This window comes from Cetorhinus maximus, chromosome 2, assembly GCF_964194155.1.
Source record: "Cetorhinus maximus chromosome 2, sCetMax3.hap1.1, whole genome shotgun sequence".
Classification (NCBI taxonomy): Eukaryota; Metazoa; Chordata; class Chondrichthyes; order Lamniformes; family Cetorhinidae; genus Cetorhinus; species Cetorhinus maximus.
In genome coordinates this window covers 37832540-37976718 of record NC_135880.1, presented here as the reverse complement: position 1 = coordinate 37976718, position 144179 = coordinate 37832540, and the positions used below count along the sequence as shown (strand labels likewise).

Below are 144179 nucleotides of genomic sequence, written 5' to 3'. Positions count from 1 at the left end.
CCCAGTGAACCTCAGATTACTCTGGAAGGGCAAGGTACCTCAAAAATTTGAGCAACTGCTGAAGCTAGCTGTTTCACGCTGCCACTATGCAGTAGCAACATGAGTGGAATTCACCGTTAATAGGCTGCTCCCGTCAAGCCAAAAAGACGTTCTGCCTATCACAAATGAGTTATGTGGTATATGAATTTCAGCACAAGTGTGATGTTAGGTATGTAGGTCGTACATCCCAAAGATTGGCGGATCGTATCAACTGCATATCCCTTCCGATGTTCACAATGGGCAAGGTACAGACCATACCCAACCAGTCTATGCTTGCAAAGCTCAAAACACAGTGTGCAACATCAGATGTGATTCTGCGACTGGACAACATTTTGTTAAATAATCTTCAGTGTTATAAGAATTAAGCTGACAACCAATTTAAGATTGTCACTTGAGCTCGCAGTGTGGTACATTTGCATGTACTGGAAACTACATATATCAATACACAGGGACCTGTTCATTGCAGACAGAAAGAACATGTACACACATTGCACCTGTTTCAGCTAAACAAAATAAGTGATAGCCATTCGCTGGTCAAGGCATTGCCCTGAGGAATGAACCAATCAGAGTCAAGCTGCCTGGTTTAAATTTCAAACAATGCTTGGCAGTTAACTGTCAGTCACCATTAACTGGTGGATTCTCCATGGCAACACCTCTACCAATCAGAGTCCACATGCCAGCCAATCAGCACTCTTCTCATACAATATAAAGTTGTTGCTTCCTCTGACATTGGTATTCTTGCGATTGTCCTGATGAATGCAAGACAAAAAGCTTCGACAAAATGTCTTTTCAGGAATGCTCATGCATGGAGATTCAGAGTTGCCCAAGCATCAGGACACCCCCTCTCAGCACTGCTAGTATTTTCCAAAGGAAAGGGTAAAACCAATACTATTTGGTAACAGCTCTGCTCCAGGAGTTGCTGGAAAGCTGCCTGATAGATGATAGATAATCATCTATAGGACTCCATTCTGGATTTTGTCAGGGTTTACTCCCTTAACCACCTTCTCTTCTGAAAAACCCACAAGGCAGTAAGGCTATTTCCCCAGACCTGGGGTTGGTTTGTGGGCACCAGATCAAAACCACACACCGGTGGGCCTATATAGCACACATTTGGGGGCCAGGTCTTCTACAAATCCCCAACAGTTTAGCTTGGATGTGCGAGGTACCCAGTTTATGTATGTCACCATGGAGAGGCACTAGATAGGACTTGTTGATGAAGAGGCCATGTATTGGCAGGAGAGGCTTATGCACTCAGCTCTCTTCCAGCCAGTGGTAAGAGCTGAAAGGAAGAGGTGACAAGCAGACTGACCACTATGCACCACCGACTATGCTAACACACTTAATATGTTACATCAACTAGAGCCATACAGTTGTGGTTTAAGTTGAGGGAAAATGTTGTCCAAGACCAAAATTTTCTGCTCTTCTTCGAATAATGCATTGAGAGCATAGCTACTTTGAAACATTGTAAGTCTAAGCCTATACCTTCTTCACCTCTGAGGAATGCAGTGGTAGAACACCTCACCATGGCAAAGGCCATAGGAGAGGTTTCAGGAAGGTACACTTCATTTTATCCAAGGAGGTGTATAAGCAGAGAGGGATATGGAACATCTCCTTCAGATATATCAAGGTTTCGTTCAGATAATGTAACATAAAATAAGCTACTAAAATCCAGTGCATCTTCTGAGGACAAATTGCAATGTCCACGCACTCATTTCAGACACCTGAAGCACATCAGCATTTAGAGACCAGAATTTTCTACTCTTCCTCAATTAAAGTCATAGAGTCATTATTATGCCGCAAACAGTAAATTCTACTGCATTAAAAAAAATTTTTTCCCTCTATACAACTGTTTACTTTCGTAGAATTACAGTCGTCAACTGGGGTTTCAATTCACAGATGGAGATCAATTATCCTCTTGAAACTGAATCCAGTTTCACTAGCGACAAAGCGAATGAGTTACGGCAATATTATGAGTGAGAAGCAAATAAATGCATGGTCATAATATTATAGGAGGACTTTATACATTTGAATAAAATCTTTTCAGTTTAATGAAAATGGACATAATTCTGCATGGTCTTGAAATTGCTGTTGGCCTTGTTAGTGATGCGCACAAGGCACATTCTTCTGTCTGCTATATTAGCAGAGGTGTTAACCCACTTAAAAGAAATAGTTTAAAGGCAGAACTAAATTAGCAGGTAGATGAACATAACATAAACATGTTGGGTGTATATCTTGCTGATTTTTCCAGTAATAATCCTTCAGTGTTCAAGAAATCACACTCTATTTGGTCCTGCCAGTCTCAAATTACAAGAATATAGATCTATTTACCTCTAATAAAGGTCCACACCTAGAGCATTAACTGGTCTGTTCCCTTCACAGATGCTGACTGGCTGACTGTAAGCTATAAGCCCTTTAGTAGTTTCAGATTTCCAGCATCTGCTGTATTTTGCTTGCTACTTGAATGTATTAACCTGTTTGGTTTATCGATGCAGCAATATCCTGGATGCAATTGCGCGTGACTGACTAACTGATGCATCCCACATTATCACTAGGAACTAAAGAAGAAGTCAAGTAGTGTTGAAATTGAGTGTAGCTTTCATTAGTACAGAGGTATTATACCTGACAAACTGTAATGCTGTCTTTATACTGCACCTTTGGTGCTGGTACCATGTTGTGGTTCTTGTCATGCTAGCATCAAAAATACAAACTGGGTAATGCTACTAGTGTCTCGCTGATTTTGAAAATGTTATTGCCCGTGACAGCATGAACTCAAAGGGAAAAATCACATTGGTAGCAGTCTGCACATAAGCAATAGCTCTTTATTTTCTGTCTCACAATTTATTTTCAATAACCTATTATAGCTTTTCTAAGGCCCTGACATTACCTCATGGGATTATAGCAGACAAATGCTTGTCTGAAATTCTTCTCTTAGCTATTTTGGAAAAGGCTTTAACCAATAATTATATGGATTAACTCTTCCATTAATGTCAATGAATTTCAGGTGAATATAATAGGCTTTCGTATGATAGTGTCCCATGGTATAATTTAGGTTTGTGGAAAAGTTAGAATGAGTTGTATTAATCAGGAATAAAATTATAGTTAATATATAGTGTGCAGAGAAAGAGATTTATAAAGAGAGAATGCAGAAAAGGGTTCGGCCAGAATGTCTCACCCCAGGGTTAAACAATCAACACACTAATTGAAACTCAACCTTGAATATATTCAATGACCTAGCCCCCACTGCTCACTGGGAGAATTCCAAACACTAATGACTCTCTAAGAGAATAAATTCCTCCTCTTCTCGGTCTACATGGGAGACCTTTATTTTTAAACTGCCCCTCCTAGTTTTAGATTCCCCAAAAAGGGGAAACATCCTCTCAGCATCTACCCTGTAAAGGCCCCCGTGGAATCTTATGTTTCAATAAGAATCATCGCCCATTCTTCTAACCTCCAATAAGTATAGACCCATCCCACTCAACCTTTCCTCATAAGAAAAACCCCTCAACCCAGGAATCAGCCCAGTAAACATTCTCTGAACTAAGTCTGTCCTTCTTTAAGTAAATTGAACAAAACTGCATACAGTCCTCTAGGTTGTAGCCTCACCAATGCCCTGTACAGTTGTAGCAAAACATCCCTACTTTTATACTTCATCCCCTTTGCAATAAAGGCCAACATTCTATTTGCCTTCCTAATTGCTTACTGTACCTGCATGCTTATGTTTGTGATTCATGTACAAGGACACCCAGATCCCTCTGTACTGCAGTATTCCGCAGTCTCTCTCTACATTTAAATAATATTCTGCATTTCTATTTTTCTGTCAAAGTGGACAACCTCACATTTTCCAACATTATACTTCATCTGCCAAATTTTGCCCAATCACTTAACCTATCTATATCCCTTAGCAGACACTTTGTATCCGCTTCATGGCTTTCCTACTTATTTTCGTGATGTCAGTAAATTTAGCTACATTACAGTCGATCCCTTCATTCAAATCATTGATGTAGATCTTAAATAGTTGAGGCCCCAAAACTGATCCCTGTGACACTCCACTAGTTACAGTTTGCAAACCTGAAAATGACCCATTACCCCAACTAAAAACAAAGTGCTGGAAAAACTCAGCAGGTCTGGCAGTCTGTGGAGAGAGAACGTTTTGAGTCCAATATGACTCTTCTTCAGAATAGTCCACTCCTAGAGTACTGTATGCAATTATTGACACCTATAAGATTCCGAGGGGGCTTGACAATGTGTATGCTGAGAGGATTTTTCGTTCTCCACAGATGCTGCCAGACCTGCAGAGTTTTTCCAGCATTTTCTGTTTTTATTTCAAATCTCTAGCATCCTCAGTATTTTACTTCCATTTATCTCCACTCTCTTTTTAGTCAGATTTCTATCCATGCTAATAATAAACTCTTATCTTGTGTCGTAACCTTTTGTGTGTCAACTTATTGAATGCCTTTTGGAAATCTAAGTACACTACATCTACTGATTCCCCTTTATCCACCCTCCTGGTTACATCCTCAAAGTTCTAATAAACATGATTTCCCTTTCATAAAGCCATGTTGACTCTGCCTGATTGCATTATGATTTTCTAAATGTCCTGCTACTACCTGTTTAATAATGGATTCTACCATTTTCCCAATGACAGACATTAGGCTAACTGGCCTATAATTTCCTGCTTTCAGTCTCTTCCCCCAACCCACACCACCGCCCACCCCCCACCTTCTTGAACAGAGGTGCTACATTTGCGTTTTTCCAATCTGTTGGGACCTAACCCGAATCTAAGGAACTTTGGGAGATCATCCACTATTTCTACAGCCACTTCTTTTAAGGCCCAAGGATGCAGGCCATCAGATCCAAGGGACTTATCAACCTTAAATCTCATTAGTGTTCCCATTACTTTTTCTCTAGTGAAAGTGATTGTTTAATGTCCCTTCTTCCCTTTTGCCTCTTGATTTTCTACTATTCTTGGGATGCATTTTTGTGTCATCTTCTGTGAAGATGGGTGCAAAATACTTGTTCAAAGCCTCTGGCATTTCCTCATTTCCCATTAATTCCCCAGTCTCACCCTCTAAGGATCAATGCTCACCATCAGCACTCTTTTCCATTTTATATATTTGTAGAATCTTTTACTGCCTGTTTTTCTATTTCATGCAAGTTTTCTCTCATATTCCAGTTTCTCCCTCCTTTAGTATTTTTTGTCATCCTTTTCTGGTGTCTAAAAGAGGCAGTGATGGCATAGTGGTATTGTAACTGGACTAGTATTCCCAGGGTAATGCTCGGGGGACCCGGGTTTAAATCCCACCATGGAAATTTGAATTCGATAAAAATCTGGAATTAAAAGTCTGATGACTGTTAAACCATTGCCGATTGTCACAAAAACCCATCTGGTTCAACTAATATCCTTTAGGGGAGGAAATCTGCTGTCCTTACCTGGTCTGGCCTACATGTGACTCCAGATCCACAGCAATGTGGTTGACTCTTAAATGCCCTCTGAACAAGGGCAATTATGGATGGGCAATAAATGCTGGCCTAGGCAGCAACAGCCACATCCCATGAATGAATATAAAAAATGCCACTAATCTTCACAGCTTTTCTTTAAATTTGATACTACCCTTAACTTCCTTCGTTAGAAACAGACGGTACGTCCTTCTGGTAGAGCCTTTCTTCCTCAATGGAATATATCTCTGAGTTATAAAAACAGTAAAGACCTGCCATTCGCAGGGATGACATTCCTGCGATATATCGCAAAGGGTGAAATCGCAAAGGGAGAACATGTTTTTGAATGGCATTAAATTAGATCTGTTCCAGCCATACGAGGGCAGTACTGGACTCCCCAGCAAAACATGTGGTGCAGTACCTATATAGGACAGACAGGGGAGCCTCAGAGCAATATATCAGTGAAGATTTAAAATTAAATAGAGCCATTATTGTAACTCTGGATGCTCCGTCATGGCTGCCATCACCCCAGGAAAAGAGAGAGAAGAAACCACAGATAAGTAAGTATTGCTCATGCAATGGGCAATGCTGTCTACAAAGTAAAAAGCGCGGGTAAGTGAATTTGCAAACAAGGGAGTCGTAAACAGCGGGATTTTACTATATCTCCTTAAATGTCTGCCACTCCTTCTCTACCATCTTATCTCTTAACTTATTACCCCATCCACTTTAGGCAACTCTGTCTTTATACCCTTGTAATTGCCTTTATCTAAGTCACTAGTGGACCCACATTTCTCACTCTCAAACTGAATCTCTGAATCACGGAATCTCAAAGCAGAAGAGGCCCTTCGGCCCATTGAGTCTGCACTGACACGTGAGAAACACCTGACCTACCTACCTAATCCCATTTACCAGCACTTGGCCCATAACCTTGAATGTTATGATGTGCCAAATGCTCATCCAGGTACTTTTTAAAGGATGTGAGGCAACCCACCTCCACCACCCTCCCAGGCAGTGCATTCCAGACCATCACCACCCTCTGGGTAAAAAAGTTTTTCCTCACATCCCCCCTAAACCTCCTGCCCCTCACCTTGAATTTATGTCCCCTCGTGACTGACCCTTCAACTAAGGGGAACAGCTGCTCCCTATCCACCCTGTCCATGCCCCTCATAATCTTGTACACCTCGATCAGGTCGCCCCTCAGTCTTCTCTGCTCCAATGAAAACAACCCAAGTCTATCCAAACTCTCCCACAGATTATTTGTGAAGAAAAGTTTAAAAGATTTTGGGAGTGATTTTAACCCTGCCTTCCCTGAAGATATGAGGAGGGTACCAACAACATAGAATGAGGTATAAGGTCCTGCAGGTAGATTTTAGGGAGTGAGGAAAGAAACTAGCAAGCAGGATCTCAAAGGTTACTCTCCATGTCCTGGGTTAGTCAGAATATGAGGAAAAACAAATGAATGTATGGCTGGAGAGATGGAGCAGGAGGGAGGGCTTTAGATTCCTGGGACATTGTGACCGGTTCCTGGGGAGGTGGGCCATATTCAGGCCAGATGTGTTGGTCCTGTTGAGGTGCAATGTGGTGTGGGGGCATTTTGCTAGTGCTGCCGGGGAGGGTTAAAACTAACTTGGCAAGGTATGGGGACCAGGATATAGCATTAGGAAAGATAATCAAGATGCACAAAGAATTGGAGAAGCAGAAAGCACTAGAGTAAGAAATAGAAAGGTATTACGAGGGGTCGGACAAAGAGGTAATGCAGTAAGATATAAATTAGGTTTAGTGCGTGTATGTAAATAAGGTTGGTGAGCAGATAGCCACATGGGAAGATAAGGGTGTGGCAATAACAGAGACCTAGTTCAATAATGGGTAGGGCTGGGTACTAAAGATTTCTGAATACAAAGACAAGGATTTTCAATCACCCATGGAAGCCAAAGAAGATGAGCAGGCACGCTTTGAAAATAGCATTCCCAGGTGGAGTGTCAGAATCCCAACACCTCTGGGATGCGCTCAAATTTTCAAAGTGAGGACCGGAGGAGGAGGAAGTTGGGAACCTACTTACCTCCAATTAATGGCCTGCTAAGCTCCCTGGGGTGTTTGATAATGGGCTGGGAGTGTGAAAGGGCAATTTTTAATTGGCAAATCACCAAACCCAAACAGTCTGGTGCACATTAGTGAACAGTTGTCAGGGTCAGGGCAGGCACAAGTTAAAGGCCTTTTTTTATACTGGAAACCTTTCTGGCCTGAATGATCTTGCACTGGATCATGCGCATTATCTTTCATTTGGTCATTTTGGCCACTTTTTATGCACATTGAGGCTGCTGCCTTCTCTCTTCAGCAAGTCAGCAGCAGGCCCCATCATGGCTGCTATCTGCTTTTGCCAATCATGTTCTGCAGGCAGCTCCTGCCTCCTGGTAACACTCAGCATCACTAATTGGTTGCCGAGCTCACCTCCAGCCCAATTAGAGCATTTACACTTGACAATGTGTCACGTAAGTAATGCACATATGGCACAGGTTTTGGGACCCAGAAATTACCTAGGGGTCAGGGTCCCAAACTTGGATTGAAAATCAAGCCCAAGGTATTCAGGAAGGATAGGGAAAGAAAGGCAGAGGTGGTCATGATGATTAAGGAGAGCGTGACAGTGCTTGTGAGAGAGAGTGTCCTGAAAGGATCAAGCACAACATCTATTTGGTTAAAGTTTAAAAATAACAATAGAGGTACTAGTACATCACTGGGTATATTCTATAGGCCACTCACTAGTGGGACAGATATAGAGGAGCAAGTCTACGGAGAAATTACAGAAAGATGCACAAGCTATATTGTAGTTATAATGGGAGGTTTAAATTATCTTAGTATAGACTGGGATAGTAATAGTGTAAAAGATAGAGAGAGGGAAATGTTTCTAAGGTGTGTTCAGAAGAATTTTCCTGATCAGTATGTTTTTATTACAGCAAGGAAGGAGGCACTGCTGGATATGCATCTGAAAAATGAAACAAGTCAAGTGGTCAAGCGTCAGTTGGGGAACTTTAGGGAACAATGATCATGGCATCATAAGATTTTGAGGAGAGTTGGCGGCATAGTGGTATTATCACTGGACTTGTAAGCCAGAGATTCAGGGTAACACTCTAGGGACCTGGGTTCAAATCCACCCACAGAAGATAGTGAAATTTGAATTTCATAAAATAAATCTGGAATTAGAAGTTTAATAATGACCATGAAACCGTTGTCATAAAAACCCATCTGGTTCACCTTTAGGGAAGGAAATCTGCAGTCCTTACCTGGTCTGACCTACATGTGAAATGCAGCTTCTGTCAGCAATTATTATAGTCAAATAGCTCACAGCAAACTCCCACAAAGAGAAATGACCAGTTGATCTTTTTGATCATGATGGTTGAGAAATAAATCTTAGCTAGGACTCCATGAGAAGTAAGTGAGGAGGTGGCCTGCATTTGACACATTCCCCAAAAGATGGCACTTCAGACAGCGCAGTGCTACCTCATTATTGTTTGAATTGTCAGCCTAGATTACCTGTTCTGAAGTGGGGCTTTCACCCACAACTTTCTGACTCACAGGTGAGACTGCTCTCACTGAGCTAACCCAGCACTTGGTAGTCTACCTCATTCACACTGGTAGAAATTGCTTAAGACCCACATTCGAGCACATAACCAACAGTAGCGTTAGAAAGGGTGCACCCACACCAGGAGGTCTGTGACTCTTTGTAAGCGCTTTTATACTTTGCAACTGATAGATTATTAATTTTAAAAAGGGGAAAACAATTTTGCTCCTTTAACGCTTACATTTTCTTTGACTTTGGACCTCATTATTTAGGGGATCATTTCAGGACGCTTTAGTGACCCAGCAGCAACACTTAGCAAAATCCTGGGAGGAGAAGGGACACCAGGTGGGAGGCCGATTACAAATCCCTGCTGTGAAGCGTATACTCCTGTTCCTGCTGGTGCCACATCAAACTTTAAAACAAAAATGTTACTTACTTTCTTGCTGGTGACCACTGCCGAGCCACAGCAATCACTGAAGGATACTGAGCAGAGCAATTTCAACACTTATTCCATTCAACGCCATCCAATTTAGTACTACGAGATTTATACGAAAGGTTCCAGGGATTCCGATAGTTAAATTTAATGCAGAATCTGGGGCTGTCCTCCTTAGAGAAGAAAGGGTTGGGAGGAGATTTGTTAGAGGTGTTTAAAATCATGAGGGGTCTGGACAGAGTAGATAGAGAGAAACTGTTCCCATCGGTGGAAAGGTCAAGAACTCCAAGGGCACCGATTTAAGATGAACGGCAAAGAACCAAAGGCGACATGAGGAGAAACCTTTTTACGCAGCGAGAGATTAGAATCTTGAGTGATGCAGTACTGTGGAGAAAAGGTGGAAATGTGGCACTATCTGAGTTGCTCTTGCAGAGATCCAGCACAGACATGACATGGCCCCCTTCTGTGCTATATCCATTCTACAATTCTATGATTCTGTACTAACTTTACTCACTTCTCTTTCCCCCTTTTCTTTCTTTTTGTCCTCCAATTTATTCTCGAAACCACCCTCAGCATTGTTGCTCCTTGAAGCAATTCCATTGCTGCAACTTAGGGGGAAATTCATGTTCCCACCTGCAATGTGCAGAAACAATGTCAATTAGATGTAGAAGAGGTGTTGAGAGGAGCAGCAGCCAGTCCATACTGAATTTTGTCAGGAAACACTGAAACACAGTCCAGGCCTCCACAACACTGACCGTCAGTCTGAAATCCTGGCAGTGGACATGTATTCATTCATTGGACTTCATTGGATTCTTGTGCATCAAGCAACTGCTGCATTTATTTACATGGAGCATGTGGAGCAATGCGGGACATCCTGGACGATGATGTAAAGTGTTCTATGTTCTTTCTTCAATTGACGTCAAACATCTTTTATTAAAAACATTTTTGCCCTATCTGTAGGTGTTGATCTTGTTAACAGCAGCAGGGTAAAGTGGTACTTCTTAAAATGCTGCTAATGGCTTTGCTGCAGAATTTCATCTGGTGTAACAGAAGAGTTGCTAACAACACATTGCTGCCTAGGACCCTGCTCAGATACTTCTTACCAGTGGGAGTCGCTCTGATGTGACCTTAGTTGTCCAAGTGTCCTTTAATCAAAAAATATCAATGAGGCCCACATAATCAATCAAGGCAGGAAAATAAGTTAACTGTTTAATCTAATTTGTTGTGATAAATATCAAAAATCTAGGGATAAACTACAAAGAACTATTCATTGCATTATTCCTCAAAGGGAAACTTAAATAATCCTTTTGTGTTTACATTCAGCACACAAATGGTTCTTTAGTATTCAGCGGGTTTTGAGTATACGCTTCTTAAGCTGATGAAATGGTAACCCATGTAACTGAATAGAACTGTGTTAGCCTCAGTGGATTAAAGGCATAATCAGGCTCCTTAGCTATTGGAATAATGGGCTCCATCTTTACAACATGTCACATTATTGTATTTAATTTATTTTACTTTAGCTCTCACCGCCTGTTGGTAAAAAGGCTGCAAACGGAATGAAAAGGACAACATTTCGATAAAGATGTTAGTAATCACATTTGCTTTTATTTTCCTGCAGCTGTTGTGCTGCCTTGTGTTTCACACGTAGCATGTCAAATTGCCCCAAAAAAACAAATTCTACAGCAGTAGAGAGGCATTCACACTTCACTGACTATTGATTTATTTCATTTATTGACACAAGATGGACTTGAGGTAAGCACTTAGTTCCTCCATTTCCACTATTCTCCAAGCAGCGGTTCCGAGTAATCAGAGCAGTATTCCTAAACACTTCGGGTCAACATTTGCTATGGTTCCCTCATCACTGTGTGAAAAATTACTTAATGAAGAATAGGTTGCACAGACCTAACAAATTAATTGGTTGGGGCGAGACTGAAACTAATTGTTAGAGTTATATAATATAATCCTGCACCTGTTTACGTACAAAGCAAAGCTGGTGGCTGAAGATCCCAAAGCTGGTGTAAGCAGGAAAGCCATTAGCTTGGACTTTAGATTTAAAATAATGCTGAAGATATCAGCGCTCACTGTTATTAAGGAATAAATTGGACAACAGTTTCTGGTGTCTGCACATGTGCAGTTAAACATGGAAATCAGGAAGTTGCTGCTCACTTTGCCCTGCTTCTTACCACAACAATACCTCACCAAGACTCATAGCATTAAAACACATGAAGGGTGTGAATTTGCTGTATAACCACTAATGCATGATAAGTCCATTCAAGTCCCAGTTACTACTATATTGAATAGGATTTAAATAGAGAGACTGTGGAATGCAGTGGTACAGAGGGATATGGATGTCCTCGTACATAGATCACAAAAAGTTAGCACGCAAGTACAGCAAGTAATTAGGAAGGTAAATGGAAAGTTGGTGTTTATTGCAAGAGGGATGGAGTATAGGAGTACGGAAGTCTTGCTACAGCTGTACAGGGCATTGTTGAGGTCACATCTAGAGTACTGTGCATAGTTTTGAATTCCTTATTTAAAAAGGGATATACTTACATTGAAAGCAGTTCAGAGAAGGCTCGCTGGGATGATTCCTGGGATGGAGGCATTGGAATCATCCCAGATTTGCACCAAGTGCAGTAGTGGGCGGGTAAAACAATGTTTTACCCGCCAGCCACAATGGCGGCTTTGCATGCCACATTAATAATGCATTCCCAGGAAACGTGTCATTTCCACGGGGGCGGGCTCTCATTCACCCACCACGCCAACACCTCACCACTTCACCTTTAAAGTCCAGCTGCATGCACAGGTCTCAGTGCTTCCAGCCCAGGACTGCTGCAGGGAAGATGTCCATGAAAGGCAAAAAGACTGCAGCCCCCAGGTTTAATGACATGTGACTAGAACACCTTTTGGATGCCATGGAAGCCCACCGCGATGTCCCCTACCCCCCACTCTGGCCACATGATGAGCAGAGGCGTGACCAACCAGGCTTGGGAGGCAGTGCCAGCGGTGGTCAGCACCAACACCCTTCAAAAAAGGACAACCACCCAGTGCCACAAGAGGATAAATGATCTGCTCCATTCCGCCAGGGTAAGTCTGGGCCGGCAGACATCTCTCCTCTCTTACACTCTCTCCATCTCTATTCATGCAGGACAAGCTGGCACACAACAAGAGGGAGCACTTGCAGACCAATGGAGGAATGCCTGAAATCAAGATCCTCACGGACTTTGAAAACAGAGCCATCCAGCTGGCCAGCGACAATCTGGACTGTTCCTGTTCTGACGGTGAGGTCAGCGGTGCTGTTCCAAGTGAGGGTCCAGCAGTGCAATATCCATTAGACAACCATGCCGTGAGTGCTGTGTCCTGTTTCACAGGACACTGCCATGCACTAATTATCTTTCCTCGCTGCCGCAGACACATCTGGGAAACTGCCAAGAGAGTCCATAACTCAGGGCCTCCAATCAAGCCCCGAAGAAACCTCTGAAGAGGAATCTGGAGGCACCCTCCTTGGTGTCCCATCACAGCACTCACCCATACCCTCCACCAGCACAGAGACACACATCTTGGTGGAACTTAGCTTTACAGTAGCCTTGGGATCATGGTCTGGTGAGCACATCGCACTGTCTGATCCACAACAGGCGGTGGCAGGGACTTCCCAGATGTCTGGCACTCGGAGGACTGCTGTAGGCTAGAAATTTGAATCCAAGTCAGATGATGAGCCTCTGGACTCGGTCATGTCACAGTTGCTGGAGCTGCAAAGGCAAACTCGGGAACATCAGGAAGGGATGTCCGCTGCACTCCTCAGATTGCAAGGCATGATGGAGGAGTCCATCCGCTTTCAGGCTGAGACAATAGCGCCAGCATTGCAACGCACCGAGGTCAACACTGGCAGGATGGCGGCCGCTATGAAGACCTTGCTCCAGGACTTCGCTCCTGCACTGCTGCGCGGGCTCAACTCCATCGCTGGTGCCATAGTTGGCCTCCAACAGTGTGTACGCAAGAGGGGTGCCGGGTAGCTTGAACTCACTCCAGCTTCCCCTTCGCCTCAAGGACTCAGCCAGGGGCCCTCGGGCTCCCAAAGGGAGGAGGATCAACAGGTGCACACTCCAGGACCATCCATCCAGGTGACTTTGGGATTGTCCGGCCCATCCGAATCCCCTCAGCAACTCCAGATCCACAGGCCAAGGAGGGTGCCACTGCCACACAGCAGGACCCCGAAATCAGCCCAGGGCCCTCCAGGTCTTGGCCCTCCAGAGGACGCCCATCAAGGTCATCACAGACAAGGAGTAGCAGTTAGCAGGCTGCCTCAACCTCCACCTCTGTTGTGGATGGCCAGGGAGCAAGATGTAGCGGCAGGGTTAAAAAAGTTAAGAATTTGTAGTTGCACAGCCTGGGCACGGGTAATTGCTTGTACATACTGTTCACTATTGTTAATAAACTCCCAAGACAGTCTCCCTGCCTGTGGCTCCTTGTTCTGATGAGCGGTGCTCATGTCACTCAGATGTAAAACCTTTCTGCACAAGATAAAAGCAGGTGTCTCAGTCCAGGGCCTCTTCCCTGTGCTCTGTGCAGCCTTCAGACCAAAGTGATGGTCCGGCCTCACACTCCCTGGACACATCAGTGGTGCCTAAACCTCGACAGTGCTTGTCATTGCTCCCAGAATGTCACGGGCAGGCGCCACAGAGTTCCAACATTCTCTCTGTGTGCTCTCAGCACCTTTTAAGATGGTGCTGAGCCTCATCTCTGCAGCATCTGTGACCAATGACTCTGTGCTCCTGAAGGGGTCAGGTGCTAAAGGCGGACAAAGGATCAGGCGCTTTTAAAGTTTCATGGCAGCGTCTCTATGAGATGACGCAGATCACAGAGCGCAAGCGAGCTGCCCTCGGCCAGACAGGAGTCAGACATTCTCAGAGACTATGTGGATGTCTATGGAGTGTCCTCACTTCATGTCGTCATCGTCCTCCTGCAATCGAGTGACTATTAGGGCCTCCACTGCGTTTCCATGACAGGAGCATTATCACAGAGGGTACGTGCGTTGCCATAAACCAGACTGGAGTCAAACGTTCACAGATGCAATGTGAGGATCTATGGTGCCTCCTCACTGCATGTCGTCATCACCCTCCACAAATCTAGCAGCCATGAGGGCCTCCCGTGCATGCCTGCCTCATCTGGCCAGTGCAAGGGCCTCAGCCCTGTCATTGTCACCTGTAAGGACCTCAACGGAGGAGACCTCAAACTCTTCCATCTCTTCCTCAGCCAGCTTGTTTCCCCACTGCAGTGCCAGGCTGTAAAGGGCACAGCAGACGACAACCATGGGTGCCTCCCGATGGTTTGCTGCATCAAGTTGTGAGTTGCAGCATGAGCCCCGTTATACCTTCTCTCTGCTGCAGTCTGAGGCTGCCACATGGGTGTCGTCAGCCATGTCCTCTGCGGGTAGCTCTTGACCCTGAGGAGCCAACCCTGTAGCTTCTGTGGACCCTGGAAGATGTCAGGGATCTGTGACTGACTGAAAATGTAGGAGTCATGCACACTCTCTGGAAACAGTGCACAGACCCGAAGGATGCGTTTGTGATGGTCGCACACCAGCTGCACATTCAGCAAATGAAATCCTTTGCAGTTCACATGGTTGACTGTGTGTTGTGACAGGGATCTGAGTGCCACGTGAGTACAGTCACTTTCACAGCCACTGGTAGTGGATGCCCTCCATGTCCCTGTGGCACCAAATCCAGCAGTAGCTGGCAGATGTGACTGACCAGTTCCCTAGATATGCGCAGTCTTCGGTGATACTGGTTTTCTGTCATCTGCACGAATGAAAGGTGATGTCTATAGACCCTGGGTCTAGCCAGGCACCGACCAGCGACAGTTCACTGTGGCTCCTCATGTGCGGGAGACCCAACCGCTCCTTCTTCCTGAGGTTGCTGCTCCTCCTTCTGCGCAGCCAGGTGCCCCAGATGCTCTCTTCTCTGTTGTCTTCACTCTCTGTAAGCCACGAGGCATACAGCTAGGTCACCAGGCTCCATGCTCCTGATGTACTACCCCTGCAGGATGAATGAGAGAGACGAATGGGTTAGCATGAGTGTACTAAGAACCTCTCTTGGTTAAGTCTGAAGACCCCTTGAAGCATCCCGTAGAGTTCTGGCCACCACAACATGGCCAGAGATTAGTGCACAGCATGGCTGCCTGAACCCCACCCGCCTCAGCGCCACTCCATCTGACCGATTGGTGGCAGCTTCACCCATTGGGCTGTTTGCTGTTTTCTCAGCTCAGGTGCAGGCATTCTCCTAACCCACACTGCAAGGCTGCAAGGTAGCTTGAACCATGGGGAAGACTGGTCCAAACCAGGATGATGACATTGCAAGGGGCTGTGAGTACCTCCACCAGTGACTGCTCCATGGCCAGCTTTAGCGAGGAGATTGTACAACATGCCCAATCGTCCAACTGTTCTGCAGTCCACTAAAATGCTCATTAGTTTGCAGTCTGTACCCGAGAGGTGAAAAGCTCTGGAGCACTTGGTGGCACTTTGACGCCTCTGCGTTGCTTGAGGCCTGACTCCAATCATATTAATGTGGCTGTGCCTGAACTGTCTCAGCTGCAGAGGTCATTTTATACATGGTTTCTCTCACCCACTCGCCCACCCCCCACCCACACACCGCATGTGCTTATCCACTACCTTCAACTGCAGGGCAGCCCTTGACTCACCCCCAAGTCACCTCAGCCATAGGGCAGCCCTTGCCCCCCACCCCCTGCCCCCCACCCCCCACCTCCCAACACACCTCAACCTTGAAGTCCAACAGACAACCCAGGTGAGCACTCCGCAATGTTGCTGTGTACTCACCTCCGAGTTCCTCTCAAAGTGCAGCCCGCCAAGTGCACACATTTTATATGCCATTGTGAAACACGTCAGCATGCAATTGCGCCAGCGTGAGCAGACGATCTAGCGGGGCGGACAATTCCAGTGAGCTGACCCTATAATGATGTGCAGATGTGTTACAACGAGGTTCCCGACGTCCGATGGCAGGTAACGCGCCCCGACATTGGGCAGAGCGGACGACCACAAATTGGTTTCACAACGTTGTGACACCGATTTTTGGCCCTCTCGTCATATTATCCACTCATGCCACCGAACATGCCTGACACCAGCAGGCACGGAAAATCCCAGCCGTTGTCTTATGAGGAGAGGTTGAACCTACACCCATTAGGTCTCAGAAGATTGGGAGTATGATCTTACGGAACCATATAAGATTCTGAGGGACTTTACAGGATAGATGCTAAGAGGATGTTTCCCCTCATGAAGGAATCTAGAAATAGGGGGCACAGTTTCATAATAAAGGGTCTCCCATTTAAGATGGAGATGAAGAGGAATTTCTCTTAGAGCAGTTAATCTTTGAAATTCTCTACCCCAGTGAGCAGTGGAGGTTGGGTCATTGATTATCTTCAAGGTTGAATTAGACAGATTTTGATCTACAATGCAATTAAGGGTGATGGGGAGCAGGCAGGAAAATGGAGTTGATACCACAGTCAGATAAGCCATGCATGATATTGTTGAGTAGTGGAGTAAGCTCAAGGAGCCAAATGCCTACTTCCTTTCTTTAGTGAATTAGTAAGTCTTAATTACTACCAAACTGAAAATTTACTCAGACACTGAAATTCTACTTTCACAAATGTGGAGTCTCATACCTTACAATTTTAATTATTTTTGGAGATGGGTAAAAAATTTTATTTTATCTTTGTCGCTTTTATCTCTCTCTTAATCCCATTTTTTCTGTCTCTTCATTTCCCTTTCTGTACAGTATTTTACATTGAATTAAATATTAAATACATTGAATTCTAACTTGCACTTCCTGGTTTAGATTCTGCATGCCTCAGTAAGGCTTCTTCCATTCCAATTGGTGAGGAGACATGCCAATATTAGCCATGTTTTCACAGGTCCCAGATTCCCTATGGACAATGCTGCATGGTGTCAAACTCCCAATGACCATAACTTGCTGCTTAAAAGCCCACAAATGATCTGTGGGCAACTTCAAGCACAATGAATGATGAGCACTGTTCATTCACTGACAACAAAATCCAGGTCATTATTATTCAGTCATTGCTAACTGGAATATCTGAAGCATATTCTGTAGTTGTTATTTGCAAAAGTTAATACCAAGCAAACAAGCCTTTAAATCAATGTTGTTACACGGTTCTCAGCAACTTAATAAACTCTGGTAAGCTTAATAAACTTCTGCTGTTCACAACAGGCAAATTACTGACCATACTCAACCAGCCCATGCAAAATTCAAAACATAGTGTCAAACATTAGATGTGATTCCACAATTGGACAACATTTGCTAAACAATCCTGATCATGCTATGAATTACATTGAAAACCAATTTAAGATTATCAGTCAGGCTTGCAGTATGGCTCGCTTAAGCATGCTAGACGCCGCATATGTTCATGCACAGGGCCCTGTCCTTTCCAGGCAGAAGGGGCATGCCCATGCATTGTGCCTTTTCCAACTAAACAAAAGCCCTGGGGACAGCCATTCCCTGGTTCATTTCCCATGGCAATCCTTTGACCAATTAGAGTCGACCTGCCTGGTTTGAATTCGAACAAAAGCTTGACAGTTAACTGTTCCCTGCTGCAATCTCCATGGCCTTGCATCAACCAATCGGAGTCCGCTTGCAAACCAATCAGCACTCTCTTCTTATGCAGTATAAATTGTTGTTCACTTTACTATTGGTTTATCTTGCAAGCTGTCCTGATGCGTGCAAGATGAAAAACTTCAATAGCATGTCTCTTTTTTTTCACCAATACTGTACTACCAAACAATGATTAATAAACCTGATTCTACAAGATACTGGCAAAAGGTGGAAAGTAGTGTTCCACAGGGATTGGTACGTGGACAACTTTTTAAAAATTATATTATAAGGGATTTGGAATCAAGAATCAGAGTACAATCTCAACATTTGGGTTGACACCAAATTGAGAGATGTAGTCAACTGAGGAAGACTGATAAATTCGAAGAAGATGGTAATAAACTTGCAGAATAGGTGTACAATTGGGAAATGAATTTCAATATAGATAACTGTGAGGTGGTACATTTTGGAAGAACAAATGCTCCTTGGAAAATAAATCTAAATGGGGTAGAGGATAAAAAGATCTAGGGGCACAGGTACACAAATCACTATATGTAGCAACACAGGTTAATAAGCCCATAAAAAAAAACAATAAAGCACTTGGTCTCCTTTCCAGACATTGGAACTGAAATGCAGTTTATGTTAAATCTATATAGAACTTTGGTTAGATCACACTTAGAGTACCATGCACAGTTCCGGCCTCCATTTTATAAAGAGGATTATAGAGGCATTGAGGAAGCGGCAAAAAAGATGTACATGAATTATACCAGAATTGAGAAGATACACATGTTAAGAAAGCTTGAACAGGTTGAGATTCTTTTCTCAAGAAAAGAGAAGGCTGAAGGATGACCTGATAGAGGTCTTTAAGATTATGAAAGGGTTTGATGGGGTATACATAGAGAAGATGTTTCCATTGTGGGTGTCCAAAGCTAGGGGAAAATATAAAATAGTAATAAATACAACAGGAAATTCAGGACAAACTTCTTTACTCATACAGTGGTTAGAATGTGGAATTGCTACTGCAAAGAGTGATGGAGGCAAATAGTATAAATGTATTTAAAGGGAAGCTAGATAAACAGGGAGAATGGAATGGCTAGATATATCGGTGGGGTTAAATGAAGTAGGGTGGCAAGCGGTTCACGTTCATGTTCATGCAAGCGGAGTATAAACACTAACATGGATCAGTTAAGCCAAATGGCTGGTTTCTGTTCTGTAAATACTATGTAATTCTATTTAACAGTGTGGCCTGATCTTCAAAACATTTACAACTACACCGTATAATTTGTTAGCACTTCTGTGTTGTCATGGTATGCTTATTTTGGAGCTGCACGGTAAGGGCTGGGAGGCGAAATGGTTCCACAAGAAGGCATTTTCAAAAACAAGAGGAAATCAAAATATGGTAAACCGTGATGTCCTATGTTTAGAGTAGTACAGATAATATGTTGAAGATTTTTTTAATTTAAGAATCCTTTTAAATTAAAAAAAAATGTAAGCACAATAAAGTACAGAACAAAAAAAAATCACACCCTCATGATCCAATGTACCCTGTTCAATCTGCATTACAATGGACTTCCAGCAAAAGTATTCATGAATGAAGAGAATTAAAAGATCAGGCAGTGACACTTCTCACTGATCCTGAAGGTAAGGCAACATAATTTCCAGGATGCCCTATTTAAGCCCAGTTTTCCTAAATGTGATCCACTTTTTTTTCCATGACTCACCCCTCCAACTGTATTGTGCTGTCCAGATTCCTCAGCTCATAAACACATCCCCTCAAATTCTTTCTTCCTAAAATTGAATATTTCTACTATACTCATTCTATTTACCAATGTTTTAATTTTAAATTCCAACATGTTATAATTACTGTCAGCAAGGTTTCCATGTCTCTGACCCACTCTGCTATCTTTTAGTTATTATATAATAACAAATTACTAGTGTCTCTACTAGGGTGGTTTGCTTGACCATTCATTTTTCTTTTATTCATTCATGGGATGTGGACGTCGCTGGCTAGGCCAGCATTTATTGCCCATCCCTAGTTGCCCTTGAGAAGGTGGTGATGAGCTGCCTTCTTGAACTGCTGCAGTCCATGTGCTGTAGGTACCCCCACAGTGCTGTTAAGGAGGGGGTTCCAGAAATTTGACCCAGCGACAGCGAAGGAATGGTGATATATTTCCAAGTCAGGAATGTGAGTGGCTTGGAGGGGAACTTCCAGGTGGTGGTGTTCCTGGATGGGATGCCAATCAAGCAGGCTGCATTGTCCTTAATGGTGTCAAGCTTCTTGTTGTTGGAGCTGCACTCATCCAGGCAAGTGGAGAGTGTTCCATCCTGACTTGTGCCTTGTAGATGGTGGACAGGATTTAGGGAGTCAGGGGTGACTTACTCACTGCAGGATTCCTAGCCTTCGACCTGCTCTTGTAGCCACAGTATTTATATGGCTAGTCCAGTTCAGTTTCTGGTCAATGGTAACCCCCAGGATGTTGAAAGTGGGAGACTCAGCAATGGTAATGCCGTTGAATATCAAGGGGAAATGGTTAGATTCTCTTGCTGGTGATGGTCATTGCCTAGCACTTGTGTGGCATGAATGTTACTTGCCACTTGTCAGCCCAAGCCTAGATATTGTCCAGGTCTTGCTGCATTTAGACATGGACTGCTTCAGTATCAGAGGAATCGCAAATGGTGCTGAACATTTTGCAATCATCAGCGAACATCCCCACTTCTGACCTTATAATGGAAGAAAGATCATTGATGAAGCAGCTGAAGATGGTTGAGCCTAGGGCACTATCCTTAGGAACTCCTGCAGTGATGTCCTGGAACTGAGATGAATGACCTCCAACAACCACAACCATCTTTTTGGTATGTATGACTCCAACCAGTGGAGAGCTTTCCCCCGATTCCCATTGACTCCAGTTTTGCTAGAGTTCCTTGATACCACACTCGGTAAAATGCTGCCTTGGTGTCAAGGGCAGTCACCCTCACCTTACCTCTGCAGTTCAGCTCTTTAGTCCATGTTTGAACCATAGCTGTAATGAGGTCAGGAACTGAGTGACCCATGCAGAATCCAAACTGAGCATCAGTAAGCAGGTTATTGCTAAGCAAGTGCCACTTGACAGCACTGTTGATGTCCCCTTTCATCACTTTACTGATGATCAAGTGTAGACTGAAGGGGTAGTAATTGGCCGGGTTGGATTTGTTTAAAGGACATACCTGGGCAATTTTCCACATAGCCAGGTAGATGCCAGTGTTGTAGCTGTACTGTAACAGCTTGGCTAGAGGCAGAGCAAGGAACACAAGTCTTCTGGAACACAAATCTTCAGTACTATTACTGGAATATTATCAGGGCCCATAGCCTTTGCAGTATCCAGTGCCTTCAGCATTTCTTGATATCATGTGGAGTGAATCAAATTGGCTGAAGACTGGCATCTGTGATGCTGGGGACCACCGGAGGAGGCTGAGATAGATCATCCACTCGGCACTTCTGGCTGAAGATTGTTGCAAATTCTTCAGTCTTATCTTTTGCACTGATGTGCTGGGGTCCTCCATCATTGAGGATGGGGACATTTGTGGAGCAACCTCCTACAGTAAGTTGTTTAATTGTCCACCATCATTCATGACTGAATGTGGCAGGACTGCAAAGCTTAGATCTGATCCATTGGTTGTGGAATTGCATTAGTGAACCAAATGGGTTTTTACGACAATCAGCATGGTTTCATGGTCATCCTTAGACTTTTAATTGCAGATATTTTATTTGAATACAAATTCCATCATCTGCCATGTTGGGATTCAAACTTGGGTTCCCAGAACATTACCCTGGGTCTCTGGTTACTAGTCTAGTGACAATATAAAAATCCCACATTAATTATGTAATTGCACATATTTGTGAGGTACAATTGAGACATGATTCTGATAGGAGATGCATATTTTTGTGAAAGCCAGGATCCACGAGGTTTGCATTCTATTGTATATAAGGTGCAAGGGTACCCTTCAAGGGTACTATTGCTTCTGATGGCACCCATTACATTTCTCTGGTAGTTTATTGGCTATATTTGGGGACTTCCCCGTATATTTTACCTAGAGTACTCCGATAGGCTCAGTGCGACCTATCTCAGCTGAAAGCATTCATGGGCCTTGTTGGGAATCCAAAACCACAGATCCTGAAGATCTCAATAGTGAATGATAATCAATTCCAGGAAAATCAATCTCATTCCTCAGTAACCCCTTCTGTCTCCTACCAGAAATATGACAAAAGCTTGTGTTTTTATTTCTTCAGCTGCTTCCAGGTATTGGGTTCTCCCTTGCAGAATGGCAGCATGTTGCTCTGAGAACTGCCATCCTCATAGGGTAGCTGCCTTTGTTGAGCTGCTCTAAGTACACACGCTCACCCCAGTTACATAAATGACTCCAGCCCTGTGATTTGTGATGGGATCATGACTTCCACCCCCATCCTGGCCCAGCATTTCTTTTTATGGTTTTCTAGATCACTGAACTCAACATGTATCAGTCATGTAGATTAATGAATCAAAAAAGGTTGGATATTTGCCAAGCTAACGGCGAACTGATATTGTCAATTTTTATGCAGCACAAGTGGCAATAAACATGAGCGCTGTGCTCAATTTCTCTGCTACTGACTCATTTCACACTTACCCAGGTAACATCGCAGGCATCAGTCAGTTTCTTATATCCAGTGGTATTATTACCCAGGTAATGGCTGCTTTTGTTTTATTCATTCATGGATGTGGGCATCACTGGAAGGCCAGCATGTATTGCCCATCCCTACTTGCTCTTGAGGTGCTCTATCTGTTTTCCCATGGGACACAAGTTTCAAACAAGGACCAGTTTTATGCCATTGCAGGATTTCAGAGAATGCGTTTGCAAAATTGATCATACTCTGAAACAAGGAGGAAGGGTTTCATTTTCTGGATGTCAGAGTTTGTGATGTAAAAGACTATACCTTGCATCTCCTTGACAATTTCCAAGAATTTTAATATTATAACATTGCCTAAACTAAGCATTTTGTATTAAAGAAGTACAAGACGCAGAAACTGTTATAAATAGAATGGGAAGATAAAAAATAAATCTTCTGACAGACGCCTAGATAAAAACTGAGAATGAATCCAAATTTTATGGAGCTGGAATAAAAATGTTTATAATGGCTAGAAGGATTGCTTTGGAGGAAAATGCAGTATTACTAGTTCAGAATGATTTGAAAGTTATTGAAAGAGTAATCTGTTCTGCAGGAGAGGTAGTATTTTGGGAGCTGCCGTGCAAAGGAATGTTTGCAGTCTAATTCAATATTCAACTAGTGACCTTCATTATCTCTATTTTCCAGTAGAGTTTCATAGAATCATTGAATGTATAACAAAGGGTGGTAGAAATCTGGAACTTACAACCCAAGAAGTTGATGAGGTCAACTGAAAATTTCAAAACTGAGATTGATAGATTTTTGTTAGACAAGGGCATTAAGGGTTATGAAACCAAGGCGGGTAGATGGCGTTAAGATACAGACCAGCCATGACCTGACCGAATGGCAGAACAAGTTCAAGGTGCTGAACGGCCTACTCCTGTTCTTTTGTTCTGAAGGAAGCAACTGTTTGTTCCATCATGTATGTGCCAATGTTAGTTTTACTTCTGGGGTTGTCTGCTGGAATCCCATTTCCCCGTCTCATTATATTATTTCATTCCAAGTACCTAATTCTATTTTAAATGCTGCTTATAGTCTTTGGCTCAATAGACATTTGTGGTATTTGATTCTACCTCCTAATGACCCTCTGTATGAAAACAATCTTTTATAATACCCTTTATTGTCTCATGATAATCCTCAGCATTGTCCCTTTGTTTTGATGATGAAAACCACCAGCATTTTCCAGCAAGCTACTGTGGCCACTAGGTTCCAGCCATGGAAGTGCAGGGAGTTTACTACTTGCTTTAACAAGTACTGTGCTACAATTCACAACTCCATATGGTGGTGGTTTGAATTAGCTTTCTGCCCACTGCATGTAGAAGTGTGGAACACTACCTCCTAATTGCCGTCTGTCATTTTTTGATGCCGGGAGAAATTCTTTTTTAAAAAGTAGGCAAAGAAAACATGGTTAGATTGAGGAAGGTGCTGGGAGATAAGGGGGTGGAGACAGAGAAAGTCACTTCTCCAAGGGGGAGGGGGCACCATCTGGCAATCAAGTGGAAAAGGGAACTGGCTCAAAACAAAGCAGAACTAGATACTAAATATTCCTGAATTCAAGATGTTCATGAAAGGTAGGGAAGAAAAGAAAGGATAAAGGGTGACAGTATTGATTAAGGAGGATATTACGGTGGTGGAGAGAGAGGATTAAGGAGGATATTACAGTGCTAGAGAGAGAGCATGTCCTATGGGAGCCAAGGACACATCTATTTAGTTATAGTTAACAAACAGTTAATGTACCATTACATTGCTGGGTGTATTCTATAGGCTACTAATTAGTGGGAAAGGTACAGAGGAGTAAATTTGCATGGAAATTACAGAGAGGTGCAAGAACTATAGTATAGTTATAGTGGGGAACTTCAAGTATCCTAAGATAGACTGGGAGAGTAATAATGTAAATAACAGAGAGGGGGAAGGGTTTCTGAAGTGTATTCAAAAAGTCATGTTGACTCTACTGCAGTACCGAGAGAGTGCTGCACTGTCAGAGGTGCCGAGTTTCAGATGAGACATTAAACCAAGACACAGCCTGCTCTCTCAGCTTGTCAGCTGTGGCTCAATTCATAGCACCCTCGCCTTTGAAGCAGAGGGTTGTGGGTTCACGTCCCACTCCCGGAAACCAAGAACTGTGATTGTACTCGAAAAGAGTTGCAAAGGTTGGTCTTGAATAAAAATTTGATGTAAAAGATCCCGTGGCACTATTTCAAAGAAAAGAAAGGGAGTTATCCCTGGTATCTTGGCCAATATTTATTCCTCAATCAACAAGGCAAAAGCAGATTATCTGATCATTATCACATTGTTGTTTGTGGGCGTTTGGTGTGCACAAATTGGCTGCCACGTTTCTTAGATTACAATCATGACTATGCTTCAGAAATACTTAAGTGGCCATAAAGTGCAAGCAAACTACAGAAAAGTGCAAGACTGATAGAGAAGTTATAACGGGGCACTTTAATTATCCTAATATTGACTGGGATAATCGTAAGGTAAAGGGCAGAGAGGATTAAGAGTTCTGAGAGTGTGTTCAGGAGTTGAGATGTTTTGTTTTAGGTTTTGCAAGTGCGGGCTAGTTGAGTACTGTCTGTACTCCACCTATTACAAACAGCTGTTGGAACATGTTTGATTTGATCAGCCAATTATTTCAACGTACAGCATATATGCCTGGCATTGCATAGGCACTGGGATTCATACATGATGTTGCTCAATTGTGTGATAAGCAACAAAATGTTCACTGCTAGGTGTGGTTCCACAATTGGACAGCAATTGCTTAACAATCCTGAGTACACTAAAAGCTACACTTATGCTTGTTAGAAGTGACATATATTCATACTCAGGGACCCATTCTCTGCAAACAAAAGGAATATGTTCAGGTTTTGCACTTTTTTTCAATTACCCAGAAGCATGAGGAGTCTATAGTTCCCCATTGCTTTCTCCATGGCAACGTCTCAGCCAGCCAGAGTCAACTTGCTAAACAATCAGCACCCTTTTATCCAGTAGTATAAATTGTTGTGATGTGAAATTTGGCTTGTCCTGATGAATGCAGACAAAAAGCTTCAGCAACATGTCTTTCTTTTCAGCAAGTCCTCAGTGAATTTTCAGAATAGATGTTGATAGAGTGTCAGTGAAGTCTTGACCAAGTGTCTCAGCAGGTCTCCCGATATGTTTCAGAAATCCTCTTCAAACCTCCAGTAGCAAGTGAACATTTAAAGGTGTTATTTAAGATGTGCTGTAAATCCTCAGCGATGATTTATTTACTCCCAATCAGCTGGTCACCATTAGGAGACACTGTCAGGGGAAGATGATGGCGTAGTGGTAATGTCGCTGGACTAGTAATCCAGAGGCCTGGGTTAATGTTCTGGGGACACAGATTCAAATCCCATCACAGCAGCTGGTGGAATTTAAGTTAATAAATCTGGAATATGAATCTATGAAATTATCACTGATTGTTATTAAAACCTATCTGGTTCACTGGTGTTCTTTAGGGCGGCAAGTCTGCTGACCTTACCTGGTCTGGTCTGGTGACTCCAACCCACTGCAATGTGGGTTGGAGTAACAGCCCCTGGAGGAATGATCCTCCAGGCAGCCATTCCTAATGCACGCCTTTTTACTGAGATGTCATCTTGAGTTAAAGGCGGGGTAAAGCAGCATTTCAGCTCACTACCCACCTTGGAGGCTATAAAGTATCTATCTGAGAAAAATCACCTCCACTATATTTAAGGCCTTTACTATTATTTTTATTTGCTTATGGGATGTGGGTGTTGCTAGCTAGGCCAGCATTTATTGCCCATCCCTAATTGCCCTTGGTGGTGAGCTGCCTTCTTGAACTGCTGCAGTCCATGTGGTGGAGGTACACCCACAGTGCTGTTAGGGTGGGAGTTCCAGGATTTTAATCCAGTTATTCAATACCAGCAAGATGTGTAAGAATTTTATCTCATGTCTTTCCCTACTTTTCTTAACTTAGGTTTTCTGATCATGAGGCTAATGGTAATCTATTCATTTTAAATGGATTAACATTAGAATTGGAAAATCTAGTCCATATCTCACAGGAACATAAGACAGGTTTGCGTCTATAAGATTCCAATGCTCAGAATGTGCAACGGTTTCATTCAAATAACCTTCAACTCAAAATCCACAGTCAGAATTTTGACCAAACCGTTTAGCTCAGTGTGAGTTTACATAACGATTAGAATGATCTAAAATACGAAGAAGTAGAGTTAACGAGGCAATTTGAACAAATCAGTAGGGCTGTAGAGAATGCCTATTTGTCTGCTTTTTAAAAAAAACTCATTGCTTAGTTTTTTTGTATTCTAGACTATGTAACAATAGGGTGCAAATAGAGGCAAGTGACCTTGATGATCTCTGAACTTTCAGTCTGTAAAATCTGTGTGAGATAGGCTCTGGTTTGGTCCACACACTTGTATGACTCAGTCGGTGATTATTGACTGACTTTGAACTTCTGCAGTCCGAAGATAAGAGGGCTAAAAATTTGATAAGATGGGTTAGCATGTGCCGGAATCATGTTGTTTGCTTACCCCACGCCTGGGCGCAGTGATGCAGGCAGCACACAGACTTTGTGATTGATGATTGTAGCATGCAGTCCAGTGCTGAATGCACAGCTGACTGGTAGCATGCTCAGCAAGGGGCCCAGCTGTGTGCATGGCTAACATGAGTAACAACGAGCCTGCACTTCTTAAACACAGCCTGTTCCTCTTAAGGGGGAAGTGCACTAAGACTGTGGCAGCTGGTGGAATTGTCTACAAAAGTGTTTCAGAGAAGGAATAAGACTACCAATGGAACAGCAAACCAGAGAGAAGGCTGCCAGGTTCTCTGATGTGGCTCTGGAGGCCTTAGTCTAGGAAGTGGAAAGGATGAGAGAAGTCCTGTTTCTGCGTGAGGCCAGAAGGCCCTCCAGGCACACACTGAAAAGGCAACGGGGGCTGGTAGGCACAGACGCCAATCCCAGGAGACTGGCTCTGAGGCCCTGGCTGAAGTGCTGGAAAAACTTCAATGACCTCACACAAGTAGTCAATATCAGTGAATGCATCTTCAAATGCCATCTTCTACTCACCCACCACCTATCCCACATGCCACTCAATGTAGCACAACTCCTCCATCATTTACCCATCAGCAATCAGGACTCATGCCTAACATTCAGATGCTCCACATCACCTTCACACACCATTGCTGCAAGCTATGACAGGCACATGACTCAAACACCTTGCAACATGCTCACTGGCAGCTTCCCTCTCACTGGCAGAATGAGGGCACACATAACAGGAGATAACAACAGAGAACAGGTGAGGGACAGGCCTGACCTCTCCTGAGCCCTCTATAGGAGATAGTGCGTGAATTACTGGTCCAGAAGTGACTGAATCTGTTGCCACTGGTTTTGTCATTGGCATTCGGGATGATGATATGTTCCTGTTTTATGCACCTTTTCAAATCCCACTTCACCCTCAACCCACCATCTGGTGTGAAGTGCAAGCTGCAGATGGTGTGACCATGGACCTCCTGCTTTCCACCCCCATTCCCTCATCCCAACTCTCCCCTTCTTCATTTATGCTTTCAGGTACCCAACAACTGCCACCTGGCCAACTGGTGCAGTTTCACTAAAAAGGGTGGAAAGAAGAGCAGGTTGCTGGAGAACAAGTACTGTCACTTGATCTGACACTCTCAGCCACCAGCTCAGACATTGACACTGCACGTACCTTCGTGGATAGTATAGAGATGGGTGAGTCAGCAGACATGAGTGAGCTAAGGACAGTCTGTATGCCAGTTCTCTAAAGGGTGAGATCACAGAAAAGTTCTGCTGCCAAGGACTCAGATGCCTAGTTCAATGCGGTGAGGTACAAGAGAAGGCTGATGGACACAGATGCTCCATGCATTGGCAGGCCTGTCGCAGAGTCTGTTATCACTGTCAAAGAGCAGGAAGCAGTCCAGCTCCAGAGTGGCACAGGACTTCATGCAGAGCTTGGGGGCCATCCATTCCAGTGTAAAAGTGGTGACTAACTTCATGACAGTACTTGCGGACTCAACTGTAATACAGCATCCAGTGGCCAATGTCTCAGCTTCCATTGCAGCATGGACAGAAGCCACCCGATGTCTGAATGCTGCAGCGGAAGCACAGACTGAGGTCATGAGCTCCATGCTTGTTACTATGCAAGTCTAGTTTGATGCCATGCAGGATCAGGCTGTGGATACCAGTGCTCAAAGAGGCTTGCAGGCTCTCAAACAGTCCAGCACAGTGTCCTACAGATTACTAGGATTGCTGAGAGCACCAGTCTGGGGAGTGGCATCGGCTCTGAGGAACATGGGCCTTCTGTCCTCTCTTAGGATGACAATATTCATGCTTCCACCGCTGCCACTCTACCACTGCCCTTGATGTTGCCTGTCAGCCAGCCAACCAAGATTGCTGCCACCCATGCTCAGGTGGTGCTGCCTGAAGTTGAGCCCTCGAGACCCAGAACTGCATGAGGGCATCCTGTAAGACCGCCTGCTGAAAGTCAGTACTCTTCCACCAGCCATGCTGCAGCCTGGCAAAGGCATCCATAAGACAGGCACAAAGGGAATGCACAAAGGTGAATAGTTTCATTTTGTGTGTACTATTGGAAGTGGTGTTGGATAAGGTTGTATAGAATGGTTTTTGGGGTGTCTTTTATTTCAGGATTGTAGCTAAGAGGGCACTGTGATTTTAGGGAAACTGGTTAGCTGCTCACAGAGAGCCCATCTGGAGCAGTGGGGTCCCATATGTCTCCTCTCTTCCTCCTCCTCTTCCTAATCAGCCAGCCCTCTAGTTCATTGTGGTGGCTCAAACATGATGGAAATGACTGACTGGCACCCAATGAAAGCATTGTGACTGCCACCAGGATAGTGAATACTGACCAGCATATTGCTCTGTGCATGGTCACACATCAATAATACATCTCCACGTTGATATATGGCACCTGCAGAGCAACGTGTGTGCAGTTGATGAAGTCACCTCTCTTTGTATAGGGCTCTGTTACCTCCCTGATGTAGCGATGCATGGCGAACCACAAAATGTTGGCAATGTTGTCAATTCCAGACTGAAGTTGCTTGAGGTATAGAAATTGAGTGTCATAATGATCTTCATGGCCCTGCTCAGCAGCAGCAGGTTCAACTGTTGAAGGTGCACAGTTCAATAACCAGTTCGGAGGCCTTGGTGAATGGTAGCCCCCACAGGCAATGTTCTTGACTCAAGTGTAGGTAGGAAATGTATTCGCTGAATACGAACATACGAACTAGAAGCAGGAGTAGACCACTCAGCCCTTCAAGCCTGATCCGCATTCAATAAGATCATGGCTGACCTGATTGTAACCTCCCACCTACCCCTGATAACCTTTCACCTCCTTGTTAATCAAGAACCTATCTAGCTCTGCCTTAAAAATATTCAAAGATTCTGCTTCCACTGCCTTTTCAGGAAAAGAGTTCCAAAGACTCATGACCCGCAGAGAAAAAATTTCTCCTCATCTCTGTCTTAAATGAGCTATCCCTTATTTTTAATCCGTGGCCCCTAGTTCTAGATTGTCCCACAAGAGGAAGCATCCTCTCCATATCCACTCTGTCAGCATCTTAAAAGTTTCGATCAAGTCGCCTCTTACTCTTCTAAACTCCAGTAGATACAAGCCTAACCTATCCAACCTTTCCTCATAAGACAACCCATGCATCCCTGATATTAGCCTAGTAAACCTTTTCTGAACTGCTTCTAATGCATTTACATCTTTCCTTAAATAAGGAGACCAGTACTGTACGCAGATGTGGTCTCACTAGTGCCCTGTGCAACTGAAGCATAACCTCCCTACTTTTGTATTCAATTCCCCTCACAATGAATAATAACATTTCATTAGCTTTCCTAATGGCTTGCTGTACTTGCATACTAGCCTTTTGTGATTCTTGCACTAGGACACCCAGATCCTTCTGAATCTCAGAGCTCTGCAATCTCTCACCATTTTGATAATATGCTTCTTTTTTATTCTTCCTGCCAAAATGGATAATTTCACATTTGCCCACATCATAATCAGTTTGCCAGGTCTTTGCCCACTCACTTAACCTGTCACTTTGTGGCCTCCATACTTACTCCTCACAACTTACTTTCCTACCTATCTTTGTGTCATCAGCAAATTTAGCAATCATACCATCTGTCCCTTCATCCAAGTCATTTATATAAATTGTAAAAAGTTGAGGCCCCAGCACTGATAAGCTCTATGGCACACCACTCACCACATCCCACCAATCAGAAAAAGACCCATTTATGGCTACCCTCTGTCTCGTGTTAGCTCATCAATCTTCAATCCATGCCAATATGTTACCCCCCTACACCATGAGCTTTTATTTTCTGCAATAACTTTTGATACCCTAGGTAGGTAGGGCATTCTCCTCTTCCATCTGTGCACAGATTCTCCCCTCTGCTACCTGTGTTCCAACTCCCTGTCTTGCTGCAGCCCAAGAGGGACTACAGTTCTCGCCTCATGATGATAGTGGGGTTCGTGCTCACAGGTCTTCAAATTCCACTGAACTCCTTGGAAAACTCCAGCACCACTCCCTCTAACTCCTCCAACAACACAGTACCCAGTACTTCCACTAACTCTAGCAGCAAAAGGAAAATCAAAGCCCCTCACCTTAAAGTCCCCATGCTGATGTCTTGAACTAGCAGTGGTCGGGGGTCCCCCGTGCAGCTGAACACATGTTCAGCTGGGAGTGTTTAACGAGGGGGCGTTAGCAGGACGTCTGACATCCAAAAGGGAAGGACTGGCACCAAATTAGCGTGAGATGCTGAGTGGCACTTCTGCACACACACAGCTCGTCCATGCTCACGCCCTTCCAAATATAGCCTGTCGGGAGGACTGTGTCGTTAGAGGTCAGGAACAGAACAACTGCTTTTTTCGAGTCTCCAGGCTCCTTCCGTGTCGACATCAGTGCCGCCACGGTGCCGAGTTTTGCAGGGAGAGTCTGGACGGAGCTTCACGGACAGGGGAGCCAGTGTATAAAGCTCTACTTCAGAATATGTTATGGCCTTTATGAATGACATAGAGTGGCAAAATTCAGGTGCAGCAACTCTCGGATCCTTAGAATAAGCACAAGAGTCTTGCTTAAGTGTTGACAATGCTTGTGATGCTGCGCCAGGTCATGATCTTATGGAGCCCTTACAGTTTGCTCTCTTTTTTTCAGCTGACCAGAATCTCTTTAGCTAAGTCACTGACGGACGCATAAGTTCCTCTGTCTAAATTATGTATTGGCTCTAGGGATGCAACTTTCAGTCCTTTTAAATCACAACATTCTACCCCATGCAACAATACTGAGAAACCGGTAACACTGTTTATCTTTTTTGGTTCAGAGTGAGATTTTATACTGCCTTTGGATACTACGCAGGTCATTCAGCCCCCCTGCTGCTCTGGAAATCTATACATTGATCTACCTGGCCTGTGAACCATTACCACAAATGCAACTTTCCATTTGAAAACTGATCTGTTCCTAATATACCTTTATTTCCAAACAATAACTATATGAAGGAAAACTTGACCTTTTTATTTAAGAAAAGTAGATAAGAGTTTTTTTTCCTCATGGCAGTGTATCCATTTTATTAATTGGCCTTTGCAGATTTATAGATATATATATATTACTAAAATTATATTGGACTCATTAAATCTGATTTTCAAGTTCAATCTAGATAACTTATTTGTGGTGTGTAATTACAATATCTATAAATGAAGAATTAGCACTCCCACAATAATAAAGAGAATACTGATTTTGTTTTATTCCAGGGAAAGATGGAGAGACATCCTGTTTGGAATATTTTCCCTTATTTTTCTTTCTTGACTGTTACCGTGCCCTATACGTCTGTATTCTATCTCTGTGACATTAAAAAAAACTGTTAAGGCTTAGACTCCTATTGAAGATAAAATATTTCACATTAAGACTAATCTACTATGTAGTTTAGAGCCTGGCAGTATTTCATTACGAGGACTCATTAGGCTTCTTGGAACTAGTAAATTAAAAAGTGATAACAGCAATGGATTGAATTTGTAAAGTACCTTTAAAATGCAGTGAAATACCTCAAGGCCCTTAAAAGATGAGTAAAGGAACCCCATGCACAGCCAGGGAGAGGGGGGTTAGGAGGAAGTTCTGAAAACTTAGTTGAAGATATAAGGTTTGAGCAAGAGACTGGGAGGTGAAAAAAATTTAGGGAGAGAACCAGAAAGTAGGTAAGATGGCCTAAGGCTCTTGTGAGGAAAAACAATGAAGAGGCTGAAATGAAGTCCAGACTTGGATGAACAGAGGATTCAAGAAAGCTTTAAAAAGAAAATGGTACATTTTTATAGTGCCTTTCATGTCTTCAGGACTTTCCAAATAGCTTCATAGCCAATGAGCTATTTTGAAATCATATAGAAATTCCAACATGAGAACAGTCTAGCCAGTCTGTGTTGATTCTTCTGCTCCATATAATGAATAGTTCTAGTCGCATGTGGAGATCCTGTTTCCATTGCTCTTTATTTCCACCTTTCTTTCAGCCTCTTGCCTAACCTATTCTTAGATGTTGGCATGACCTCTGCTTCAGTAAATCTGGTAGTGTCCTGCAGACCCTCCGCAAGTGAGATTTCTCCTTTGGCCCTACAACCTTCCAAGATATCTGTGGCCTTCCAGTTCTGGCCTCTTGAGCATCCCTGATTTTAATCACTCTATCATTGGCAACTGTACCTTCAGCTGCCTACACTCTTGAGCTCTGGAATTCACACCCTAAACCTCTCTGCCATTCCTATTGATGATCAAACTGTTGGTCATTTGCCCTAATATCTCCCTTTGTGGCTCTGTGTCAAATGTTGTTTGATAATGCATCTGTGAAGTGCCTTGAGGTGTTTTACTATGTTACAGGTGCTATAAAAATATATAGGAATACATAGGATATATGGCACAGAAACACACCATTTGGCCCAACAGGGCAAAACTGGCATTTATGCTTCACTCAAGCCTCCTTCCATATTTTCTCATCTAAATCTACCATTGTAACCATCTATTTCTTTCTCCCTCAAATGTTTGTCTAAGTTGTTGTTTTGTGCTATCTCTTATATTTAGTCTTATAACTATGGTCCCTTATTCTACACTTCTCAACCACTGGAAGCAGTCTGGAGGGAACTTTTAACTTCATCAGGAGGACGGAGGGTTAAAATGGGTGACATAGGATCAGCTGCCTTTTATACATTCTGCCTGATTTGATGAAAAGGACAAAAGCAGGAATACAATAACCAACCAGTCCAACATTACCTGTTTTACAACACACCGTTGAAAATTCTGGTGCCTGTTTCTATTTTGTCCCATTTTAAGAAGTTTTAAACACCTTGTAATCTCTTCTGTTCCAACGATAGCCACCCCAATTTTTGAAGTAACTCTTCATATTTGTATTTGCTCATCCTAGTGATTTGCTGTTTATCAGCATGCATAACAGCCAAATTGTACATATGGTTCCACAAATAGCAATGAGATAAAGCAGAATAAGATTGTGAAGCAGTGCTCTGAGTTTGTGTGGAATTACACTGCTCGTACTCTGCTACACATGCAGTTGCATTGAGAGTTTATTTTTCTTCAGCAGTATTTGAAAGAAAAATAAGGCATAATACATGAGGTGGCTTGAGAGCTCGACTGGTTTCTATGCATATGTGGCAAAGTACAGCTTTAATCACCATGGTACAAAATATGCAAATACTCAGAATATGCAATAAATCAAAGCCATTGGTTTTCTGCACATGCATTGACAAGTGCAAATGCACAGACTGGTATCAACAGCCATCTTGCATGGCCATATTGCATTGACAGGAGACACAATGTGAGATAAATGACAAGGTAAACTATTTTAGTGGTGCTAATTGAGGGATAAATGTTGAGCAGGACATTAGGAAAATGTTCCTACTCTTCTTCAAATAGTACCATAGAAACCTTTACAGCCACACAAGCAGACACACATGCAGCCTTGATTTAGCACCTCATTGGAAAGATGACACCTCCAACAAGACAGCATTCCGTCAATGCTCTGATGAAGTTTTGCCTCGAGTGAGGTTAGAACCCACAGCCTTCTAGCATAGAGGCAAGGGTGCTACCACTCAATCAAAGCTAACAAATAAAGCTGGAGAAGTCTGCAGAGATGGAGGAGGAAAAAAGTCCTTGGTCATGGAGGAGGAGCATAATACATATGCTTTTTATATATCTTACTGTTCTGACTCCTACCCTGTTATTTTTCCTCTTTCTCATACTTTATTTCCTCACTTTGTAACATATGTCCTACATTATGATCACTTTTATATTCTTTAACTGGTTCCCAATATTCAGGTCATTTGCATTCTTGTCATTCAATGGCTGTTATTATAATTCATGTAATATTTTTCAGTGAGACCAATAATTGGTCCCTTACTTCTTAAACTGTCTTTCAATGCAGCCAATGTGAATAGATACATTGATATGTTTATCAACAGTTTGCTGACTTATATAAGGGCTTGGCACTACAGAAGATGATACCCTTTCCTGTCTGCATCGTGTGCCCTATTAAATGTGACCCTGACATCGGTTTATGACCATCAATAGTTCATTACCGAAAGTCATTCAGCCTCGCACATCAGTGGCAGATAACAAGTTGGGATCTGCCTAGGCAGAACGTGTTAATAGTAGATCCTTTATGTCTAGCAAATGAATGACATTTTTTGTGGTTTCATCTGCCCTATTTGATCAATTTTACTGACTGAGGTTGGCTCAGTCTGCTGAGCAACACTGTAGAAGTGCCTGTGATACCAGAACTCTGACTGGTTGCCTTGGAAGACAAGAATGCACCAGGGAAATGTGATTCTCCAGGCTGCCTCAACATTCTCTTGATTAAGCATCGAAGCAAGCCACAGATGACAACAAGCTTCACCTAAAATTGTACTGACGGTCTAAGTACTCAGCTTATTGGGTCTCTCTCTTAATTAATAATGCACATTCTGTACTCTGGAACGGAGTATAATGTAATGGGAGGAGAAAGAGGCAGAAGTGAATTCAGGGTGGTTACTTTTCTTTGGACATAGTTTCCTTTTGTGCAGCATTTATCCCCATTTTCATTCCCAAAAATAGCCAGGAATGCCTGAAGAAAAATATCACAACAGTGTGGCCAGCACAGCTTTTTTTTTGTCTATGTCAAAAGACAAGGCATTCATTCTATCCACGTCAGACGGGGGGGAGGTCAGTGGCATTCCAACCTTGGGACATTCTGATGCTCAATGAAACTCGGCCACCCTAATGTAATGAACCAAACAATAACAGACCATCTTCAATTCATACTATAGTACTCATGTGGGTAGGTTGCTGTTATGTGATAATGCCTGGGTATGAGAGAAAAAGTCACTGTATATCACTGTATGTCACTGTATATTTCTTAGTTTGAGCACCAGATTCTTTTCTGTTGCACTTTTCTATGCTAGAGAACTGAATGGACCCTGGTGAGTAGTTTTAAAGAACCAGAAAGAGTCAGTAGAAACCACAGTAACATCAGAGGTGAAACACTCTGGCGAGACATATCAAGCTTGTATAAAGATGAAGTTTGAAAAACATTGGCTATGAAATATACTTTTTATCAAATTTTAATGAAAACAGTGGAATAGCCATCTAACCAACGAATCATCTGGAACTTTCAACAGGATCAAATCTTGCAATTTATTTTAAAATGTAGACCGTTGGTGTGTTCGTTAAAATAAAGTGCTGGTTGTTTTTAATGAATTATGAGAAATATAATGAATGATAGTTTATTTTTAGAATTAATATATTTCCTATTATCATTACCCTCATGTACGTTACTATACCATATAGTTCAAGTCATTACTGAAACTATAAATTAGAATTTTGTAATTAAATATAAGAAATACTCTTTCCTGGATTAATAAACGCTATCAATTTCCTATGTATGTTTTAAGTGTCGTTTAAAGTTAATCCTGTTGAAACAGGGTTAAACGTCCCATTACTTAGCACTAATCTAATGAGTAATCTTTAGTTCGAGCCCCCTCCTGTCTTTTGCGGTTTCCTAAGTATGCAATTGCCAAACCGCTATACCTGCCATTCTGATAGGTTCCAGAAGGTATTTCAAAAAGTAAAGTATTATATTATAACTATAATTATAAAGAGACAAAGGTATTTAACTACCGACGTGTATTCGCTCCGACAAGTCAGCAGCGTCACTACGAAGCAGGAGGCACACGCATAATATAGGGAGTGACTACCCCACTGGGCACTCATTCTGACACCTTGGCCTACTCCCCGAGGAGAGAGCCATCGTGGGTGATAAGAAGCCCATAGAGCCAGAGAGCAGGCCTACACGGCACGAGCAGTGACTCCGCCACATACGGTGCAAGAAGCCAGTAAGGCTGAAAACTACCCGCATGTAATTCCCAGCTGCAGCATCGTCCCTCTAGGCCTGAAATAAACAGCAACTGACCATAATGGCACGTGAACATCCATAATTGTCATTAGGATCCTGGTGTTCCTTAACGTGCTCGTGTTTGGCAAATGGTTATCCTCATCATTGTACTCAGATTTAGTTTCCGGAAATCGGATCCTCTTAGGACTCGCTGCTAACACGCTGTTGGAATCAACTTTTCGGTGCAGACCATGTATTTTCTGCACACATATTAATATTAATTTGAGCAAGATCTTCTGGTGCTAATTGTGCACATATTCCAGTGTAGACCAGTATCCAATAGCCTTTGTATTTTGCATTCCAAAAACCCTGCATTTAATCCCTTGATTTAACCTGCCCACAAACTTATGCTAGAAGTAATGTTTGCTATTAAAGTACAAAGCATTATCAAACAATTCAAGGTTTGTTGGGCAAAATGATCTTTGGCTGCGAGCCGCAAACCGTGGAAGATTTTTTGGCAAACACATCAGCCAACATATAATGTCTGCACATGTTACATAACATTTGGTTAACTTTGATCAGTTTTAATGGATTACGCACTAACATAAGACTTCAAGCTATTGTTTCCTTTTTAATTTCAAATGCTATGGCGCTTTGTTCGTCCCTGTTGTATTACGTAACGTTTTGAAGGTAACTGAGTTCCGGTGTTAAATTTCGAGAAGTTTATTGAAAAAGAAACAAACTCGTGTAAACACATTTTCATTTGGGTTTTGTGGTCTTGAATTTAACCCATCACCAGCATGAAACACTACTGTGAAAGCGCTGAAAACACGTTTGATGTTTCAATTTCCTGATTATTCGATAGAAGTTATAGAATTCGTTCTGCTAGAGTGTCAAAACTATTTCATGCGCTGTTTATTCATGCTCGCCTCCCATATGATGCATGGTGCTGGCGTCTGCAGAGCGACAACAGAACAAGGCGAACCAGATATGGGTTGATTCCCACTATTCCGCGGGCGGTTGCATTAAACGCGTATGTACGTTCAAGTACAGCTCTGTACTTGCCTAAAAACCGTTAATATCTAACATTTTCCAGTTCTGATGACAGGACATAGGCTTGAAATGTTAAGCCTGTCTCTGTTTCCACTGATGCCTCCTGACCTGCTGAGTATTTCCAGCGTTTTCTGTTTTTATTTCAGACTTCCAGCATCTGCGGTATTTTGCTTTTGTTTCCGAGCTTGCCTGTGTAATGCTGAGATTTTTACAATGGGTGCGTCAGTTCTTAGTTTGACTCTTTATCAATAAGCGTCCTGCAATCCCCAAAATTTACACCGGGAGGATAACCCATGGGTGTCCTTCGATTTGATCCGCTTGACAGCGCCGCTGCGGCATGCAGTGGGCGCACATCAAAGGCGGGTTTAAACCCATTTGCCATCGCTCAAACTATCCGCCTGTGCTGCAAGTTAAAATCTCCCTCGGTGTCGGCGTGTAGGTAACTGGAGAGAAATCAAATGAGTAATGGTACTACAAAGGTCAACTGCCATCTTTATTAATGGACATATAAAACTTGACACTTCGGCATTCAAAACTTATTTGAAGACAATACGTGCAAAGTCTTCAGGCTGCAGATACACAAGACTATGGCGAAAACCAAAGTTGCAAAGAACCTGATAGGTACAATGTTCGATGCGTTTGAAAGCAGCGAATGGGGGGGAAAAAACACTCCCAGTTTCTAAATACCACCCCGCTCACTCACAATTGATTTAATTTTGATGTAGTACGTTGGTCACCTATTCCTTTAAAAACTAACCCCGCATGCTTTCCATGATTTGGCCCATTACTGAATTCTCCCCAATTATAGAAGACTTAAAGAAAAAAAAAGTTATCTCCTTCCATGACCTGGTGAGGTTAAAAACCCATCTGACTTTTATGTCCTCCTCTCTCACTTGTTGGTGAAACACATATGAAAAAGGCTGTGCAAAAAACTGTAACGTCGAAACTTTTTTTTTTCCTGCAATGCATTGCATTCGTTTTTATTCAATTCATTTATTGAATTTCCACAGATCGAGTTGCACTTTTTTTTAACGCGTCTGACATCTCTAAATACAAATAACTGTACATGAAATCATAGAGCTTTTCTTATAAATTCCGTTACATGTTTAATACACATTGTGTATTAAAAATATCTGAAAATAATAACCATCACTTAGTTGCTAAATTGGGCAGTGATGAACATAAAAAGACATTCCTGTACTTCTGTGCTCGTTTAACTGTATTCATTTCCAATTGATACTGAGTGCGTGGCAAGCCGAGACAACAAATAGCCAGTACGTTGATGTTGAACAGTTACGATTTGCCATGTACCAATTTGTGGTGGTTTGATAATAAACATAATTCTGCGATAGCTTTGCTATTTCTAACACGTTAAACATTTTTAGTGCCTTACTGCTTCAGACTGCAGGTGACAGCTAAGAAGGCACAGAGCATACTAGCGTGCTCTCAGGAAGGGAATGTTAAGCCAAGATCACACACTCCGAAAATGTGAAGAGGATATTGTATATTACATATTCAAAATGCGGGGTTCTTTTTTCTTCTTCTTTTATAATGAATAATTTCTAACCCAGCGCAAAAAAAAATCAATAACAGATCAAACATTTATTAGGAAATCTATGTTCAATAAATAAGCACAGACAATAAGTTAAAACATATCACAAATTGACCAATGTATAACCAGTATGGTTATTCTACACAAAAAACATCCTATATCACAGCTTTGATCATTTTGTTCACATGAAACTTCCGCCCAATAGTTAATTCTGACCAATTCATGCAGATGAAGGTTGTGGATTTTGTAGCTTAAGTGCTTCCAGGGTTCGAAATATCACGTGCACATCGCATGCTGCGGACCTCCCCCTCTGCATGCTGTGCAAGTGGCATTTTTTTGACTGAAGAATATTTCTTTTTATACAAGCATTAAAAAAAAAAGAAAATCACCCAAATCATGAGCTACGACCAAGGAGAAACAAGCCTCCCCAAGGCTTGAACATAGTGCATTGAGAAAATACTATTAGTCAATACGCGTTCTTACATTACCCACTCGAATTATCGTGGCCGCTGTAGTGCAAGACTAAAGTATGTTTCAGTGTGATCTCTACATTGCCTTGCAAACCAAAACGTATTTTGTTGAGCCAATTGTTAAAGATACAGAGGCGACACCGTAAGGGCCAACATCACAGATATATTTGCCATGGACCGCCCAGCCTCTTTGTATAGGGTCTTGCCTGTCGGTCAACCGAAATTTTCAAACATGAGGTCGATTTTATTTTGTTGAGTAAGATTTTTCAGGGATATGGAACTAAGGTGGGCGAATGGAGTTGAGATACCGATCAGCCAATTGAGTAGCGGGACGGGGCTCGAAGGGCCGAATGGTCTACTCCTGCTCCTATGCCTCGGGTGAGAGTGAGGAAATGGTGTAAGGATCCATCAGCCTCGAGATGTAAGAAGATTGGGGTGGGGGGTTGGGGTTTGTGAAGACTACCCGGGTCATGACCTATTAATGAGATATATTGAGAATACAACTGTGCAGAAATTCAAAGCAAATAAATAAGTTCGCCTAAAGTTGGTCAGAGCTCTTTCTTTGTGTGATTTCACGTGTTATTGCAACAGGTCAAGTCCAGTGGTCTGGAAATGTGATTCAGAAAGATGAGGCAGCTCAGAGTTCCAGATCACCGCCACTGATAGGAGTTCTTGAAGTTGAGTCCATATGGTGTTCGCTTTGTCCCTGGTGCCTCTAGTGTGTTCTTTACATATTAATATTTTAAAGAGTTTGACCAACCACCCTCCCTCTCCCTCCCACCTCCTATTTGCGTGTGGGTAGTGAAGGATGCATTTCAAACCCTGAGTCGACTCCCTGGTTGCTGTGCTGGAGAGAAGGGGTGGGGGGAGCTGCATTAAGTGAAGCTCATGGAGACTGTGTGCTCGAGTGCTTTACGGCGCAGGGAGGCGATGCTGGTCCCTCGCCACACGTCGCTGTCCGGGGAGCTGCAGAGCTGCGGCGAGCCGCTCGTCACGTTGCCGGGGCCGGCCAGAGAGGCGGGCACCATGCCAGGGAAAGTGGGCTGGTAAAGGTGGGACTGCAAGCCCCCGCCGTTGGCGCTGGCGAGGCTGTTGGAGAGCCCCATGGAGTTGGGCGGCCCCCCGAGGCTGCACTGGGACAGGGACTGAGCCATGGCCTGTTGCCTGCCCAGGGCCGGGGGCAGCTGCAGCTGCGAGACCCCCACGCCCGCCGTGGCCCAGCGGGTGTCGTTGGCGTGGAAAGAGCAAAGGCCGTCGCCCATGCTGGCGCCCGGGAACTGGGGCAGGCCTGGCGTGGGCAGTAGCGTCCCAGGAGCTCGGAACACATTGGTGGTCTTCTTCCGCTTCTTCCACTTGGCGCGTCTGTTCTGAAACCAAACCTGAAAAGGAGAGCAAAGAGGGGGATTGCCATGAGACAGAAATGATACAAGAGTTGTACAACGTGAGTGAGAGACATGACCGTCCTGAAGACTATACCTGAAGCACCCGGGAGCGAGAGAGAGAGAGAGAGGGGCTGTGAATAGCAGACCCTGGGAAACAAACCTGGGTTGGATCCACAGTACAGATTAGGGAATACCCTCTTCACATAATCGGATTATGGGGTGATCCCAGAAAGCCCTGATGAGGGAGGTTGAACATTTTTCATTCGTTTTACAGGAATCATGAAAATCCAGACTGGGGTGGGGTGGGGCGGGGGTGGAGTAGGGGTGGGGTGGCTGGTGGTGGGAGCTCCATTTTTGACTGACCCTAACCAAAACGCTGCACCCTTCACTTTCACCCACGCAAGCGAGCGGTATAATGCCCAATTGCATCGATTAAGCCAAATTATGAAAATACCTTAGAGCTAAAAGTATGTCTCTGTGTCCAGAGGAGAAGAAAAGATTCATCTCCTATTGACTTTGTGAAGGGGAGGGCGAGAGAACACCTGCCGCAAACATAATTCAACTGCCTCGTGAGAAAGAAGCATTGGATCTAGTACAACTGGGGAAATAAGAATTGTGGTTTTAAAAATGTTTTAAAGACACAATTAGGCAGTTAAACACTTAAGGTAGGGCAAATTAATTCCACCACATTGAAAAAAAAACCCTTGTTCTGGAGGCGGGAGGTAATCGCCTCAGTTTATATTGGAAGGGTTGAAAAGCTCGTTGAAGAACAAGGAGGGTCCTTCACTATCTAGTATGCGCACTTTTAGAACTTTCGCAAGTTGCCTTGTAATTAATTGATCTTCCGCTAGTACATGGAGCTCCACTCCAGCACAGATAGATACACAATTAACACAGGATGAGATAAATTAATATCTTTTTTAAAAAAAACATTTCGAAATAGAACGCTGTCACCCATCTTGCAACTTCTACCCAGAAAGAGCCACGAGTCAGAGAGTTTACCTATGTTTAGGTGTTGAACACGCCCTGGAGCAATTCAACGCGTGGGAATAGTTTGTAATATAGTGCCTTTGAGAAAGACTAAAGTTAACTTTCCAACATTAAGGGCGACATTCAACTAAGAGGAATGCATTCAATATTGAAAATTATTGCAACGAGTGTTAAGAAACTGAACCGAAAGAAACGGCGTTTAAAAACAACAGGGGGGTTTTTTTAAAGAAAAGGGAGTGCTTTAAATCATCACATCTAAACCGCTAGAAAATCCTGCGCATTCAACGAGGCGAGACATTGCTTCTGGAATTGAAATACGACCTAGCTATATCTTGATTTAGAAAAAGAATTATTTCATCTAATAAGGAATGCGAGATGGGCAAGAAAATGAACCGTACAAATGATGCAAGATTAATTCATGCTAATTTTGCAAAAAGCTGCGAAATAATTTAGAACCAAGAATCGAACAGATAATGCAGTTATTTATCACAATAATGTAAACAGTGTTGAAAGAAGGGTCGACATGTTTTAGCCAATATCAAGTTTTACCGAGGACGAAACTAACAGTAGAATTCATGGATAAATCAAACGATATTGAAGTCTGAGAAATAAATAGATATTTGTATTACAATCAAATCTTTATAGTTAGGAAGGGTAGTTTGTGTAAAGAATGGACTGACACCAACCAAAATACAGACATTCTAAGCGCAAATACTACAATCTGCCTGTCCAGGGTTTCATTTTTTAACATAAAGGGCTCATATCTTTTCTTGTATTTTAACCTCCATTTATAAAAAAAAACAATAAATGGCACAATGTCTTAACGGCTGTGAAGTGGCTTTTAGAAAATACAGTGTTTGGAATGTTAAATTTTCCAGGAAACTGTTGGGTTTATGAAGATTTCATTGTAATATTTGCGATGATTAATGCGGAGATTTTGTGTGGAGTCTGAAGCTCTCATGTGCTCAGAGCACAGATTCATTCTGGCCAGTCAGCCGTGAAATCCCGGCGAAATTCATTACACTTTGATAGTGTTAGAGAAAATGCAATTTCTCATTCCATTAGAAAACTAGAAAATACTTTCAACTTGTCGCCTATTAAGATGTGGCAGGTGGCGGGGCATTGCATATCTACAATATAGAAAGGCAGGTTATCGTGAGAATTAAAACACCTAATTAGGACGAAAAGATGAGATCTCAAGGATCACTGTGCAGCGGTTATTTCACTGATGTGGGTTTTATGTAAATAAAGTATTGGAAGCTAATTAATACATGCTGGAGACTAATGATTATGCTGATTATATTGTATTTTATTGCATAATTTGCATTATTTTCACATTGCCATTTAATAAAACATTTCAGACAACAGATGATTCAGAAACGGGCTGCCAGTTGGTGTGAAATATTTTAAGTAAATAAATTTTGATATTCGTGAGGCAGGAATGTAAACTTATAATAAACGGTCTTTTCGTTTATAGTGATTTAGAAATAGTGTAGAGTTAAACTATAGATATATATTGTGTGTGTGTGTGAAGGAGAGGGACTGAGGTTGTATCACGTTTTTGTTCAGCGGGTTCCTGGAAAGAAAAATGATTTATGTTATAATGTGTTGTGTGTGGAAATTGAATAAACTTTAGATAATGTCTCCTTTGTGGGAAATGACAGGAACGCACTTCATGGCAAACATTAAGAAAAACACTAACACGTTAGATGAAACCAAAGGAGATGACCTTTTATACAGTTTAAACAAGACCGCGCATAACATTCACCAAAAAAACGAAGAACTGCCTCGCGTTGGCAATAAGTACAAAGAAAATATTTTAACATTCCCTGCAACAGAATTGAACATTAATGATGTGTCCACGTTTTGTGTAAATTCGGTCAAAATGTGAAAGCGAAATGTTTTCCTCCATAAATGAATGCACATGATCACTATCGATAGAAGAGGCTGACCAAATTCGGAAATTAGATGTGATAATCTCGCCGTACATAGTTGTCTAAACATATTGTGATCACTCACTGGCGTCCCTTTACTTAATGTTTAAACTTAAATATAAGTTCACGGCCAATGTTATAATTTGACATCCCTTACACAGCTATTGGGAATTAATTTAACACTGAAGACTGAACAACACATGAGCAAAACTCCGTCATCCTGACTTTATTTGCGTGGTATCTGGTAAAAATTGCACTCTGTTCAGTATGGACAGGGCCCCATAATTTGTTATTGGGAACTTCCAACTCTGGAGGCGTGAGCCGCTTTACGTCAAGTTTATTGGAAAAGCTGTGATATTTTTAACGCTATTTTAGACGTGAGTTCTAACCGTAAAATATTGAAGACACTATGTCTAAAATAGCCCACGGATTCATTTATAAAGCCAGTACATTCGACCTGTTTCTATTTATGTCAACATATCAAATTTGCTTATTCCTGTTTAATACAATGCTGTTATATTTAACATTATTAAAATCCTAAATTGTGGAACTGAATTCAAAAAAGAGGTTCAATCCAGAAATAAACCATTTCAATATGTACCAAAGTGCTGCTGAAACTCGAATCCGTTCCTTTTGTTCGGAATGTTGAATATTTTTGATTTCTGACTGTGTTGTTTCGATTGTAGTCCTTTTTCTCAGGACTTTGTGTACTTGTACAGATTTGGAATTAAAAGGTGAGAATTCTGCTAAGATTTGGCGTGCAATCGTCTCTTCGCAGAATGAGAGACTCCAGAACTTTCAAGTCGCGTTTATTTACCTTGTATATTAATAGTGCACCGTGCTTTTTAGTTGCCTTCTCGGTGCACACATCTAAAATGTAATTCTTTATACTTTCCATTATCTGCTTTATCATCAGATTATAATTGCTATCATTTTAAATCATTGACCAGCAGTTGTAATGGCCAATGTCAGTTGTAATTACAGATAGCCGCTCCGGGTGATTTACTGATCAAGCCTTACGGCAGAACCCGGAAATCTCACACCAGTCTCTGCGTTTCAAAAAAAAATTAAAAGTTCCTTCTGCAGTCACCGTTCACAAGCGTACGGGAAATTAGTTTCATTGGCTTGCGTTACTTTAAAAGGCGCAGGATATTGTGTACACTTGCAATTCTTAACAACACAGCCACAGATCCTAAGGTCGGAACGAGAAGCCGCTGCATATTGAGAAGCTGATGAAAATGCTGAATTCCAGTTATGAACTGGAACCCTGTATTTTATGTTATAAAGCTACCGGCCGACAATTTAATAAGAAATTTCCATTAACTACATAATTATCGTTCACCCCAATTCTAAAATATCTCTTCACAAGTGTTACGTTTCGAGAACTTAAATTTTAACTTTATGCGGTGTCAGTTAGATTTTACATTTCCACGTTTACACCAATCCTTTACCTCCCAACGTTTAATATTTCATGTCATTTGTGATTGGTCATCAAAGTTTGAATATTTAAATTCCGCTCCTGACAATGGTATTGCAAAGGAAATATATTATGACCGCTACATAAAGGCAAGCTACCAGAGATCGAAGTTTAGACAAGTGTGTTCCAATTGTTCATTCAATCAAGATCTTGCGTGGTTTAAAAATAAGTTTTCCCTTTTTAAAAATATATATATATATTTGTTGTAGTAACAGGCACATTCTGAAGGACAACTTCACTGATTTCACACCTCAACATAGACACACAGGGAGTATATTAAACTAGTTCCCTTCGGTTTCAGATTATTAAGGACGCCGTTTAGAATATATGGAAACTGGACGAAAGGTCCCCCCCACCCCCCCTATATCTGATGCTGTGTTTGTTCAGACACCGGGTGCCTTTCCATTTCTATCTTTCAGGAGCCAGTCTTCATACTGACTTGATGACGGGTTGTTAATTATCCGAACCCTTGTCAAATTCTGCTGTCATTTCTCCTGGTCTGTTCTCGTGACCGCACGAAAACTTATCATTTTACTCATTTTATCGAACCCTGTACTTTTCAGCAGTCGCTGTATTTCATGTCTTTTAAGCTCTGAATCTTTTAATCTCTAAAAGTCTGCATGTTCCTCGACCCAAAGCAAAATTAAGGAAATGTGACAAACGAGAGATTAATATGTTCACTTAATGCAGTTACAAAAATAAAAATAAGTTAAAAACGATATATTGTGCATCAGAAAAGAACATTCGAATACTGTTAAATAGTGGAGTTTAAAAAGGTGCCTTTATTCCCCAGCTGCATACAGAATTTGTAGCGCTCAAACACACATTAAATACTTTCAAAGTCTCTTCACATTTGCCTCCGCCCTTTCAGAATTTGATGCAACCTCGTTAAAGAAAACCTTAAGGGTTGACCTTAAGGAAGTAACTTCATGCGTAATTTTCCCTTTTGGAAATGGGGTTGCCCCCGCCTTGTTCCCCACCCCCCCCCCCTCCCCCAACTTCCCCCCTTCCCCCCCGCTCTCCCCACTGCCCCCTCCACCCCAAAAGGGATCGCTTGTGGGAGATGTGGTCGCATTTTCATACCTGCACTCTGGACTCGGTGAGGCCGATCCGCAAAGCCAGCTCCTCTCTCATGAAGATGTCAGGATAGTGGGTTTTGGCGAAGCTCCTCTCCAGTTCGTTGAGCTGAGCCGGGGTGAAGCGGGTCCGGTGCCTCTTCTGTTTCTGTTGGCTCTGTTGCTGCTGCTGTTGCTGCTGCTGCTGCTGTTTGTCCGAGTCCTTGCCGCTCGCCGAGCCGCCGCCGCCGCCTCCTCCTCCTCCCGGGTTCGATCCGGCCGATGTGATGCTTTCGCCCGGAAGGAGGGTCGCACCTTCCACCGTGTCTGAGCCCGGAGGGCAGTCGCCTGGGTGGCCCGCATCAGAGCCCCCGGGCCCCATCCGGCACTTCACCGCCTCCCGGTGCCCGAGCAATTCGGCCGCCGCATCTTTCATTCCTGATAAAGAAAAGCAAACAAGTACAAATCAGTTAGTAATCCCCCCAAAAAAAAGGAGAGAAGCAGAAAAAGCAGAGGAAAAAAAAAACTTTCTACCAGTTGTTGAGATCAGTGATAGATTTTCCTAACTCAGATAACAAGCACAATTCTATTAGATTGATTCTAAATCAAATTATTGCAGTAATTTGAAACTAAAATAATTACTTTTAGATAGAATTAACTAATTTTCGCTGCATTAAAGCGGAATAACGAGGAGCCTGTGAGTGGAAGCTGCTATCCAGCAGCCCCCGGTGATTCGTTCCTAGAGAGAGGGATGTATTTTTCGGTTTGGAACGGACTTTTACGCAAACACTCACCCAGGCGAGCGTCCAGGAGGTCGGCGTGTGAGAGCATGGCGCACCGCTCCAGGGTGAGATTGCCCCTAAAAACCGGAGAGGTTTTTTAAAAAATACAAAAAAAAAACTACAAATTTCTGTTTGTTGTAAAAGGGGGTCTCTTGCATTATAATCTCCTTTAGAGGGACGGGGTGGTGCTTAACAGTTGAATGAGCCCATGAGCAGCTCCAAATCACGGCCAATCAAAACTCACCGCTGTAAATGTCAACGCAAAGTGAGACTCCATTACGCATGCCTCAAGGCAGCTCTCCCCAACCACTCAGAAGCCACTCGGAACATTTACAATTCTATTTCTGCTTTCTAAATCTGATTTATTAGCTTTCAACGTCAAATATTATGCCTTTAAATGACCTGTTCTAATTTGGATAATAGATACAAACCAAACATAATAAAGCCAATATTACAGGAATTATATTTATCTGACTATACCTTATCTGCTCACTTCCCTTTCCAATGCCTTAATGTGATCTATTATGATTCGGAGTTTAAATATTGATGTTAACGCAATTTTATAACATCGGACCTACACACCCATTAAAAGGCTGGAATTGTTTCCCCCGCGATGTTATACTGTTTAAACTTATACTTTTTTAAGAACAAATTCGGTTGGGGGAATTCAACTTTTTTCAAGTATAATGTGTTTCACAAGAGGTTTTTTTATTTTGTTTTCCTCTACCTCATTTGCAACATGTACCCCCGTTCCTGGGTGCACGATCACAATTATTTCCCACAAGAAAGGCCCAGGTCCTCACGACAGGTTTGCAATTAAACACTTCGCAAATATTCGAGCCTGGGAATATGTCTGAAAACTTATGCACGAGGCACAAAATTAAGCCCCATGTGTTTGGGGAGGGGGAAATCGAGAAATAATCAATAGTAAGGATTTTAACAATTTTATCACCGCTTGAACAGTTTGCAGAACTGTAAAAACACGTGAAGTCATCCGTTCCTAATCTTCTGATTTCCAAAATCAGTCAACAACAAAGTTTCTGTTAGTAATATATTTCAAACCAGACTAATTTTCAAGATCATTAGGCATTTATCTAATTAGTGCCAAATCTATAAGCTTTTATTACGATTATTAAAATAAAATCAGTATAAATGTGTACTAATTTGCTACTGGTTTAGACTTGGCTGTCAACTGAAAGAATCTGCTGTTGTGAATGATATCAGTGGAAATAGCGAGCAGATTACAGTGCGGATGTAATGGGTGTAGGAACCAGTCCATTCAAATAGTATTTGCACTGGAGAGATCGTATCTCCTAAAACATTCGGCTTAACACAAGCAAACAATGCTTAAGATGGGTAATAAGGCAGAATTGAGACTGATGTACTTCATTGATACAATTCATCTCGATTGTGATTGATTTTTTAAAACAAAATTGATGCAATTAAGAGAATTTATTAAGTGGTAATAAAAGTACAAAACTGGTGTTATATAAAGTCGGTTAAAATAAGGTACAAAAGGCTAATTGTGCAGCAATTTAATGACTCTCACCAAACATTAGAAACCCCTAAAAGCAGGTGCAAGAGTGAGCTTTTAAAACGCTCTTTATAGTGAGGAGCAGACAAAGGAGGCGGCGAGGCGCAGATTGTGCATTTTTGTTCTTTACTTTGCAACTTGGCTAGATTTATTCAATTCTGCTTTTAGACACGTCAGTCTTCAGAATGAATGTGAGTGTCGATAGCATCCACAGCAGAGCGTTTCAATCCTGATCTCGGCCAGACACACAGGCTTCTATCCCGAGGCTCCAGACTTGAGTTTGCTCGCTGCTCCGTTCAGTTCATTTGGGATGGACTCCGAACTCTTGGTGTGTATGTATATACGTCAATAATGTTAGAAAACCAAGGTGAACTGGAACCTGGGAAAAGAAGAGCAACCTACTATTAGAGAGAGAGAAAAACAACACCATTACCAGAAGCCAGAACTGCAAAAAAAAAGACCCATGGAGTTCAATTCTGCAAAGCCGACAGCTGCATCCTCATTGAAGAGAAGGACTCAGGTGTTGGACAGACCCTGGTTAAAAGTATTCTTATCGTTGCATTGTGAAAACGTCGTTAATGGAATAGAATGTTAGAAATGTGCGTCTTGTTTTGATTCTGTAACAGCGTTTTGATTATTACCTGTGTATTTACTTTTCTATTCGCCCTTTCTGTTCAAATTGAGATGGTACATGGGTATTAAAATGTATCGACTTAGCGCTACAGTTAAGTATATTTTGTGTTATAGAGAGATCATTGGTTTTATTATTCGCTGTTTACTGCCGGCTGGTAATGGCAGCCGAGTGATTGATAACATGCTGCATTTATATGACTTCTTACACCGCTGCAGAGCCTCACGTCGGCACAAACAGAGCAATACTTGTGCAGATTTGTACACTTCCTGCTAGGTCCAACGAGAAAGGGTTTGAAAAGTGGGGGGAGCGGGGTGAGGTGGAGTGCAGGGGGCAGGTGATGGGGTACTTTGATCAAGATGCGTCGAATGGAGAGGGCAAAATGTAGGGGCAATAAACACAGAAAGTGGGATAATTAACGTTGGCTGGGAGATAAAGTTTATATGAAGATATAAAGTGATATATAGTGTTCCTATAGTTTAAAAACGCCTTCGGGCATAGAGGACGGGACAAACTGAAATAAATCCCAACTAAAGGAATAATCCGGTGCTAATGATCTGTTTCTTTTTATTCCATTTTCCGCTGGATTCCAGCTCATCTGAGCTCCAGGCGAACTCGGCAGACCACGAGCAGAAATTAATATCAAAAGCTTTGAGTGGATTTTATAGTTGCGCCCAGTTACTTCTGCTGGAGATAGGGAGCGGCAGTTAAAAGAAGCACAGGGCTGCGACTGTATATGAAAAATGGACTCTAAGCAAATAATGTTCGGGCAGAAGCTGAGGCGGGTAGAAAGGAGACAAAACTTACCGAATGGGTGTACTTTTGCGGAGGCTTGTTCAGTATACATTGCTACATGCTCATCCTCCAAGAATTGACAGCGTTCTGGGGGCCTGTTAACGTTTCCTGAAGCAACATTTTACTCAGGCACCGGAGAGAAGTAAAAATGTTTTTCAGGATCGAACTCAAAAAAAAAACCGGAGAAAAGGGGGGTTATTTATGGTGGCGATCGGTACATTTTAAATAGATTTCAGATTGTTACTCGCACCAAAGGCAGCGGTGAAATAGCTGCCTGGAAACATATTGGTCGCTCGTAATATAATTTATTTATTGAGTTTGTTTCTATGGAACACAAAGATTCAATTTTACACAAACACAACGCGGTTAGGAGGCAAACTAGGGCGGCGCAGAACATTAACTCTTGTAGTCGTTTTTTTACATTTTAGATGAGGAAACTAGATATTTGGAATTATTAATTTTCTTGTTTTTATAAACATTTCCATTTTCTTCTGCCCCTGTCGGATGACGAGAAACAGGATTTGTCAAAAAACACAAGAACAGGTGTGTTTACAATTGTAAACTGCTGCCCCTACTCTGGGTTATCTTTAGTACTTAACTCCCCAAATCTAGAAGTCTGAAAATTCCAACCAACTCCACTTAGAAAGGCGTAAAGCCTGCAAAGCGATACAAGACATAATTAATTGTAAATATTATACCTTCTTGTAAAACATAAATGAGCAGCAAACCTTCAAATTTTGGTCATGCACTTAGGAAACAATTGATTTAGAAATGTTATTGGTCAAATGCAATTGGAAGAAAAAGTCCTAGAAATAAAAGGGCTTCAGCAGAAATATGTTGACCGTCGTATAACCGTGTGCTATATATATTTCCTGGCTGAATAAACGTATTCGTTATGTCTTGCTGATAAATGGCCCTGCAAATAATTCACACTAATAAACGGATTATAAACTGTTGTAAGAGTTCCAGAAATCGTCCATGCATTCAGTCAGATATTTAGCTATTTCTTCATCTGCTTTGCCTATTCGCCTGGTTTGATTCCACGTTTGTTGTTTTTTTTTAAAAAAAATGCTTATTCCGACCCCTGGCGTTTGAAATGAAGAGTCCACTGCAATAATTAACGATCGCACATTTTCTTATTTTCTTGCCTGATGAGAGGAATCAATTTTAATTCGCCGGCAAATTAGAGCAAAGCCTTTCTGTGTCATTCAGTTATATAAAACAAGCCAGTGATTGGGGACTTTTATTTATTTTATGCAAAACTAGGAGAATAAACACCCGCAGAGAAGCAAACTTAAAACGACCAGAATTTTAAATCCTTTTTTAAAATTATATATATATTTGAATATATTTTTTTAAACGCTTTAATTAGGCAGGAACTTAAAAAGCGCCGGCAGCGTCCTTTCTCCCTCCATTTGTTTCTTAACAAGATACTGATAATAAGAACACATCAATCTTTTCCCCCAAATAAATAAAAATAGACAAACAAACAAATTCGCCTCGAACAAGTTAATGCGGTGTATCTGAGTGGAAAGTAGATATTTTCACGCACTCTGGAGATGAGGATAGACTTTTAATAATATCACAAGAAAACAAATGTAATTCCAGCAATTCTCAGCTCGGTTAGTTAGTATTCTAACACCGTGCCCAGCTCTGCTTTTTAAAACCCAGTTAGTTCCAGAATATGACTGTCATTCAATCAGGGACCTTTCGATCCGCGTTCGTTTATTATTTGGCTATTCCAGAGGTAATATGGCTTATTTTACAAGGATGATTTTTGTTGACTTTTTTCCAACTGAGCTAATTCGGGCGTCTATATTCACTCAATTAGAGAATTCTAAAGAGAAAATCGATCTTCCATCTACAGAAATGCCAGGTTAACAAATTAGATTCTTGTTTCGTGCAGGTGATTTTGTGAGAGCGCAGACAGTTCATGAATTAGAAGTAATAAGTTGTTTGTGTGGATGTTTTTTTTTTCATTGTCGAGGCCAGGAGAATGGAGCGGGGCTGGAAGGCAGTCGCTTTGCCGGATCAGACTCTCTAAACCTCCGCCCCGCCCCGCATCCAACTGTCGCTAAATCTTCGCAGCAGCCTTCAATTAAGGGGCGCTGTGCCCCCGAACGTGTGCTCTATTAAATCGTGATTCAGCCAAAAGAAATATAATTATGGCTCCAAATAAAATAATCAGCATTGAAGAGCGATTTCGTTAATGAGATGGAGCGGCTGCATGTCACGGAGTACGGGGGTCTCATTAAACGCTGGTAATGAGGCTGGGTTTGTGGACTAGGCAGAACAGGAGGCTTTTTTTTAATCTGGTTTTTTTTTAAATTCCGCGTTTAGTGAGGTAGCCGGGCAAAGGAAGAACAAAAGACATTCCAATTTGAGAAACAGTGCACTCGATGTGATGTTGTAGACTATGTTAAAGGGGGTTTAAGCCAAACGCTTCTCAGATTTCCCAAACTCGGGAATTCACCAGTAGACGCCTCTGGGATTAACTTCGTGTCACTGCAGGCTGTGTATACGGGTCTTGGGTAAACTCTTGATACAACCAACCTGTACAATCTCTGGCACTCCTTAAATTGAATTTTGCTGGTCTGAACATTTTGCCTTCAGGGTTTGCTCTGCTATTGATTTGCAGGGACTGACCTAATTTGCTTGCAATTGTCCAAGTGACCCACTTCCTGGCTCTGGCCCAAGAATTTGGTTTGGTTCTATTTGTGTCCGTGCTTTGGATGGGGGATCGAATGCGCCTTATGATTTTGCAGGGCTATTGTACATTTCTCCTTGGTCAGAATTCGCAGGTCACCAAAGGCGGCTCGTGCCAAAGTCTTGTTTCCAAGCCTCCCGTTTAATCCAATAGCCGTGCACGCCATTGGGAGACACGCACCTCATCAACTTGCGTTTATACAACACATTTAACATAGCCAAACGTCCCAAGCTCCTTCACCGGAGCACTATCAAACACAATCTGACACAGAGCCACATACAGATATATTAGGACAGGTGACCAAAAATCTTGCTCAAAGAGTAGATTTTAAGGGGCGCATTAAAGGATAGAGAGGCTCAGGAAACCTGGTATGGGCAGAGTGGCGAGGCTATGAGGGGATCTGAATCTAAGGGTGGAAATTTTAAAATCCAGGTGTTGCAGGATACCACGTGGCGGCAGACCACCGACTGCTAACCATCAGTCATTGTTTCCATAATTTATTTAACAACTTATTTTATTGGAATTGTTCCTTGAATACATATAGTTGGCATTTTCATCAGTACATTACTGTACTTCAAACAGAGTTTGCCCTTCCCAAAATGTACTTCAAACCAAGAAATGCAGACAGCCGCCCAATATCACACTTTCCTTTCGCAACGTGATTAACAGGAACATTGAAATCAGAGTCAAAACAAAAACAAAAACAAAAATACCTGGAAAAACTCAGCAGGTCTGGCAGCATCGGTGGAGAAGAGCACAGTTGACGTTTCGAGTCCTCATGACCCTTCAACAGAACTAAGTAAAAATAGGAAAGGGGTGAAATATAAGCTGGTTTAAGGTGGGGGGGGGTTGGGACAAGAAGGGCATTGAAATCAGAGTGGTTGTTAAAAGGCCAGGCGTGGACGGCAATGATTTTAAATAGTTTATTTTACACGCCAGTATGAAGGCAGAACTAAAATAATTAAAGGAATGCTTAAAATTGTGGATAGTTTCATACCTAACCCTGCAAAGATTGTCATGCATTCACAACACTCTTGTAAAAATATCAGGTTCATTAGTCCATATCATTGCTACAGTTTGAAAAAAAAGTTTCTACTTTCAATCAAACGAGAATGTCCGCCGGCACAACCCAAAAAGGGACAGAAATTAACTAGGTCAAATGTGATGCTAAGACAGGAGTTATACTGCATTCTATGAAACTGTGCCAGAGAGCGTCCTTGCGGGGTCTCATACCTGCCTGTTTTCCTGACGTCGCTGGCCCTTCGTGAATTATAGGGCGCATTTACACATCTGTACTGCTCGACTATAAGCTAGGAAACACACTTGACTAGAATTTTATCCCATTTCTGTCCGAATACATCCTTTTTCTCCCAGCGGTGAAACATTTTATTTGCAAATGTTGAGGAAGAATCTGTGCATTTAAACATTTAAAGTCAGACCGAGCGCTTTGCCAACCACTGCCTGTATCCAGTGTTTCTCCTTCCGCTTCTCTTCGGAGGCAGACAAGTCTCTGGCTCAGGTTATAGGGAAAGTATAGTGTCAGTATGAAGCTGAAATCACTTCGCACCAACATTAAATGTACGGTGTAAATCCAGCATCATACTGCCACTTTTGGGCTGTTTTAACACAATTATTAATATACCGAAAAAAACTTAACACATAAGTTGGCATTCAGGTGAAAGTGACAGTAATTCTTGGATGCAATGAAAGGTCAGGAAACAAATACAGGACCAAAAAACACAACTTTTAAAAGGAATTGAAGTAAATTGGTATTTGTTAAAACACCACCTTATGTAACTGGGATATATGTTTTGTGATCGGAGTTCTGTAACTTTTGTAGTTCTATTCTGGGTTTTATCCCTTGGAACACTGCTTTCCATCACTGTTCTGATATAGTTATGCCATCCTCACCAACATTTTGAACAAACCGAGAATGTTCACTTCTTGCACCAGTTAAAAAAAAGTTATGAAAAAACTTCTAAGGCATGCAATAAATAATAACTTATCCAACACTAACAATAAGGATTTTTATTAAAAACGCCATGTTACAGGAGATATCGATGACTTGCCTCAGGCGTCAATGGCTATCTTATAATTCTCAACATTAAATTAGCAGGACCCCAACACTGCTTTCAGAAATGAGTCAAGAAACTTGTACAAAATTGTCTTGCTGCTTTAACTGTGTAAAGCTGGCTCAAACTCCTTTGAAAATAAGTTGAATACAGCACTTATGCAGCACATGGCAACTGGTGCAGACAGCCAGAAGAGGAAGAAACAGAAACTAGCTGATCTTTCCGTCATGCAGTGTGATAAATTTCATGGCACAGAGTGTTATTAGACTGTTAAATATAGAATGACTATTGTGTAACTAGAGAATATGCTATGCTGTGAAATAGGATTATTTCTGAGTGAGTTGTAGTTGATTTTACTTGAGCATATGGACGTTTATTTAAATTACTCTCCAAATTCTATCTTCACCGCTTGCTTAGTATAATTAATTATGGATTATCATTACAATATATATTTAAGCATGATGGGAAGTTTAATACTTCAATAGGTTGTGTGGCCTACCTCCTTCCTAATGTGGCCATCCAATATTTAGAAAATTCATTTGAGATTATTATATTCATGAGGCACATAGCCTTACATACTGCATGTTTGCCTGTGAGTCATGTAGAGAGTCTGGAGTCTTTTAAACTGACAATAGTAAAAAAAAAATCTCAAATTTTGATGACATGGGTCTGTACATCTACAGGTGCTGGCTGCCATATTACAAAAAATTAGTATCTGTACAGTGCAGCACAAAGCCAACAGACCCAAGGTACAGTATCAGTGGTCCTTGTAACAGGTTACACTCTGTGAAAAGGGGACAGTGTGCACGCCTGCTTGGACAAATATGCAATACACCATGCTGAAAAGACGATTTTTAATCTTGCGAGAAGGCAGAGTTCCTAAGCAAGTGACTGGAATACCTGGGCATTTTGAGAATGGCGGCTTTGCATCAGGCTAGAGTTGAGCTGTGTACTACTGGGTGTAGCATAAGAAGTGCAAGGCTACTTAACACATACTGGCTGCAGTCAGACTGCGACCGGACTTAATATGAAGTCAAAGTGAAACCACCATATAAGTGGTACAAATCAAATCGCCTGAAAACAGACAATAAAGCAGTTGTGGGCTGCCTCAGTTCCTGGATAAGTTGTTTTGTAGAGAAATATTGCCAGCATGCTTGGCCAATGATGTAGCAGCTGCTGAAATACAACTTAGTTGTATTTCCCAGTACAAAATATACACTCACTTTATCCATCAAGTTAAAACGGAACAGATCTCTTAGCAATAGACATTTTAACGTCAGATACACACACAAAATAAGACAATTCATTGTCAGCAGGTACATTTATTTAATGTTTCATTATTTCACCATGATGTGGCACAAAATTCATTTGGGTACACAATCTGTTGTGCAATGTAAGAGAACTCAGATTACACAGGGTTCATAGATAGATCCCAAGCATAATAATAACAGGGTCATAATGCCTAAAACTGAAATTGTGAGGGAAATGGAATGGACACAGTGCAAGTATTTATAACAAAACATTATAATTAAGAAATAGGTTCTAGGCTTCTAGATTGATTGATCCTATTGTGGCCTGGGCTTCCTTGTATTCCTCAGTGTCTTCCAATTCTTTCTCGCTTTCCTAGAGCAGGAAGAATACAAAATAGAATATTTTCATTTTTGCATATATATTAATTTTATTTGCTAATCTTTTACTAAGTACTACAGCTAACTGAGATTAATACAAATACTATAAAACATTTACACTTAAAAGATAGTATTAAACAATAATGTAAAACACTAGCTCCTTTGGCAACTCATGCTTAATTCCAACTCTGTACTTTGAGCTGTAGCTGCTTTGGGGTTCCATATTATAAAACACCTATAATTTTAGTGACCTTTGACCAGCCATCATTATTTAGATGAAGTTGACAGCATAGACTATAGCTGGAGTGGCTTTCACTGAGCATAAAAATGGTTGATATTTATTTGATGTAATTAGACACTGGAAAAAGATTGCAATGCTGATCTTTATACAGGTTCTGCAAGAGTTTTGAATTAAGTGACTTCTGTTTGGATGGGGACCACCGCTACTGAATATCCTTGTTGTGGAAATACTGTGGCCACTAACAAGATTACTTATGATGCCTGAAATTTCAACAAATATTGAAATGGGCATCATTCTCATCATTCTCATCTGGGTGTAAAACATGCTTGTGGAACTAGCGTTCAGCTATCTACATGCCAAGTTTTAGAATGTAGGTCCCAGCTCTGAAATGTACCTGGTGACCCTGTTGGCAGAGGACATAAGCTAGCTGAAGTATTTATATAATGTGAAAAAATAGAAGAGAATAGGAATTAGTTAGAAATAAAGTAAAAAAAGTCTTCCCTAATGGCAGCTGAACAAGTCTACTCAGCACATAACTGATCCAAGAAACCATAGGCTTTTCTCAAGGCTGTAATGAACTATTTGATTTCAGTCAGGATTGCTTCAATTGGCCATAGTCCACCAATTAACCAGGGCCCTACTTCCACTGTTATTTAGCAACCCCTACAGCAAGGCTGAAACATGAAGAATGGCTACTTCAGGAAAAGAGATGATAACTAGTGAGGACAAAAAGGAAAGTGAGTGAGGGAAAGGAGAAGACAAAGCTGGCAAAATTTAAAATATTCTATTGATAGATGTGTTCTTAAACAGCATTGGATCATTAGTGAGATAAAGCTATTCTTGCCATCCGAGTGGCTTTACTACTGCAATATCAGAGTTTCTTTCAGCATCCGCACATTAATCAATGACTCACTACGAAGTCTGAGGTTGCTAAAAGGATAGGGGTTAAGTTTCTAAATTCAGCTTTAAAGTAATGGGAAAAACAGAGAAGAAAAAGTGAAAAATATCAATTAACTATAGATACAATTTAAGAGGCCAGCGTTTTTCTATCAAAATAATTGTAATGTTAATGGTGCTCATCGTTATTTATGCGTAATTGCACAGCAACTTTATGCAAGAGGCAGATGCATGGTTAAATGTCAAAGGCCAAAGGTTGCAGTCCATGTCCCACCACTTTGCCACTAGTTTTGTAATAACTGCATTTTGCTGTCTGCCTCACCATTGACATGCATTGAATGTCAGAAAGTTGCTGTACTTGCATGGTGTATACAAACTAAATCCGCCACAGATGTTTTAATCGAGCAATTACAAGCCTAACTACCATTTTGTCAATGGAATAAACGTCAATCACTTCCAACCATTAGTTAAGGAAATACCCCCTTGTTCACTCAGGTCCCAGATGCCCCATTTCCGTCTGCAGCATTATCAGCTTGCACTGTCAGCAACTTGAGTTTGAGTATACAAGAGCAAGTCTAAGTAATGGCAAAAACCGTTAGATGCCTTGCTACGGCAAAATCTGGTTCAATGCATTTCAATAGTTAAATTACGCCAAGAAAATTCATGCCTGTTTCAACACTCCCAGTTCAGAAATCTTTCCAAGAAAATTTGAAATTCATCTGGATAATTCAACAAAACCTTCCACATTTTCATAGATTAAAAGTTTCTGTTGAGTAGGAATGGGGTAAAAATGTCATATATGCTATGAACATAATTTTTTGCAATTATGCTGGTGAGATGTTGAAAGTGACTTTTGGTTAGCTACCCTCTTCAATGAGAACACATACTGTAACTATACTAACAGCACTAATTAAGCAAAGATGGTGGACTTAAACATTGAAATTAGAAATGACTCATCAGGGATATGAGATTTTGTTACAATTATCAACTTGAATGCTAAGCATAGTTCAACACCTCAAAGTTTAAAAATTGAGCTTTGCGTCAGTTCCAATTGTACTGTAATTGATGAAAAGCTGAAGCTGTAAAAGCTCTCTCTACCTGAAGGTCTCACACCACTAGAAAAAAAAACAAATCAAAATGACTTCAGTGCAATTATAATGTTCACCTTGCATTAGTACCACACAAAAACTGCTTTACACCAATGTAAGATGGTGACATAGCTTCCCTATCACGTTAATGTGGTGTCTTGACCATTGCCAAGGTAGCCAATATCAACTAGAGCGGCAGTAAAATGCTATAATTGGTCCCAATTTCTTTGGTGAGGCAGGAGGGAGTCATTTAGGCTTTTCATTGAACACGTATAAATATTAAAAGAGGATGTAGTTTGTGCTTCTTGTAGGCAATCTGCTAATACAAAAACAAATAAAATGCCAGTTTAGATTTTTAGTGAAAGAGATATGGTCAAAATATCATTTAACTCCAATCCACCCATTTTTAGGGTTTGATTTTTATCAAATTAAAAAAATTATACCCAAACTGCAGGTGTTAACCTGATCTTTCCTTCCTTCTCAATCAAAAATGTAATGCACTAAATATTTACAGATCAATAAATGACATTTAATTTCCAAAAAAATGTCAATTATGTTATACACAACAAACAAAATTACTTTCAAGACATGTCAATAGGGTTAAAAGACATACTGAAGCCAATTTTATATACAAATGATAATGAGTAAATGCACTAGAATAGTTTTGGTCCAATTTCTCTAAAATTTATGTTTGTGGTAACCAGATTATACTAGGGAACTAGGATATTTAGAAACAGCTGGTATCATCTATTTTTCCCTAATCTTGCATTTATTATAGATTCAGAGACCTTATCCAAGCAAGCATACTTTAATAGACTAAATTCCCATACCATTTACACTTCCATTAAAATTATACTTCACAAAATATCTGAATTTGTACTTATTTTAGAAAGTACTTTAATTGCAATTTTCCAAAATGAATATAAATTGCAATGGCTCATGCTTGCTATGAAAAATCTACTGATTAATTTTTGTTTAAAGTGCATGTTCCTCAAACAATTTGAATAATAAAATGCATCTTATTGTAACTTTATTCTGGAATGTGTGGTAAATTCATTAAATGTTAAAGATAACTAGATAATTCAAATGAAGCGCCACAACCACAAATTAAGTCACATTTGAATGTTGTGCATTTCATATTTAGTCGAGTAAACCAAAGATCCTCATTTGTTTAAAAATTGTTTTCTGATATAAATCGTTACTCTCAACATACACAGAAAATATACTCAAAAAATAAAAAGCAAGGCTTTCTTTACAGCACATCAAGCTCATATTTTTGAATTAAGAGGCAGAGAAATAACCGCATTCAGTAACCATCTTCTCGTAGATGCTTGTATCCACAACAGCATTGGTAGGAGTGACCACTGCCTAGTCCTTGTACAGAAAAAGCTCTGTCTTTACTCTGAGTACACCATCCTCCTGAGACCCCCACCATCACAGCAGTTGTGAGACACTAGCACAATACTAAATGGGATAGATTCAGAATGGTTCTAGCAGCTCAAAACTTGGCACCCATCAGTTTCTGTGGGCTATGAGCAGCAGCAGAACTGTATTCAACCACAATCTGCAGCTTCATGGCCCAGCATATCCCTCACACAATCATTACCATCAAGCCAGGGAATCAACCCTGGTTCAATGGGGGTGTAGAAGCAGCATCAGACATACCTAAAAACAAGGTGCCAACCTGGAGAAGCTGCAACACAGGACTACATACATACAGGAACAGCATGCTATGGACAGAGCTAAGTGACCCCACGATAAATAGATCATACCAAAGCTCTGCAGTCCAGCCACAAATAGTTGAGAATGGTGATGGACAATTAAACAACTAATGGGAAGATGTGGCTCTTGGGACATCACCACCCTCAAAGATGGTGGAGCCCAGCAAAGGTTGAAACATTTGCAAGCATCTTTAACCAAAAGTGCTGAGTGGATGATCCATCCCAGCTTCCTCAAGGGACCCCCACCATCACAGCTGCCACTTTTCAGCTAACTCGATTCACTCCATGTGATAACAAAAAACTGTTAAGCCATACCTCTAACCAAGCCATTCCAGTACACTGGCATCCGATAAAGTGGGCAATTGCCTAAATATATCCTGTCTACAAAAAGGTCAAAGCCAATCTGGTCAATTACTGCCCTATCAGTAGTTTCCCGCCCACTGTGGCAGGGCCCTCAACTGTGTCTGACCCATCCCCCACGCCTCTGCCCTCACACCTTCCTCCCCCACCCCCACCCCCAGAACCATGATAGGGTCCCCCTTGTCCTCACTTTTCACCCCACCAGCCTCTGCATTCAAAGGATCATCCTCAGCCATTTCCGCCAACTCCAGCATGATGCCACCACCAAACAAATCTTCCCTTCACCCCCGTCGGCATTCCACAGGGACTATTCTCTCTGGGACACCCTGGTCCACTCCTCCATCACCCTCTACACCTCATCCCCCTCCCACGGCACCTTCCCATGCAATCGCAGGAGGTGCAACACCTGCCCCTTTACCTCCCCCCTCCTCACCATCCAATGGTCCAAACACTCCTTTCAGGTGAAGCAGCGCTTCACTTGCACCTTCTTTAATTTGGTCTACTGCATTCGTTGCTCCCAATGTGGTCTCCACTACACTGGAGACACCAAACGCAGACTGGGTGACCGCTTTGCGGAACACCTTCGGTCCGTCCGCAAGCATGATCCAGACCTTCCTGTCGCTTGCCATTTCAACACCACATCCTGCCCTCATGCCCTCATGTCCACCCTTGGCCTACTGCAATGTTCCAGTGAAGGCCAATGCAAACTGGAGGAACAGCACCTCATCTTCCGATTAGGCATTTTACAGCCTTCCGGACTTAACATTGAGTTCAACAACTTCAGACCATGAACACTCTCCTCCATCCTCACCCCTTTTTTACCCCCTTTTTTCAATATTCATTTTTAATTTTAATTTTTTATCTACTAATTTTTATTTTTATTTATTTTCATTTTTATTCATTGTTTTATCCCCACCCCACCTTTTATCCTATTTTTGATCTTTTTTCCCATCACCATCCCCTCCTCACACCCCACCCCCAATAGGGCCATCTGTCACTTGTTCATGTTGTTCTTTCCAGAGTGCTTACCCTTAACCAGCTATTATCACATTCTGCTTTCTATCCTTAATGTCACCACCAGCACCTCCTTTAGCCAGTACCACTGCCATTAACACCCCTTTGGCCTTTTCTTCATGACATCTTCGGCAATCTCTCCTTTTCCTCCACCTATTGCTGGCCTTCGATCCAGCTTCACCTGCTCCACTCCCTTAAACAGTATAAATTTCACCACATTTTTACTTCTCTTTAGCTCTGAAGAAGTCATACGGACTCAAAACGTTAACTCTGTCTTTCTCTCCACAGATGCTTTTAGACCTGTTGAGCTTTTCCAGCATTTGTTGTTTCGGATTTCCAGCATCCGCAGTATTTTGCCTTTATTATACCATCTACTCTCAATCATTAGCAAAGCGATGGCAGATGTCAGATGCCCTGGAATGGGCAGGATGTCTTATGAGGAAAGGTTAGATAGGCTAGGCTTGTATCCGCTGGAGTTTAGAAGAGTAAGAGGTGACTTGATTGAAACATATAAAATCCTGAGGGGTCTTGACAAGGTGGATGTGAAGAGGATGTTTGCTCTTGATGGATAATCTAGAACTAGGGGCCACTGTTTAAAAATAAGGGGTCGCCCATTTAAGACACAGATGAGGAGAATTTTTTCTCTCAGGGGTTCAGAGTCTTTGGAACTCTCATCCTCAAAAGATGGTGGAAGCAGAGTCTTTGAATGTTTTTAAGGCAGAGGTAGATAGATTCTTGATAAGCAGAGGGGCGAAAGGTTACAAGGGTAGATGGGAATGTGGAGTTGAGGTTACAATCAGATCAGCCATGATCTTATTAAATGGCAGAAGAGCAGGCTCGAGAGGCCTACTCCTGCTCCTAGTTCATATGTTTGTAACGTGAATGCTATCAAGTAACGCTTACTCAGTGATGCTCAAGTGTAGGCTCTACAAGGACCACCTGGATCAATTACAGCATTGCTACAAACATGGACAAAAAACCTCAACTGCAGAGTTGTGATGAGGGTTATTTTTTATTTATTCTTTCATGGGATGTGCGCATCACTGGCAATGCCAGCATCTCTTGCCCATCCTTAATTACCCTTGAACTGAGTGGCCTGCTAAGCCATTTCAGAGGGCAGTTAAGAGTCAACCATACTGCTGTGGGTCTGGAATCCCATGTAGGCCAGGCCAGGTAAGAGTGGCAGATTTCCTTCGCTGAACGGCACAAGTGAACCAGATGGGCTTTTACAATAATTGATGATAGTTTCATGGTGACCATTACTGAGACTATCAATTCCAGATTTTATTAATTGAATTGAAATTCCACCAGCTGCTGTGGTGGGATTTGAACCCATGTTCTCAGGGGATTGGCCTGCACCTCTGGATTACTAGCCCAGTGACATTACCACTACATCACCATCTCCCCTCAGTAACTGCCCTTGACGTCGAGGCAGTAGGGAGTCTTAGTAAAATTGAAGTTAATGGGAATCAGGGGAAAACTCTCCACCAGTTGGAGTTATACCTAGCGCAAAGGAAGATGGTTGTGTCTGTTGAAGGCCAGTCATCTAGCCCCAAGATATCACTGTTCCTCAGGGGAGTGTCATAGGCCCAACTATCTTCAACAGCTTCACCAAGGACCCTCCCTCCAAAATGTCAGAAGAGGGGCTTATTCGCTGATGATTGCAGTGTTCAGCTCCATTCACAACTCCTCAGATAATAAAGCTGTCTGTACCTACATGCATATTCTGGACAACATTCAGGATTAGACTGCTAAGTGGCAAGTAACATTCGCACCATCTCCAACAAAAGTGAGTCTAACCATCTCCCCTTCACATTAAAAGCATTACTGTCACTGAGTTTCTGACCATCAACATCCTGGGTATTCTATTCCAGAAAACTGGCTGGTGAAGGATGATACAGAAATCAATCTCATCTTACATTTATTGACGGAGTGAAACATTACAAGCATACACCTAACATAAAAGCAAAATACTGCAGATGCTGGAAATCTGGAATGAAAACATTTTGTTTTTATTTCACCTTCTTACATAACCACAACACAGTTTCAGTAAGTAGCTCTTTATTCTTTCGAGTTATCAACAGTCACAGATTGCAACTCTTTCAAGTACAATCACAGTTCTTGGTTTCCGGGAGTGGGACATGAACCCACAACCCTCTGATTCAAAGGCAAGGGTGCTATGAACTGAGCCACAGCTGACACCGTAGCTCTTTAGGCGTGTTGAAGTGAAACCCCAATTAATGCTCATCACCTGCGTACTACAATACACAGGTCAGGAGTATGATGGAATTTCCACTTGCTCGTATCAGTGCAGCTCTAACAACACTGAAGAGGCTCAATACCACCCAAGAAAAAAGCTGCCCACTTGATCGGCACACCATCCACCACCTTCGACATCCACTCTCTCTATCACTGACACATGGTGTCAGCAGCGTGTACCGTCTACAATGCGCAATGCAGCAACTTGCTAAGGCTTCTTCGGCAGCATTTTCCAAACCCACAACTTCTGCCACCTAGGAGGACAAGAGCAGCAGACACAGACCACCACCTCCACATTGCCCTTCAATTCACACATAATCATGAATTGGAAACAGATACTCATTCCTTTCATTGTCACTGGGTCAAAATCCTGGAACTCCCCAACTAATGGCACAATGGGAATGCCTACACCAATTGAACTGCAGTGGTGCAAGGTGGTCTCTCGTCGCCACTTTCGCAAGGGCAATTAGGGATGGGCAATAAATGCTGGCCTTGCCAGCAATGCCCATATTCCATGAACCAATAAAAAAAGTTGAATTTTGTAGAGAAAATATCAGTTTGTTCAAGAAACAAACTACACACTCGCTAAATATGATTTCAGATATCAAATGTGGAATGTATGAATTTACAGTGACTACATCGATTAAAATTGCGGTTTTATATCTATTCCTCAATCCAATACATATACTAGATATAGAAAGGGCATCACGTTCTTAGAAAATGCCAAACTGAAAATAACACAGACTCACCAATAGTTGTGCAAGGTCACTGTGGGCAGTTGCCAATCGACGCTGACAATCTGGGATCATCATCCGTGATTCTTGCAGAACCTCCATCTAAAGACAAAGAAAACAGGACACGGAGGGGGTAAATAAGGCTGAAAAAAAGGAGAGGATCAAGCTTTTATAAACACTCCAAATACCACCTGTTCTCTTTCATGCTTTGAACTGAATTGTGATATATTGTATTCAGATGTTAAGATACCGACAATTTATTCAATCCTTTTTCAACACTTTTAGAATTGCCAGCAATAATTTGAATCATCATAGAGTTTCCACTGCTTCTTCATATTTGAAAATCAAAATCAAAATGTTTAAACCAATTCAATAAATATATTGTTATTAATTAACCCAAATGTTTTTTTTAAGTTTATATTCATTATTCAGATACAAAGTCTACCTATTTTATTTTAAAAAAACAAAAGGATCTGCAGTTGGCATAAAAAGCTTTTATCTTTGGGGTAATAAAGAAATGCACTGTCCAAGTAATATCACAGAGATAATTACCGCATGAAAAAAGTTATTGAGTTATTGATCGAACGGTGTGCTCACTGCAGGAGGTTCAGCCTGTGAAAGACAGAGGTCTACAGGAGCTCAGAAACAAGAGAGCGGAAACCAGCAGGTTCATCTTCATGGTCTTTATCATGCATAAGAAAGTTATTTCAAAAACTGTGCACATTAATTTTGGCTAAGACAATATGATTCTGTTCCCTTCAGGATGAATTGAAGTAACAACAAATACAGTCTAACCGTTAAAATGAGTGCCCAACCAAATGGTGTAGCATTAGAGCTGGAACAATGGCTTTAGATTAGAAAACCAAAGCTTCAGGAAAGTACAAAGGATTAGATCCTGTTTCCCCATGTTTAAGGCTTTGAGTGTATTGCATTGTCTGCAATGCTACTTTTGAGACCCAAGAGCTGTTTTTTTTTGCCTGAAGCATATTTATAGTTGTTTGGTAGTATAGAGCTTGAGTATTGCTGAAAAGAGACATTTTTGTCAAAGCTTTTCATGGGTCTTACACTCATCAGGACAATTCACAAGGATACCAAATGTAAAGGGAGAAACAATTTATACTGAACTCAACAATTTAGCTGATGAGGAGTCATACGGACTCGAAACATTACCTTTGTCTCTCTCTCTACAAATACTGTCAGACCTGCTGAGTTTTTCCTGCATTTTTTGTTTTTGTTTCAGATTTCCAGCATCCACAGTATTTTGCCTTTATTAAACAATTTATACTGTATGAGAAGGGGATGCTGATTGGTTGGCAAGTGGACTCTGACTGGAAACTACAAATATTAATACTTCAGGCCCTGCTCTTTGTAGACAGAAAGAACGTGTACACACATTGCGCCTGTTTCAGCTAAACAAAATAAGTGGCAGTTATTCGCTGGTTCATTCCTCAGGGCAATGCCTTGACCAGTCAGAGAGTCATGCTGCCTAGTTGAAATTTCAAACAATGCTTGGTAGTTAAATGTCAGTCAGTCAGTCACCATCAACTGGTGCATTCGTCATGGCAATGTCTCTACCAATCAGAGTCTACTTGCCAACCAATCAGCACTCTCTTCTCATACAGTATAAATTGGTGTTCCCTTTACATTTGGTATTCTTGCAAATTGTCCTGATGAATGCAAGACAAAAAGCTTCAACAAAGATGTCTCTTTATTTCAGCAAGAAACATCTATTTTCACCTCAGGAACGTGTTATTAGTACACAAGAAGTAATGGTATTAGTGGCATAGCTGAAACAGTTCACTGTTCCACAGTGTACTTGAATTAATGGTAGCTAAAGCCTCAAATCAAAAGAAATAGTTCCAGCCCGCAAATACCATAAAATCATAAAATCCCAGTCATAACGCATACATCTTTGTATTTTGAATTATCACTGGCAAAATAGAATAGTAAATATGCGCACAAAATAGATGATACGTGGAGCACACAAGCTCATGACATCAGTAGAAACGGCTAATACTCTGCTGTCTGGAGAGTAAAGTGCACTGCAAATTTAGCACATTACTTCCAGTAAAGAGCCAAAAAATAATAGATGTGGTCAACTACCAAGTATATATAAACAAATGTACGCAGTTAGATTTTGTTGCTGTTCAAGAAAGACTTGCATTTATATAGCGCCTTTCACGAGCGCTAAATATCTCAAAGCACCTTACAGCCAATGAAGTACTTTCGAAGTCTAGTCACTTTTAATGCAGTCACTGTTTTAATGTCGAAAATGCAGCAGCCAATTTGCACACAAGTTCCCACAAACTGCAACGTGATAATGACCTAAGGAATCTGTTTTTGTGAAGTTTTTTGAGGGATAAATATCGACCAGGACAACAGGGATAACTTCCCTGCTCTTCTTTGAAATAGATAGGGTCATCAGATCTTTTAGGTCTACCTGAAAAAGCAGACAGGGCCTCAGTTTAACATCTAATCTAAAAGATGGCACCTCTGACAGTGCAGTATTCCCTCAGAACTGCACTAGAGCACCTGAGGCTTGAACCCGAACCTTGTAATTCTGAGAAGAGTGCTACAGCTGATGAGCAAATATATTCCAATACGCCAAAATGGGGTGCGTCAAGTAGAGATCCTGGGATATATTATTACAATGAAATTGAATCTTAAGATTGAAGATAATCATATGTAATATAGAAAGTGTTGCTGAAAGTTGAAAAAGATCAGAAGGGCTAAAGCTATGGTTCAATGGCCGTACTCTCTCGAGTCAGGCAGTTGTGGATTCAAGTCCATTCCAGGACATAAGCATATAATCCTGGCTGACATTTCAGTGCAAAACTGAAAGAGTGCTGTACTGTTGGAGGTGCCATCTTTCAGATGAGATGATGAACCAAGGCCCACCTGATCTCTCAGGTGGACATAAAAGATCCCTCGGAACCATTCCAAAAAACGTGTGGGAGTTCTCCAGATGCCCTCACCAACATTTATCCTCCAGGCAACACCATTAAAAGAAACAGCTTAATTGGTCATTTACGTCATTGCTGTTTGTGGGATCTTGCTGTCCATGAATTGGCCACCATGACTCCCTGCATCCTAACAGAGACTACATTTCAGAGTGTAATTAATTGGCTTCAAAGTGCTTTGGAATGTCCTGAGGTTGTTAATTCATAAGTATAAAAAGAATTGGGCTTTCATGTTTCCCTTTTGAATATGCACCTCCCCTAATCCCATCCCAAGTTGAGGCCACGATGCAACTTTCCTCAATAGACCCCTTCCAGTATTTTGTTGTCTGTTCTTGACAACCGGCCACAAAACTTATCTACCCATTGTGCCTGTGGTCAGCTTCTAAAACTGGATCAAGTTATAAAAATGTGTAGCTCCGCAGACTATTTGCAGCAGTAGAAGGATGTGAATCATAGAAGGCGACTCGTTACGATTTAACTGTAAATCAAGAACACCTTTGTAGTAACTCTGCTCACAAGAACACAAGCAGCAGTGGAGCATATGGCCCATGGAGTCTGCTCTGCCATTCAATGCAATTACGGCTGATCTTGGGCTTCAACTTCACACTCCCGCCTGCTTCCCATATCCCAAAATCTGTCTGTCCCAGCCTTAAATATGGTCAACAACGGTGCATCCACAACCCTCTTGGGTAGAGAATTCCAAAGATTCACAGCCTTTTGAGTAAAGAAATTTCTCCTCATCCCTCAGTCCTAAATGATAAATCCTTTATCCTGAGACTGTTCCATGTTCTCGATTCCCCAGCTAGAGAAAACAACCTCAGTGTCTACTATGTCGAGCCCCTTAGAATATTTTGATCTCTAATTTTTCTTAACTCCAGAGATTTACTCAGCTTCTGATCATGGGACAATCCTCTCGCCCCAAGGATCAATCCAGTGAACCTTCACTGTACTGCCTCCAATGCAAGTATATCCTTCCTTATATATGGAGACCAAAACTCTACAGTACTCCAGGTGTGGTCTCACCAAAGCCCTGTACAAGTGTAGCAAGACTTTCTTATTCTTGCACTCCAATCCCCTTGCAATAAAGGCCAACAAGCCATTTGCTTTCCTAATTGCTTGCTGTACCTTTCTAACCAAGCTAACTTTCTGAGTCCCTTCTCTGAAGTCTATTTGAACATCAACATTTAAAAATATTCTTTTAAAAAAAATTTGTTTTTCTATTCTTACAACCAAAATGAATAACCTCAACACCTCCCCACATTATACTCCAACTGCCATCTTATTGCCCACTCACTTAGCCTGCCTAGATCTCTTTGCAGTCTCTGCGATATCCTCTCAACTTACATTTCTACCTAGCTTTGTATCATCAGCAAACTTAAATATGTCATTCCATCTCTTTGTCTAAGTCATTAATATACCATAGATTTTGAGAATGGCCCATTTATGCCTATTCTTAGTTTCCTGTCCAACTCCTGCCACCAAAAGACACTAAACTACTCTGTTTAATTAAAATGGATTAATCTTCTGCATTGCAGTGCTGCAATGAACTCTTTGGGGCTAGAGAAAATTAACAACTCAAAAGCTTTTCAAGAACTGAATAACTTCCCAACCTCAATGACAATTTTAAAAAGTACATAAATTAAGCGAACAATTTTATAAGCAATAACACCCAAATATCTAAAAATTAAACTTTTTGTCCCAAAAAAGTTCTAAAAGATGACAGTTAGCATGCATTTCCTTAACCATTTTACTGATAGAATGAAATCAAAAAGTTCAATATAATCATTACTGGACTTCAGTCATCTCAGCTCCAGGACATTACTGCAGGAGCTCCTCAGGGTAGTACCCTAGGCCCAACCATCTTCAGCTGCTTCAATTACCTTCCTTCCATCATAAGGTCAGAAGTGGGGATGTTCGCTGATGATTGCACAATGTTCAGCACTATTCGTGACTTCTCAGATACTGAAGCAGTCCATGTCCAAATGCAGCAAGACCTGGACAATATCCAGGCTTGGGCTGACAAGTGGCAACTAACATTCACGCCACACAAGTGCCACGCAATGACCATCTCCAACAAGGGAGAATCTAACCATCACCCCTTGACGTTTAATGGCATTACCATCATTGAACCCCCACCATCAACAACCTGGGAGCCACCATTGACCAGAAACTGAACTGGACTAGCCATATAAATACTGTGGCTACAACAGCAGGCTAGGAATTCTGTGACGAGTAATCCACCTCCTGACTCCCAAAACCATCTACAAGGGGCAAGTCAGGAGCGTGATGGAATACTCCCCACCTGTCTGGATGAGCACAACTCCCACAGCACTCAAGAAGCTTGACACCGTCCAGGACAAAGCAGCCTGCTTCATTGGCACTACATCCACATTCACTCCCTCCATCACCGACGCACAGTACAGCAGTGGGTACCATCTACAAGATGCACTGCAGGAATTCACCAAGGCTCCTTAGACAGCACCTTCCAAACACACAACCACTACCACCTAGAAGGGCGAGGGCAGCAGATAGATGCGACCACCACCTGCAAGTCCCCCCCGCCCCAAAGTCACTCACCATCCTGACTTGGAAATATATCGCCGTTCCCTCACTGTCGCTGGGTCAAAATCCTGAAACTCCCTCCCTAACAGCACTGTGGGTGTACCTACATTACATCGGCTGCAGCGGCTAAAGAAGGCAGCTCACCACCACCTTCTCAAGGGGAACTAGGGATGGGCAATAAACGCTGGTCTAGCCAGTGAAGCCCACTTCCCCGAATGAATTTTTAAAAATTACTAGCAAAGACAGGACTGTAGATTAAGCTTTAGTCTAAAGACAAAAAGATGAAAGAGCTGGAATTTGTAAAATTATTAGCTCAGTTGAAAATGATTTAAGTATCTTATTCACCAGAGAATTAAGGAAGAGGAAGGCATTTGGCCCAAATTTAATAATCTATCCCAGATTATCCTAACATACTCCCAAATACAAATTCTAGACGCACAAAGTGAGGTTAGAAAATGTCACCGCATCTCATGCTACTTTCATATAATACACACACGTTTAAAATTAAACCATGTTGCCATTTCAGTCGGGGTCAAGTATGGAAAAAGCAGATACATTTAAAAGCATTACTCATGACACAAAGCTAATGTTAATTAGAAACTGAGCATTGTTTTGAACGTTTTTTTAAAAAACACAATCCTTAGCAGATTGCTAAAATTGCACCATCATCAGCGATGGCTAAAAATATCTAATCTAGATTATTACAAAGTGCAAAATAACCATGCTATTCACTAAGGTTTTTTTTTTAAAAAGTGCAGTTCAAATTGTGCTCAAAACAAATACCTGTAGCTTTATACACGTTATCAGAGCAGCAAAAAATAGTTAATGCAAATTCAAAGTCATTACTTCCCTGCTCTTATCACCTTTCAAGTTCACATTGAAGTCTCCAAAACTATTAAGTTGCACTTAAGGAAAATGATTTGAATTTTAATATAATTTCATGTTAGAAAGATAATGGCATTATAACTAAGAGTTACAGTCAAAAGTGGTCGCTGACAAATACAATACCAGACACCCAGAAATATTTGATTCTTTAAGTATCAGCTTGGCTCATTTAGTAAAGCTCTCACCTCAGTCAAAAGATCATGCTTTCAAGCCCCACTATAGAATTTTGATATTTTAGTTCAGTACTGAGAATGCTGCATTTTCTTAGGTTGCAATTGTTGGATGAAACATCATACTGTTACGCCCTCTGCTTGGTCAGGAAGATGCAAGAGATTCCAAGACATTATCGGAAGGGGCGCAGGAAGTTTCTTCACATGTCCTGGCCACATGTCCCTAAGCCAACACTGCCAAATATAGATTACCTGGTCATTCATTCATCTGATGTCTGTGGGATCTTATTATGCACAAACTGGCTGCCATATGTCTCAGAGACATAGGAGCAAGAGTAGGTCATCAGCCTCTTGAGCCTGTAGCCATTCAGTCTGATCATGGCTGATCTGACCCTCAATTCCTTCTACCTGTCTTGGTTCCATAATCATTAATGCCCTTGCCACATAAGCTTATACATTATTAGAGGTGGCACTTCACAAAGCAATCCACTAATTGTGAAGTGCTTTAGAATATTTTGAGGACCTGATATTGTGATTTTATAAACAGATGATGTTTCATTCCTTTCTCAGATGTGTGTAAACTATCAATTCAGCTTTTTGAGGCACCAAGAATATCATTCAGTCTTTGTGGTTCCAAAGGATGCAATAAGGAAAGTATGCAATTCCCCATCACTTCCCATAAGCAACAGTTTTTTTTTAGGCAATAACAGGCATAATGTCAGTCTGAAACAGACTACAAGATGCACATAAGATATATTTTGATATAATTGAAGGGAAGTTGGCACCACTTCAGATTTCATCAGAGAGTTCACATGACCATTTTCAACCAAAACGCAACTTTTACAATCATCTTGTAATGATATTAGCTTTTTTTAAAAAGAGATATACTTCATTCATATTAGGGTATTTCAATTTTCCTCAAGGAGAATCTAAGCTTTCAAAATGTCAATATCCAAGTGCTTTTATAATAATATCACACTGTTGGCAGCAGCCAAATTTTACACCTTCAACAAGATGTTGGATCCAACTTTCGTGTGGTCCCAAGAGTAATTATTCTTGGCTCTCCAATCCCACCACAGGCACTGCTGCACAGCATAAATGAAAGGACCATGCTTAGAGGTCATTAGCATTACTCCTGGAGCCTCAGTATCAAGAGGAAAACATTTATCCAACTTCAATAGATTACCCACAAGGAAATTTCTCTACCCAGATGTTCAGTCATTGAGTATATATATCACAGAATCACAAAATTGTTACAGCACAGAAGGCCATTTGGCCTATTGTGTCTGCACCAGCTCTGACTGGGTAACTCACTTAGTGCCATTCTCCCATCTTTTCCTCAAAATCCTGCAAAATTTCTCAAGATGACAGTCTAACTCCATTTTGAATGCTTCGATTGAACCTGCCTCCACCACACACTCTCACAGCGCATTCCGAGGCTTAACCATGCACTGTATGAAAATGTTCTTTTATTAAATCACTTTTGTTTCTTTTGTCAATTATTTTAAATCTGTGCCCTCTTGTTCTCGATCCTTTCACAAGTGGGAACAGTTTCTCCCCATCTACTCTGTCCAGACCCCTCATGAATTTGAATACGTCTAACAAATCTCCTCTCAGTCTTCTTTCCTCCAAGGAAAACAGTTCTAACTTCCCCAATCTATCTTTTATGATGAAGTTCCTCATCTCTGGAACCATTCTCACGAATCTTTTCTGCACTCTCTCCAAGGCCTTCACATCCTTTCTAAAGTGCGGTGCCAAATTGGACGCAATACTCCAGCTGAGGCCGAACTAGAGTCTTAGAGCAGGCAAAAGGAGGATCCGGAGACAGTCAGCAACACCTAGAAGAGCTATCCAATCTAGTCCAGTCTGTGACTCCAAAGCAGAGCATTGAAAAAAATCAAAAGTGTGACATCAGAGGAAAACAAGTAAATGATTGGTTGGTGAATATTGTGCTCATTTATCTTCAAAACCCGTGTAATCTATTAGTAATTGTAAAGTTTTATTAGTTGTAAGAAGCTTTACTAACAATTGTAAAGATTATTGGGAGTACTAGTGTTTATTAATTATAAATTAAGAAACATAAATTAATTAACATAAAGATGGCAGGACAGGTGATGTATTGCAACTACAGAATGTGGGGGAACCTGGATGCCAGTGCAATCCAGGGCAAACATATCTGTAATAAGTGTCTGCAGCTGGAAGAGCATCGGCTCAGAGTCATTGAACTTGAGGCCAAGCTGCAGACACTGTGACACATCAGGGAGGGGGAAAGCTACCTCAACACTTTGTACCAAGAAGCACTCACACCCCTTAGGATAGGATCTTCTAATTTGGTCAGTGGTCAGGAACAGGAGGGTGTGATTGCAAGTGAGGCAGGTATTGGGGCCCAAAAGGCAGAAGTGGAGGAGCCTCAGCCTTTGCTACTGTCCAACAGGTTCGAGGTGCTTGCAAGTTGTTTGGTTGAAAGTGGGGGCTGCATGGTGGATAATCGAACTGACCATGGTACAAAGTACAGGTGGCCATTCAATCAGGAGGAGCAAATAGGAATGTAGTGATAGTAGGGGACAGTATAGTCAGGGGGAAAGACACAGCTCTCGGCTGCAGGGAACGAGATTCTAGAAGGCTGCGTTGCCTGCCCGGTGCTAGGGTTCGGGACATCTGCTCTGGGCTGGAGAAAAACCTACAGTGGGAGGGGGAGGAACCATTGGATGTGATCCATGGAGGTAGCAATGACATAGCTAGGACTAGCGAAGAGATTCTGCTTAGGGCGTATGAGCAGCTAGGGACTAAATTAAAAAGCAAAACCTCAAAAGGTAATAATCTCTCATTACCTGAGCCACAAGCAAATTGGCATAGGGTAACTAAGATTAAGGAGTTGAATGCATGGCTCAAAGATTGGTATGGAAGAAATGGGTTTCGATTCATGAGGCACTGGCGCCAGTACTGGGAAAAGTGGAAGCTGTACCACTGTAATGGTCTTCACGTGAACTGTGCTAGGATCAGTGATTCTGGTGAATCATATAACTAGGGCAGTAGGGAGGGCTTTAAATTATATAGTGAGGCAAGAGATCAACTGTGGGAAGATGTGATCAATTAAAGACAGAAAACAAGACAAGAGAGCAAGATAGCAGTAAGAGAAGTCATAATCAGAGCATGGCAGGAAGGAACAGAGCGTACAAACTTAAGTGTGTGCCAGCAGATAAGGCCAGAGATTGCAAAAAATGGTAAAAAGACAGTTAAAGGCTCTGTATCAGAATGCATGTAGCATTCATAACAAAACAGAGGAACTGACACGTCAAATAGAAATACAGTAGGTCCTCGTTTTACATTGCCCTGCTTTAAGTTATTTTGGTTTTAAAGTCATTCTTGTTTATGGTCTGGTTTCTGGTTTCCCCAAGTTAAGTTGCAATTTCTGCTTTAGAATCGTTTCGTCATCGCCTTCCTCACGTCATCGCTGCTCACCTTCCTTGGTGCGTGCATCATTATCGCCAACCATCATCGCGCAGTGCGCGTCATCGCTGTTGGCTACCTTCATCTAATATTGGGTCCTGTGACTTGAACGGCCCATTGTTCAGAAGGATGTTCCTATTGTATTCACCATCCATTTTTTTTAAACAAAAATAGCCCCAGCAGCTTCCAAAGCCAGAGTTGTTTTTTTTAAAAAGCAAAAAGTTTAATTTAATTTGATTTAGATTGTGAAGTTTCAGGAGTGCCTGATGTTGGTGAGGTTTTTGAATTACTTTCAAACATAAGCCAGGAATTAAACTGAACATACCACCCGGCATCGACTTAGCCACTGGAAATGACAACAGCAATCTCACCCTGTCGATTACCACGTACCGGCCTCTCTCAGCTGATGAATCATTACTCCGCCATGTTGATCACCACTTGGAGGAAGCACTGAGGGTGGCAAAGGCGCATAATGTACTCTGCATGGGGGACTTCAATGTCCATCACCAAGAGTGGCTCGGTAGGACCACTACTGACCGAGCTGGCCGGGTCCTAAATGAGATAGCTGCCCAAGGTGAGGTGAGGGTGACTGACCTTGACATCAAGGCCGCATTTGACCGAGTGTGTCATCAAGGAGCCCTTGCAAACCTGAAGTCAACGGGAATCAGGGGGAAAACTCTCCACTGCTTGGAGTCATACCTAGCACAAAGGAAGATGGCTGTGGTTGTTGAAGGTCAGTCATCTCAGCTCCAGGGTATCACTGCAGGAGTTCCTCAGGATAGTGTCCTCAGCCCAAGCATCTTAAGCTGCTTCATCATTGACTTTCCTTCCATCATAAAGTCAGAAGTGGGGAAGTTCTCTGATGATTGCACAATGTTCAGCACCATTCGTGACTCCTCAGATACTTGGAGCAGTCCATATCCAAATGCAGCAAGACCTGGACAATATCCAGGCTTGGGCTGACAAGTGGCAAGTAACATTCACGCCACACAAGTGTCAGGCAATTACCATCTCCAACAAGAGAGAATCCAACTACCATCACTGAATCCCCCACTATCAACATCCTGGGGGTTACCATTGACCAGAAACTGAACTGGGCTAGCCATATAAATACTGTGGCTACAACCGCAGGTCACAGGCTAGCAATCCTGCGACGAGTAACCCACCTCCTGATGCCCCAAAGCCTGTTGACCATCAACAAGGCACAAGTCAGGAGTGTGATGGAATACTCCCCACTTGCCTGAATGAGTGCAGCTCCCACAACACTGAAAAAGCTTGACACCATCCAGGAAAAAGCAGCCGGATTGATTGGCACCACACCCAGAAGCATTCACTCCCTCCACCACCGACACACAGTAGCAGCAGTGTGTACCATCTACAAGATACACTGCAGGAATTCACCAAGGTTCCTTAGACAACACCTTCCAAACCCAAGACCGCTACCATCTAGAAGGAGAAGTACTGCAGATAGATGGGAACACCAGCACCTGGAAGTTCCCTTCCAAGTCACTCACCATCCTGACTTGGAAATATATCGCCGTTTCTTCACTGTTGCTGGGTCAAAATCCTGGGTCTCCCTCCCTGGCAGCACTGTGGGTGTACCTATAAAGGCTGCAGTGGTTCAAGAAGGCAACTCACCACCACCTTCTCAAGGGCAATTAGGGATGGGCAATAAATGCTGGCCCAGCCAGCGAAGCCCACACCCCATGAATGAATTTTAAAAATTCCCACTGAGTGCTAACAGTGTACCTGCTGCTGCAAAGAAAACAAGAAAAGCCATCAGCATTGCAGTGAAATTGGATGTTTTAAAATGTCTGGAGGCTGGTCAGTTTTACCTAATTTTAATTTATACAGGATTTCTTTTATACTTAGTGATTTATTTTATTTTGCAAGTTATTTCAGCTAAGAATGCACAGTGCTGCACATGTATGGTACAGTATTTGAATTTGTACATTGTTTTTTTCCAGACGAGAATTGCCCGACAGAATCTATGGGGAGTAATGATTCACAAAGTTGTTTCATTTAAAGTCACAATTTTCAAAAATGCAACCGCAACATAAAATGAGGACTTACTGTATGTATGATCTGATTGTTATCTTGCATTCATGTCTCTGTAATGGCTAAGGCTGGGACCGGAATATTCAAGGGTACATGTGAGAGAATGGATGGCGTTTTAAAATATATTTTGGGGAATATTGTGTTAATCTATAAAGTAAGCTTGGGTGTGTATGTGTGGTTTAATTAAACTGGGCAGAGTTTAATAGGAGTCAGGTTGTCTGGGGGGTTTGAAACATGAAAAGGATAGGGGTGTTAAGTTTGAGGTACAAGTAAATAGGTTAGATCTATCATCTGCAGTTTTATAAGTTGGGAGTTTATCTGAATATCAAAGGGGATTCAGAGTTGACAAGAAACAGGTTTGCATCTTGCAGCAGTTCCACAGATAAACAAATAGTGGGGATATTATTTTTTATTAATCTGAAAACAAAAACAAGATAGAGACATAAAAGATTTTACATTTGGAAGGATTTGAGTTTCAAAGAGATGTAAGAACAATGGAACTGGAGATGAAAGGGGGAAAAGATATTTTAGAGTTATTGTGAAGAACTTGGGATAGAGATAGCTGGAGCTCTGGGCTGGAAGAGGATGCCGTTTGAACCAGTCATCCAGTCAAGCCAGAAAAGTCTTGGGCTGCAACAGGCAGTTTTATTCTGAAGTGGATTCCACCGCAGAGTGGAAAAGAGTAGAGGTCATGTGGTATGCCTTTATTGAAGCTACAGCAGTTTGCCTTGGATAATATTAACGGATTTCATATTTAAACATCTATAAGGGAGTGTTGCCTGCAAGGTGTTTACTTGTGGGTTTGACCATGTAGAGTTTTTGTGGGTATGTTTTGCAAGGTTAACCTTAATTGTGTAACTGTAATCTTGTGTGCTTAAGTTTTCTTTTATTCTCGTTAATAAAACTTCTACTTAAAAAACAAATCCCAAAAGTGTTACTGGACCTCTTACTGCTGAGATTGGTATGTCTTTTTCTCGCTTTCAGAATAAAAAAAAGGTATGGTCCATAAGCCATGTTTCCCTCTGGGATTTGGCTTGCGTAGCAATTAACACCGGCTGTGGTCATAACACATCACATTTCGGAAGGACAGGAAGCTAGAAAAGTGTGGATTAGGTAGCTCTGTTAATTAAGGATGACATTAGTACAATAGACAGAGATTACCTTAGTTTTAAAGATCAAGATGTAGAATCAGTTTGGGCAGAGATAAGAAATAGAGGAAGGAAGCCACTTGTGGAGGTGATTTATAGGCCCCTTAACAGTAACCAGACTGCAGGACAGGGTATACAGGGATAAATAACGGGGACTTGTGAAAAAGGTATGGTGATAATCATGGGTGATTTTAATCTACATGTAGAATGAGTGAATCAGATTGGCAAGATTGGAAGATGAGTTCATAGTAGTTTCAGGACAATTTCTTTTTTTTTTTGTTCATTTACCAGATGTGGGCTTTGCTGGGTAGGCCAGCATTTATTGTCCATCCCTAATTACCTTTGAGAAGGTGGTGGCGAGCTGCCTCCTTGAACTGCTGCAGTTTGTGTGGTGTAGGTACATCCACAGTGCTATTAGGGAGCATGTGCTCTTAGAGCAGCACATGCTAGAGTCAACCAGAGAGCAGACAATTCTAGGTCTGGTAATATACAATGAGACAGGATTAATGAATGATCTCATATTAAAAGGGCCCCAAGGTCGCAGTGATTATAACATGATTGAATTTCACATTCAGTTTAAGGGAGAGAAGAGTGGGTCGAAGATTAGTGTTTTGAACTTAAAAAAGGGCAATTATGAGGGTATGAAGACAGAGCTGGCTAAAATGAACTGGGGAATTAGGTTAGGGGATAAGTCAGTCGAGATGCAGTGGCAAACATTTAAGGAAATATTTTGTAACACTCAAAAGATACATTCAGTGAGAAAGAAAGACTAGGGGAAGGACGTACTATCCATGGCTAAATAAGGAAGTTAAAAGATAACATCAAATTGAAAGAAAAAGCATACAATTCCACAAAAATTAAAACAGGAAAAAGATTGGACAGAAAAAAGAGTAAAGAATGGCTAAAAAAAATGAACGAGAAATTAGAGTACAGGAGAAAGCTAGTTAAAAATATAAATATAGATAGTAAGAGTTTCTACAAGGTATTTAAAAGGGAAAAGGGTAAGCAAAGTGAATGTTGGCCCTCAACAGAGTGTCTGGGGAATTAATAATGGAAAATTAAGGAAATGGCAGATGAAATGAACATGTATTTTGCCCATTTCACTGCAGAGGATACAAATAACATCGCAGAAATAAGTGTGCATCAAGAGGTAAAAGAGTCGAGGAACTAAAATAATTACAATGACCAGGGAAAGCATACTTAGAAAATTATTAGAACTAAAAGCTGGAAAGCCCCAGGTCCTGATGAACTTCATCCTAGGGTCTTAAAAGAAGTGGCTACAGAAGTAGTAGATGCATTGGTTTTAATTTTCAAAAATTTCCTAGATTCTGGAAAAGTCCCATCAGATTGGAAAATATCAAATGTAACCTCCCTATTCAAGATAGGAGAGAAACAGAAAGCAGGAACCGGGAACCTGTGGACATGGTGTACTTAGATTTCCAGAAGGCATGTGGCAAGGTGCCACATCAAAGGTTACTTCACAAAATAAGAGCTTATGGTGTAGGGGCTAACATATTAATATGGATAGAGGATTGGTTAGCAGACAGAAAACAGAGTAAGCATAAATGGGTCATTTTCGGGTTGGCAAGATGTAACGAGCAGAGTTCCACAGGGGGCTGGGGGCTCAACTATTTACAATCAGTGACTTGGATGACAGGACTGAATGTCTGGTTGCTAAATTTGCTGATGACACAAAGTCAGGTGGGAAAACAAGTTGTGAAGAGGGCATGAGGAGTCTGCAAAGGGATATAGATAGTCGTTTGGTAGTACAGAATTTGAGTATTGCTGAAAACATTTTGTCAAAGTTTTTTTGTCTTGCACTCATGAGGACAATCACCAAGAATACAATGTCAGGGGAAGCAACTTTATATTGTACGAGAAGAGTGCTGATTGGTTTGCAAGTGGACTCTGGTAGAGGCGTTGCCATGGAGAATGCAGCGGTTAATGTTGACTGACAGTTAACTGCCAAACATTGTTTGGAATTTAAACCAGGCAGCTTGTCCCTGATTGTCAAGGCTTTGCCTTGAGGAATGAACCAGTGAATGACTGTCACTTATTTCATTTAGCTGAAGCAGACACAATGTGTGTACATGTTCTTTCTGTCTGCAAAGAAAAGGGCCCTGTGTATTAATATATGTAGCTTCCAACACTGCGAGCCCAACTGACAATCTTAAATTGATCTCCAAAATGATATAGATGGGTTGGTGGAGTGGGCAGTAAAGTGGCACATGGATTTTAACATAGAGAAGTGTGAGGTCATACGTTTAGGGAGGTCAAACAGTTACAGGGATTACACAATAAATGGGAATATACTAAGAGGGGTAGATGAAGTGAGAGATCTTGGCATACAAGTACACAGGTCCCTGAAGGCAGAAGTTCAAGTAGACAAGGTTGTAAAGAAGGCATATGGAATGCTCTCCTTCATTGGCAGAGGTATAGAATATAAAAGGAAGGATATAATGCTGGAATTGTATACAACACTGGTGAGGCCACAACTGGAGTATTGTGTGCAGTTCTGGTCATCACATTACAGGAAGGACATAATAGCTCTGGAGAGAGTGCAGAGGAGGTTTACAAGAATGTTGCCAGGGTTAGAAAAGTGTAGCTATGAGGAGAGACTGGATAGGTTGGGGTTATTTTCCTTAGAGCAAAGAAAGCTGAGAGGTGACTTGATTGAGGTGTACAAAATTATGAAGGGAATAGATAGAGTGGACAGGATAAAATTGTCTTCCTTGGTGGAGAATTCTATAACCAGGGGACACAGATTCAAGATAAGTGGCAGAAGGTGTAGGGGGGACACGAGGAAGAACTTTTTTACGCAGAGGGTAGTGGGTGTCTGGAATTCACTGCCCAAGTTGGTGGTAGAGGCAGAAACTCTAAACTCTTTTAAAAAGTACCTGGATCTGCACCTTAAGTGCTGTAAGCTGCAGGGCTATGGGCCAGGTGCAGGAAGGTGGGATTAGAAAGGGCACCTGGGTGTCCCCGGGCTGGCATGGGCAAGATGGGCCGAATGGCCTCCTTCTGTGCTGTAACCTTTCTATGGTTCTATGGTCAGCGCAATTCTTACGACACTGAAGATCCTTTAGTAAATGTTGCCCAATTGCGGAATCACATCTAATGTTGGACACTGCGTTTTGAGTTTTGCAAGCACGGGCTGGTTGGGTATGGTCTGTACCTTGCCCATTGCGAAAAGCAGAAGGGACATGCTGTTTGATACAGTCCGCCAGTCTTTAGGACATACGGCCTACATACCTAACATCACATTGGTACTGGAATTCATATATGACATTACTAATTTGTCTGCAATAGGCAGAACATCTTTTTGGCTTGACAGCAGCATCCTGTTAGTGGCAAATACCACTCGTGCTGCTACTGCATAGTAGCAGCGTGAAACAGCTAGCTTCACCTACTGCTCAAATGTTTGAGTTACCTTACCCTTCCAGGGTAATCAGAAGTAGACTAGACACTTTTCAGTGCCGAAAGTGGCAGCTTTAGGCCTGCTCATGAGTTTGCATGATATACAGCGCAAAATGATCTGATCAGGATAGCCATTATCCCGCAGGTGTCTTTGATGTGCCCTATTTCAGCATCAAGCTTGCATGGTGAACAAATGTCTTTGGCCCTATTTGAGGATGCCCATAAGGCCAATTTCATAGCACAAGGAACTGTAAGAGTCCCAACGCGTGTATTGACCAATGAAGGTAGACTTGTGGTAGAGAAACCCCTGGCAGATTTCTCAACTAGTACGTCAAGGAAAGGGAGTTTATTTGACTGCTCCATTTCAAAGGTGAATTTGAGCACAGGATGGAGCCCATTAAGGCATGCAAGGAAATTATTACATGCTGCTACGGATTTAAATATAGCAAACGTATCATCCACATAGCTGAAATATGCAAGAGAGATTAGGCGTCATTCCATCGAAGGCACGTTCCTCATGGGACTCAACAAAGATGTTTTCAAAAGCTGGGCCTAGAGGGGATCCCATGGCAACACCATCTATTTGGGCATACATGGTGTGGTTAAAGCTGAACACAACTGCATGGGTTGCCGAGTTCATAAGCTCAATGAATACTGATTCAGGCAATGGTGGCGGATCCAGATAGCACATGATATAGTGCTGCAGCACAAATTTCTATGGCTTCCTTAAGTGGGACATTGGTGAATAGGCTAGCAATGTCAAATGAGCACATGGACACAGCATTGCTATCGATATGCAAGTTCTCTACAGTACTTGCAAAGGTGAAGGAATCACTTGCCATCCAATCAGCACTCTCTTCTCGTACAGTATAAAGTTGTTGCTTCTCCTGACATTGGTATTTTTGCGACTGTCCTGATGAATGCAAGACGATAAGCTTGGATATAAATAAGTTAAATGAGTGCGCAAAAATTTGACAGATGGAATATAACTTGGGAAAACATGAACTTCACCATTTTGGCAAGAATAAAAAGCAGCATATTATTTAAATGGGGAGCGGATGCAGAGCTCTGAGCTACAGAGAGATCTGGGTGTCCCAGTACATGAATTACAAAAAGTTAGTGTATAGGTACAGCAAGTGATTAGGAAGGCAAATGGAATGTTGTTGTTTATTGCAAGGAGAATGGAACATAAAAGTAGGGATGTTTTGCTACAGCTGTATAGGGTATTTGTTAGACCATACCTGTAGTACTGCGTGCAGTTTTGGTCTCCTTACTTAAAGGATATAATTGCATTAGAAGCAGTTCAGAGAAGGTTCACTTGACTGAGTCTTGGGATGAGGGGAGTTATCTTATGAGCAAATGTTGGACAGGTTGAACCTGTATCCATTGGAGTTTAGAAGATTGAGGCGATCTTATTGAAATATAAGATCCTGAGGGGACTTGACAGGGTGCATGCTGAGAGGATGTTTCCTCTTGTGGGAGAGACTAGAACTAGGGGACAGTTTAAAAATAAGGGGTCTCCCATTTAAGACAGAGATGAGGAGGAATTTTTCTGAGGGTCACGACTCTGTGGAACTCTCCTCCCCAGACAGCGATGGAGGCGGATTCACGGAATATTTTTAAGGCTGATTTAGATAGATTCCTGGTTGACAAGGGAGTCTAAACTTATCTGGGGTAGGGAGGAAAGTAGAGTTGAGACCACAAACAGATCAGCAATGATCTTAATGAATGGCGGAGAGGCTCGAGGGCCCGAATGGCCTTCTCCTGCTCCTAATTCGTATGTATGTTCAACATAACTTCCATATACTCTTTGCCCCTATTAATAAAGTCTAGGATACTGTTTGCTTTATTAACCATGTTCTTAACCTGTTCCACAACCTTCAATGACTTATGTACATGTACACCCTGGTGCCTCTGCTTCAACACCCTTTTTTGAATTGAACCCTTTGTTTTATATTGTCTGTCCATGTTCTTGCTACCAAAACAAATCACTTCACATTTCTCCATACTGATCTTCATCTGCCACATGATCAAAAGGGCACAGACAAGTTAATGGAGTGGGTGATGTCCTACACTATCCTCCTCACAGCTCATAATGCTTTCAAGTTTCGTACCATCCGCAAACTTTGAAATTGTGCCCTGTGCACCAAGGTCTAGGTCATTAATATGTGTCAGAAAAAGCAAGGGTCCCAACACTGACCCCTGGGGAACTCCACTACAAACCTTGCTCCAGCCTGAAAAACATCCATTAGCCACTACTTTTTCCTGTCACTCAGCCAATTTTGTATCCATGTTGCTACTGTCTTTTTCATTCCATGAGCTATAGTTTTGCTCACAAGTCTGTTGTGCGGCATTGTACCAAATGCCTTTAGAAGTCCATGTACACCACTTCAACAACATTGCCACCATCAACCCTCTGTTACTTACAACTCTAGCAAGTTAGTCAAACACGATTTTCCCTTCAGAAATCCATGCTGGCTTTTCTTAATTAACCCATATTTGTCCATGTGACTATTAATTTTGTCCCAAATTATTGTTTCTAGAAACATATATTTTGAGTATATTCAAGGCAGAGATCGATAGGTTTCTAGATATTAGCAATATCATGGGATACGGGGATAGGGCAGGAAAATGGCATTGAGGTAGAAAATCAGCCATGATCTAGTTAAATGGTGCAGCAGGCTCGAGGGGTTGAATGTTCTACTCCTATTTCCTATGTTCTATCGCATTATTGTTTTGTGGATATATCCAGTATCACTACATTTGGGAAATGCTAAATCTCCATTGATTCTGGCTAACTGTTTAGGATGGTATAGGCACTCTAATCCAAAGCTTTCCTTTAACCTTCCACATATCTTGATGCTGCTAGATTTTTTTGTTTCAAGTAATATCAGTGGACACAATTTCCATAGAAATTAGAAATGCATACTGAATTTTAATTCATCCAATAAAGATTTTCATCCTTTTAGGGTCTCTAAATGCTCTATTAACTTTGAATTCTCCTAGGTGATTTGGCACTTTGTTTGCCTTTTCTCTAAAACTGGTTAAATGTTACAAGGACATTTTCTTTCTTACTTTCCATAATAATTTCCTATTCGCTATGAAAATAATCTGCATGGACCTAGATGAAAGGCTGAGCTGGATGCTCTACTCTCATTCCCACCTTATGATCAAATAGAAAAAAGTTCTAAGTGAATAATATTAACCAAATTATCCGCTCGTAGAAAAATACAGTCCTATTTTTTAAAAATGGAGCCCCTGGGCTTTAAACTTTGGCTAATTTACCTTATCTTAATACTATTCATGCATGCATAGAAGACTTTGTCTGCAATACTAAAGAAAAGGAAAGGAAATCAATGTGCTTTCTGAATGTAGCACAGCACCTGGATCAATGGCTTTTCTTTCCAATTCTGAAAAGGTCCCTTGTTTCCATTTCTGGCTGTTAGCCCATGTGGCATCATCTGCAGACTGAGTCAGTTGCCTGACTGCCTCCATGGCCTCACCCCTCCATATCTCTAACTTCTTTCAGCCTGCAACCCTCTGAGATCTATGTGGTCCTCTATTTCAGGCCTCTTGCATACGGCTGATTGTAATTGCTGTGTCACTGACAACAATGCTTTCTGCTGCATAGACTTTAAACTCTGGAATTCCCCCCATAATCTCTGCCTCACTCTCCTCTTTTAAGATACTCCCTAAAATCTGTCCGCTTTGATCCAAGCTTTTGGTCACGTGTCCTAATATCTCTATGTGGTTCAGTGTCAAAGTTTGTTAGTAAGCATTCCTATGAAGCATGCAAGCTGTTGTAAAATGCTGAAACTAGTACTGTATTGTTCTTGTGAAGAGCTCCTCCTTCTAATTGATGCCAAATGGCTGCTGCTGGAAAATGTGTATGTGGATAGCCAGGTAAGGACAGGATTATGCGTGACTGTAATCTTCTGAAAGTCAGATAGTCTGCTGAAACTCAACAGTGAAGATCTGAGAACACAATACTGTTGTTCAGAAATTTGAAGTAATTACATTTCAAACAGTATTTTAGATCAGGATTTTTTGTTTCTGTGCCCAAAACATTGGAGTTTTGGACGTGAAAGAGACTCCAAATAAAATGGTTACTACATCAGCCTCCTTGAAAAGCAACTGAATGAATATATGGTTAAGCATCAATTAAGGGTCAATGCTCTCCTGTTGATTCAACTGGCACCAATCTATAGCCAAAAATCTCAGCTTTAATTACCAGTCTATCCCAAGTTAGATCACCTGAGCCAAGATGGTACATTGTGGGTTAAGGGATAGGGAGAGAAAAGAACAGATAACATTCCTGCATGCAATAGCTATCTAAGCCATGCTAAAAAGTGCATGTGTTTGAAGATTGGGCAAGAACAGCTCAACTGTTATACCTCATCGTTTAATAATCTATTAATGCTCCCTAGCCAGGCTCACACAATGAATTAGGAGTTGGACAAGCTTGTGTAAACAGTGTAGCTATTATCTGAAGAATTCGAATTGGGGACTGAAGAGCCTATCACCGGCCCTCTATCCAGCTCTCTTGTCCCAACCCCCCCCACAGCTTAAACCAGCTTATATTTCACCCCTTTTCTATTTTTCCTTAGTTCTGTTGAAGAGTCATGCGGACTCGATACGTTAACTGTGCTCCCTTCCACAGATGCTGCCAGAGCTTCTGAGTTTTTCCAGGTATTTTTGTTTTTGTTTTCGATTTCCAGCATCCGCAGTTTTTTGCTTTTATTTCACTGAAGAGCATTGTTCCCCAAAAATCGATGTTGGTTCATTTACAATTCATTATTTTTATCAATGATCTTGAAGCTATATGTAGGATAATACATAATAAATTAGGAAAAATAGCTTAACAATGTAGAAGTCGGTATTAATATCTTTTTATTGAGAATGTATTCTGTGTTATAGAGGCTAACGTGTGATTTAGATTAGGTCGTTAGGATACCACACTTCAAGGCAAAGTAGTAGGAGTTATCTGTTTAAAGTAACTTAAGAAACATCAAAGGGTTGTGCATAGAATTATAGCTAGTTTGGAAACAAAACATCCGATCTCAGTTATTTAAGACCATAACACCATAAGACATAGGAGCAGAAATTAAGCCAATCGGCCCATCGAGTCTGCACCACCATTCAATCATGGCTGATAAGTTTCTCAACCCCATTGTCCCACCTTCTCCCCATAACCTTTGATCCCCATACCAGTCAAGAACCTATCTATCTCGGTCTTAAATACACTCAATGACCTGGCCTCCACAGCCTTCTGTGGCAATGAATTCCATAGATTCACCACTCTCTGGCTAAACAAGTTTCTCCTCATCTCTGTTCTAAAAGGTCTTCCCTTTACTCTGAGGCTGTGCCCTCGGGTCCTAGTCTCTCCTAATAATGGAAACATCTTCCCCACGTCCACTCTATCCAGGCCTTTCGGTATTCTATAAGTTTCAATCAGATCCCCCCTCATCCTTCTAAACTCCATCGAGTATAGACCCAGAGTCCTCAAACATTCCTCATATGTTAAGCTTTTCATTCCTGGGATCATTCTCGTGAAGCTCCTCTGGACTCTCTCCAGGGCCAGCACATCCTTCCTAAGATACGGGGCCCAAAATTGCTCACAATATTCTAAATGTGGTCTGACCAGAGCCTTATAAAGTCTCAGCAGCACATCCCTGCTTTTATATTCAAGTCCTCTCGAAATAAATGCCAACATTGCATTTGCCTTCCTAACTAACGACTCACCTGCAAGTTAACCTTAAGAGAATCCTGGACTAGGACTCCCAAGTTCCTTTGCACTACAGATTTCTGAATTCTCTCCCCAGTTAGAAAATAGTCCATGCCTCTATTCTTCCTACCAAAGTGCACAACCTCACATTTCCCCATGTTGTATTCCATCTACCACTTCTTTGCCCATTCTCCTAACCTGTGCAAATCCTTCTGCAGCCTCCCCGCCTCCTCAATACTACCTGTCCCTCCACTTATCTTTGTATCATCTGCAAACTTAGTCAGGATGCCCTCAGTTCCTCCATCTAGATCATTAATGTATAAAGTGAAAAGTTGTGGTCCCAACATTGACCCCTGCGGAACTCCACTAGTCACCGGCCGCCATCCTGAGAAGGACCCCCTTATCCCCACTCTCTGCCTCCTGCCAGACAGCCAATCTTCTATCCATGCTAGTACCTTGCCTCTAACACCATGGGCTCTTATCTTACTGAGCAGCCTCCTGTGCAGCACCTTGTCAAAGGCCTTCTGGAAGTCCAAGTAGATAACATCCATTGGCTCTCCTTTGTCTAACCTACTCGTTACCTCCTCAAAGAATTCTAACAGATTTGTCAGGCATGACCTCCTCTTGATGAAACCATGCTGACTTTGCCCTATTTTACCATGCACTTCCAAGTATTCTGAAATCTCATCCTTAATAATGGACTCTAAAATCTTACCAACAACCGAGGTCAGGCTAATCGGCCTGCAATTTCCCATCTTTTGCCTCACTCCCTTCTTAAACAGGGGGGGTTACATTAGCGATTTTCCAGTCCTCTGGGACCCTCCCTGACTCCAGTGATTCCTGTAAGATCACCACTAACGCCTGCACTATCTCTTCAGCTATCTCCTTCAGAACTCTGGGGTGTAATCCATCTGGCCCAGGTGATTTATCCACCTTCAGACCTTTCAGTTTTCCTAGCACCTTCTCCTTGGTAATGGCCACCATACTCACCTCTGCCCCCCGACTCTCTTGAACTTTGGGGATGTCACTCGTGTCTTCCACTGTGAAGACTGACGCAAAGTACCTATAAAGTTCCTCCACCATTTCTTTGTTCCCCACTACTACTTCTCCAGCGTCATTTTCCAGCGGCCCAATGTCTACTTTTGCCTCTCTCTTACCTTTTATATATCTAAAAAAAACTCTTGCAATCTCCTTTTATATTACTGGCTAGTTTACCTCATATTTAATCTTCTCCCTCCTTACTTTTTTACTTGTCCTCTGTTGGTCTTTGTAGGCTTCCCAATCCCCTGGTTTCCCACTGCTCTTCGCCGCATTGTATGCTTTCTCTTTAGCTATTATGCTGTCCCTGACTTCCCTTGTCAGCCATGGTTGCCTCGTCCTCCCCTTAGTATGCTTCTTCTTCCTAGGGATGAATTTTTGCTGTGTCTCCCAAATTACTCACCGAAACTCCTGCCATTGCTGTTCCACTGTCTTTCCTGCTAGGCTCATCTCCCAGTCAATTCTGGCCAGCTCCTCCCTCATGCCTCTGTAGTTGCCTTTATTCAACTGTAATACCGTTACATCTGATTCCAGCTTTTTCCTCTCAAATTGCAAGGTAAATTCTATCATATTATGGTAACTTCCTCCTAAGGGTTCCTTCACCTTAAGCTCGCTCATCACTAAATCTAGAATTGCCTGTTCCCTAGTGGACTCCACCACAAGCTGCTCCAAAAAGCCATCTCGTAGACATTCCACAAATTCCTTTTCTTGGGATCCACTACCAACCTGATTTTCCTAGTCTACCTGCATATTGAAATCCCCCATGATCACTGTAACCTTGCCTTTCTTACACACCTTTTCTATCTCGTGGTATATCTTGTGCCCCATATCCTGACTACTGTTCGGAGGCCTGTACGTAACTCCCATTATGGTTTTTTTACCTTTGCGGTTCCTCAACTCTACCCACACAGATTCTACATCATCTGACCCTACATCATTTCTTGCTATCGATTTAATTTCATTTCTTACTAACAAAGCAACCCCACCCCCTCTGCCAACCTGCCTATCTTTTCGATAGGATGTATATCCTTGGATATTTAGCTCCCAGTCCTGATCCCCTTGCAGCCATGTCTCCGTGATGCCCATCACATCATACCTGCCAATTTCAATCTGCGCCACAAGCTCATTTACCTTATTTCGTACACTGCGTGCATTCAGATACAACACCTTCAGTCCTGTATTTCCCGTCCCCTTTCTCATTGTCATCCCTTTATCCGATGTGCTTGAAGTTAGATTCCTAGCCCTTTCCAAACACTCTGTCCTATTTTGTGTTCTGGAGACTTTAATAGCCTCTCCTGGGCTCTCCTTTCTTTTCAGTTTTTTCATAATTTTCCATGAAGTTGAATGAGGACCTGTTCTTTAATTTAGTTCCTAGTTCCTGATAATCCCCAAACAGGTCCTCTTACCTACGTTATTTGTCCCGACGTGAACCACAACAACTGGATCCTCCCCCTCCCTCTCCAATATCCTTTCAAGCTGGTCAGAGATGTCCCTCACCCTGGCACGGGGCAGGCAATATACCATGCGGGACTCTCGATCCTGCTTACAAAGGAAGCTATCAATTCCCCTAATTATAGAATCCCCTACAACTACCACTTGTCTTTTTGCTCCCCCCTCTTGAATGGCCTCCTGTGCCACAGTGCCGTGGTCAGCTGGCTCATCCTCCCTACAGCCCTGTTCCTCATCCACACAGGGAACAAGTACCTCGTACCTGTTGGACAAGGTCAAGAGCTGAGGCTCCTCTGTTCCTGAACACAGGATCCCTCTACCTGCCTCACTTGCAGTCACACCCTGCTGACCGTGACCACTGACTGGACTTGAGGTATTTAATCTACCGGGTGTGACCGCCTCCTGATACAAAACGTCCAGGTAACACTCCCCCTCCCGGATGTGCCGCAGCGTCCGGAGCTTGAACTCCAGCTCATCAATTCTGAGCCGGAGTTCCTCCAGCAAACAACACTTGCTGCAGATGTGGTCACTGCGGCTCACAATGGGATCTGCCAGCTCCCACATCATACAGCTGCAGCACATCACCTGCCCAGCCATCTCTACTTAGATAATTAATTTATTAATTAGCTTTGCAGTGTTTTTTTTTTCAAATTTGGTGCAGATTTCCTACCAACCAATCAGGTCACTGCTTTCCTGTGACGTCACTTTTCAATTTTGGCTTCAGTTACTCTGTGCCTCGAAGTCACCGCTCCGGTGCTCCTCCCTCCGAGTCTGCTCCCTAGAGACAAGGCCGCGAATCCCCGAGGTAAACTAGATTTATACTCACCGCTCCGGTGCTCCTCCCTGGAGACAAGGCCGCGAACCCCCGAGGTAAGCTAGATTTATACTCACCGCTCCGGTGCCCCTCCCTCCGAGTCTGCTCCCAGGATTACTCACCAATCAGCTGCTTTTTCTTTAAAATCCACTTTCAGAAGAGTGTCCCTTGCAGGTCTGGTGCACTCCTGAAGGCACTGCCTCTTCCTCTCTCTCTTTTTTTTTTAGGTTTAAGGAGGAGGGAGGGATGGAAACACTACAGCAATGTAATGTTTGGGGCTATTCCGTTCTTTGACAGTGGGTCTTCCTCGATTCCCTCCTGAGTCGTGGTGGCTGTGATGACTTCTCCCAGAATGCTTCAGTCACTTCTCACCAGCGCCCTCTGTTGGATGCCCTTCTTCCTGTTGAGTGCAAGAGTCCTTCTCCTCGGTTCCCTCCTGAGTCGCGGTGGCTGCGATGACTTCTCCCAGAATGCTTCAGTCACTTCTCACCAGCACCCTCTGTTGGATGCCCTTCCTCCTGTTGAGTGCAAGAGTCCTTCTCCTCAGTTCCCTCCTGAGTCCCGGTGGCTGCGATGACTTCTCCCAGAATGCTTCAGTCACTTCTCACCAGCGCCCTCTTCTCAGGTAAAAGGTGATATTTATAACAATGAAAAATTGTTCAATTTTTAACCAATAAAAAAATGAAACAATGAAACACCAGCCACATTTCAATGAGAATGCAGTGTTTGTGGTGCAACAATTGCCGTCTACTAGTGCAGTAGCATATGACAACCTCAGAATTGTAGGTTCAAAGCAACTTTTCTGGCATTGTCCATTTGTGTTTATAAATATGCTCACTGTCAATCATTCTAAGGTATTCTGTGCTGAGAATTAGCCTGGATTGGTTTGTAGTCTGAAGACTCAAATTGATATCCTATGTGTAAGCATATAGATGTGTAAATCTGCTTATATTTTATTAATATTAATAAAACCAACAAATTGATTTATTTCTGGCATCCAAACCTAAATAATTTTGGGTAACTGTTCAGTTGATCTAATACTACAGATTATTAAATTCACAGATGAAATGCAAATGGACACAAGGGTTGGCAATAAGGAGGTTGAAATTTGATTTAGGTAAGTGAACGAATTCATAAACGACTGACCTTATTTATTAGTAAAGAACAGCTGTGCTATACACTCAAGATCAAGCAACTCAAAGCATGTCTACTTCATGCATGTGTGTCCTCTAAAAATAGGAGCAGAAATGGGATTTGGAGCAGTAAAATCAGTCACTAAAGGTCCATAAGAGATGTGCTGTAGCTGAAGAAAATCAATTTGGACTCTTAGAAGAATTGTTACATCAATAAATCTCAGAACACTATACATTAGTTATACAAGGTTTTGATACTTCTGCATGTGTCAAGAAACCAAAACTCTACAATCTAGAGTGTTAATTATTAAGGGAAAACCTCACATATGTAAAGTATTAGATGAGACAAGGTGGATCCAGAATATTACTTTGTCAGTCAGCCAGTAGAACAAGAGGATATAAAATTAGTGAAAAATAAATTTAAAACAGATCATAGAAAAATGTCATTCAAGTTTAATCCCATGAATTCAACCACGGCAGTAGTAGTAGTGCTAGAATTGGTCTCAGGGTTCTGGGTTAGGAAAGGGTCAAGAAGGAAAAAGATGATCATGGTTCTCTCTCTCAATTGCTACTCAGTGACCCCTTCTATTTGAAAGTGAGTGTGCAAAGACAATGGATGAAGACAAAGTTAGGCTCAGCTGCACTTCCTCTAGATAGATTACCACAACAAGGTTAACGTGAATATGGCTACTTGGTTTTATTAGGACAGAGTAATTGGTGTCCATGGAATTGCACCCCAACAAGAAGTCAATGTCTTCAGGGCATGTTAGGACAGCAGAAAATTAAAAAGAGGTGCATAACAGTCACTGATGGCATCAGATCTATCTAACATAGTCAGCTAGATCTTACAGAAATCAAGCAATTCTCCAGAATATACAGCAGTTCAGGCAGTGGTCATGTGTACTGAAACTAGAGTGGAAAAGCAATGATATTTAAAATACTTTTAATTTCTTTAGTCAACAATTTTTAACCTAGTTTGAGATTAGATGTAACATTTGTTAATGGTGGTATGGATGGCTAGAAAGGAAAATCATCAGTCCCATGGGATCACTGGCCTGAGTCACTCATATGAACCAGTGAATTAACATAGGAAGTGACACTAAGAAGGGTTCTGGTTATAGTGAGCAGGAAGTCTGTTATTTGCCCCCCTTAAGGAATGGATAAAAAGAAAAGGATTTGACTACACACTGCTAAATTACTTGAAAAAATCCAATTTACTTCATTTTTCAACCATTCAAGCAATATAGCAGTCCATTAAAAACTATAGTCAAAATTATGTACAATAAAGCTCTGATTCTTATAAGAAGAAAGGATAATAAATAGGGTCTAAGCTCTAAATTTAATGCAAAATTGAAAACAAAAACTTGCACTCAACATAATTTACACCTCATTTAATATCACTTTTGAGAGTGGTAGGGCGGCACAGTGTATTAGAACTCTAACATATGGTACAAGAGCAATGGGACACAAGGTCAAAGAAAAAATGTACTCTCAGCTATGCTGCCGCAGGAGGCATTGAGTAGCAGCAGGGAATTCTCCACTGACCATCTCTTGAAGATATTTTGGTACAGAAACCAAAAGTGACATGACATTGCTAACTCAATGTCAATTTAAGCATGTCAGTTATACTGCTGGTTTTACATTGCTTTACATGTCAGAAACTGGAACCATAAATATGCACCTAAGTGTTTACGTTCCATTCGCTGAAATTTCAATATCTGATGCGAGGTCACCGACCTAAAACGTTAACTGTGTTTCTATCTTCACAGATACTGCCAGGCCTGCTGAGTATTTCTAGCATTTTCTGTTTTTATTTCAGATTTCCAGCATCAGCAGTATTTTGCTTTTGTGTTCTATTAAGTTAATGTTGGCCCTTAATGGCAGGGGAGGAGGGGAGAGAAGTGAGTAAGAAAAGGGTAAAGAGGAGACACAAAAATACAGCCAAGTTAACAGAAAAAAAGATCCATGACAATGTTTTGTCACAATTTTGATTACTTTTGACATTTTACCATAAGTATCTTCAGCGCCGACCCCCCTTTTTTAAAAAAAAAATCACATTACAGCCCTTGCTGATCATGTACCCCTCTTTAAAGCTGAAAAGTGGGATTGACCATGAAACTGTTTGGTTGCTGCATTCCAGCAAGAAAAAAAGCACAAGACTCAGAAACTGAAGAGATAGGAAATAAACAAAATAAATGCAAAGGAGGGAAGTAATGGAAAACAAAATGATTTCTGTTATATTTGTAAACACAATACTGCTGAAAAGATAATTTGGATATTTCACCAAGACAGTAATTCATACAAACCTGATTCAACAGAGTAATGGACCAGCCCAGTTCCAGTTTTTAAACCTATAAATTATATTACATCACACATTAAACCAAATCAATCTCTTTTCAGAAGTGCTATTCAATTGTATTTTATAAAATGCAGAGTATAGAGCAAGTATTCTACACCCCAACTAGAAATTTTCTAAGAATCCAATGACACTATGCAAACAGTGGTAATGAAGACAGATTACAGACATTTAGCTGCCAAGGTCAATAACTGAAGTCTATCTTCACTACTAATCTAGCTCAAACTCATTTGGTAAAAGCAATTTTTCATCGATTTCAAAGGATTTTGTTATTTGCTTCTATGCATCTACAACGAAATTCCTCAAAATGGTCAAACACATTATAATTAGATACAGAAGCACAAATTGCATAATACTGTGCCTGTATAAATATAGGACTCTGGCTATGTACAGGATTAAGGGATAAAGTGTAAAACGAACCCAAAGCAGGAACTCCACCCAGGATTAAGAAAGTGGTGCTTCTTCTCCTAATTAAAGCACCCATGTCTATCCTATATTCACAGAAGAACACCAAAGAAATCGATTTCAGATTAATATTCTTTAATATCAAGATGAAACACCAAGACCCAGTCTAGGGCACTAGCAAGATTGAAAACAACAAGACAAGGATGAAGTGTTAAGGTAATCCTGGATTGGAAATTTAAAGCTTAGATTACACAAGGAAGATAAGGAATTTCACAATTTTGAGATCAAAAAAGAAGAACGAGCTAAAGAAGTCCGCCAGAAAAGTCAATTTCAACATAGTGGAGATGTAGAGAGGAAGGAAAGCATTTGGCAAAACATATTGGAGCTTCCAAAGAAAGTTCCAAAGGAAGACTACTGATCCTTGTATGTGATAAATTAAAGAAAATCCACATACAATAGAGACATACACATATAAACCAGAATACAATGGAGTAAGAGATCACAAGAGGTCTAAGGCAGGAATGCCAAAGAACTGCTCACACAGCTCTAATCATTTTTTGAACAACTGATGTCTGGCACATCATAGTGTTTAGGAGTTTGCATTGCAAGCTGAGAAATTCACACACATTTGTCACGACTCACTGGGGATAGTGCGGTGCAATATCAAGCCCCACTGCTCCCTGAGCCACGGCAAATATGAAAAAGTTTGATCAACCCACCTAATTATTTAATTTAGGTTAACAGAATACAAGCACTAGGTTTGTAAACTTTATAAGTAAATGTCTGTTTATTGAACAAATTGTCTTTAACCAATAGCAAAAGAAAGAAATATGAACTGCTAATTTTTAACTCTATACCCTAAACTCTACCCCTTCTTAAGTCCCTATACACACACATACAAGACACACAAAAACATGGATTTTAAGGGTGGGATAAAACAGTTCAATAGCACCAATTCCGGAGTACAGGATTAGATGGATTGATTTTGATCGATGTCTTGCAAATTCCTTTCAGTTCTTTGTTGATGACACAAAGTGGTCTTCCAGCACTTTCAGTCTTTAGATAATTGGTTGAGCATTTGCCTTTCAACGTCTCTAACAGTGATTTTTCCCTTTGCTTCTTGACAGGGGTTTTCAGAGAGAGAGCAGGTTATAGGGATATGAGGAGAAGAAGCCAGCTAGCTATTATAGAATTACTGGAATCTTACACACACAGGAGAGAGAGGTTTTAGGTCTTTTTCCTTTCAGGGTAGGAGCTATTCTTCTGTACTGCTCTCACACAAACTCTGGTCAGGAGCCAATTAAAACGTTATTGCCAGGCAGTTCCCTTTAGACCAGACTCCTCCTCGGCACCATCTTGTCTTTCATGGCACACTGTTTCAGAAGAGCAACATTGTATATATCCCTCACACTGTTCCAGCAGACATGTCCTTCAAACTGCAGCCATTGTAATTTTAATCCACAGTCCAACAGAAATAAGAAAATATGTTCTTTACACATTTCTGTTTGCCAGATATGGGGTGAAAATTCACTCCTCCTGTTAGAATGCATACTACCTACCTAAATCCTGAGAGTTATACTATAACTGAAGAAAGGCAAAAAAGATTAAAGTGCCCTTTGGCCCATCTCAGGTCAATTGTAAAATGGCTGAAGTTAGTGTCTTACACAAACTGCACCCCCTCCCCCCACCTACACAGGCACTGCTAGCAACAATGGAAAAACTACTTGTATTTTCCAATTAGTATGTTTGAGATCCAATGGCCATAATACCTATCACTATCTCCCATTGCTAGGCCCACAATTAAAAATGGTCAGCTGATAATGGAATAATACTAAGTATTGGCTTCAAATTGATATTTTTAGCTGGTGAATATAGCCTACCACCATCCTGACATTATCACCATTTTTCTCATCACTAAACCCAATACCCTCCTCAACCACACCCCCCCAAAACTCCAATTTGTCCAAAATTTCACTACGCACTTTAACAATAACTACACCTGCCCATCACCACTATCCTTGTTGATCTGCACTTGCTCCTCAGTGAATTTAAAATCCTTGCCCACGTTCACAAATCCCTCCCTGGTCTCACCCCACTCTACCTTAATCATTCTAACCTCTCCTTCAATCTCTCATCTCTGGCCTCCTGTGAATCCCCTCCCCTCTGCTTCACTCTTAGTGACAACATCTTCAGACTTTCCCAAATCCCTCTCCCTGCTTTGCCACCCTTGAAAGCTATCTCCTTTACCAAACTTTCAGTAATCTAGCTCAGAAGCTTGGCACCCACTCCTTTCTTCCGCTGTTGGACATCCGTCTATGTTTAAGGCGCTATATAAATGCAAATTGCTGTTGATAGATCAAAATTGAGTAGTAGCGTGAAGAATCAAATATTTTGAAGCAGTTTTAGCAGGGAAGGTGTGAGAGTTCCACTTGAGGTCAGGTCCTGATGCGGATAACGTTACCAGATGAAAGAGTAATGATGTGCTTAGAGGAGCAGGTGATAGTTGCTCATTGAGAATTCTAAGAGAACATAGAGTTGAAGACAAGATTTTCATTGCTCCCATTGATGGATTAATTAATGCAGAATGGAGTGATCAGAAAGTGGTTGGGATTAGATAACATTAATACAAAAAAGGACCAGAACGTTGAGAGAAGGCAGTGTCTAGAATGTTCATGGAGGGAATTCCAGAGCTTAGGTTGTCAGCAGCTGAAGGGATGAACTGGAGACCAGGAGACCAACCTTCGTTCAATGAGAAGTGTAGGAGAGCATCCCAGGAGCAGCAGACATCTAAAAATGAAGTATCAACCTGGCAAAGCTACAACATAGGACTACGTGCATGCTAAAAAGCAGAATCAGCATGTTACAGATAGAGCTAAGTGATCCCACAGCCAACGGATCAGATCAAAGTTCTGCAGTCCTGCCATATTCAGTCATAAATGGGGGTGGGGGGGGATTGCTGGTGAACAATTCAACAACCAACTGGAGAAGGAGTCTTCAAAAACCTCCATCCTTCAATGGTAGTGGAGACCAGTACACAAAAAGAGAAGGCTGAAGCATTTCCAACTATCAGCCAGAATAACCAAGAGGATAACCCACCTTGGGCTCCTCCGGAGGTGCCACCATCAAAGATGCTAGTTTTTAGACAACTCAATTCACTTCACATGATACCAAGAAACGGCTGAAGCCACTAGATACAGCAAAGCTTATGGATCCTGATGACATCCTGGCTGTGATACTAAAGACTTGTGCTCCACAACTAGTCAAGTTGTTCCAGTACAGTTACAACACTGGCATCTACCCGACAATGTGCAAAAGTGCCCAGGTATGTCCTGTCCACAAAAAGCAAGACAAATCAAAATTTGGCCAATTACCGCCCCATGAAGTCTATTCTCAATTAACAGAAGAGTGATGGGAGGCATCATCAACAGTACTATTAAGTGGCACTTATTCAGCAACAAGCTGTTCACCAATGCTCAGTTTGGATTCTGCCAGGGCAACTCAGCTCTGGACTTCATTACAACTTTAGCACAAATATGGGCAAAAGAGCTGAATTCCAGAGGTGAGGTAAGATTGACAGCCCTTGACATCAAGACAGCATTTGACCGAGTGTGGCACCAAGGAGCCCAGCAAAATTGAAGTCAGTGGGAATCAGCGGGAAAACTCTTTACTAGCTGGAATCGTACCTAGTTCAAAGAAACTGGTTGAGGTAGTTGGAGGCCAATTATTTCAGCCCTAGGACATCGCTGCAGGAGTTCCTCAAATAGTGTCCTAGCCAACCATCTTCAGTTGCTTCATCAATGACCTTCTCACCAACATAAGATCAGAACCGGAGATGTTCGCTGATGACTGCACAACGTTCAGTACCATTCACAACCCCTCAAATTCTGAAGCAGTCTGTGTCCTGGATGGTGTTGAGCTTCTTGAGCAAGACCTAGACAAGATTCAGGCTTGGGCTAATAAATTTCAAGAAACATTCATGTCACACAAGTACCAGGCACTGACCATCTCCAATGAGAGAGAATTTAACCATGTCCCCACGACATTCAACGGTCTCCATCTCTGAAACCCCTATCATCAACATCTTGGGAGTTACCATTGATCAGAAAGTAACTGGGCCAGCGATTCGAATACTGTGGCTACAACAGCTAGTCAGAGGCTGGGAATTCTGCAGCAAGTAACTCACCTCCTGTCTATGCAAAGCCTGTCCATCATCTACAAGGGACAATTCAGGAGCGTGATGAAATACTCTCAACTTGCCTCAATGAGTGCATTTCCAACAGCACTTAAAATGCTCTACACCATCCAGAACAAAACAATCCATGATCAGGACCCCATCTACCATCTCAAATATTCAATCTCACTACCGCCAATGCACAGTGGCAGCAGTGTGTACCATCTACAAGATGCGCTGCAGCAATTCACCAAGTTTGCTTCAAAGGCAGCTTCTAAACCCATGACCTCTGAACAGGGGCAGTAGACACAGGAGTTCCCCGGTAAGTCACATACCATCCTGACTTGGAACTATGTTGCTGCTCCTTCACTTTCACTGGGTCAAAGTAATGCAACTCCCTAACAGGTCTGTGGAAATACCTATATCATGTGGACTGCAACTGTTCAAGAAACCAGCTCGTCACCAAACTCAAGGGCATTTAGGGATGGGCAATAAATGTTGGCCTTGCCAGTGATGCTCACATCTCAAGAACAAATTTTTAAAAATAGGGTATCACAGAGATCTCAGAGGACTGTAGGATTGGAGGAGATTACAGAAAAATGGAGGAGCAAGGCCAAGGAAGGATGAGGGTGTAAAATACTGTTGGACATGTTTTAAAGAATTTTAAAGAATGCCTAACAGCAATGGCAGTAACAGTATGCATGTCTCTGAAAAAAAAACTTTTAGAAAATATGATCTTCGCAACTGGGCAGTGGAACATAGCCACATTCATTGCCCATCTCTAGTTGCCCTGAGTGGCCACAGGCCTTAGTCTTGAACTTGCAGTCTTTATTGTAATGGAAATTTCATACAGAAAGCCAAATATTTGATTTTCTACTTTTTGATTTGCAGCAATCGTTTATAACTGGGTGGTCCTTTGCTAGGGCACTTCAGAGGGCATAAATTTCAACCATGGTATGAGGCTGGAGTCACATGTAGGCTACCTTGAACTGGGATGGCTACCTTCCTTTCCTGAAAGGCATCAGTGAAACAGTTTATGACAATCCAGAATTTTATTTTTCTGGTGCTAGCTAGAAATTACCAGGTTTCTTGAACTTAATTACACAACTTGTCACGATGGGATTTTAACTCTCAATCGCTGGGTTACTAATCCAGTACCATAACCACTTGCGCAAAAAGGTCAAGGGTGACGGAAGAGCAGATAAATGAACATTGTGATCTTTATACCAGATTTTATGACATAGGCTCCATGTGTCCCAAGTCATTTGCTCAACCTCTCTACTGGAGTTCAGATAGAATGAACTTTTTCACCTGACAAAGCCTCATGTAGTTCTTAGAAATTAGTGTTAATAAATGTACTTATAAACAGTCACTTGATAGTACAGAACTTGCTAAAATATTGCTGAAAAGAGAGATGTGTTGCCAAAGCTTTTCATCTTGCACTCATCAGGACAAACACAAAAATGCCAATTTCAGATAATCACATCAGTTTACAGTACAGGAGAAAAGGGTGCTGATTGGTTGGTAAGTCAACACTGATTGGCTGAGGCATGCCATGGAAAAAGCAACAGGGAACTATAGGCTTCCCAAGCTCTCTGATAATTCAAAAAAAAGATGCAAGGCTTGAACCTTTTCCTTTTGTTTGCAGAGAAAAGCAGGTCCCTGCTTTTGAATGTCTGGGTCTTCAATCAAGCATAAATGAGCCCATTACAAGCTTGACTAATTATCTTAAATTGCTCGTTAGTGTAGCTGTTAGTGCACTCAAATTGAAACAGGCCAAAGGCTGCCACTTTCAGGCCTGAAAAGTACCCAGTCTAACTCAAATTACCCGGGAAAGGCAAAGTATCTCAAACATTTGAATAGGTTAAGCAAGCTGTTTCAGCACTGCTACTATGCAGTGGCTACGGGAGTGGTGTTTTCTACTAACAAGATGCTGCCGTCAGACCAAAATGACATTCTGGCTACTACACAATGCAGCAACGTCATGTATGAATTTCAGTGCCCATATTTGACCTGATGCCATGAGACTTCATGGGCTCTGGAAGGAATGTTCAACTCCTTTCCAACTGTATGCCAGTGTGTCACCATCTCGGGTGGATCTATCCTGCCAGTGGGACAGGGCAAACCCAGGGATAGAGGTGTCTGGGACATGGTCTGTGAGGCATCATTTGGTGAGTATGACTATGTCAGGCTATTGCTTGACTAGTCCGTGGTACAGCTTTCCCAATTTTGGCACAAGCCTCAGAAGTTAGTAAGGTGGACTTTGCAGGGTCAACAGGACTTAGTGTGCAGTTCTCATTTCTGGGCCTAGGTCAAAGCCGGGTGGTCCGTCCGGTTTCATTCTTTTTGACTTTGTAGCTGTTTTTGGTACAATTGAGTGGCTTGCTAGGCCATTTCAGGGGACATTAAGAGTCAACCACATTGCTGTCGGTCTGGAGTCACCTCTGGGGTCAAACTGGGTGTCATGAAGCTATTAATGTATATAATATTTTGGAAAATATTTTTCTTTTAAAATAGAGGTTTAGTCTATAGGTGTATCTTAATTGGATTAAAGCCAGCCAGTCTGAGTGCTTTGATGTGTACTAGTTTTGATATGTAAGAGAGATAGTGTGCATTTGCATTTTTTGAATACAGCATTCAAGAAGTGGGGTGAAAACTGACACCTGTCTAGCAGATACCAAACAATATGTTTATATTACTAATAAAATTGGTACTATGAAAGGGGTTTTATTGTTAGAGAGGTTTAGTTCAGAGGTTGGTGATACAACGAGAATTTACATTCAATGGGTGGTGGTAGGTATAACTTTTGCAGTTTTCGGGTGTGCAGAGCAGAGGCAATGTGAGATCAACAACAACTGTAAGCCTCCAACTGTCTCCACAGGAACCAAAGTGAAAAGAACCTCATTTTGTATTCGTAAGGTGAAAATGTTTTGCCTCGTGTCTGGTTAAGTCTATGGGTTGCTGTTGCCTTAATGGAGATTAGTTTGGGAATTTGTTAAAAATTATGATAGTAGTAATTTGTAGCCATGTGTATATATATTTTAACCTGTCTAAATTAATAAAATGTTTCATTTAGTTTAATGCAAAACCTTGAGAACCAGTGGTTTGATTCCTCAATTTAGAGTCGCATCTCAAACATAACACTTAAAATTATAGGTTATGACCAGTTGTTTAAAGTTTCCCTCTGGGAATTTTAAATAACTCCACTTTTCCAACTGCATCGGTCATAACACCAGGTAAGGATAACAAATGAGCCAGATGGGCTTTTACGACAATTGACACTAGTTTCTTGGTCGCCATTACTGAACTAATTTTTTATTCCAGATTTATTCATTAATTGAATTGAAATTTCACCAGTTGCTGTGGTGGCATTTGAACTCATTAACCTGGGCCTCTGAATTACTAGCCCGGGCCTCTGAATTACTAGCCCAGTGACATTACCACTATGCTACCACCTCCCCAAATACGGTCAACAGAAAAATGCAATAACTTATGAAGGAGTTTACTTAATTTGACATGGAAAAAGGGTTACACCAAGCTTACTGAATTTTTATAATAATTCTGAAATTATTGCTTTACCAACTTTAAATGTTGGACACATCAATAATTGACAATCTAAGTTAAACATTTGTTTTTTAATTCTACTCTGCTTAAATTATTTTTTTCCCATCTGGTACTAAACACTAGTATTAGAACATAGATATTTTTGACCCTTATGTTCGTTAAGCGGTTTCCGAATACACCTGAAAACTGAGAAACAAACTCACCTGCTTTTTAACCATATATTGATCATTCCCATCAACTTTCATTTTTTCAACTTTTTCTTCTTGTTGTTTGGCCTCTTTTTCATACATAAGCTTTTCCTTTGCCAGCCTGTGTAAAACAATTACAACAACAGTCAAGTCAGATTTATAAAATTAAAAACTTCTGATTCCCAAGTAAATGTGAAAAACTCAGAGCATTTGGGATACTTAGTGCCTGAAAAAAAAATGCCACAGTATCAATTCGTTACTTAGGTCATGATTTCCCTCCTACATCAACTTCTCATAACAAATACATTAAATAAAGTTTATATTTGTAGAAAAAAATTCAATACAATTAAAGTATTTACATATTCAAAAGAGCAAACCTTTGAATTATTGGTGCTAACAGCACTATTACGCAATACATTTAAATTTGTTTATTTTATGATTAACGTGGATGAAAAAACTAGTCCATCTTTTCCTTGGATTGTCGTTTTTATACAGGCACCATAAATCCAACCATTTGTAATCCAGCTGCATGCTCATTAGCTGCGATCCGTGGCGCGTTCAGCTCCTTTCTGCTCATTCCACTAATCTCCTGTCTTTACTCCATTTATTTGCCACTTTTGCTGCTGCTCCTCTACAAAATACAACGCTGCCCCTTCTAAGATTAATTGATCATCAATTTAGTCCTAATTTGGATCAAGTCAGGTGGTAAATGGACCACTTTTGCTTGATTGTTAGTGAAATGTGTGCAAGTACATTGATAAATTTTGATTATTTGTCAATTACCACCAAATGAACTAAATCTATTGAATAAATTCCTGCCTGATTGCCATAATAGAGTTTGAAAATATTGCTATTGATAATGATTCCCATTAATAGTTTCTTCCGACTGCTGTTGCCTGGTTGTCGGCAAGACAACAAAGAATTCATTTTTCATAACATCAGCTGCATGTGTCTGAGCAATCCTTCATTAATCAGTTACATTATGGGGCCGCTCCTCTGTAATGTGTGTTGCTTTGCTCAGAAAGCTTAAAACACTTTGTCATATTTTATGTCAATTACCAGTAATTTTAATATCCTTCCATCAAAGCATCTTGTAATAGTTAGCATATGCTACAGCAAGAATTTTAAGCTTCTTTGAGATCACTTGTCTTACAGTTATGCTTGTGTTTAGTCATGCTGTCTTAGGAGTGCAAAAAAATAAATAAGTGACAAGCTAATGAAAAGCAATTCCATAGTCTTAATTTGTATTTTGTATGCTAAGTCACTTATACGAAGGGTGGAGCTGAGCTTATTTTAAATGAATCTGCCAGTGCGTTTTCCCAAAGTTAATGGAAACGCAGCTCTCTGGAAAATGGAAAAAAGAATTAGACTCGACACACACTCAACTGCTTTAATACTGTATTTTTGAGCCATGTAGCTAGTGCCAGTTCAAATGACAAAACTAAATTACTGTTGTCATTTTATTAAGAGCATCCGCTGCATCTGGCACTAACTCAAATGTGCAAAATTGCAGGAAAACCATGCACAGTACTTTCAATGACCAAATAGCGGAGGGAAGATGAAGCAGTGCTTCATTTTACTTTGCACTATGACTGCAGATCTTGCACAAGGTCACACACATATTGGTAGATCTCCACCTCGTATTGTTCCTGAATTATAAATGGCTTGGAAAGTGAACCGTCGCTCAATGAATTCAATTTCAATGTCGATAGAATATTTTATCATGGACTAAAACTGTTTTTAATAAAGGATAGAAATCACCAATAAGCTAGGAAGGACTGGGATAACACTCACACAATACATAACTTGCATTTATATATGTCTTTAATGTAGAAAAACATCCCATGTTGGTATATGGAAGCACAAGGGAAAAACTGATTACTGCACCAAAGGCAGCAGAACTACGAGGGATAGCAAAAAGCTTTTTCAAAGAGGTGGGTCGTAAAGGAAGAGGAAGACACCAAGGGCAGGGAGCGGGTTTAGGGAGGTTAATTCCAACACAAGCTTGGGTGTAGAGGGCTACAGGTGGTTATAGAAACAGAAAAGGACAAGGCCTCAGAGGGATTTAAAGGAGAGAATGTTAAATTGAGGGAAAGAAGCCAATGTAGGTCAGCAACAATGGGATGATGAGTGTAGTAATACAGGATAGGATATAGCTGAAGCCCACAGATGGGAAACAGCCAGGAGAGCTCTGGAATAGTCAAGCCTGGGGATGTCAAAAGGTACAAATGAGAGTTTCAGCAGCAGATAGCCTGAGGTAGCAACAATTGCTGGTAAAGGTACAAAGTGCAAGTTTGTAGTCTTTGTGATGGAGAGGATATAGAGTTAAAAAGCTCAGTTTAGAGTTGAATATGTAATAGTAGTTGTGAACAGTCTGGTTCAGACTGAAAGTGGTTGGGGCAGGAGCTACTTTGGGCGGTGAGGGTACAGAGCTTCTGACAAGGGCCAAAGATAATGACATCAGTTATCTCAATGTTTAGCTGGAGGAAACAGTGGCTCATCCATGGCTGAATGTCAGATATGCAGTCAAGAGAGAAGTAAAGCTGGGTGGTATTAGCAAACATGTAGAAGAAGATGGGGGTGCAGGGATGGATCCTTGTGGGACTCCAGAGCTGGCAATTTGAGAATGGAAAGAGAGATAGCTATTGGTAAAAATATTTTAGCTATGACTGGGTGGGTGAGAGTGGAACAGAGTGAGGGCAAACCACATTGAGCTGGCCACAGGTGTGTTGGAGGAATTTGTGGCTGACTGTGTTGAAGGCTACAGAGAGGTTGAGGAGGGAGAATGCATCATAGTCATGGTCACTGAGAATGTTGTTCATGACTCAGTTAGGGCTGTTTCATTACTGTGTAATGGAGAAACCAGATTGGAGGAATTCAAAGAGCTAGTTGTGAGAGAACTGACAACACATTGAAAAATTTGCAGGGGAAAGGGAGATTGGTGTTTGCAAGAACAATGGGACGGACTGCTTTTTTTAAAAAAGCGGTCAGTTTTGAAAAGGAGAGGGACAGTATCTGAGGCGAAGGAGACATTTACTATGTTTTTAAATTCTTTCACAGCACATGAGCATCCCTGACAAGGCCAGCATTTGTTGTACATTCCAAATTGCCTTTGCGAAAGCGGTGGTGAGCCACCTTCTTGAACTGCTGCAGTCTATCTAGTGTAGGTACACCCAAGGCACTGTTAAAGGAGGAAGTTTCAGGTTTTTGGCCCAAAGGCATGAAGGAGTGGTGATATAATTGAAAGTCAGGATGATGTGTGGTTTGGAGGAGAACATTTAGGTGGTGTTCCCAGTCGTCTGCTGCCCTTGTCCTTCGAGGTGGTAGAGGACACAGGTATGGGAGATGCTATCAAAAGGAGGCTTGGCGAGTTACTGCAGTGCATTTCTTGTACGGTACACACTGCTGCTACTGCGTGCCGGTGGTGTAAGGAGTAAATTATTAAGGTGTGGATGGGGGTGCTGATCAAGCAGGCTGTTTTATTCTTGATGGTGGTGTCGAGCTTCTTGAGTGTTGTTGGAGCTGCATTCATCCAGGCAAATAGACAGCATTCCATTATAAAATAAAAACAGAATTACCTGGAAAAACTCAGCAAGTCTGGCAGCATCGGCGGAGAAGAAATCAGTCAACGTTTCGAGCCCTCATGGCCCTTCAGCAGAACTGAAGCATAGTTTCAACAAGGGAGAAATATGAATTGGTTTAAGGTGGGTGGGGGGGAAGAGACACATTGAGGGTGTGGTGTGAGCAGATAATCAAAAGATGTCAGAGACAAAAGGGTCAAAGAGGTGTTGAAGGTGGTGGTCTTTGTCTGAGAAAAGTGCTAATTAAGAATGCAAGACAGGATATTCCATTATCCTGCATTATTCCATTATTCCAGCATTCCATTATACTCCAAACTTGTGCCTTATAGATGATGGATAGACTTTCGGGAGTCAGGAAGTGAGTTACACGTTACAGAATTCCCTTCTTCTGACAGCTCTTGTAGTCTCAATATTTATATGACTTGTCCAGTTAAGTTGCAGGTCAATGGTAACTCTCAGGATATTGATAGTAGGAGATTCAGCGATGGTAATGCTATTGAATGTCAGTGGATGATAGAATTTCTCTTGCTGGAGATGGTCATTGCCTGGCATTTGTATGGCGCAAATATTATTCGCCACTTGTCAGTTCAAGCCTGAACGTTGTCTGGGCCTTGTTAGATATGGACACAGACTGCTTCAGTTACCTGTGGAGTCGCAAAAGGAAAAACGTGCAATCGTTAGCACACCTCCCCACTTCTGATCTTATGCTGGAAGGAAGCCCATTGATGAAGCAACTGAAGATGTTTGGGCCTAAGACATTACCCTGAAGAGCTCCTGCAGCAATGTCCTGGGCTGAGATGATTGGCCTCCAACAACCACAATCATCTTCCTTTGTGCTAGGTATGACTCCAACCAGTGGAGAGTTCCACCCCATTCCGCCTTCCCCTAAATCCCATCGACTTCAATTTTGCTCAAGCTCCTTGATGCCACACACGGCCAATTGCTGCCTTGAAGTCAAGGGCAGTGACTTTTACCTCAACTCATGAATTTAGCTCTTTTGTTCATGTTTGGACCAAGGCAGTAATGAGCTGAGTGGCCCAGGCAGAATGTCAGCTATCATGGGGCCTGGAAGGAAAATTGTATGATGAGTAATTTACTGAGGATTAGGAGGCAAGTATCATGGTCAAGATGTCCTCTGAAACAACATAATGCCACAGAAACTAAAGATCTGGGTTTAGGACGACAACATTTCACCATTTGTTTTCCAACACATTTCTTAGACTAAGTTACAAGAATTTCATTCACCTAGTATGTTATGACCGCACCCTTGTAGAACTGTCACTGACAAAATTGCACAAGATACATATAAATCACAAGAACTACCATAGGCAACTTGTACTGCCCACACCTTCTCTCCTTCAGCCCCATCTCTCCTCGCCTTCTCTTCCTTGCTCTTCTGGCACTCATCTTTCCCATTCCATTCCTGCTCACACCCTTCTCTCCTCTGTCAGCCTTGGCTCAGCTGTAGCACACTCACATAATTCAGAAAGTCCTGAGTTCAAGGCCCACTCCAGAGACTTTAACACACAATCCACACTGATGCTTCGGTGCAGCACTTTTTAGATGCAAAATTAAAAGCTCCATCTGCCCTCTCAGATGGGTGTGAAAGATCTTTTGGCAACATCTGGAAGAGAGCAGGGCAGTTTTTCATGGAGTCGTGGAGACTCCTCGGTGTATCCAAAATGGTGCTTGAACCTAGGATCTGGAAAACCCACCCCTACATCCAGCAGAACTAATTTGGCCGGGATTGTTTTTTTTTGGGGGCGGGGAGGGAGATGATACTGGGGTGGAACATAAATCCCTATTGTGAGACCCCCGAATTCAGTAAGGCCATTTGAACTCAGTGCTGAGTCCAAACAGAGACTGGAAAAAAGGGCCTATCCCAGAGTGTGGGGGTTACAAATCTTTACAGAAGTCATAAATGCTAGTGAAAGGCAGATAAGGTACGTAGAACTGTCAAGCCATCAAGTTATTTAAATGGCCAGCCCTTTAAAATTTGAAAAAACCTGCCTGCCTGTGTCTGAGAGAGTTGAAAAAAATCTGTTCGAGCAGTTCCAGTAACTATTTGTTGATATAACCCAAAGGACTATCATTATATTATTAATTCTGACTGCTTTTCACAACCTAGCAATCTGAGTGGGTGGGGGGAGGGGGGTGCTGCAAGTTCACCGTTTGATTGACAGCTTAAAGAGATTTAGCTGTATTTGAGGTAGGGTTATGAATACAAATCACAAAAGTTGCTGGAAAAACTCAGCAGATCTGACAGCATCTGTGGAGAGAAAGACAGAGTTAACGCTTCGAGTCCAAATGACTCTTTTTCAAAACTAAAGAGAAGTAGAAATATATTATATACTGTTTAAGGGGGGTGGGACAGATAAAGCTGGATAGAAGGCCAGTGATAGGCAGAGGCAAAGGAGAGATTGCAAAAGATGTCATAAACAAAAGGTCGAAGGGGTGTTGATGGTGGTGATGCTGGCTAAAGGTGGTGCTAATGGTGACATTAAGAGCAGGATGAGCAAGTGGCAGATGGCCCTAAGGGGGGGTGGGGTGGGGGGAGGGGGCAGCGTGGGAGAAAAGGTCAAAATAGGCTAAAAGATGGGGATAAAACAATGAAAGGAAATAAATTTTTAAAATAATAATAGAAATAGGTGGGAAAAAAATGTATATATAAAGATTAAAAAATAAATATTTGAAAAAAGGGGATCAAAAAGGGGTGAGGATGGAGTTGTTGAACTCAATGTTACGTCCGGAAGGCTGTAAAGTGCCTAATTGGAAGATGAGGTGCTGTTCCTCCAGTTTGCGTTGAGCTTCACTGGAACATTGCAGCAGGCCAAGGACATGTGGGCATGAGAGCAAGGTGGTGTGTTGAAATGGCAAGCGACAGGAAGGTCTGGGCCATGCTTGCAGACAGACCGAAGGTGTTCCACAAAGCGGTCACCCAGTCTGCATTTGATCTCTCCAATGTAGAGGAGACTGCATTGGGAGCAGCAAATGCAGTAGACCAAATTGAGGGAAGTGCAAGTGATTGAAAGCAGTGTTTGGGCCCTTGGACAGTGAGGAGGGGGGGAAGTAAAGGGGAAGATATTGCACCTTCTGCAATTGCATGGGAAGGTGCCATGGGAGGGGAATGAGGTGTATGGAGGTGTGGGCCAGGGTGTCCCGGAGGGAACGGACCCTACGCAATGTTGATGGGGGGGGGTGAAGGCGTGGCATCGTGCTGGAATTGGCGGAGGATGATCCTTTGAATGCGGAGGCTGGTGGGGTGATAAGTGAGGACAAGGGGGACCCTATCATGGTTCTGAGAGGGAGAGGAAGGTGCGAGGACAGAGGCGTGGGAGATGGGACAGACACGGTTGAGGGCCCTGTCAACCACTGTGGGTGGGAAACTCGGTTAAGGAAGAAGGAAGACATGTCAGAAGAACTGTTTTGGAAATTGGCATAATCGGAACAGATGCGACAGAGGCAAAGGAACTGAGAGAATGGGATGGGGTCCTTACAGGAAGCAGGGTGTGGGGAGTTGTAGTCGAGGTAGCTGTGGGAGTCGGTGGGCTTGTAATGAATATTGGTGGACAGTCTATCACCAGAAATTGAGACAGAGAGGTCAAGGAAAGAAAGGGAAGTGTCAGTGCTGGACCATGTGAAAGTGATGGGAGGGGTGGAAATTGGAAGCAAAATTAATAAATTTTTCCAAGTCCAGACGAGAGCATGAGGCACCGAAACAGTCATCGATGTACTGGAGAAAGAGTTGTGGGAGGGGGTCTGAGTAGGACTGGAACAAGGAATGTTCCACATACCCCATAAAGAGACAGGCATAACTGAGGCCCATGCGGGTACCTATAGCCACACCTTTTACTTGGAGGAAGTGAGACAAGTTTAAGGAGAAATTGTTCAGTGAGAGAACAAGGTCAGCCAGACGGAGCAGAGTGGTGGTGGATGGGGATTGTTCGGGCCTCTGCTCAAGGGAGAAGCGGAGAGCCCTTAGACCATCCTGGCGGGGTATGGAGGTGTAGAGGAGTTGGACATCCATGCTAAAAAGGCAGCGGTTGGAGCCAGGGAACTGGAAATTGTTGGTATGATGTAGGGCACCAGAGGAATCGCGGATGTAGGTAGGAAGAGACCGGACAAGGGGAGAGAGAACGGAGTCAAGATAAGAAGAAATGAGTTCTGTGGGGCAGGAACAGGCTGACACGATTGGTCTACCAGGACAGTGCTGTTTGTGGATTTTGGGGAGGAGGTAGAGGTGGGCTGTCCGAGGTTGGGAGGCTATGAGGTTGGAAGCTGTGGAGGGAAGATCTCCAGTGAGGTCAGTGACAGTCCTGGAAACTATGGCTTGGTGTTCAGCGGTGGGGTCATGGTCCAGGGGGAGGTAGGAGGAAGTGTCTGCGATTTGGCGCTCAGCCTCTGCGAGATAGAGGTCAATACGCCAGACAACAACAGCACCACCCTTGTCAGCAGGTTTGATAACAAAGTCAGGGTTGGACCTGAGAGAATGGAATGCAGCAAGTTCAGGAGGAGACAGGTTAGAGGAGCAGAGAAATTGAGACGGTCGATGTCACGCCGACAGTTCTCAATGAAAAGATCAAGAGCAGGTAAGAGGCCAGAGGGAGAGGTCCAGGTGGAGGGAGAATACTGGAGGCGGGTGAAAGGATCCGTGGAACAGGGTGAGGACCCCTGTCCAAAGAAGTGAGCATGGAGACGAAGGCAGCGGAAGAAGAGTTCAACATCGTGCCGAACCCGGAATTCATTGAGGTGAGGGCGTAAGGGTATGAAACTGAGTCCTTTGCTGAGTACTGAACATTCAGCATCAGAGCGGGGAAGGTCAGGGGGTATGGTGAATACACGGCAGGGGTTGGGATTAGAAGACGGGATGGGGTCTGAGGGACAGGAAGGGGTGCAAGGTCCTGGCTGGGCCTTGGTATCAATGAGTTGTTGGAGCTTGCGTTCCTTAGCACCTGAGGGAAAGAGTCAAAGTTTCTTGTTAAGGCGTCGGATGAGACGAAGAATAAAATGAAACTGGGGTCAAGGACAGCTTAGAGATAGGGTGAGTCGGTGCTGCTGGAGGAAGAGGTCGAGCGTGTTCATATAGCGGCGCATGGCACTGAGTGTGGCTCTCAGGAAGAGGCAAGAACAGTAGTCCGAGGAGGAGTGTTATATGCCCCAGAGAAACCTGTAATCCTGGGCAGATTCGAAACATGGGGGGTGGAACTTCAGTTGGAATCCACGTCGGGTAAGTCAGAGACGGAAACGGTCACACTCACTGAGGAAGGAAATATGGCTGTGAAAGCGAGTTTTAGTAAACACCTTGTCAAACACCAGGAGGGAAATGGTAAGCAATGAAGGTGAACAGGGCAAAAGAGACAAGTAGAAATCCTGTCGGAGAGAAGGGCAGTACTTCTTCAAGGAAGGCATTCCTGGAAGAGATGTGGCAGTCAATTAAACACTAAGATAAATACAACATATTACGGATGCTGGAAATCTGAAACAAAAACAAAAATTGCTGAAAAACTCAGCAGGTCTGACAGGATCTGTGGAGAGAAAGACAGAGTTAACGTTTCGAGTCCAGATGACTCTTCAGAACTAAAGAGAAGTAGAAATGAGGTGAAATATATACTGTTTAAGGGGGGTGGGACAGATGAAGTTGGATAGAAGGCCAGTGATAAGTGGAGGCAAAGGAGAGATTGCAAAAGATTTCATAAACAAAAGGTTGAAGGGATGTTGATATTGGTGATACTAGCTAAAGGAGGTGCCAATGGTGACATTAAGAGTAGCAAGCAGGATGAGCAAGTGACAGGTGGCCCTAGCCGGGGGGAGGGGATGGTGTGGGAGAAAAGATCAAATTAGGCTAAAAGGTGGGGATAAAACAATGAATGGAAATTAAAAATAATAATAGAAATAGGTGGGAAAAATGTATATGTAAAAATTTAAAAATAAATATTTGAAAAAAAGGGGATCAAAAAGGGGTGAGGATGGAGGAGAGAGTTCATGATCTGAAGCTGTTGAACTCAATGTTAAGTCCGGAAGACTATAAAGTGCTTAAATCAGATGAGGTACTGTTCCTCCAGTTTGCGTTGAGCTTCACTGGACCATTGCAGCAGGCCAAGGATGGACATGTGGGCATGAGAGCAGGGTGGTGTGCTGAAATAGCAAGCAACAGGAAGGACTGGGTCATGCTTGCGGACAGACCAAAGGCATTCCGCAAAGCAGTCACCCAGTCTGGGTTTGGTCTCTCCAATGTAGAGGAGGCTGCATTGGGAGCAGCGAATACAGTAGACCAAATTGAGGGGAGTGCAAGTGAAGTACTGCTTCACTTGAAAGCAGTGTTTGGGCCCTTGGACAGTGAGGAGTGGGGAAGTAAAGGGGCAGGTGTTGCACCTTTTGCGATTGCATGGGAAGGGTTTGAGGTGTAGGGGGCGATGGAGGGAATGATCCCTACGGAATGCCGACTGGCGGGGGGGTGGTGAAGGGAAGGTGTATTTGGTGGTGCCATCATGCTGGAGTTGGCAGAATTCTGAGTTCGCCAAAATCTGAATTGGCCATCTGTCACTTGCTCATCCTGTTTGCTACTCAATGTCACCATTAGCACCTCCTTTAGTCAATATCACCACCATCAACACCCCTTCGACCTTTTGTTTAGGACATCATTTGCAATCTCTCCTTTGCTTCCACCTATCACTGGCCTTCTATCCACCTTCATCTCTCCCACCTCACTTAAACACTATACATTTCGCCAAATTTCTACTCTTTAGTTCTGGAGAAGAGTCATCTGGACTCGAAACATTAACTCTGCCTTTCTCTCCACAGATGTCAAGCCTGCTGAGTTTTTCCAGCAATTTTTGTTTTTGTTTCAGATTTCCAGCATCCGCAGTATTTTGCTGTTATGAATAAAAATGTTTGTTTTTAGAGGATTAAGTACTTGAGGGGATTTAAATGTTTTGAGTGGGCCTTCACGAATGAGATTTTTTATATAGTGAAGTTTGTAATAGATATTTAGAACTTTATTTTATTTCATCTCAACATGGCTCCTGAGGTCTGGCCAAGGGGATACTAGCTAAGTTGGCATGAAGTGTGTAAGGTCAAAGGGTGGAGGACGGGAGTTATGAGTTGGCACAAGGTTGGCATGGAGGGTATGAGAGGCCATTGAGGGGAACTGGGGGGCACGAGTTGGCATGTAAGGGCATGGGGGTTGGTATGAGGGGTGAGGGCTAGACGGTCCAATGTTCAAGAAAACAATTGGAACAAAGTCCCAGAGATTCAAGGCAAGCATTTTAAACAGCCCGCCTTGGTATTTGGCAGCCCCTGTAGCTACCTCTGATTTGCGTCCAGGGAAGGCGGATGTGACCCCAGGCCACACACCCCTCCCCACCCGGAACAAAGATCCTGCCATTTGGGGCACTTTTATTTTCACTGCCTGGGCCAGCATTTATTGCCCATCCCTAGTTGCCCTTGAGAAGGTGGTGGTGAGCTGCCTTCTTGAATAGCTGCAGTCCATGCGGTGTAGGTACACCCTTGGCACTGTTAGGAAGGGAGTTCCAGGATTTTGACCCAGTGACAGTGAAAGAATGGCTACACATTTCCAAGTCAGGATGGTGAGTGACTTGGAGGGGAACTTCCAGGTGGTGGTGTTCCCATGTATCTGCTGCCCTTGTCCTTCTAGGTGGTAGTGGGTTTGGAAGATGCTGTCCAAGGAGCCTTGATAAATTCCTGCAGTGCATCTTGTAGATGGTACATACACAACACTCATAGTAGCAGCAGTATGTGGTGCCAATTAAGCGGACTGCTTTGTCCTGGACGGTGTCCAGCTTCTTCAGTGTTGTAGGAGCTGCACTCATCCAGGCAAGTGGGGACTATTCCATCACATTCCTGACTTGTGCCTTGTAGATGGTGGACAGGCTTTGGGGAATCAGGAGGCGAGTTACTCGTCGCACGATTCCTAGCCTCTGACCTGCTCTTGTAGCCACAGTATTTATATGGCTAGTCTAGTTCAGTTTCTGGTCAACGGTAACCCCCAGGATGTTGATAGCTTCAGTGATGGTAATGCCACTGAATGTCATGGGACGATGGTTACATTCTCTCTTGTTGGAGATGGTCATTGCCTGACACTTGTGTGGCGCAAATGTCACTTGCCACTTGTCAGCCCAAGCCTGGATATTGTCCAGGTCTTGCTGCATTTGGGCATGGACTGCTTCAGTATCTGAGTCGTCGAGAACGGTGCTTAACATTGTGCAATCATCAGCAAACATCCCCACTTCTGGCATTATGATGGAAGGAAGGTCATTGATGAAGCAGTTGAAGATGGTTAGGCCTAGGACACTACCCTGAGGAACTCCTGCAGTGATGTCCTGGAGCCGAGATGACTGACCTCCAACAACCATAGCCATCTTCCTTTGTGCTAGGTATGACTCCAACCAGCGGAAAGTTTTCCCCAATTCCCATTGACTCCAGTTTTGCTAGGGCTCCTTGATGCCAAACTCGGTCAAATGATGCCTTGACGTCAAGGGCAGTCACTCTCACCTCACCTCGGGAGTTCAGCTCTTTTGTCCATGTTTGAACCAAGGCTATAATGAAGTCAGGGGCTGAGTGGCCCTGGCGGAACCCAAACTAGACATCAGTGAGCAGGTTATTTTTAAGCAAGTGCCGCTTGATAGCAATGTTGATGACCCCTTCCCATTACTTTACTGATGATCGAGAGTAGACTGATGGGGTGGTAATTGGCCAGGTTGGATTTGTCCTGCTTTTTGTGTACAGGGCATACCTGGGCAATTTTCCACATAGCTGGGTAGATGCCAGTGTTTTAGCTATACTGGAACAGCTTTGCTAGGAGCGCAGCAAGTTCTGGAGCACAAGTCTTCAGTACTATTTCCAGAATGTTGTCAGGGCCCATAGCCTTTGCAGTATCCAGTGCTTTCAGCTGTTTCTTCATATCACATGGAGTGAATTGAATTGGCTGAAAACTGGCATCTGTGATGCTGGGGACCTCCAGAGGAGGCCGAGATGGATCATCCACTTGGCACTTCTGGCTGAAGATTGTTGCGAATGCTTCAGCCTCATCTTTTGCACTGCTGTGCTGGGCTCCTCCATCATTTGAGGATGGGGATATTTGTGGAGCCACCTCCTCCAGTGATTTTGTTAATTGTCCACCACCATTCACAACTGGATGTGGCAGGACTGCAGAGCTTAGATTTGATTTATTGGTTGTGGGATCGCTTAGCTCTGTCTATCACTTGCTGCTTATGCTGTGTGGCACGCAACTGGTCTTGTTTTATAGCTTCACCAGGTTGACACTTCATTTTTAGGTATGCCTGGTGCTGCTCCTGGAATGCCCTCCTGCACTCTTCATTCAACCAGGGTTGATCTCCTGGCTTGATGGTAGAGTGGAGGATATGCCAGGCCAAGAGGTTACAGATTGAGTTCGAGTACAATTATGCTGCTGTTGCTGATGGCCCACAGCGCCTCACGGATGCCCATTCTTGAGTTGCTAGATCTGTTCGAAATCTATCTTATTTAGCACGATGGTAGTACCGCACAACACGATGGATATCCTTAATGTGAAGGCGGGACTTCGTCTCCGCAATGACTGTGCGATACTGCTACCAATACTGTCACGGACAGATGGATCTGCGGCAGGCAGGTCGGTGAGGATGAGGTCAAATATGTATGTTTTTCCCTTTTGTTGATTCCCTCACCACCTGCAGCAGACCCAGTCTAGCAGCTATGTCATTTAGGACTCGGTCAGTAGTGGTGCTACCGAGCCACTCTTGGTGGTAGACATTGAAGTCCCCCGCCCAGAGAACATTCTGTGCCCTTGCCACCCTCAGTGCTTCCTCCAAGTGATGATCAACATGGAGGAGCACTGATTCATCAGCTGATGGAGGGCAGTACGTGGTAATCAGCAGGTGGGTTTCCTTGCCCATGTTTGACCTGATGCCACGAGACTTCATGAGGTCCGGAGTTGATGTTGAGGACTCCCAGGGCAACTCCCTCCCGACTGTATACCACTGTGCCGCCACCTCTGCTGGCTCTGTCCTGCCGGTGGGACAGGACATACCCAGGGAAGGTGATGGTGGTATCTGGGACATTATCTGTAATGTATGACTCCGTGAGGATGACTATGTCAGGCTGTTGCTTGACTAGTCTGTGAGACAGTTCTCCCAATTTTGGCACTAGCCCCCAGATTTTAGAAAGGAGGACTTTGCAGGGTAGACAGGGTTGCAACTGCCATTGTCGTTTCCAGTGCCTAGGTCGATGCCGGGTGGTCCGTCTGGTTTCAGTCCTTTTTTGTGTCTTTGTAGCGGTTTGTTACAACTGAGTGGCTTGCTAGGCCATTTCACAGGGCATTTAAGAGTCAACCACATTGCTGTGGGTCTGGAGTCACATGTAGACCAGACCAGGTAACGACAACAGATTTCCTTCCCTGAAGGACATTAATGACAACAATCGACAACGGTTTCAAGGTCACCATTGGACTTTTTTAATTCCAGATTTTTATTGAATTCAAATTCCACCATCTGCCGTGGCGGGATTCAAACCCAGGACCGCAGTGCATTACCCTGGGTCTCTGGATTACTAGTTCAGTGACAATACCACTACGCCATCACCTCTCCCTTTTTGCCGAGGCAGGTGTGATGAGTGGGACATTTCCTGGTTCGACATACTCGCCTTGAGGGCGAAAATCCAAGCCAAATTATGGCTAGCATTTAGTCCTCAACCAATGTGACTAAAACACATCATCTGGTCAATATTCTTGTGAGACTGTGCACAAACTGGCTGCTGAATTCACCTTTATTAGAAAATTAACAATATTTCCAAAGAACTTAATTGGTTATAAAGCACTTTGAGGTATGAGGACATGAAAGGTGCTATATAAATGCAAGTTCTTTCTTGCTATCTTCACAACCTTCTCATCTCTCTCTTCCACCATTCTCCACTCCTTACCCTTCTCTCTTCTTTCCCCCAATCTCCCCTCTCTCCCATTCCCTCCTGTCCTTACAGTCTCTCCACTCCCCCTCTGCCTCCTATCCCTTCACTTACCTTGGTTCAATTGTCTTCCTGCCCGTTAACCCTGCAGCCCCTGAAAATCCTTAGTCTTGACTCCTGATGTACAACATTGCAAGAGATCAATTAGTGTATACAGGTTTATGCAGATCCTTGAATTGGCCAGAACCCAGTTTCAATCCCTGGTCCATACTAAGTTAACAGTATTCAGCCAGGCAGTAGCAGTAACGCTTGAAAAGAAAAAAACTTGGAAGCGTGCATGGACAATTGGGAGAGGTGAAATGTGCAGAATTACAACATCCCCATGGTCAAAGAGCCTGCTGATTCTTACTGTCAGCATTTACATTTGAAAGAAACACTCCGTATCAGAAAGCTGCAAAACCTGTGAAACCATACGGTACCGTAGGACCACCTTCAGGAAAGTGGAGAAAATGTGTTCTATTTTGTGGGGCTTTTTTTATAAAGATGCGGGGTAAAGAAAGATGTCATTCGATGGAACAGGAATATATGTTTTGAATATGAATTTTCATTAAAATTATTTTTATAATGATAAAACATAACAATGTTTGTAGGTGCAAGATTAATATATAATGGATGAATGAAACAGTCTAAAAGTGAACAGTGCCCTCAAGTAGAGTGCATACCTCCACCACACTGTGTTAACTCAAGATATTACAATTACACAGCTTTCCCTTGAGGCTTTTCTCTGCCTGATTCATGCTCTATATCTACAAAGCTGATTTTTTTTATTATTAAAGGGCTTCCACCTCACGGAGGAGACTTCAAGCCAATCCACATCCAACAACTTGCTCCAAAAACACTGCTCAAATTTTGATAGCTGTGACAAATTCCACCACAGCAGCTGTGACAATCTATGACATTCTAAAACAGTCATTCTAAATAAAACAACCCACAACATTCTTAAAAAAAAGTCAATTTGCCCCATCTCCCAGTGTTAATGGATCGTTTAAAAAAAATTCCAGGATCGTCAAAAACTAGTCAGTTCTTCCTTGGGTCATACCCTACCTGTGTACCAAGCTTTGTTGAAATCCAGCAATTAATTTTTGAGATATATTGTTTACAGATGAACAGACTAACAGGGGCAAAAACATTACATCCACCCAGCCTGGCTACAACCAGCTTTGCTCTTCATTCATTACCTGTTATACCTTCCTACCTGCTCAGCAAGTTTCTTAATTCTCTTCTTCCTCTGGAAACATATCTAATTGTGTCCAGAACTCATTCATATTATTTGATTCAAACTCTGTGGGAGGGAGTTATTAAATAGACAGACAAGTGCATACATAATGGAATTCTTGCCCTGAAAATATAGAAGTTCCTCATAAATTAGCTCAACTTTAAAGTCCAACTTGGAGAAATATTAAATTCACAAGAACGTAAGAAATAGGAGCAGGAGTAGACTATATGGCCTGTCAAGCCTGCTCTGCCATTCAACACAATCATGGCTGATCTAGGGCTTCAACTCCATTTTCCTGCCTGCTCCCCATATTACAATTCCCCAAGAAACCAAAATTATTTGTTTTGTTTTAAATGTTCCACTATCCTTTAGATGATGACCATTACAGCGCTTGTGCTAATTTTCAAAGCATTACAATCTCAAAAATGTTTTATGACATGCACATACTGAAAGCTTCCCAAATTCAAAAAGTGCGAATAAAATCATGGCCTCAAAGCAGACAGCTTTAATAACTTTTAGCCTTTGGTCACGAACAGGTTTAAAAGTGTCACTTGCTATTATTTCAGCAAAACAATATATATTTAAAGGCAAAACCTTTCTAAACCTATTTCAAGTATGGCCAATTTTACTTGTTCATTGAATGTGGGCATCGCTGGCAGAGCCAGCATTTATTAGCTATCTCAAATTGTCCTTGAAGTGGTGGTGGTGAGTCACTTGCTTGAATCGCTGCTGTCCTTGTGTTGGTGTAGGTAACCCACTGTGCAATTAGGGAGGGAGTTCCAGGATTTTGGCCCAGCGACAATGAAGCAACAGCAATATATTTCCAGGTCTGCTTGATTTGTGACTTGGGGGGGAAACTTGCAGGTAGTGGTATTCCCATGTGTCTGCTGCCCTTGGCCTCCCAGGTGGTAAAGATCATGGGTCTGGAAGGTGCTGCTGAAGCAGTCTTGGTGAGTTGCTGCAATGCACATTGTATATGGTACACACTGCAGCCACTGTGTGCCAATCGAGGAAGGGAGTGAATGCATAAGGCAGTGTCAATTAAGCAATCTTTGTCCTGGATGATGTCAAGCTGCAGGAGTGTTTTTGGAGCTGCACTCATCCAGGTAAGCGTAGAGCATTCCATCACACTCCTAGCTTGTGTCTTGTAGATGGTGGACAAGTGTTGGAGAGGCGGAAGGGGAGCTACACAACACAGAATTCCCTTCCTCTGAACAGTATCTACATAGCTGGTCCAGTTAAGTTTCTGGTCAATAGTAACCCCCAGGATGTTAATGGTGGGGGATTCAGCGACAGTAATGCTGCTGAATGTCAAGCACAGAAAGTTAGATTCTCTTTTGTTGGAGATCATTGCCTGACACTTGTGCGGCACAAATGGTACTTGCCACTATTCAGCCCAAGCCTGAATGTTGTCCACCTCTTGCTGCGTATGGACATGGACTGCTTCAATATCTGAGGAGTTATGAGTGGGACTGGGCAGTGCACAATCTTCAAAACATCCGCAGTCCTGACCTAATGATGCAAGGAAGGTCATTGATGAAACAGCTGAATGTGGTTAAGGTTACCACATTGCCCTGCGGAATAACTGCACAGTTGTCCTGGGGCTGAGATGATTGACCTCCAACAGTCAAAACTATCTTCCTTTGCGCTAGGTATAACTCCAACTAGTGTAGAGTCGCGCCCCCCACCCCCGCGCCGAATCCCACTGACTTCACTTTTGCAAGGGCTCCTCGATGCCACAGTTGGTCAATTGCTGCCATGATGTCAAGGGCAGTCACTTTTACCTTACCTGTGGAATTTAGCTCTTTTGTCCATATTTGGGATTATTTATTGGGATGATTGAGGAGATGGTGTTAATATATTCCTACATTATTTTGATGCAAATCAGTTTCAAGGCTTTCCTCACTAGGGAGCGATGTCTCAAAAAGGTGCTGTCATCAGCATAACTCAAGTCTATTAATTATGCATTATGCTCTTACGGATACTTGTATGGGCTTTTTTTTTAAATGGCCGATCAATGTGAATTAATTTCAATTCAAACTGAAGTTTTCCAAAGCTCCAATCATTAGACGAGTAATCCAGAGGCTCAGCCTAATGCTCTGGGAACATGGGTACAATTCTCACCATGGCAGCTGGTGGAATTTGAATTAAATTAATAAATCTGGAATATAAAGCTAGTCATAGTAATGGTGACCATGAAACTATCAATTGTTGTAAAAACCCATCAGGTTCATTAATATTCTTTAGGTAAGGTAATCTGCCATCCTTACCAGGTCTGGCCCACATGTGGCTCTCAACAGAGTGAACAGAATGTTCAGCACCATTCGCAACTCCTCAAATACTGAAGCAGTCCATGTCCAAATGCAGCAAGACCTGGACAATATCCAGACTTGGGCTGATGAGTGGCAAGTAACATTCGCACCATACAAGTGTCAGGCAAATACCATCTCCAACAAGAGAGAATCTAACCATCGCCCCTTGATGTTCAATGGCACTACCATCACTAAATCCCCTATTATCAACATCCTGGGTGGGGGGTTACCATTGACCAGAAACTGAACTGGTCAATATAAATACTGTGGCTACAAGAGCAGATCAGACGCTAAGAATCGTGCGACGAGTAACCCACCTCCTGCCTCCCCAAAGCCTGTCCACAACCTACAAGGCACAAGTCAAGAGTGTGATGGAATAATCCTCACTTGCCTGGATGAGTGCAGCTCCAACAACACTCAAGGAGCTTGACACTGTACAGGACAAAGTTGCCCGCTTGATTGGCGCCACATCCACAAACATTCACTCCCTCCACCAACAACGCAGAGTAGCAGCAGTGTGTACCATGTACAAGACGCACTGCAGGCATTCACCAAGGCTCCTTAGACAGCACCTTCCAAACCCACGGCCACTACCACCTAGAAGGACAAGGGCAGCAGATAGATGGGAACACCACCACCTGGAAGTTCCTCTCCAAGTCACTCACCATCCTGACTTGGAAATATATCGCCATTCCTTCACTGTCGTTGGGTCAAAATCTTGGAACTCCCTTCCTAACAGCACTGTGGGTGTACCTACACCACATGGCCTGCAGCGGTTCATGATGGCAGTTCACCACCACCTTCTCAAAGGCAACTAGGGATGGGCAATAAATGCTGGCCCAGCCAGTGAAGCCCACATCCCATGAATGAATAAAAAAACTACCCTCTGTAATGGCCTAGTAAGCTACTCAAGGGCAATTAGGAATGGGTAACAAATGCTAGCCTTGCTAGTGACACCCATAAACATGAAAGAGTAAAGAAAAAAAACTCGCATTTGCTTGGATGGATGGAAGCACAACACCCAAATAGCTTTACACCATCCAGAATAGAAGAATTCACATGATCAGTATCAAACACTGGACTAAATAAACATGGGCAAATATTTTAAAAATCCATGCACAATGTTCCCAAACTTGGATTCTGTGTCTCATTTACTCGAGGAAAAATTCTATAAAGTATATTTCAAAGACAATCGACTTCACAGTACCTTCCTATTAAAACCAGGTCAGTTGTTTTCTTCGTACAGCATTTCAAATGTCCCAGCAACAAAAGAACCATTGCATATTTAATTCATCTCTACAAACTTCAATTCTGTTTTGAATCAGATTTTTTTTAAAACTCTTTCACGTGGGCGTCGCTGGCTATGCATTTTTGTTCATCCCTAATTGCCCTTGTTCAGGAGGCATTTAAGAGTCAACCACATTGCTGGTGATTCTGGAGTCACATGTAGGCCAGGCCAGGCCAGGTAAGGACAGCAGATTTCCTTCCTTGCCGTAAATCTTTTTAAGCTTTTAGACTTTTAATTCCAGATTTTTATTGAATTCAAATTCGAACCCGGGTCTCTGGCACACTAGTCCAGTGACAATGCCACTATGCCACCTCCATTCAGCATTTTTGGTAAAGATCATTACACATACTTCAGCCTCAACCATTCACCATATTTATTATCAACTCAGATTGGGATAGAGAGTCACATATCTAAATTTGCCGATGACACAAAGATAGGCGGCATTGTAATCTATGCAGTTGGAAACAAAATCTATCAATGCCTCTTTGTAATTTAAGTTAATGGGCAAAACTGTGGCAAATGAATTTCTATGTAGACAAACGTGAGGGCATCCTAAGGGCAAAATAGGGTACTTTCCAAATGGAGAAAAGCTAAAAGCAATAGAGGCCCAGGTACATGGATCATTAAAATGTCATGACCAGATATAGAAAATAATCAAAAAGGTTAAGGCCTTTATATCTAGAAGTCTAGAATAACCGGGTTAGAAATTGTGCTTCAGCTATACAAAGTCTTGATGAGGCCACACCTGGAGTAATGTGAGCAGTTCAGAGAACCCCACTTTAGGAAGGATATAGTGGCCTTGGAGAGGGTGCATTGCAAGTTTACCAGCATGACACCTGGACCCCAAGGGTTAAATTATCAGGAGAGATTACACAAACTAGCATATTCCTTAAAATTTTGACAGTTGGGGGTGATTTGATCACAGTTTTCAAGATATTAAGGGGAACAGATGCAGTAGATAAAGAGAAACTATTCCTGTTGGTAAGGGGGTCTGGGATCAGGGCCTTAGTCTAAAAATTAGAGCCAGACCTTTCAGGAGTGAAATTAGGAAACACCTCTATACACAAAAAGTGGTAAAGGTTTGGATTTCCCTTCCATAAACAGTAATTGATGCTAGATCAATTTGTTCATTTTAAATTAGAGTTTGATAGGTTTTTGTGATCCAAAGATATTAAAGGATATGGGGCAAAGGCAAGTACATGGAGTTAGGTCCCAGATGAGCCATAATCTCACAACAGCGGAATATGTTCGAGGGGCTAAACGGCCTACTCCTATTCCTTTGTTCTTATCAAACACACATATACTGGTCTCCATCTTTATTGAGGATGAGAATATTCATGGAGTCTGATCATGAGATTGCAGATTGAGGCGGTATACGGTTCTGCACAGCATCTAGTCAGTGCCTAGTTTTGAACTGCTAGATCTAATCCTAATATATCTCACTAAGCACATTGTAGCGCTACACAACACATTAGAGAATATCCTCAGTGTGAAGACAGAATATAGTTTCCACAGGGACTGGAGAAAAAAATAAATCTTATTTCTTCCCGTAACGGTAGAAATGGCAAAGGGTTCTTTGCTATTAATCAATACCTTCTCCCCATTGGTATATAATGAAAGGTTCTTTCATAGTCAAGGCTCAGATGTGTAATTATGGTATGCCAACAACATTTAAATATGAGTGTTAAAAGAATGTTACAGATAAACTAAAAGGATTGCACTGTGAATTGTTTTAGGCTTATTCTAATCTACTGATGTCAGTTTGGTTTAATCAACACTAAACTATCAGCCTAAATTAGCACCACACTGACAGTTTTTTTTAGCCTTGTGTATACACTATAGATTCTAAAACCTGTGCAGATCACTATGAACTGGTCCCAACCATACCCAATCAAGACATCACTAATGTTGCTTCAGTCAATTTTAAAAATTAATTTATAGGCAGCTCATAAAGTTTAAAATTTTGATTTCAATTCCTTTAATTTATATGGCAATCGTGCATTTCGTGATCATTGCACTGGCTTGTCAATCACAACCGCCATTAAAAGTCACATGAAAAAAAGCAAAAATACTGCAGATGTGAAATATGAACATAAATTTAGCCCTCATTGATACTATTAATGCAGTCAAATGAAATTGCACTCCATTATCAGATATATCTGCTACATATGAAGCATTTCACTTGAGCTGGATGACCTACCATGGGATTTACCAAATGGCAGAACATGACAACTTGCATCATCAGTATGTTATTCATCTATTTGGTGAATGTCACCATTTTTAAAAATCATTTATAAACTTATCAACATGGCTTAATAGAAATTAGTGATAGAGTCATTTACGACACACATTCAGCCCATCAAGTTGCTTAAGAACAAAAAGGAATGTGACTATCTTTCTACCTGGAAAACAGTGGCAGAACCAGACAGAGTCAGCATGGATTTATGAAAAGGAAATCGAGCCTGACAAATCTACTAGAATTTTTCGAGGATGTAACTAGTAGAGTTGATGAGGGGGAGCCAGTGGATGTGGTTTATTTGGGCTTTCAGAAGGCTTTCAACAAAGTCCACATAAGAGATTGGCGTGTAAAATTAAGGCGCGTGGGATTGAGGGTAGTGTATTGAGATGGATAGAAAACTGGTTGGCAGACAGGAAACAAAGAATAGGAATAAACGGGTCTTTTTTGGAATGGCAGGCAGTGACTAGTGGGGTACCGCAGGGATCAGTGCTGGGACCCCAATTATTCACAATATATATTAATGATTTAGATGAGGGAATTAAATGTAATATCTCCAAATTTGCAGATGACACAAAGCTGGGTGGGAGGCCCAGCTGTGAGGAGGATGCAGAGATGCTTCAGTGTGATTTCGTCAAGCTGAGTGAGTGGGCAAATGCATGGCAGATGCAGTATAATGTGGATGAACGTGAGGTTATCCATTTTGGTAGCAAAAACAGGAAGGCAGATTATCTGAATGGCTATAAATTGAGAGAGGGGAATGTGCAACAACACCTGGGTATCCTTGTACACCAGTCGCTGAAGGTAAGCATGCAGATGCAGCAGGCGGTAAAGAAGGCAAATGGTATGTTGGCCTTCATAGCCAGAGAATTCGAGTACAGGAACGGCTGCAATTGTACAGGGCCTTGGTGAGACCACACCTGGAATATTGTATGCAGTTTTGGTCTCCTTATCTGAGGAAGGATGTACTTTGTATAGAGGGAGTGCAGCGAAGGTTTACCCGACTGATTCCTGGGATGGCGGGACTGACATGAGGAGAGACTGAGTTGATTGGGATTATATTCGCTGGAGTTCAGAAGAATGAGGGGGGATCTTATAGAAACCTATAAAATTCTAACAGGACTAGACAGGGTAGATGCAGGAAGGATGTTCCCGATGGTGGGGGAGTCTAGAACCAGGGGTCACAGTCTGAGGATATGGGGTAGACCATTTAGGACTGAGATGAGGAGAAATTTCTTCACCCAGAGAGTGGTGAGCCTGTGGAATTCGTTACCACAGAAAGTAGTTGAGACCAAAACATTGTATGCTTTCAAGGAGGTAGATATAGCTCTTGGGGCGAAAGGGATCAAAGGGTATGGGGAGAAAGCAGGAGCAGGCTATTGAGATGGATGATCAGCCATGATCATAATGAATGGCGGAGCAGGCTCGAAGGGCCTACTCCTGCTCCTAGTTTATATGTTTATTAACTATCTGCATGTCTCCCACTTCAATTGTTTTTGTCTGTCTTTATATTAATCTTCAATCTTTCCTTCAAACCTTTTCCATGAATGGCTCTTACATGCTCTTACACCTTCATCTCAATCTCACTGTTTCTCCCTTTCCAAGTCTGTTCTCCCTTTCCAAGTCTGTTCTTCCTTCTGTACATCTCCCACTCACTGTATGCGTCACAGTGTTTCTTTCCCTTTGAATGTCTTTTCTCCTTCTCAAGCCTCCCACAGACTTTTCTTTTAAATGTCTCTTTCTCCTGTACACTTAACACTTTTTTTTTCTTTCACCTCCCCTCTAAGGCCTGGAAGCAAAGAGGTTCAGTCCCATTGATAGCAGCAGCAACGATTCCATAACTTTCTGGGTACAAAACCACAATTTTCTTCCTTGGTATTAAGTGTAACTGTTAGAAGGCTGCCTCCATCAGAAACATTTCAGTCTAAGTACAGGCTAGAAAAACAGTCCAATCCCCATCAACATTATCAAATTTTCTTGAAACACCAGTTTGCCGGCCTAGTTTTATATTTTTCTGGTAAAATTGGAAGATGCACTTGCAAGAGAATGCAGGGCAGCTGGTGTTTATATCAATCCTGGTCTTGGTCCCAGTAAGTCCTTTACTGAAACACTGAAAGGGAACTTTTCGGAGTTTAAAAGACAATATGTGGGGGCTATAGAAACCAGGGAGACAGAGCATGGGAGTATAGCAGTAGTTAAAAAAAATGCCTTTATAGTTCAAAGACATTTTAAACTCTGTTCTCATGAGAGTTCTTCCTACAATTTCACAGGTACTTTTAAAAAGCTGAAAATTTGTAAACTATATAAACAAAAACTGCTTACATACAACTATGTTAATCATTTTTAAAATAGTGTTAGCTCTACTCAATATCACAAATTCCCACATTATGGTGTTCTCTAGGTTAACTAAAACTTGTCAGTTTTTCTGACACAATGAGTTGCCTTCATCTACCAATCTGGATGTTAATCTGCATGTGCTTCCATAGAGATGTTAACAAAAAAAGCTATTTGCATGGCAAATAGTTATGTTCAGTGAATGTTCTAGACCAGGGGTATCCAGCCTTTTTGCGTGAGGGGCCACATTTCAATTTTTCCCTCACGGGGCTGGGAGAAAATTTTGGAAAGATAAAGCATTAGAAATTTATCTTTATTAGCTTACTTTCTCGTCACAATATTGAACATTGATTTAGTGAGATATCTAGCATTGTAGCCACTACACCAAGGTGGTAGGCGATTCCTAAATGACTCAACACTGCTAAAACAATTGGAAAAACTCAGCAGGTCTGACAGCATCTGTGGAGAGGGATACAGTTGACATTTTGAGTCCGTCAAATGTATCCTTCTCCGCAGATGCTGTCAGACCTGTTGAGTTTTTCCAGGTATTTTTGTTTTTGTTCTAGATTTCCAGCATCTGTAGTATTTTGCTATTATCTGCTAAAACAATTCTTGAAACCTCTTCCACCACCCCCCACCAATCACCGAACAGGCAGCCTCTCCCCACCCACCCTCCACCTGAGCAGGCAGCCTCTTCCTCAAAGCCTCGCTCCTTCTCTGCCTACTTCCTGCCTCTGTTCAAGTGTTCAGGCTTCAAGCTGAGTATCGTCACTCACCTTCCCACTACTCACTGCTCCTTCAATCACAGGCTGTTTCGCCCCCCACATTTGCTACTGATAGGCACCTGTGAGCCTTTTGGAGGAGCAGTTCCTTGCAGAATCTGTCACTTCCACTTACCTGTATTTTGAACACTGGTCTGCAAGCCAGATAGAAACCCTTGGCAGACCGGACTCTAGCTGTATGTTGGAAAATCCTGGGTTACACAATTCAAATGTCATAAACTGTTTCTTTTTCTTTCAGGTACTGCCTGAACTGTTGTGTATCTTCAGCATTTTCTGGAGATGAAAGATGAGTTCAGAACAGATGTAAATGGCAACAGCAGAACCACTACCAGCTCTCCAAGAAAATGGCAGCAGTAGTTATGATCTGAAGTTACTGAGCTCTGTGTTGAGGCCAGAAGGTTGCAAAGTACAAAAATCAAAGATGAGGTCATTTTAAGTGTTGAGGGGCAAGTATTGAGCAGGGCACCAGGAGAACTCCCCCGCTTTCTCAGAATAATGGCATGGGACCTTTTACAACCATCAATGGGATGGCTTTGGTTTTGGATCCCATCCAAAAGTTTGGCACCTCAGAACGTAGCATTCCTTCAGTGCTGCAGCATCAGCCTAGATTTTGTGGTCAAGTCTAAGGTCAGCTCACACTTCCAAGATTCTCCTGGGCAGAAGTATACCGACTTCATCCCTCTCTTCAGTTACTATCTGAGGCTAAACCAGACCGTTCACAACCTTGGCTTCCTACCCGTCCTGAAATGAACTTCCAATCACATATACACGCCATCACCAAGGCTGCCTACTTCCACCTTTGAAACATCCCCCATCTTCAACCATGCCTCAGGTGAACTCCAAGGAAGTGAGAGTGGCAGTAGAGGACCGGGGTATTGCAAATATTAGACATCCTTTTAAAAAAGGGGAGTGGGATAAACTTGACAACTGCAGATCAGATGCCTAATGTTGGTGATGGGGAAAATAAGAGACAATAAACCAGGTCAAAATTAATCAGTATTTGGAAAAGAACGGGCTAATAAATGAAACACACCATATCTTTGTTGAAGGCAAATTGTGTTTGACTAATTTGATCGAGTCCTTTGAAGTAATCGAGAGGGTTGATGATGGTACTGCAGTTAATGTTGCATATACATCAAATGCCTTTTAAAAGCCCAAAGTACCATATAATAGACTTCATAGCAAAATTAAAACCCATGGAATTAAAAGGGGTAGTGACAGCATGAATACAAAATTGGCTAAGGTCAGTGTTCCCCGCAAGGTGTACGCATGCATAGTCGTGCACCCACCTACCCACCTAGAAGGTACTGCAGAGACTGGTCACGGTTGTCCTGTTTAAGATAATTTGTATGTGCAAAAAAAATTCAAAGGCACTACACATTGAAACAAACAGGTCACACTAAGGAACAGAAGAGCAAAGAGCAGTATTGAATGATAAAAACAAAATACTGCAGATGCTAGAAATATGAAATTAAAACAGAAACTGCTGGAAAAACTCAGCAGATCTGGCGGCATCTGTGGAGAGAGAAACAGTATCAACGTTGAGTCCGTATGACTCTTCTTCAGAGCTAAAGAAAAGTAGAAATGTGATGGATTTTATAATGTTTAAGAAGGGGTGGAGCGAGATAGAAGGCAAGGGATAGGTGACAGCTAAGGAGCGAGTAACAAAGATGTCATGGACAAAAGACAAAGGGAGTGTTAATGATAGTAGTAAAAAGTAAAGAAGGTGCTGATAGTGGCATAAAGGTAAAATAACAGAAGGTGTTAATAGCAGAACAAGGGTCAGCACTCTGAAAAGCAAAACATAAAATAAAATGACAGACGACTGTGTGTGTGTGTGTGTGTGTGTGTGGTGGGGGGGGGGGCGTTGTTCAGGGAAAAAGGATAAATAAAATGAATAAATAAATGAATAAAATCTATAATTAAAATAAATAAATAAAAAAGGGGTCAAGAGGGGGGAGACAGTTCATGGTCTGAAGTTGTTCAACTTAATGTTAAGTCCAGAAGGCTGTAAGGTGCCTAAATCAGAAGATGAGGTGCTGTTCCTTCAGTTTGCACTGGGCTTCACCGGAACAGACATGCGAGCATGGAGGGCAGAATGGTGTGTTGAACTGGCAAAGGACAGGAAGGTCAGGGTCATGCTTGCAGATTAAGCAAAGGTGTTCTGCAAAGTGGTCACCCAGTCTGCACTTAGACTCCCCAAGGTAGAGGAGACTGCATTGGGAGCAGTGAATACAGTGGTGTTGAATGGTTGTTTTTCAATCTGGAGGGAAGTGGTGTTCCCCAACAGTCAATATTTTAGGGCTAGTGCTCGTTTTGATATATATTAGTGACCTGAATATGGGCATAGAGGCCATAATTTTCAAAGTTTCCAGGCGACACAAAACTCAAATGTAATAATGACAGGATAGCAACACACTAGCAGGGCATAGACAAACTGGTAAAAAGGACACATACACGGTATATAAAATTTAATGTAGAGAAGTGTGAAGGGATTCATTTTAGTAAGAATAATGAGGAGAGGCAACATGAATTAAATGGCATAATTTTTAAAGGGGGTGCAGGAACAGGGAAACCTGGAGGTATATATACACACTCCCTTTGAAGATGGCAGGATAAGCTAAGAAGGTGTTAAAAAGGCATATGAATCTTTGGCTTTGTTAACAGTGGAATGGAATACAAAAGCAAGGAAGTTATGCTAAAGTTTTGTAAAATACCTGCTGGGCTCAGCTTTCCTAAAAACCACACTTTAGTAAAGATGTCAAGGTCTCAGAAAGGGTGTAGAAAGTCCTGGAAAATGTTCACAATTTGACTGATAAGTAGAAAGTTACATTTGTGCCAGAGAATCTAACCATCGCTCCTTGACGTTCAACGGCATTACCATCACTAAATCCCCCACCAGCAACATCCTGGGGATTACCACTGACCAGAGACTTAACTGGACCAAGCATATAAATATAAGAATAAGTCAGAGGCCGGGAACACTGCAGCAAGTAACTCCCCAAAGTCTATCCACCATCTGCAAGGTACAAGAGGTGTGATGCAATACTCTCCACATGCCTGGATGAATGCGGCTCCAACATGAAGCTTAATGCCAACCAGAACAAAGCAGCCCGCTTTATTGGCACTTCATTAACCACCCTAGCATTCACTTCCTCCATCACCAGCAGAAGCGTGAACCATCTACAAGATGCATTGCAGATACTTGCCAAGCTTTCTTCAATTGCACCTTCCAAACCCTGCAGCTTCTACCACCTAGAATGACAAGGGCAGCAGGTACAAGGGAACACCACCACCTGCAAGGTCTTCTCCAAGCTAGACACCATCCTACTTGGAACTATATTGTCTTTTCCCCACTATCACTGGGTCAAAATCCTGGAACTCCTTAACAGCAGTGTGGTGTACCCACACCACATGAACTGCAGTTTTTCAAGAGGGCAGCTCACCATCACCTTCTCAAGGGAATTAGGGAAGGGCAATAAATGCTCGCCTTGCCAGCATCACTTGCATCGCATGAAAGAATATTTTAAAAATTATTAGAATGTGTTATGACCACAGCAGGTGTTAATTGTTGAGCGAGCCAAATCCCAGAGGGAAACTTGGCTTACGGGACATACCCTTTTTTTTCTATATTCTGAAAACAAGAAGAAAATGTACTGATCTCAGCAGCAAGAAGTCCAGGTCCAGTATCACTTTTGGGGTTTTAAAAGTTAAAAGTAAAAGCTTTATTAACAAGAGGAAAAGAAAACTTAGGCACACAAGATTACAGTTACACAGTTAAAATTAAGTTTTACAAAACATTCCCCCAAAACACCCCCTACTTGGTCAGACTCACATGTAAGCACCTTCCAGGCAACACTCCCTTATAGATAAAAGCAAAATACTGCAGATGCTGGAAATATGAAATAAAAACAGAAAATGCTGGAAATATGAAATAAAAACAGAAAATGCTGAAAATATGAAATAAAAACAGAAAATGCTGGAAATATGAAATAAAAACAGAAAATGCTGGAAATATGAAATAAAAACAGAAAATGCTGGAAATATGAAATAAAAACAGAAAATGCTGGAAATATGAAATAAAAACAGAAAATGCTGGAAAACCTCAGCAGGTCTGACAGTATCTTTGGAGAGAGAAACAGTTAACATTTCGAGTCTGCACTACTCTTCTGAAGAAGTCGTGCGGACTTGAAACATTAACTGTTGCTCTCTCCACAGATGCTGTCAGACCTGCTGAGTTTTTCCAGCATTTTCTGTTTTTACTCCCTTATAGATGTTTAACTATAAAAATCGAGTAATATTACCCAAAGCAAACTGCTGAAGCTTTAATAAAAGCGTACCACAAGACCTCTCAAACTCTCTTCCACTCTGCTGTGGAAATCCAAGATTTCAAAAGAAGACTGCTCTTTGCAGCCCAAGACATTTCTGGTTTGACTGGATGGCTGATTCAAACTGCATCTTCTCCTAGCCTAGAGCTGTTTCCAGGAGAGCTTCTTCACATAGCAAACAAGCAACAGCCAAACCCCAAACTCTCCAGTAACTCTAAAATGCCTCTCATCTCAGGTTCCATTTTTCTCACACCTCTTTGAGAAGCCCATGGCCCTACGTAATGACTTCAGCATCATCACTACCCTTCATTGGTTAGCTTTGTCTTCTAGAATGTCGCTGAGAAACCGTAAGTGGTATGAGTACATTACCATTAAATCGTTATTAAATCATTACCAGGGCATCACTGCAGGAGTTCCTCAGGGTAGTGTCCTAGGCCCAGCCATCTTCAGCTGCTTCATCAATGACCTTCCTTTCATCAGAAGGTCAGAAGTGGGGATGTTCTTTGATGATTGCACAATGTTCAGCACCATTTGTGACTCCTCGGATACTGAAACAGTCCATGTCCAAAGGCAGCAAAGACCTGGACAATATCCAGGCTTGAGCTGACGAGTGGCAAGTAACATTCGCACCATACAAGTGTCAGGCAATTACCATCTCCAACAATAGAGAATCTAACAATCGCCTCTTGACATTCAATGGTATTACCATCACTGAATCCCCCACTATCAACATCCTGGGGTAACCATTGACCAGAAACTGAATTTGACTAGCCATATAAATACTGTGGCTACTAGAGCAGGTCAGAGGCTAGGAATCCTGTGACGAGTAACACACCTCCTGACTCCCTAAAGCCTGTCCACCATCTACAAGGCACAAGTCAGGAGTGTGATGAAATACTCCCCACTTGCCTGGATGAGTGCAGCTCCTACAACACTGAAGAAGCTGGACATCGTCCAGGACAAAGCAGCCCTCTTGATTGGCACCACATCCACAAACATTCACTCCCTCCACCACCGACGCACAGTAGCAGCAGTGTGTACCATTTACAAGATGCACTGCAGGAATTCACCAAGGCTCCTTTGGCAGCACCTTCCAACCCACAACCACTACCATCTAGAAGGATAAGGGCAGCAGATAGATGGGAACACCACCACCTGGAAGTTCCCCTCCAATATATTGCTGTTCCTTCACTGTCACTGGCTCAAAATCCTGGAACTCCCTCCATACAGCACTGTAGGTGTACCTACACCACATGGACTGCAGCAGTTCAAGAAGGCAGCTCACCACCTCCTTCTCAAAGGCAATAAATGCTGGCCCAGCCAGCGAGGCCTACATCCCATGAATGAATAATAAAAAACAGTGCACGACACGGCAATGACATAAACTCTTATCACTTTCTTACCCATTCAAAATTAACATTCTAGTCACACTCCAGCCACCGAAATATTATGAATGTGGTACTGCTATTCTCCAGAAACAGATCATCCTGCTCCAACCTGTAACACTTAATAATTGTTAGCTAACATTCTCAGTAATCAGGAAAAGGTGTTATATCATATCTTACATTATCACCACAAAAAATGACTTGCACTCATATAGCACCTTTCACAACCTCAGGATGTCCTGAAGCATTTTACAATCAATTAAGTCTTTTCTTTCCAAATGTAGGCTGCCGATTTGCACACAGCACCCACCCACGAGCTGCAATGTGATAATGACCAGATGATCTGTTTTCGTGGTGTTGATTGAGGGATGAATATTGGCTAGGACACCAGGTTTAACTTCTCTGCTCCTCAAAATAGTGGCTTGGATCTTGTACAATCACCTGAGAGGGTAGACAGGGCATTGGTTTAAAGTTCCATTTGAAAGATGGCACCTCCAGCAGTGTACTCCCTTAGCACTGCAATAAAGTTTCAACCTAGTTATTTGTGAAGTCCTGGAGTAGGATTAAAACCCATGACCTTCTGACTCAGAGGCAAATGAGCTAGAGCTGGCAGTTCCTGGAAAACTCACAGCATCAACCGATCACCCAGTTGTTGTCATGATCCTGTTAAGGACCATTAGCGTTTAAAGAAGAAATCCAAACGCCCAGTGATTAACTGATAGAACTATTACACAAGATCTCACTTTTTAAACAAAAACAAACTTTGTTGTATATAAGAATTAAACAAAGCAAGCACTATTAACATGACGCTATAGTTTATATCTACATATACCATCAACTAAGTTTTACTTTTTGCTTCACACCCCCCCTCCCCCAAGAATTCCCTTATATGTTACAATAATCTTGAAGGTGCATTCACTTCTCTAGAGACCAACCCAAAGGTATGCCACCAGCTCTCTGGAATTCAGTTTAATTCTCTTCAGTGTTCCAGCTATCCTCCAAGGCAAGATTCCATGGGGGGGCCTTCCATTAGCTTTTTGGCTACGTGATCCTCTGCCTTTTCTTTACAGGCCCCGTGACTGTGGATGTCTCAGCTCTTTGTTCACAATATCGGCAGATACTCAACTGCCTTCACACAGCTTTCCAAGCAAACTCTGTTGACTGCTTTCTGCCACAAGGCTCTGTGAGGACAACTGTTGATTTCTTCCACTAGCTGCAAACTAGAGCAATATTTTCCAGCTGCTTATCCCTCACAATGTCCAAACTGAGATTGAGCCCCACCTGCATTCCACGTGGTGAATGAAGAAGTTAGTATTTTCTCTACTTAATGGGCTGGTCAAAGTATCATCTGCTGTGGGGCTCCCTTAATCTGCAAGGTGCAGTCTGCTTCACAGCAAAGCTGCAACTGCCTCTATCTGTGCCCCAAGCTGAACCGTTTGTCTCTGTCAGCAAACACATTCACATTAATTAAACAAAAGAACCTTCTAACCAAGGCACTGCCCTGAATCGCTATCACTATGGCAATGTGCATACTTTGGCTTGGTTCAAAGATAATTGCAAATTCATTATTTTACCTTCAATACAACTCTTAGGTTCTGCAACCCATATGAATAATTTCTACCTCTAATGGAGTTTTATGACACTCTTTCTCAAAATTTCTAACTTATAGCTTCTTTTATGGAGATAACGATAGGCTTTACCACGAGGTCCAGGAACGGGTCACACATTGTTTTAAGTATTTTTTTTCACGATCAACTCTGACCTTGTAAATTAAACACAGGTTATTTTTTAAGTGTAATAAAATCCAAGCTTTTTTTAATTGCATTTACTTCAGGGTTATTACCAGTTTTTCAATCAAGATTTTCCATTTAACACTTTACTTGCTAAAACTAAAAGTTATATTCTTAAACATATAAACCATGAATCAGCTTTTCGCAACACTGTGCAGTCCAACTCTCAAGTCTCACCCTGTAGCACTTATTTCATTTATCTCTGTGATGTGATGTGCTATATACCTAGGTCTAATGGGAGAGTTGGCTGATTACCCCATTCAATGACTCCCCATTGGCCAACTGGATATCTATCTTCACACTTCAGCATCGAGTTCCTGATTGAGACTGAAACGTGCTTAGCTCAATCAACTAGGATGCTGGTCAACCAGACTTTCAAATTGTCTAGTTAAACTTCCAGAAAATAATTATCAACTCATGCACTCTAACATTAAGCAAGACATTCTCTTACACTAATCACAATTCTTATACGTGTTTCATTTCTACCAGTTCTAGAACGCCAGTCTTCAGTTACTGTAGCATTTTAAATTTACAACCATATTTTTTTTTACCTGAAATCAAAAGCAGTGAAAAGAATAAAAAAGGCTTGCATTTAAATAGCACTTTTCACAACCACTGGATCTCTCAAAGCGCTTTACAGCAATGAAGTACTTTTTGAAGTGTAGTCACTGTTGTAATGTAGGAAACGTGGCAGTCAATATGCACACGGCAAACTCCTAAAAATAGCAAATGTGATAATCGTTATATTCCGCAGCTGAGGTTACCACTGGACAAGCCCGATCCCAGGGTGGGACCCAGCTTGATAGATACTGACTTTTATTTGTTTGTTTAGATGCGTGGAGCGGGGCTACTGAACAGAGTCACCAGAATCAAATAACAAACTTTTAACAAAAGCATAAAACATTTATTAAACAAGATGAAATGTATTACAATACTTCTTCACCCACAACTATACCTTTACAGATATATACAGATTTGTAAGGGTAGCACAATTTACAAAAACTATCTTATACTCTAGTGTTCACAGTAAGTACACAGTCCATGTAAACCAATTGGTGACGTGTAGTCAGGCACACCACGCTCTGAAACCAAGTGACAGATGCCAGCTCAAAAAGATATGGATCTCTCCTTAACTCCCCCAGACGCTTGTCACATCGTGAGCCAATCAGCCTCATTGAACTCCATCTTTCACATGCTTTGGAATCTTCTTTCAAACCAGCACTTTCTTTCAGACGCCTTCTGCAAGGGTTCACACCTCCAGGGTTTTGAACTCTCCTTCCGATGTTCCTCTCCCCGGGTCACCACATGCATTCAAGCTTTCTTCCACGCACTCTCTCACCGACTCAGCTGTCAACAGTACACCACTGCTTCACATGCCCATAGCAAATATTACAGGCCTCCAGTTCTCTGTTTGGACCTTCTGGCCTCTTGCAAGCTGTTTTCTTTTGAGCTTGAAGACTTTCTCTGCCCCTCACTTTTAACTTCACTTAACAGGACCTTTTCCAGCTTCCTGTCCTTCCTTTGGCTAGAATGTCTGCTTGGGACTTTTTCCTGTTCCACTCCCCTGGATTTTGGGATCTTTTCTTTAGCTTGGGACTGGCTGGCTGTCCTCTTTGCTCCAGTCTCTCCTGGCAGCTACTTTCAAAACCAACTGAATTCAAACAGCTTCCAAATCAAACTGCTGTTTCTAGTTTCTTCTGTGTGTGTCTGTGGGAGGGAACTGCCTCTCTGGACCCCTGTTGCTAAACAACAGCCCAGTTTCCCTACTCTTGTTTAACTTAGCTGCAACAGTCATAAAACTTTTGTTAGAAATGTAGACACCTTTTAAAGTTAAACTAAAACTCAATTTGACTTTTTCTTAACACAGATACAGAAATACAAATTAAACTTAAACATTAAAGTTAAAACTCATTCCAACACCTACAAATACAACTTACTTAAACTATCCCTATTTCCTAACATAATGACCAGATAATTTTTTTGTGATGTTGATTTGGCCAGATATCAGTGATAACTCCCCTGTTATCCTTTGAAATTGTGCCATGGTATCTCTTACATCCAGCTGCACAGGTAGATGAGACCATGGTTTAATGTTTCATCTGAAATACGGCACCTCAGACAGTGCAGCAATCCCTCAGTACTACAATGGAGTTTAAGTGTGGATTTTTGGGCTCAAATCCTGGAGTAGGGCTTGAGCCCAGAACCTGGGACTCAAAGCAAGAGTACTACCAACTACCATGGCTAACAAAGTGAAAAACAAAACCTAATTTCATTATACATTGGATTTAACTCAAGAAAATAAAGCCATTGCCTTCCTAAGACATGATACCAATTTTTCAGTGCTTATTTCTCTCTGCCAACTATGATGGTTTTTTAAATTATTTAAATGCACTGAAAAATCAGTGTACTTTTGTTCTTCCTTAAAAATTTGGATCAAAATAAGATTTAATCATTATTTGGTGCAAAATGATGAACCAAGTCAAGATGTCCATTGCCCACTGATCTCAGGTATTGGGGCTCATTGCCCATTTGAAGGCATGTGGATAGAGATCTCCTTTTGAATTTGCAACATTTTTTTTTATTTCCCTGTGAAAGGCAGGAAACCCCTTCATCATGCTTGTAGGTTCATTGTAATCATTGTCATTGGTTTTCTCCAGGTTCCTACCTCAGCTGCTCATCCTGGGCTAGCATAGCTTTTCTTTAGTCTTGTGATTTACAACACTTCCACATACTAGCATTGAACCCTCTAGTCCCTTATTATTATTTCAACTTTCTGGTAACATTACCTTTCCTCTGTTGTTAGACAACCCAATTCTACCTTTCATTAGAAGATTACATTTATATTTGCTGTTTCATTCTGAGAAATTTTAATAGCCTATTTGGTCCGCGACTGAAATTTATCCCACTTTAGCTGTCACCAATTGTTGCTTTGTTCTTTCAACACCTGTGTTTGGGCAAGACAATAGATTCCAGAAGCATATAAGGAACAACTTTTTTTATATATATATTCGTTCATAGGATGTGGGCGCCACTGGCTGGGCCAGCATTTATTGCCCATTCCTAACTGCCCTTGAGAAGGTGGTGTGCTGCCTTCTTGAACCGCTGCAGTCCACATATTGTCACAATACCCACAGTGCTGTTAGGAAGGGAGTTCCAGAATTTTGACCCAGCGACAGTGAAGGAACAGCAATATAGTTCCAAGTCAGGATGGCGTGTGACTTGGAAGGGAACTTATATAGCACCTTTAACATCATAAAATGTCCCAAGGAGTTTCATTAGGGCAAAATTTGACAATAAGCCACATAATGCGATTTTGGAACAGATGGCCAAAGTTTCAAAAAGGTAGGTTTTAAGATGCATCTTAAATCAGGAAAGAAAGGTAGAGAAGCAGGAAGGTTTAAGGAGGGAGTTCCAGAGTTTAGGGCCTTGGTAACTGAAGGTACGGCCACCAATGGTGGAACGATTAAAATCAGGGATATGCTCAAGACACCAAAATTAGAGCAGTACAGAAATCTCAGCAAGCTAGGGAGCTGGAGGAGATTATAGATTGGGAGGGCAAGACCATGAAGGAATTTGAAAACAAGAATGAGAATTTTAAAATCTAGACATTGTTTAACCTCGATCCAATTTAGGTCAGCCGAGGAGAGGAATGACAGGTGGACGGAATTTGGTGTGAAATAGGACACGGGCAGAGCTTTGGATGACCACAAGTTTACAAAGGGTAGAATGTGGGATGCCAGCCAGGGATGCATTAAAATAGTTAAGTCTAAAGGGTTTCAGTAGCAGATAACCTGAGGCAACAGCAGAACAGGGTGATATTAGAGGTGGAAAAAGCTGATCTTAGCATGGTTGGAAGCACACCTCAGGGTCAAATATGACATCAAGGTTGTGAACAGGCTGTTCAGCCTCAGACATTTGCCAGGGAGAGGGATGGAATTGGTGACTAGGAATCAGATTGTGTGGCAGGGACCAAAGACAATGGCTTTGGTCTTCCCAATATTTAGTTGGAAGAAATTTTTACTAATCCAGTACTGGGTGTCAGGCAAGCAGTCTGACAATTTAGAGACAGTGGTGGGGTTGAGAGATGTACTGTTGATGTAGGGCTAGGTATTGTCAGCATACACGTGGAAACTGATACTACATTTTCAGATGATACCAAGGGGGCTGCATGTCGTTAAAAATATCAGGGGACCAGAAATAGATCATTTGGGGATAACAGGGGTAAAAGTGCAGGAGTGGGAAGAGAAGACAAGTCTCCTCTGAACCAAAACATGCATTCTTGAACTCTACTGATTTGGCGAAATTGTCCAAGTCTGAGGTTGGCATGCTGAAACTGTACAGTACTCTGATCAAGGTTCAGTTCTAACATCAACGAAAACAAAATGAAAAGAAAGCCACAAGATTGAACATTAACTTAAAAGAAAATATTCATTTCTTATTTTCAAAGGAGACAAATAAGAGGGAATATGAACAAGTTAATCCTAAGGGCTACTTCAAGATATATCACAAATGCAATGCAAAAGGTCAAAGGTACAAACTAATAAAAGACTAGCTTGAGGATTGATATAAGGAAGAGCATCCATAAACAAAGCATTAATAACCACCCAGAAACAAGCATAGTAAAGGCAAAAGCCCTGGAGTCACTGAAGTCACAATTTGTTACCACGATAAAGGTATCATACATTTGTTATGAGAAAATAAACTAGCTTTGCCCAACAGATTCCCACAGCTATCTTGGTTTCAATTTTAGAATCTAGTTGTTTCAGATGTCTGCCCTGAGTTCTCCTTTGTGACAGGACTCTGCAGTTGAAATTGAAAGATGACAATGATGGAATGCTGCTGCCCATTGCCTTTGGTGTGAACCCCTTCCCAAAACCCAAGCCAACTTGCTCGTGTAGCATTTGTACCAAAAACAGTGTCAGTAATATCTGCTCAATCCTTGGGTTTAATCTACCATCCATCTACAACAGCTCTTTAAATTCCATCAAAGCCAAGTGGGGCCTTGACACTGTCGTCCTTCAATCACAAAAGCCCAAAAACGAAATTTCGCCCCAAAATAAATAGCGGCTGAAGTGAGTCAGCAACTTTTGAGCTGGGGGGGGGAACCTCCGTCCAGCCTGGGCCTCGACCAGCGGCAGCAGCCTGGCCGCTCGGAGGGCCATGTAAGGAGGTGCAGCTCAGCACTCGAGCCGGCCACACGGCCCAGGAGCCGCTATCTCCTTCCTGCTGAGTTACATTTCCACTCACCGCTTCACCACGCCGGTTTTGATTTTTATCTGTCGAGTTCTGGGATCCGCCATGCTTGTGTTCCTAGAGGAAACGGTGCAAAATGTAACCGGAAGTCGCGCGCCTCACATTCAACTGTCGCCACTTCGTCACCGGGAGAGAGCGGCGCGCATGCGCGCACAGTGCCCTCGACCACCTAGCTCCAGGTGCCATCAACATTCTACAATGTTATGTTGACTCTGCACAGTGCTTCTCAAGAAGATCTTTTCAAATGGATCTGTAATCACGGACCCCAACCCTTTTAAATTAAAATAGGATATATGAAAGTGCTGCACGCAAAGAGTTTCTAAAGAACGCTTGTAAGAAAATAAGCGTTGAATAGGTGATGGCCACTGTTGTAGGGTGGCCAAGTTGTGCTATTAATGATAGAGTTGAACTGTAGACACTTCTTGGGTGGAAACATTAAGTTTATTTACAATATGCTCAGCAGCAACTACACATTTGCATTCAACTCCAACATTATCTCTACACTGACTGCTGAGGTAACCTGCACCTAGGCACTTTACAGCCTTCCGGGCTGAATATTGAATTCAACAACTTTAGATCTTAAACTCCCCCTCCCCCCATCCCCACCCCATTTCTTCCCCCTCCCTTTTGTTTTTTTCAATAATTTATATAGATTTTTCTTTTCCCACCTATTTCCATTATTTTTAAATCTACAACTAATACCTTGTCAGTCTTTCCACCCCACCCCCACTAGAGCTGTACCTTGAGTGTCCTGCCATCCATTCTTAATTAGCACTTTTCTTAGATAATATCACCACCTTCAACACCTCTTTGATCCTTTTGTCTGTGACATATTTTGATTATCTGCTCCTATCACTGCTTGCTTGTCCCTACAACCACCCCACCCTCAACTTCTCTCCCCCTGCCCCCCACCTTAAACCAGCTTATATTTCACCCCTCTCCTAACTATACTTCAGTTCTGTTGAAGGGTCATGTGGACTCAAAACGTCAACTCTTTTCTTCTCCACCGATGCTGCCAGACCTGCTGAGTTTTTCCAGGTAATTCTGTTTTTGTTTTGGATTTCCAGCATCCGCAGTAGCTTTTTGTTTTTTCCACTCTCCTATTGGTTACTACATATCATGTGATCTTGCCAAACAAGTATTATTCTTAAAGGTACATTGCACACTAGATAAAACCATAATTACTACATTCCTCCCCCTTTAACTCAGCTATACACACTTACAAGTACATATTTTTCAAGACAACATAATATTTATACAAGGTAAGGAATTTACAAGTTTAGTCTTTCAGGAGGCTTCCTGGTACGTGTGGAACGTCACAGTTTAACAACTTCAAGTTCTTTATCAGGAACCTCCTTTTCTGCAGTTGCCTGAACATCAGGTGCTTCTGTGGGCACTTGCAGTTATGTATCCTCAACTCTTACAAGAACATCACACATGTCAGTCCTGGGTCGAGTATCTACAACAGGAAACATAGACCTGGTCATGATCACTGGTGGAACAAAATCTTGGTGATTTGCCTTACTCTTCCTTAAATGTTTGCAGATGATCCAGCCTTCCACCTCCACGTGGTAAAATTGAGATCCAGTCACTGCACTTAATTCACCCAGTAACCACTTTGGTCCTTCCCCAAAGTTTTTCACGTATACCGACTTTCCCATGGTAAATTTCCTCTTGCAACAATGCCAGTCATGTCTAGTTTTCTGGTGTCCCTAACTCCTTTCCACCTTCCCCTCTAAATTCAGTATTATTAAGCTCAATCTCGTCCTGAGACAGTGTTTCAACGATAACTCCACAGGTGTGACACCTGTTGTTGAGTGAGGGATAGGCCTGAAATGAATAAGAAAGCGTGCTAGCTTGGTTGCCAAGGAATTACCAGTTAGCTTTTTCATGCCTGTGTTGAACATTTGAACCACCCTTTTGGCCAGTCCGTTTGAGGAAGAGTGGTATGGTGCAGTTTTCACATGAGTGATGCCATTGAAACTCAGCACTCTTAAATGCCATGCCGTTATCTGAAACGACTACTTCTGGTAGTCCATGAATGGCAAAACTCTGAAGTAGTTTCTCAATTGTAGCAGCCGACGTTGGTGATTTCACCTCATAAACATTTTGAATGGGCATCAACAATGAGTAGAAACATTGTTCTCAGGAAAGGTCCAACATAGTCAATGTGTAAATGCACCCAGGGTCTACATGGCCACCCCCAGTGGTGTAATGGAGCTGTCACTGGCAACTTTTGCAATTGCTGACATTGCAAACAGTGCTTTACTAAACTCTCTATTTCACCATCCAGCCCAGGCCACTATAGATAACTGCGTGCTATGGTCTTCATTCGGGAAATTCCTGGATGGGCACTGTGTAGTTCAATTAAAAATGGCTCCCTCCCCTTTGGAGGAACTATCACTCCTGCTCCCCACAATAAGATGCCATCCTGGCTGGTTATTTCATGTATTCTGTTGAAGTACAGTTTCATTTCATTAGATATGGGCTTCTGTGGCCAACCATGCAGCACTTGTTCTCGTACTTGAGATAGGACTGGGACCCGACTTGTCCAGTCTCTGATCTGTCAAGCACATACCGGCAAGGAATCTAAGAAATTTAACAGTAAAACAAGTTCCTGTAGAACTGGGATGTGCTCATCATTTTCTTGTAAAAGGCAAATGACTAAGGGCATCGACGTTTGTGATTTGATTGCCAGGCCTGTGTATGAAAGTGTATTTGTATGCTGCCAGAATTAAAGCCCTATTAGTATTTCTGTATCTTCTTTCTATGTGCCTTCTTCTTTCTAGTGCAGACTTTAATCTCGGCCTTCTTTTTGACTTCACTGTTGGCCAGACTTCTCTCAGATGCAAGCTCAACTTTTCTGAGCTCAGTAGCTGACTCTTCCAACGTTTCAATATCTGTCTGCTTCTTGGGAAATTCTGCAGCTTTTGCTCCCAAAGCCTCTTTGGCTTCATTTAGCTGATTCTTCAGCTCTTCCATCTCTTTATTGTGTTTGCTGCCTCCCGCAAAATTGAGCATTGTTGTGTCTTCGCCAACTCATTTTTCAGTTTGTTCAGAGAAGTGCTGAATTCTTTCTGTTTCTCTTCATACTTTTCCAGAGGTACAAATGCTGACCTGAGGGAATCTTGTAGTGCGTGAAGGTCTTTCAACAGATTTTCTTTTTCCCTTCGAAAGCTGCTCACCTTGTCTCAAACTTTGTCATAAAGCAGGGCTTCTTCAAATTTCTTCTGCTGTTCTTCCAGGTTTTGGCTTAAGACAGCCTGCATTTCTGCAGGTTGTTGAGTCCTTACACACTGCTTTTTCAAAACAGGAACACTTCCAGCTTCCTTTTGGAATCCCAGTGGCCAGTCAAGGTTGATTTCCCTTAGCCAATTTTGCTTGGGCTAAAAGGCATGGTCTTCTGCCTTTCAATACTAACACTGGTAGCTTTGCCGATTGGCTTCCATAATGGACGGTTACTATGCTTATGCCTTTTACTTGAATGTCTTCACTCGTATATGTTTTTAGCTTGGCAGCAGTTTCTTCTAAACTAAATTGATGTTCACCATTATTAAAATATCAGAAGGTATGTTCCCCAATTACTGTAGTGGAAGCTCCCTTGTCCACTTCCATTCTAACAGGTTTGCCATTTACTTTCACTGTGACAAATATTGGTTCTGCTATTCCAACTTTCAGATTAAACAATGAGTAACTG

The 144179-nt window shown here is 42.1% G+C and overlaps 2 protein-coding genes across 3 annotated transcripts; both read right to left on the bottom strand.

Annotated features, from left to right (window-relative positions):
- Nucleotides 1-41084: 41084 nt before the first annotated feature.
- otpa (orthopedia homeobox a) lies at nt 41085-47878 on the bottom strand. 2 transcript variants are annotated; one of them, XM_078557639.1, is made up of 3 exons: nt 47809-47878; nt 47076-47500; nt 41085-41588 (listed from the first exon to the last, which is right to left on the bottom strand). In XM_078557639.1, exons 1-3 carry the CDS (start codon nt 47876-47878, stop codon nt 41085-41087), a joined length of 999 nt encoding a protein of 332 aa, XP_078413765.1. The 2 variants fall into 2 exon arrangements, with proteins under 2 accessions (XP_078413765.1, XP_078413770.1); XM_078557644.1 differs by having other exon boundaries at nt 47076-47485; nt 47842-47878.
- An 8992-nt stretch (nt 47879-56870) lies between these two features.
- tbca (tubulin cofactor a) lies at nt 56871-140620 on the bottom strand. Its single transcript, XM_078563412.1, has 4 exons — nt 140477-140620; nt 103019-103124; nt 65526-65612; nt 56871-57191 (listed from the first exon to the last, which is right to left on the bottom strand). Exons 1-4 carry the CDS (start codon nt 140527-140529, stop codon nt 57111-57113), a joined length of 327 nt encoding a protein of 108 aa, XP_078419538.1. The 5' UTR covers nt 140530-140620; the 3' UTR covers nt 56871-57110.
- Between the last annotated feature and the right edge of the window lie 3559 nt (nt 140621-144179).

Bases quoted from the DNA above. Each gene is read 5' to 3' on its own strand.
- otpa (XM_078557639.1), bottom strand. From the start codon at position 47,878: ATGCTCTCACACGCCGACCTCCTGGACGCTCGCCTGGGTGAGTGTTTG. The intron at 47,501-47,808 runs AAAAATACATCC...TTGTACTTGTTT, and splicing joins TAAAAGTCCGTTCCAAACCG to GCTTTTCTTTATCAGGAATG. The intron at 41,589-47,075 runs GTATGAAAATGC...TCTCCTTTTCAG, and splicing joins TCACCGAGTCCAGAGTGCAG to GTTTGGTTTCAGAACAGACG.
- tbca (XM_078563412.1), bottom strand. From the start codon at position 140,529: ATGGCGGATCCCAGAACTCGACAGATAAAAATCAAAACCGGCGTGGTG. The intron at 103,125-140,476 runs GTGAGTGGAAAT...TGTTTTACACAG, and splicing joins AAAACCGGCGTGGTGAAGCG to GCTGGCAAAGGAAAAGCTTA. The intron at 65,613-103,018 runs GTGAGTTTGTTT...CTTTGTCTTTAG, and splicing joins AATATATGGTTAAAAAGCAG to ATGGAGGTTCTGCAAGAATC.